At 42.1% G+C, this 132,431-nt stretch overlaps 5 protein-coding genes across 9 annotated transcripts in view; 4 read left to right on the forward strand and 1 right to left on the reverse strand.

Annotated features, from left to right (window-relative positions):
• Positions 1-352: 352 nt before the first annotated feature.
• LOC137870890 (protocadherin-16-like) lies at positions 353-69,944 on the forward strand. The gene is made up of 20 exons (XM_068708352.1): positions 353-2,152; positions 51,154-51,342; positions 52,065-52,296; positions 52,466-52,702; positions 53,110-54,138; positions 54,991-55,178; positions 55,268-55,364; positions 55,724-55,881; positions 57,250-58,096; positions 60,612-60,851; positions 61,365-61,490; positions 61,669-61,878; positions 61,974-62,840; positions 62,950-63,063; positions 63,145-63,356; positions 63,635-63,786; positions 64,115-64,245; positions 64,545-64,831; positions 64,966-65,107; positions 65,596-69,944. Exons 1-20 carry the CDS (start codon positions 353-355, stop codon positions 68,187-68,189), a joined length of 9,852 nt encoding a protein of 3,283 aa, XP_068564453.1. The 3' UTR covers positions 68,190-69,944.
• A 21,457-nt stretch (positions 69,945-91,401) lies between these two features.
• On the forward strand, positions 91,402-97,264 carry LOC137875431 (arfaptin-2-like). 3 transcript variants are annotated; one of them, XM_068714661.1, is made up of 10 exons: positions 91,402-91,651; positions 91,770-91,878; positions 92,436-92,544; positions 92,988-93,050; positions 93,583-93,669; positions 93,866-93,969; positions 94,086-94,307; positions 94,390-94,547; positions 94,649-94,823; positions 95,801-97,264. In XM_068714661.1, exons 2-10 carry the CDS (start codon positions 91,780-91,782, stop codon positions 95,954-95,956), a joined length of 1,173 nt encoding a protein of 390 aa, XP_068570762.1. In that variant the 5' UTR covers positions 91,402-91,651; positions 91,770-91,779; the 3' UTR covers positions 95,957-97,264. The 3 variants fall into 3 exon arrangements, with proteins under 3 accessions (XP_068570762.1, XP_068570744.1, XP_068570752.1); XM_068714643.1 differs by lacking the exon at positions 92,988-93,050; XM_068714651.1 differs by lacking the exons at positions 92,988-93,050; positions 93,583-93,669.
• Positions 97,265-98,655: 1,391 nt separating this feature from the next.
• LOC137875449 (FH2 domain-containing protein 1-like) lies at positions 98,656-105,356 on the forward strand. The gene is made up of 12 exons (XM_068714672.1): positions 98,656-98,743; positions 99,250-99,812; positions 100,678-100,739; positions 101,432-101,534; positions 101,674-101,759; positions 101,846-101,946; positions 102,063-102,133; positions 102,224-102,331; positions 102,450-102,520; positions 102,606-102,723; positions 102,815-102,979; positions 103,073-105,356. Exons 2-12 carry the CDS (start codon positions 99,444-99,446, stop codon positions 104,345-104,347), a joined length of 2,529 nt encoding a protein of 842 aa, XP_068570773.1. The 5' UTR covers positions 98,656-98,743; positions 99,250-99,443; the 3' UTR covers positions 104,348-105,356.
• A 1,633-nt stretch (positions 105,357-106,989) lies between these two features.
• On the forward strand, positions 106,990-122,744 carry LOC137875458 (tripartite motif-containing protein 3-like). 3 transcript variants are annotated; one of them, XM_068714685.1, is made up of 13 exons: positions 106,996-107,158; positions 115,423-115,595; positions 116,349-116,589; positions 116,790-116,941; positions 117,046-117,226; positions 117,317-118,046; positions 118,351-118,454; positions 118,539-118,706; positions 118,793-118,961; positions 119,538-119,597; positions 119,836-119,906; positions 120,311-120,451; positions 120,544-122,744. In XM_068714685.1, exons 2-13 carry the CDS (start codon positions 115,450-115,452, stop codon positions 120,694-120,696), a joined length of 2,316 nt encoding a protein of 771 aa, XP_068570786.1. In that variant the 5' UTR covers positions 106,996-107,158; positions 115,423-115,449; the 3' UTR covers positions 120,697-122,744. The 3 variants fall into 3 exon arrangements, with proteins under 3 accessions (XP_068570803.1, XP_068570786.1, XP_068570795.1); XM_068714694.1 differs by lacking the exon at positions 106,996-107,158 and adding an exon at positions 112,849-113,608; XM_068714702.1 differs by lacking the exon at positions 119,538-119,597 and having other exon boundaries at positions 106,990-107,158.
• Positions 122,745-123,179: 435 nt separating this feature from the next.
• Positions 123,180-132,431, reverse strand: part of frem2b (FRAS1 related extracellular matrix 2b) — a 41,474-nt gene continuing 32,222 nt past the window's right edge. Inside the window, exons 7-16 of the mRNA XM_068708588.1 lie at positions 132,400-132,429; positions 131,919-132,250; positions 129,534-129,726; positions 129,312-129,416; positions 128,923-129,050; positions 128,712-128,846; positions 127,206-127,332; positions 126,459-126,646; positions 126,228-126,374; positions 123,180-125,542 (exon numbers count right to left, since the gene is read on the reverse strand). Of these exons, the coding sequence (XP_068564689.1) occupies positions 125,042-125,542; positions 126,228-126,374; positions 126,459-126,646; positions 127,206-127,332; positions 128,712-128,846; positions 128,923-129,050; positions 129,312-129,416; positions 129,534-129,726; positions 131,919-132,250; positions 132,400-132,429 (1,886 nt within the window). The 3' untranslated portion in view covers positions 123,180-125,041. The remainder of the gene's footprint in view (positions 125,543-126,227; positions 126,375-126,458; positions 126,647-127,205; positions 127,333-128,711; positions 128,847-128,922; positions 129,051-129,311; positions 129,417-129,533; positions 129,727-131,918; positions 132,251-132,399; positions 132,430-132,431) is intronic.

A 132,431-nucleotide genomic window follows, 5' to 3' on the forward strand; every position in this document is an offset into this window, starting at 1 on the left:
ACAGCCAAAGACTCCCTGTCTGAGGTGGTATGCTGTGGCCTGTGGCTTTGATGTTTCTTTAGCAAAGGAAACCTTCTTGGTAGGAGGAACAAGGTGTTGACTTATTAGGTGAATGAAGAGGTGTAGGAAAGTGTTATGTGCTGGGTGTATTGCATGTGCTGTGGTTGGGAACACAGCCCATAACACATATGGGAAAGTGTTCAAGGCGTACACTTATTTTTCTTAAACTAACTTACTCTGTATTTCAACGCAGACATAATACACCTTTTCTTAGTTTCTGCTGCCTTCAGGTTTTGATATTGCTCAGCTTTTCCTCTTTGTGTGTCTCCAGGTTTAAAAAGAAGGAGCCAATATGAAGACAGCTGCCAAGGGTTTTGGGAAGTCTACAATGGACCCTTCGCACCGTGAGGGTTGGTGGAACAGAAGGATTGTGCTAATGGTGTATGTGGCCTTGGAGCTTGTAACAATTCATTCGCCTGTGGTCCGAGGGACTCTTGAACTGCAGCTAGATGAGGAACAGCCAGCAGGCACAATTGTAGGTGACATCAGTGCGGGACTTCCTCCTGGCATCACAGCATCCTTGTACTTCATCTCAGACCATGAGGGCACCGGCGTGGGTAGTGATTTGGACATAGACGAGAGCACAGGCATTATTAAAACCGCCAAAGTTCTGGACAGGGAACTGAGGGATAGATACAACTTCATTGCAGTCACCATGACAGGCGTGACCGTGGAGGTGACCATCAAGGTGAATGACATCAATGACCATGCCCCAACGTTCCCGAGAAAAAGGGCCATGTTTAAAATCCCAGAGCAGACAGCCATCGGCACCAGGTTTCCTCTTGAGCCAGTTGTTGATGCTGATAAAGGCCAGCTTACAACACAGGGTTACCTTATCAAAGATGGAAATGTTGGCCAGGCATTCACCTTGGAGACCAGGAGGGGAAGCAATGAGGTTCTTTATCTGGACTTGGTGGTCAATGCCATTCTAGACAGAGAGAAAAGATCCACATATACTTTATCTCTGGAGGCCTTTGATGGTGGTTCCCCCAAAAGGACTGATCAAATGACATTAGATATTACTGTTCAAGACATTAATGACAACGCTCCCATTTTCAACCAGAGCCGCTACCATGCCATAATATCAGAGAACCTTCAGCCAGGAAGCAACATCCTGCAGGTGTTCGCAACAGACATTGATGAAGGAGACAATGGGATGGTGCTGTATGAAATCAACAGGAGGCAAAGCGACCCGGACCGCTACTTTGTCATTGACTCTCGCACGGGCATCATCACGCTCAACAAGCCGCTGGACTTCGAGATGAGGAGAGTGCACGAGCTGGTGGTCCAGGCGCAAGACAACGCTACTCAGCCAGAGGTGACCAATGCCTTTGTCACCATCCACGTCAGAGACTACAACGACAACCAGCCCACCATGACCATCATCTTTCTCAGTGAAGACGGATCTCCCAGAATCTCAGAGGGTGCACAGCCAGGCCAGTATGTAGCCAGGATCTCAGTCACTGACCCAGACTATGGCGAGTACGCCAACGTCAATGTGTCGCTAGAGGGAGGAGATGGAAAGTTTGCTTTGACCACTAAGGATAGCATCATCTATCTGATCTGTGTGGACCAGATTCTGGACCGTGAGGAGAGAGACAACTACGAGCTGAGGGTGATGGCAACAGATTCAGGCACTCCTCCTCTCAGGGCAGAGTCCTCCTTCATCATCCAGGTGATAGATATCAATGACAACCCTCCTCTGTTTGACCAGCCAGTGTACAGGCAGGTGATCCCTGAAGTGGTGTTCCCAGGGAGCTTTGTATTACAGGTGACAGCTAGAGACAAAGACCAAGGGCCTAATGGGGACGTTAACTACAGCATCCTACAAGACCATGGTTCTTACTCCAACTGGTTCAGTATAGACTCCATTACGGGCATTATCACCACTCTCTCTCAACTGGATTATGAAAAGAATCCCAATCCCAGTATAACTGTGGTGGCTACAGATGGAGGGAAACCACCCCTGTCCTCCACTGCTGTGGTAAACATTGTGCTTCAGGATATAAATGACAATGAGCCTGTTTTTGAGAGAAACTTCTACAACGTGTCCATCAAGGAGAACACAGCTCCAGGGACCTGCATTCTTGAGGTAGGACATTTTCTTGCAGATTTATTCCATTAAAAGTTTGTGAATTGATTGATTATGCAAACACACTCCCACACTCGCTGAGCTCATGCAAGAGTCTGAACTTAACTTGGTCGCAATTGTGAAGAGCATAACAAATGGAAATTCATAAGATGAATAGAGGAGGACTTTGCTGATTCCTTTCATTCCTCTATAAAGATTAATTTTTAATGGTAAAACTGTTTAAATTGCACTCCCTTAGCGAGGATTTACCTGCGGTTTTGGGCCAAGATGATCTCCTCTTTGGCTGTCCTCCCCTTCACCTCTCAAAATGTTTCCAGGGTAACAGAGGCAGTGTAAAGTCCTCTGTCAGCCCAGGCACAAAGGGGGTGTTCACAAACTCACAGGCAGAGACAAATTCAGGGCTTTATGCAAAGAAATAGATGTCACTTCACTCTCAAAAGGCACCTTAATTAGGCTAGTTGAGCGTGAGAAAAAAATGTCTATAGACGACAAGATGAATTAAAGTTCAAACAAATTACAGCACCCCCAGTGACTGCAGTCCTGTGTCATTGAAACATATTGTTTTCTCAAGTTTTTTTTCTGCGATCTTATAATAAAGGCTGCTCATCAGTTGTTTAAATAAATTCAGCGATTCCTCAAGTCAGAAAGCTTTTTTTTCTCACAAGAGCAGTAGTATTGAATGAATCAAGGAGTTGGATGCAGAGTGCAGTTCTGACAGAGAGCCTAGCAGACAGGATCTTGGCCCAGGGTTTGGCCATGGGAGAGGGAGGGGTGAAGGGAGACGGTGGCCTTACTGCTACTACTGGCTTGAATGCAGAAATAGAAGCTTCGAGGGCTACTTGTGGGAGGTCCCCTAATTATAAATCACATGAACCACAATGGATAAAGCAATGTACTAAAATTGATTATGGAAGCGCTCCAAAATATACATTTTTTAAAAAATATTCTTTGGTTCACTTTTTCCAATGTGGGTTGAAGTTCATGTTCTCTGAAAATATCTGAAAACCTTTTTTGTTTTTCAAACTGGTCAGAATTTTGCCTTTCCTTAGCTCTTCCCCCCAAAGGGCGTTACTACCTGCTCTCAAACAACTCTCAGAGTATTGCCACATTGATCAGTGGCCTCACAGGGTCCAAGTTTGAAGTAGTTCTTTAAAGCCACTGCTCTCTGCCTGGATGCTGACGACGTGTGTTTGGCGGCCCATGTGAGAACAGACTGCTCTTACTCGGGGGGCCAGCTCTACATCCAAACATCTCAGCAAGACATCTGATGACTGCCTTTTCTTCTCTGCAGATGAAATTCCCAACGTCTCCTTTTCCATACACATTCTCTCCAAAAAAAGATTACAATATATGTATTGTGATCATCAATTCAAGCGTTTGAAGCGTGTCGATTTTTTTCCCCTCCTCAGGTCACCAGCACAGCAGTTTGTGATTATTTGAATGTAGTCTGGCTCCACAGTGCTGTGCCTGTGATATTTTGTCACTTTCTGCTGTACATCACTTGGTTTATGGATGACTTTAAAATTAGATGTGTGGAGGGGAAAGATAACTAAAAAAAGGACTTAAGCCTATTAACAGCAATCAGTCTTGTAATTCAATATGCAAGATCTACTGCAAAGAAAATAGGTCATCTTTGAAAGAGGAAATCAAATACGACATGAAACACAACACTTTAAAAACCATGATCTGCGTTGTGGAATGTGTTTCATTGGCCATTTCTAAATTTGTTCTCCATTATTAATTTTCAAAACTGTGGTTGAGGTCAAATATATTTGTTGGGCAGGTCTGATGCCATAAAGGAACCACAATACCAAAGTAGCTTGCTATCCTCTTTGCTTTCATCTATTAGATCTATTTATATGGCAAATTATGTTCTCTGGCACCAATTCACATCTCAGTTTTACACCGTGGATTGCATTCACTCAAGATGTACTGTCACACTGTACACTGCCTGTGTGTGTTTTATTACAAATGTGTGAAGTCTTCACAGAATAATAGGAAAGGGAAAATCATTACTTCAATGTCATTCATTAGGTAATTAAGCATAGAGGCATTTGATTCTTGACATAGAGGAAGAAGAGTAATACAAGATGTCATTAGAGATAATGAGGCCCATCAGCCAGCCTTAATATCTTCAAATTCATTAAAGCAAAGTCTGGTTGTTTTGGCCTGGAGGGTTATTTGCCATTCACTCTCCCTATGTGTTATTTCACTTGTGAAGTAATGAAGCTCTCCAGTTGGCAGAATCTCGCATTGGGGAATAATTTACACCTCATTTCATTGTGTTTTTTTGTTGGTTTGGACTGTGTCTCTGCTAAGAATTGTCCCTCTGTCTGTTTCGGGGGCCCGTTCTGGCTCCAGCAGAAAGTGGAGAGGGGGTCTCCAGGCAGCTGAGGGGGAAATGAGCCCTGACAAGCGCTGGCATGAGTGGCGGAGGTGACATGGGCAGGGGGGCTTCCTCGTCTGTCTGTTGGTCTGTCCCACTCCCAATTCTTATCTGATCTCACTTCATTTCTCATTAGCCGGGTGTGAAGATAGGCCAGACCTAATTTTTAAACCGGCCTCCCCCATGTTCATGACAGAATGGGCCACTTGTCATCGTTGCAGCCCCCTTGGCAATATGAGACCAACAGTGATTGCTGCGGTTGAAGGAGCAAACATTTTTTCCGTCGTTCTTTCTTGAAGCTGTAAAAACAAACTTTTGCATCTATCAGTTCCTTTGCCGGCCAAATTGCTTCCCGTTTCAGTGATGTCTTGGCAACCTTTTGACTAAACACATCACTTCTCTTGAAAAAAAACATTGGTGATATTGTGTAGGATTGTTATGCTTTGGCTAGGATTCCTTGCGTGCAACATTGCAAGTCCTGCTTGTTTTTAGTTTAGATAACTGCAGATGCAGAGTGCCACTCAAAACACATTCATTATTTCTCTGAATTCATGAAAGGCAGCCTAGTTGAAAGAGATACCTCAGTGAAGTGGCACTCTGAATCGCTTCTACATTCCTGCCAACATAAAAGCAACCATCTATGGGGAATTGGAATACTCATAATTGCCCTAGAGAGAAAGTATGAATGATTGAAAGAATGTATTTCTTTCACACTAGTCCCTCTATTTCCACAATCGTTTTATACTATAGAGACCACCTACTAGTGACCACCAGGCAGGTGCTAGTAACACTGATTCCAATACCTTGAGCCATGGTGTCCTTGAGCTGTAATTACCGGATGAAAAAATGTGGTGGGCAGTGTAATAGTTTTCCTAACCCAGAAATGTTAACGATGCTCGCTGCAGTACAGGCAGCATAACAAGCTGGTGTTTGCTGTTTAATTGCAGGAGTTGCTTTTGCTCTAGCTTCCTTTTTAGAAAGCCCGCATTGCTGAAGTACATTTTGTTTTTCACAATATCGGCCTTTATTCTTTTGTGTTAGAGAAGATCTATATTGCATTCCTCGTAGAATAGACCTACCTACCATTCCTTCATGTTAGAAACATGAAATATAAATTAGAAAGTTACTCTCCGACAGTAAATTGTTAAAGTTGACCAGCGCAAGTGTCACCTGGGATTAGAAGCAGAAAAAAGTTTGTCGCCACTTGGAAAACAAAATTTGAACATATATGTTTTGTAGGGCACTGCTTCTGCACAAAACGTTTTTCCTCTCAGTGTTTTAGCTGCAAGTCTCAAAACCACCTTTGCGAGCAGTTCACCATATGCTTAAAACTCTTTTTAAATTCCCCCCATACTGAAATTCTGCAAAACTTCCATGTAAAATGCAACAATTTGGTGACTGAACGCAACACCTGAACGCAGCTCCACGTTGCCACCTTTTCCTTCTGTAATGGATTTTGCTAGCCTCCAAGTGAAAGCTTTTTGAGACCAAATAAGACTAACTATGGCGATAAGTGAAATTACCAGTTTCAGGCTGGTATTTTTGTACACAAATCATGTCATCAATTCTCACCAGATCCTTTTCTGGGAATAGTTTGTGTCAAACGAAATGTTCACTTGTCTATTTTTGATGCCAGACTGGCCTGTCTCCCTGTGAAATTGGTTTAGCTTGAGGAGAGCTGACTCTGCTTTTGGTCTCCCCTCTCTTTTTATCCTCCTGCTAACTACCAAGCGTCGCTGTGGCTCTGCGGTATAACAGCATTTTCAGGGAATGGTAAAATTGCAGGAAACTGGATGTGCTACTTAATGTTACCGAAAATGTAATACTTCCTTGAACACTTACTCCTGGGCCTTGCAGGGGCACTGAAGCGAACATAAACACTGATGTACATTGGAATAGAGTGTGGGTGTCCAGGTCAAAGTTGCTGTGCTTGAGACAGCTGAACGCATTTTATTGTGCTCAGACGTCCATCAGCAAATTCTCCGCTTCTCTCTTTCCACCCGCACAGGAGGAGGCGAACGCTGCGGTAATACTTTTAATGTTATATGGTTTAATACAGTAACTGGGAGAAAATACTGTTCATTAGTAGAAAACCTAAGCTGTGGATGTTTATCAAATATATCAAATATGTATATCAAAAAGTTACTAAATTCTGAATGTCCATCACTATTTCCAAGAGCCCAATGGTGATACCTCAAATTGCTGTGTTGTCCAACCAACGGTGCAAAACCCAAGGCTATTCAGTTGAAATGATAAAAGCAGCAAATCCTCACATTTCAGAGGCTGGAACCAGAGAAGATATTCTGCTTGATAAATGACTTAAAGAGTTTATCATTCACAAAGTGTACTGTAGACTGGCTAATTGAAATGTACCAACAGTAGTCTGATTCTGATAGCAGTTTTCCTTGGAATAATGAACTGGTCTCCTTTCATTATTATCCAAATAACTTGTGTTTTAAACGGATAATGTATCTATATATATATAATATTGTTATACTATATTTTTGTACCTGCTGAACCTTTAAATTATATAAGATTGTTGCTGTGTCATACAGGTGCAATCGCCAGTCCGTGATATTTTTTATAACATTAAATCTGAATTCTTTGTTGGTCTGTTATGAGGGCGCTGAGTGGTAACGCAAGCAGTATTTACAAGACTTCAGGGTGCCTGTAAAGGGTCAGTACAGACCGTGATGAAGCCATGCTAGGTGTGAGAGATTAAACTCTGCTGGAGGGGTTTCCGGCCCACATCTGGCAAGAAAGGAAGATGGGCTTATATGCCTTTCTCAAGGGACAAGACATTTCATTAGTAGCCTATACAGTTTGTATGCTGCTGGTGCGACAGACCTCTCAGCACCACTTCTAAGTTTCTATGAAAGGATGTGAGCGTAGTGAAAGGAGAGTGAGAGAGGGAGAAAGAAAACAGTCGAGAGTCTCCAGAGGGACAGTCAGCCTCTGGCAGCTGTGACAAACCTCAGACTCAGCAGCTGGATCCAGCTGTTGATCTCTCCTCTGACTCTGACGGGTGGGATCTCCTTCACTCTTCCTGTCTCTTTGTCTCCGTTTGTCTCTCTATATTCTTTCACCTTGTCCGTCCAGACATCTTATCTCTTCCCACTTCCTTTTCCCACACTGTTGTGTCCTCTCTATGATCCAATTACACCTCTTCACTTCCCTCCTGTTTCCCTTCGGAGTGGTGACATGTGGATCGGAGCAGGTGAGAGCAGCACATCTGCCTGCCTGGAGACACTCAGGCCTCCCTGGAGTGATGCGAACACACTGCCTTGTGGGTCCCAGTCAGACCAAGCCCAGGCTTATCCAATTTGATGATGCAAGAAAGAAATGGGTGTAAATTACCAACATAGTGAAGTCACACTGCAGGTGTGTGTGTGTGTGTGTGTGTGTGCCTTCACAGTCACGTTGTCACGGTGTTGCGTTCAGGCTCAAGAGGACCTTTGTAAATAGAGACAATTATTCACTTTGCCTCCCTCCTCCTTTGAGACGACTGAATGGGAAGAGGGGAGCAGGCCGAGAGGGGAGCTGTGATGAGGGCTGCCAGGCCTTCTGTTCTCACAGCCCGTGGTCCCCCTGCACATGTGCGAGGCAGTTGGCACTGCTAAACAAGATGGGCATCAGGAAGCATCATCTGCTCGCGATATTCATTCTGTTCCAAAGCAAATCTGTGCTAAATCATCCATCCAGTCCCCTGCTGTCCACCAGGAACCACCAGACCGGAAAGCAGACGCTGAGTGACAGCTTGCCAGGTTACAAAAATCAGTAACCAGGAAACTAGGTCCCAAACAAACGGCAACCAATCATTTCTTTGGCGTGACAATGAAGTGCAGGTATTGTGATGGTAGCTAGTCGGCAGCATGTTGTGTTTTACATTCATGACAAAACGGCCTCTTCCTAGAAAAGCATGCACTATATATACACAGCCCTAACATATCTTAACCGCTGAGCAAATTGTCTCTGTATCCAGAACTTGACTGTTACAAAGAATTCATCGCTTTAGTCTGCCAGCAACCTCAGCCCCCCCTTTTTTTGCTCCAGCCTTGCTGCTGCACTGACTGCCAGTTGAAATAACGGTTGAGAAGAATGTTTCTGAGCCCAACAAGCTCATGGAAAGAGTAGCGCATTCAGCTTCGGGGCGTGCGGTCAGATCGTCCTATTTCTGCTCTCAATTAGATCAATTTTGGTTTACGAACAGGTCTGGTCAGGGCTGTGAAGGTGGCCTAGCAAAAGGATTAGCCAAAACCTCAGCTCCCCATGTGAGAAATAGGGGATAGGGGGGTAGTGTTTCAGGAAAGAGGTGGTAAAACAGGGGGAAACATGCAACATACAAACAAAGCTAGAGGAAAAGAATCCAAAGCCAAGGCTATCTTTCTGTGTGGTCAGGAAAATGTGGAACTGACACTGTTAGAGCAGGATGTTTTGCAGATGCTTGTTAACGTTAAGAATGCTATGAAAGCTCTCAGCTCCTGTGTGGATCAGTGCTTGGGGCTGAGTATTGAATATGACCGGGCACCTTGTATCAAAAATGCTTGATGTTTGTTCCCCGTTATTTGGTCTCTGATCACACGTTTTCTTAGATTTAAATGTATATTTTGACAATTTCAGCCGGCATTTCATTAAGCCCAAATTGTTGTACGGCTGCCTATTTTAAGACGACATTTAACATTCGAGAAGCTTTTTCCATGTAAGAAGTTATTTTCTTACATGGAAAAAGTGAAACATAGAAAAACATAGTTGTAGTCCTCAAAGTAAAGCATTAATACTTTGTTGTTGGTATTTATATTTAGATTGTGGTTTTTTTCAAATCAAGGTAGCCATTTATCAAGCAAACATTTATTTTCTGGTACTCGTATCTGGTTCTGTTCTAGTGAGTAGGTTTTTTTTACAACCTTTGTACGACAGACAAAAAGATAGCAAGAGGGAGAGACAAACCACACGGAGAAGGAGGTTTGTGGGGAGAGATGCTCCACTTTTACATTGCGGTTACCCAACGTTGTCTGTCTTGGCTTCAGACTGAGAGGCACCCAGGCCTGCTCCAACCAGACTCCCAGTCTGTGTGTACTGACGCTCCATGGTGGTCCACCCTCACACTGCTGGTTGCATATCTTGAAGCCTTCGCCACATCTCACAGAAACGCCCCCTCTTATTATAAGGGAAGACATCTGTTATGCCTTATCTATTCTAAGGTAATGCATTCACCCTGCAGATTAGTTGTAATAAGGAGACAACTGCTTAGCTTATAGCTGCCTTCCTCTGAGGGCTAGAAGGTGATTTAAAGACTTAGCGGGGAAACTAATTACCACAGAGTTGCATAACTCATCAATAAGGCTAATTTGGTCTGGTGCTGCAGAGTTTATGTTGAAAGTGGTGTGCTGCTTCTTTTAACCAGCGCGTTGAAAGGCCAAGTCTTTGTTTAGATTGTTGTGTGGAGTCTGGTGCTGTGAGGAGCCCAGAGGCAGCGTGGGGAGCAGTGGGACTCTGCTGTAATTAGGCAGAGCTGGTATACAGCAGTGAAGGACTCAAGATGTGTGATGTGGTATCAGAAAAGGCGAACAAAAAGCCAGGGACTGGGGTGTATGTATATGCGTGTCTTGGTATAGACGGAGTTTTAGGGTGGAAGAAATTCTCTAATCAGTGCCTTGAGAATGTTTCCTCCCAGATTGCTTCAGAAATGCATCTTGTGAGATTCAAAGCATCAAAACAGGAGATTTAGGAGTGGGGACATTTGTGAAGCACATGTGATTGTGGATGCCCAAGGTCAAACTAAAATGATGCACATCAGTGCTCTGCACCACCTTTCTATTCCAGTATTCCAGTGAAGGCTGGACATGCAGCCAATGTGATCCAGTCGAGGCAGAACCATATTGAGTTACAGCACCATGGAATGTTAAGTGAAAAGTACTGACCTTACATTTGTGTGTGAGTGGCATGTGCAAACTGTACAGAGGCTCTCCTTCAGGCGGGGCTGATCACCCTAATGGGATCCATGAAAAAGATATGTCATGGTTAAATGCCCAGTAAAAGTATGCATTGTCTACAGTCAGCTCACCACTCAAATGGATGCAGACAAGGAGCTGGTCAGCTGGGATAATGGAGAAACAAGTTGTTGATGCTTTCAACAAACCAATTCATCATGGCGATGGCTGAAGGCATCCAGACATCTGGTTTCAGAAGCCGTCTCCTCTCCAACCTGGCTGTGTCTTTATAGAGGATCCTCTGGAAATGATGCATCGTGTATCAGACTCCCAATCCAACCGCAAAAGCGTAATATCCCAGTGGCATTTCTGTCATGTGCTACAGAAAACTGTATCACGTCCTCTGGATTCATCTGCCATCTTTACAACCAAGTAACCTTTTTAATGACCTGTTATCTCAGTGCTGCTCCAGTAACAGAAAACTTTCAGAGGTTTATTTTTTGCGTCATAGTTTTGGACCTTCCACTCATAAATTGTTGGCCGGTGGTACTCGCATGTAATCTCACAGAAGAGGTCTATCGGAGGGGGGGGGGGGGGTTTGCAGATGTGAATAATCTGGAGAAAATTGAAGAGCCAGCTGTTCCCAATTTTTACTATCAACAAGACAGCAGATATGGTGATTAATGTTGCAATTTGCCTTTTGAATGTGAAGTCACGGCATGCTGGAACAACACTAGCTCATTGAAAGATCTGCCTTGGATTCGCTAGTTTGTCTTTTTGAACTCTTTATTCATTCAGGAGAAGTCAACCAATGGCTATTTGATTGTATTCTTTCCTTCCTGCGTCACATTCATAGCTTACGATTACTCCCACACACTTCTTCTGCTGGTCACTGAACAGCTCTTGGTCAAGGGCACCTAGGTGTTGAGGGAGGGGAAAGAATTATTCTAGTCACATTTTCACAGACATTTTCCCAGTCTCTGGGTAGTGCGAACTGTCCCACATGGGCCTGTTAGTCCCCTGGCAGATTAGACAACACAGTGAATACAGGACACAGGCAGTTTCATCATCACAAGTATAACAAAAGCTTTGATTAATTATAAATACTGTTTTCAGCCCAGGGAAGCTATTGAGTGATGTTTAAAGTTGATTTTGACAACATCTGAAACGTCTCCTGGGCTTAATCCAATGGACGTGTGGTCTCCAAAGCAAACAGAATGTTTGATAAGACAGTTGAGATGTAGAGTCACTTTCTGCGTGGTAGATAATAGTACATGCAAAAATGCTTATTTCATGGTCATGTTTTAATGTAAAGGTTGATACATTATGATTGCACTGCATCCCTAGAATGTAAGCCTCATCAGCGCTGTGAGCAACCTGTAATTAAACATCCTAGCTCTATCATATGCGAGCACAAAGCATTCCATTTGTAGCTCATTTGAGTCTTTAAGCTGTAGCTTGAGAAGTTAAATGCAAATGTCACAATACTTTGGCAGTCACCTTTTTGGTCAACAACGATGTACTAAGTATATCATGATGAGAAAATGGTGAGAAAATAATAAGGCTCTTTTTCTGGCTTTAAATCTCAGCTAGTTTCAGTCTGCGCTCTTCCGCTGTCACCGTTCCTGTCATCGCTGCTACTGCACCATTTTTTATTTATGGACCTTCCTGCTCCCCCTTTTTCTTTACCTCAAGCATACTAATTCTACACTCTAATAGGCTTAGTGGTATCTATGCCTTTTTTCTTCTCTTATTGCCACGGAATCATCTTTGAATCATCATCCCCCTCAATATGAACTGCACAGAAGTCTTCTGCTCGTGTGACGTTTCTTAACATGGGGCAACGTTTTCTGCAGCCTTGTTTCACTGCTTGTGTATTTCTGAATGGAGGGCTTTCTTTGGGAGACTCCTCTGAGCTTCTCTCCCTCCTGCAGTTCTGTAAATGACTTGTAAACAGGCTGTTTAAGTGTGAAGTCACCCTTCGCCCTGTTGCTTCCGCTCTTTATTCATCACACTAGGACACATGCACATAGAAGTATTGTGAATGTTTTTGCTAAAGAGCCGGGGGAAGGGCACCACTGCTGTTATGGGATTGGGCCAAGCTCTGACACACTGCAGAAAGTTGTTAGTGCAGAAGAGATACGAGAAAGAAACTATTTAGGAAAAAAAAACTTTTTAGTTAGACCACTTTAAAATGTAGTTTGTGATTGATTGTCCATGATTTAAAGCTCTAAAATAACACAACCATTTTATTATGACATTTTAATCGTAACCATTTAGGCCTATATCTGTACATAGTCAACATGCAGCTATTCATTATATAAAGTTGGAGTTTGGAGTTTCTAACATTGGGCAAATGAGGAAAGAATAAGCCATTACGATGCCGAATGACAAACTGAGCAGAAACAAAGGTCAGTACTCTGACCTGCGCTCCTTTGAAGGGACTGAATCAAGAAAGTATAAAATGATTGAAACAAACGGGGAATATGGAATACAAAAGGTTGAGAAAGAAAGCAGATGCTGAGGAGGACATGGAGGAGATTTACCTCATGCAGTGTATGTGCAAAAGTGGCGTGCAGATGAAGCTCAAGTGGTGGTTTGTTACCATGGCGATATTGGGAAACAAGGTAGGTGTAAACAAGAATTCACAGGCACATCATCATCCCAAGTGCCTGTTTTTTTGTCTGTGTTCTCTGGTAGAGTTTCTCCACGCCAGGACAGTCCCTAAATTGATTGTGAAGAGGTGAACTCACGAAACCCTGAAAACGACTCTGCAACTGTTACAAACACAGTTGTTTTTTCAAGGTACTGGACTGTTAAGAGTTAAGCTGTCCTTTTTTCCAGAGTTCATCGCTGTTTCTTTTTGGACTGTCCCGCTGTCTCGGCTATCGCACGACATTATCAACACATTCTAGAGGTCCGGGGAACATGTAGCAGGGTCTCAGGATGTTTGTTTGGAGATAGAAACATCATGATCTCCTGGCTAGAGAAGGTACATTTATCCTGGTGTATAAACACAGAGTATAAACTGAGCTATCAGATGAATCTATATTGTATATCAACTGAGGTTTTCATTTGGAGGGGGAATCAGGGGGGGGTAGCAGAGGACTGGATATGTTTATTCAACATGTTCGCCCTCCTCAGCCCCCCACCCTCGCATGTTGTCAGTGGCTGGGCCTCTGCATCTGTCATGAGGGACAGACATGGGGGAGAGTTCGCGAGGTATTCTCGCTCTCAAACTCCAGCTCTGCTTAGACGTCTTTTGTCCGTGCTTTTTGTCTTGCTGCAGGGGCTTCCCTTCGCCCTGTCCAACTCAGCTCCCCTGGGTTTTGATACCAGATCGGGAGCATCCTAATAAAGTGCCAGCATGATGAGATTAAATTTGCCCTTCTTTTTCCACTTTGGGAGGGAAAAGCTATCAGGCTTAAAAACACTTCCCTTCAGAAACAGACTTAATCCCACACCTACTGGAGCTGCCAGACTGTTGCTAACGTTCGGCCTTTATCTTCTAGTTTAGCCATGTGAAGAAAGAAACACAAATGTGCTATCTCAGACCGGACAGAGCCTGTATGGGCACTGTGGACAACAATGTAAACTCTCAAGGACAGCTTTCATTGGACTGTTGGGAGTCTGTCTATGCAAAGAGGATGTGTTTGCCGGTGATCTACATTTTAGTTAAAATAGTTAAAATACATCTTGTTTGCATAAAAGAGGAGTGCTCCTTTGACTTTATTTTCACCCTATTTGTCAAAGTTAAATTGAGGTATTAGGTCTGGTTACTGACAGGAAATCTTTACTGCATAACAGGAAGTAATAAATTAAAAGGTTCTAAAAGCACAACGCTGCAATCTCCATTAATGCTGCAACCTGTTAACCACCTCAAAGAAGTAGTTTGGGTCTAACCGTTTTCACAACCATGAATTTAAGTTATAAAGTAATGATATATATTGTCAGGGTATTTGGACGGAGCAGAGTTTCCTAGCAGCTTTAGGAGTGATCATCTCTTGAAGCCGAAGCAACTGCATAACTAAGTAATATCTGTGTGATGCATTTATAAATGACAGTAAAATACAAAGAAAAAAATGGTGTGTTTTTAAAGGGGATGAGAGAGATGAATTGTGCAGCCGTTTGCGTGCCAGTGTGTTCTTTTCCCAGTCTTGCAAGGTGGAACAAAGCTGCAGGATTTGGCGAGTGTTTGTGCAGAAGGAAAAGGTGCATCAGGATGAGGCCAAGGCACACGAGCTGAAAAGATGTTTGGCCTGGACGTAGAAGAGACAACGCTTCAATCACGGCAGATCCATACCCAGAGACCGCTGGGATCTGAAAGCGATCCATTACTTAATTGACTTAAATCTTCAGCGAGAGTGCTTATGATTGAGTTGAAATCATAAAATTGGCCTGCTGATAATATTATATGACAGGGCAAATACTTAAAGCTTACTGAAGGAAATTAGGTTACTTTGACACAAAGCACCCTACACACTTCGACAGAGAGAAGACAATTCAGCAATCTAAATTCAGAGTGACGTCTGTGGAAGTTGCCATGTCTCCTAGTGGCCAATGGAGGCTATGAAGGATAGAGGCTAACTAAGTACGAGTGAGCAAAATTTAAAACAGACCTCATGGCTGTTTATTATTTTTTTTAAGTTGTGGGAGCCGATGGGGGACTGCTGCAGGATTTTCACTGTCCGCATCCTGCTTTGGCTCGGGCTCTGCCTGAAGGGAATGATCTCCTTTACCTCGCAGGCCATCATTATGGGAATAAGTATACGAGGAAAGAAGTACTTCCAAAAACTGTCCCAGTGGATATTTTGTGTAACTGTGGCAAGTGCTTCAGAGTTGGCGTCGCAGCTTCCAGGCCTTTGTGGACTGTTTTAACCACTTTGGTCATTTGTTATTTTCGAGAAAGCCTCCTCTCATCTGTAGGAGTAGCGCTACCATCTGAAACACCAGTGCTTTGTTGAAATCCCCATTTTTTTTAAATACTCAGATGATTTATTATAAACCCTATTGAAGTGGGTCTGTCTTTTCCTTATGTTTCCATTGATTTAAGTACAATATGAAATAGGCAGACTCTCGAAACTGTTTGAGTTGTATAATGCATTAGAGTTCAATCAAGTGCATACAAATGAGCTTAAATGCAGACAGATTTGAAAACTTTGCACGGCATTATAAAAATTGCAGACTTGATTGATTACTGTAGACGCAGGGTTGGGATGTCCGACACAACTTCACCCACTTCCAAGGTACATGGAGTCTGAAGAGGTAAAACTCCAGCAACACTGTGAAACATTAGTATTGGTAGTATTAGACAGAATACCATCGGATGACCCTGAAGAAGAGCACAAGCCGAAACGCGTTGGTGTAACAATAAAGTTGTCTTGTAAACTACAAGAGTTGCTAGAGTTTAACCTCTTTAACATTAGACATGATTGATTACGCAACTCAAGCAACTTTCAAGAGTCTGCTAATTGATTTCCATACTAGTGTATACAGAAACCAATGGATTTGCAAAAGCATGCGATGTCAAGTACTTCACACTTCGTAGTAATTCAATTTCTGCATATGGGTCATAACTTTTTGAGATTTTGTAGGGGTTTCTAACTGGCAAAAGCTTTGATGTGACCTCTCCTTTGCTGGTGCAGCTCTCAGTGCTTTGCCTTCTGTGAAGTTCATTACTGGTTAACAGTATCTAATAAGCCTCATTAATTCGATCCCAGTGGTACTCACTCCTCTGCACTCGCTCCAAAGGGGTGAGTGCAGGATTTGGTGTGGCCTCCCCAAGGCTTGGGTGGTATGGTGAAAGGGATTAACGGTGTGACGTCAGAGTGCTCTGACTGGAAAGAGTGGCATGATATGCTCACAGAGCTGTGCTCATGCTGGACACTATAGTTTCCAATCCCTGCTTAAGCCTGGGAATCTTCAGATGTGGGTACAGAGGGAAGCTAGTGGAAATGAACACCGTGGCAGTGGTGTGCTCTGTGGATGAGCGAGAGGAAATTGCTTGCTCATACAGCACCAAACTAATTCAGGGTTTTCAAATCCTTTCCAGGCTCACCAAAGAGGACTTTATTATATAACCCACTACCTTTGTTTTCTATTTCTTAGCTCATTAGATATACAAAAACAAAGAACAGAGGGGAAACAGTGTTTTTCTAAAGCCGAGTGTCAGATTAGATTGATGGATCAACCATTTCCCCATATTCATGCTATTCTGCAAAGTAAATTATTCAAATGAATTCAACTGAGCCAGGACAGCTCACAGAATACTTTGTGTGAAACTCCTTTTTTGAGATACAGAGCTCATTTAGCTATGGTTGTTAGCAGAGTGATGGGTGATGCTGAGAGGAAAGCAGATTGGTTCTAAATAAATCAAATGATTCCTTTATCTCTTGCCAAGGACCTTCTGACTCTGCCTTCGACTGTTATTTAAAAAACTTTGCCTCAAGTGCTGGAGATATATAAATAGTTCCAGTCGGGTTTGGGACCTTGATAATTGTGGCCATGCCCCCATTTTCACTGCTTACAAAACCTACTGTAGTTACTGTTTGTTCTGATCTAGAGTTCTGGTAACCTGTCCTAATTAAGGTTTTATTCGCAAGTACATCAGTGTCCTTGTTGCAATGTTTCTTTTAACAGTGCTAATGTGAGCTGAGGGTCTCTTTAGAAGACCAGTCTAGACCCTTTTCACTCTGTGAGCTTGCTGTTGCCAGGCTGTTAGAAAATGCCGGAGGAGTTGCCACAATGTGCTTGTATAGAATGGCTTATGGCACAAACACGGCACTGTCTGTGTCTGTAGGGACTGTTGATGTGGGACAGCTGCTTTCTGATGGTAAACCCCTTTCCTGAAAGCTGAGGACCCCCTGCTAACTCGCCAGCATAACCACATTGTACGTGGATTGACTCAACATGTTGGATTAGCTGGTTAAATACAGTGATTCTTTCCCGCTGATGTACAATCGTGACATTTAGGGCATTAGGATACTCACAAAGACTGTTCAATCTTTCTCAGGGCTTTCTTTTACTTGTTTATACTTGGCCCAGTGTGAGGAAGATAGCCACCTGCATGTTAATTATGCTTCTCAGTGCGACTCTATGGAAGAGGTTACATGTTGAGATTAAATCAAAATTAGAGGAGACAAACATGAGAAACGGGACAGTTTTTTGGTTTACAATGGCTCCGTTGTAGATACAGATAAATAGCATTTGTCTATATGGGTTAAAGCACTTTGAATATATACACTGCATGGATACTGCCAAACCAATGACAGGGAGCTCTTGCCATCTTGGCAAGCATCTGCGTAAAATAAATACAGCAAGAAAGAAAGGGGGGGAAAAAAGCAAGTGAATATATGGATCCAAACCAGAAACCGAGCCGTGTAGGTTTTTTCATTTGCCTCTGTCATGCATACAGGCTGAAACACATCCCAACATCACAGAAGAAGAGGACAGTGGTAAAGAGATAGACGAAAGGGAAGGCGAAAATGGAGAGTTGACAGAAAAAGAGCAAGAGAGGTCTGAATAGGGGAGAAGAAAAAAAGGCAGCGAGAAAATGGAATAAAAATAGGCTCATGATGGAGCTGGTGTCTCGATGAGGCAGCCCACTAACCTCAGAGGCGCCACACTCCCTGGCTTATCCCAGCCCAGTGAAAAGGAGGGGCCACACCACAGATCTTTCTGACTGCCAAGGCTCCAGCGCCAGGCCGACTCTCTCTCTTTCTGTCTGGTCGTGGAGGGGCCAAGCATCTGAGGCTGAAAAGGCAACAAAGCGCTGCTCCCCTCTCAGGATGACAGGGCAGCCCCTCACGCTTCAGAGCGATGAGCTCCCAGCCAGGTGTCACATCAGACCTGCAGGGTTCTTTTTCTATGTCTGCGACTGTTGGGATGGTTCTGTTGGTTTAGCAAAGTTACTGACTCGGTGTGTGAGCTGGTTGCTACTGAGTCAGAAGCCTGACATTTGAACTGCCCTGGCAATATGACCGCATGCTGCAGGGTTGGGTCGCATCAATCACAGCAAGGTGACCGACGGAGCAGACGTGAACCTGGAAGGAGGTCACTGACCTGAGAGTGAAATTCCACAGGTTTGCCATCCCTTCCTTTCATCCGGAGCTTTCCAGTGGATGCGGTTGCTGAAAATGAGAGTGTAGTAGACATTTTGAAAATGTAGGTGATGCACCTAAATGAAATATTCAATTCAATTCAATTCAATTCAATTCAAATCTTATCATAATCCAGTCTTCTGATTTGTACGAGTTACAGTCAACGGCACCTTTGTACAGGTTATCAGATGTGTGAGCAAGCAAAGGATTGCCCATTTATAAACCATGACTGCAGTCGAATAGTAAAATTCAGTCGGATCTATCAGGAAGTCTACTGTCATCTGGGAAATAATGACAGCCAAAGAAGGGAAGGGAACGAGACAGCTCCAGATGTTCTCTCAACTGGAGGATATTCAGGGAAAAAATATTTTCATACCTGTTTCAAATGTTACATATTAAGCAGATTAAGGGGACTGTACACACACATTTTTCCTAAATTAAAAAAAAGAACATCTGGATTACATTAGTTGTGTCTGTTAAAGAGTATTGTGCTTCTTTGGATTTGTCACTTCACAGTCAAAGAAGTATTCAGGAAATATGAACAAAAAGACAGGGCAATCTATTGTTTAGTTTTATTTATTTTTGCATTTACCCTTTTAGGGTCAAGTCCATACAGTATAATTAGTTGGCCAGGATTTGAAACCTATTTTTTTAAAGCCACAGAAGTTCAACATTTTCTGAATGGTTACATTGCTCAGTTCTATATCAGGAATTTCTAAGTCGAGTCTTTCTTTTGTTACCGAAAAACTGCAAGATTACAGTCTGACTTTGTTGCCTTTGAATCTACCGCTCACTTCCTTTCACTACAAAGCAAAGATGTTGATGTTGGACTACTAAAATAAAATACACAATTTTCTGTTTGCATCTGCCTTTGAAGGTGCAGGTTTATAACTATTTTCTTCACAGGCATGTGTAAGGTTCATGCATATGTCCATACTCACATACTGTACAGTCACATACAGTAGTGTCTGTACATAGAGCATCTGATATGTCTCCAACTGCTGCAAACTGACCATAGTTTATACGGATGTGTTGTTTGTTTTGTGAACAAAATAGTAATTTAAATGTGGTTACATTTTTTTTTTATCCAATTTACCTCCCAAGAGTAAGTTTCTACCGCAGGTGATTCTTGTGGGAGTAAAAGCCCACAAGTGAAGTTATGTAAAATGTTTTTTCATCCAGCTACAAACTCACCCAACAACTGACGGAGCTGAAAAAGATTTTTGCAAAGCTCATTGTTTTTTTTCTTCAATTTTTCTATTGTCTTTCAAAATGGTTAACCTCAAAATACTGTCAAAACCACATAATATGTTGCTTTAGGCAAACAAGGAGAGGACTTTTCCTCCAATATCCTATACACATTTTTTTTAATTCAAAATTCTCATTATCGGACCATTTAGACCAAATTAAGTTTCATTTCTGTCCTTGTCACACTGGTGTTCTCCATTTAGCGTGGTCTGTGATAATTGTCCAGGGAGCGTGTAGAGGTATAGCTTCATTCAAAACCGCCCCGTTTGCACTCTGAGACCTTTTCATCTGGTAGCAATCTCAGCTTTCAGCCACCAAAAGCCCAATCCATCAGCCACTGTCATGGGCCGCAATGAAACGTGAAAGAGAGTGTAAACTCAGAGAGAAATAATGTTCTTTTAAAATGGAAAATACCAAATTAAACTTAATTTGTGCATAATTGCTTTTTGGAAGAACAGGAAAACAAGGAAATCAATTCAAAATACCCCTTATTTATTTCAAAGATGAACACTGAGCATTAAACAAAACAAGTTGTCTCTTTTTAAACTCGCCTGCTCATTACTCTGAAGATAACAGTGGGACTATGGTTAAATGTGCTGATTTCATACATACACAACACGTTGGTCTTAATTGGTTCCTCTTTCATGTTTTATGAGACTGTCACCACAATGTGTTTGGGTTTGATGTAGAAAATAAGCAGCAGATTGTCTAAACTCCAATGCAAACATGGAAAATAGGTGCTGTGTGCATGCAATGTAAGGGATTGTTGCCAGATTATGCGCTTCATATGTATTCCTTTAAGGGAGTAGACCGAACTTCCTTTTTTATGAATTCCTCCCCAAGTCATCTCAGTATTTACCTACGCCGGCTAACTGGTTCCATACTTTTCAATTCAAATTGCCTTGAGCCGGTTGGAGAGATGAGAGCAGCAAAGCAGGTCATAGAAGGACAGGACAGCCTTCAGCTATCTCCCACACATCATATCCGCTAAACTTTAAGGAGTAAGACCTGGGATAAAAGGTAATATTAAATGTCTGCCTAAGATGAAAAGCAGTCAGAGCATATGCAGCCGTCTCACTCCTGACAGAGCATGCGGTCAATGGTGCGGTGCGTCGTCTCATGAAGGTCAATGAAGCGCTGCATCATGGGATTAAGGGATGCAAGATACCTGCCCTTACTAGTCAGAGAAAAGGAAATGAGCGGTGTCTAAATAAAGCCAGTTAAAATGAGTCAGACGAAAAGTGAACATGCCCCATTCACTTGTGGCTTGAGGTGAGATGAAGTTACACACTGAGAAGGATAATACAGGGATACAGAGAGAGGAGAGCGAGACAACACGAGGGAAAGATGAAGAAAACAGAGAGGGAGATACGATCTTGCAAATCACAGCTGTTGGAAACAAAAGCTGACTCCGTTTTTTCAACATTATTGAATGTCTCCTCTGAAGCAATGAGGGCTATAGGGTTCAAGTGTCCCTCGGACAGAGCCAAACAGTTTTATTTTCAACCAGCCTACTAAGATTCAGGCTAAAGCTGCGTGGCTGCACAGCCCTGATCAGGAATAGGTTCAGGAAATAGACGGCGGGATGGATTTTATCTTCAAGATGTCCCACAGCTTGAAACCCTCAATTTACTCAATTCATTCTCAGGGAGGACTATGGATCTTCTTAAATGCTGTCTGCGCTACGTTTTTATTTGTACTAATGCAGCTAAATCTGAAAGCATTTGGGGTTGCGCCTAATCTTTCATATAATTGTCTGTTCACATTAGAAAGCAAAACAGACACAATATAATAACAGCTAAATCTCTTCTTCCTTCCTATCCAGGCTAACATTAATCCCTGGGAGGGGTACATTGAGACGCTGCATCAAGATCATTTATGCTTCCACAGACATGTCACAGTAAAAACATAGAGATGTCTCAAAGACAACACCAGTTTTATGTGATCAGCAAAATGACTTTTTGTGGTGATTTTTGGGCTTTTGGGGGACTTTCTGTTTCACCAGAATTGGCTACGTTTGCACAGAAAACTTAAGAAAAAGCTTAAGACCCTGACCAACACTTTAAGCTGATGAAATTGACTGACTTTTGTAGTCCTCTTTGTTTTCATATTTACATAACTGTGAGTGGTTTTACCAGCGTGAAGGGAGGCACAGCAAGTAGTCAGCAGTAAGCAGCTGCTTCTCATCTCGCTCTACAAGTGTGTGTGTTATGGCTCCGCTCTGATTGGGTATCACATAACCCCCTTGTATCTCCTCAGCCCTTTGAGACTGGGCTACAGGCACTGGCTGTTTTCGTTAACGCAACGGTATCTGCGTTTTAAAGAACAGCTCATGGCAGAATACATTTGAAATCTGTCCTAGGTCATTATGGTTTTGTTAAGTAAACTAAACAAACAAGTTTCTAAGTAAAGGGAGAAACACAATAAATGCAAAGTCTTTTCCCTACAAGTAATCTGAAATACTGAATTTTCTTTAATTAGACTGTTGCGTATTGCAATAATAATGGGATAAAATTGTACTGGTCAGTTACTTTTTCCAATCTTGCATGTCAGAAACAATAACCAAGAAATTCAAATTTAATTCAAGAGTTCAACTAAAGCCCAAAGGAGCAACTTTGTGAACTCTGTTGTGTAAGCTCGCCATTATTGGACAGCAACAGCCATTCAATATGACATCTCCATTCTCAGCGATCCCATCTTACCAAGAGCTTTTCTCCCTTTTCGTCTCGTCAGGGGTCACTTGCTCAGATATAAACCTGGTCGCTTGCCAGGCTCAGGTTTATATGTGTTTCTCTGTTTTGTAAGCTGGCCCTCTTCATGGCTCCTCCACTTCCCTCATCCTGCACGACGGTCCTTAGGTTGTTTGTGAAATGGAAGTAGCACGGGACTCCTCTGGGACGTAACAGAGAAGGGAAGGTCTGCAGCCCCCTCACCTCTGTGTTCCTGCAGAGTCCCCGGCGGCTCAGTTAACAGTGGGCTTGCTCTCCTTGTCTTTAGACTGTGTGTGTGTGTGTGTGTGTGTGTGTGTGTTTGTCTGAGAAAGAGAGAGGCCTTTACATTTGTGTGTTGAGGGTGGGCCTTTTTGCTTTTTTGCATTACAAGTAGATGTCACATTGAGTTAGTCCAGCAGTCTGCTGAGATCTGGCTAGACTGGAGAACAATATTTTTCCAAGATTGCCCTGGAGTGCCAGTAGCCAAATGGAGGGATGCTGCCATCTAAACTTCTGCACATTCCTCTTGTTGCTTTGCTTGGTATTTTCTTGCTCGATCTTTTTACTGTATGTAAGTTAAATTATGCGTATTTTCCAGTTCATTATTATGCATTGTCTGTGCCAGCATATCAGTTCTCACTTTACCCCTTTAACACAGGCAGCTGCAGTGAGGTGTGCATACTTTTATCCTTATCTACAGGATGCACCAGGCAGACTGCAGGAATACTGTCTGACTGAAGGGTGGTGCATTTAATGGGAGTAAGATATAATATATCTCCAGCACACAATTATCCGAGCATCATGTTTAATCAATTTCAGTTGTGCTTTGTGCAGTTTCTCATGTTACACCCCACTGGACTTTCTTTTCTTTTCTGGAAAAAATTGAGAATCCATTCTAAACAATAAACTAAAACGTTTTCCACCAAGCAATGCTTCACTAGAGGTAAATTAGGCTGCGTAATTTGTTCTCGTCCTACATTTCTTGCCAAAGCATTGAATCTATAGCATGGGAAACTAGAGAATGTGATTTTAGTAGCTGGCATGAATGAGGACTTGTTTGGTTCGGAGGTGAAGGCCTACCCAATCCCACATTACCCATGCTATGAAATCTAATAGTTCCCATGGTTGATTTTATTTTTTTTTCCTCCTCCTTAAGCAGCAAATGAGAAAGTTGTTGTGTGCAATCATGCACACCTCCAGTGGCCGACTGATTTGGATTGGCTAGGTGGTTTCTCTTGGCAGCTGTCTCAGCCCAGGATTGCACAATGCCCAGGTGGGAGTATCCGTGACCAGGCTGAAGAGAGAGCGGCACACTTGGGTTGCCAGCTTTAGCATGAATTCCATCAACACCCGCATGTCATCTGTCAGCTGCACTAATCTGAAGCCGACAGTTGTAAAAATAGGGCTGTTATATAGTAGATCTCCCTTCATTGATTCGGTCTGCGGAAGTCCGTTGGCCTAATCCTGCAGTTGTTCCCTTGATTGAAAACAAATGCATCCTTCATTACAGCTGTCATCAAAACCAAAATTTTAAATTGATTGATCTATAGATACCACTATTGCAAATGTAAAAGAAATTGGTCATAGTATGAATGTAAATTTGAATCTTGTTACTTTTTCTCATGGTGAATGAGTTCTGGAAATATAACAATACGGGTTTAAAGTGAAGTCAGTGCAGCAGCACGTTACTGGCAGCTGTTGTTAATTGATTTTTTTAAAACACTGGGCGCCTAAGATTTCTAGGATATGAGAAAAGGAAACAGAATAAAAGACAGGATTAACTTCTGTCAGTGGTAAAATACACATTAAGCATAGTTGAAATGTTATTCAAAGGCATGAAATAGTAGAATATTTGAAAGATGCACTTATTCTCTTCTTGTCTGGCCACAGATCATCAGGTGGGTGAGGCCAAGGGTCAGGGGTCAGAGGATGGCCAACAGTAGGCTTAGCAACTCTGCAGGGCCTGAAACACGAGTAAATCAAACACATTCTCACTCCTCAAAGCTGTGTTCCAGGATCCTCAATCAAATCCAATCCAAGCTCCAAACGGTAACAAGAAGAAATACAACACTGAAAGGGTCTCTCCCCAAGTTTTCCACCTCTGCTGCTCTCTCCAGTTCAACTTTTGTATTTTCATCTGGGTCTGGTGTGATCTGTTATATCCATTAGTCCGAGGATGCCTGTGGCGCTTTTTTTCCCGTCTGAAGGGATATGTCAAACTGTTAGCAGTATATGGCCTATTGGCACTTAACATCAAGCAGAGAATTGAAGCATTCGCTTCAAAAGAGAAATCGCTAAAAAGCTGACAGACACCGTGAACTGTCCATAAGCCAATAACCATGGAGACTATTTGTCTCAGCTTTCAAAACAGAAGGTAATAATTTGTAATTTGCAGATTAATGCCAGGCACAATGTTGTTTTTTTCTGAGAAGCGTTAAGAGCCAATACTGAGCAAAACACTGAAGCCTTTGCATAGAGCTGAAGAGCTAAAGAGAAAAGGAGGATGAAGGAGGAACCTGAATTTCTCAAATCTCATTAATAAGTGACTAAAAAGCATTGGTTGAGAATTTTCAACTGGATGACCATTTGGGGACCCTACAGCAGCTCACAGTGGCTTTAAGCGAGGCCTTAAACAGAGCATGTGTTCTCTGCAGAGTCACTATGCTGAAAATAGCTAGAAAAAAATTGCCTGACCCAAAGGGATGCATTGATGTCCACATGACTCTTTCAGAAACGGAGAGAGGTCAAAATGCAACAATAAAACAGATTTTACCCTTGAAAGTCGTTTTCAACATAATACAGAGTATTTGTGAATTCAGTGACTCATGACGCCTGCTGTCAACATTCAGTGGTTATTTCAGGGATAATCGGAATACATGAATGGAGGTATTAGTTCCTTCATCTTTTGTCCAGAGTTGCTGCCATGGAGCATTGAAGAAAATCTTGACATACTGCAGTGAACTTAGGCGACTGTTAAGACTTGGCTTTGTTGGTTTGTGTATGGGTGGTTTGTTGTTTCCGTTGCCTCCGCCGCTCTGTCCATATCCCCATTCCCTGTCCCTGCTCTGTTTGGCAGCGCTCATTGTTGTGTCGCTTGTGGTGTCAAGCAGCAGGTCCACCAAAGTCATCCAGAAGCCAGGGCTGGAACCGTGAGAAAAGACTGCTGTGTGATTGGATTAGCTTTTGAGCGCCACGTTGCTTAATTAATGAAAATGACCCTGGGGCAGAGAGTGAAGCCATTGTCTGCACAGTGACCAAGTCCCTGCCCATCAACAGTATCCTTAACAGGATTTCACAAAGTCTGCCAGGCGTTCTTAATTTGTTGGCTTAGACCACTACAGAAAGGCCCTGGCAGCTGGGATGTTGTCTTCCCTTCGCTTTGCAGTGGTGACTTTTTAAACACTAGCAGTTCACTTGAATATCATAAAAAAAGAAGCAGAATCTTAAATGGCATTTGTAAGTAAAAGTAGCCCGTTTTGACTTAGCCTATAAGTGCTAGCTGAGCCTTTTCACTTGTCATTCACAATCGTTATTTTCACTCTGCGGCAATAATGCTGTCCAGCAATTTAACCTTCATTTCCATTTTGCCAACCAGCAACTCACACCTGCAGATTATGGCACGGTTCAATGCATTCATCGCACATGTGAACAGTAGCTATGGTTCACTTGATGATGTGTGAGCCCCTCCCTCTTTCCATCCTCCTTTCATTCCTCCTCCTTTTACTTTCTATTGCAGAGGGATGTAAATGTGGACTGGTATTCTGAGGGTGACGACCCTGCGGGGTCTTCTGAGAGGTTCAGCAGAACCAATGTGACCAGATTAGTTTGCATTCCTTAGAGGTGAATGGCTCTCTCTGGAAACTATTACCTGAATTACCTCAAATCAAAGACTTCTTCCTATTATCTCAGCAGGATCAGTCAAAGCGGACCCAGTCTGTGACTGCCAACTAAGATGTTAGAATAACAATGCTGCATACCTGTTCCCTAGACAACCAAACTGTGTTTTTGTTGAATTAGTGAACCATCAAAACCTTACACATCCTGAAAGCTTTAACAATGGCAGCAATACTTTGTCTTTTTGGAAAGACAAAGTATATTACAGTAATTAATGAACCTTATATAATGAACCTTATATGTTATATCGTTTTTTAATGTGTCTCAAACATTCTTTCTGAGTTAACTTTTTCAACACCACACACACACACACACACACACACACACATGCAGACGGCTCAGGCCCACACCTGTCAGTCTCTCTCCACAGCCTCATGTGTCAATCACTGCTAACACTTACTGACAGTGGCTAAATATTACCAATGGCTCCCCCACTCATGTCGATGAAGATGTGTCAGAGACAGTGGTGTGCTTTGAGTCTGCAGTCAGTAGAAGACAGACTGACTCTTGTCCACCAAATAGACGTCTAACAGGACAACTCCTATATGAAAGCAAAGCTTATTGTAGAGCAGTGGCAGAGTCAAGTCCTCAGGCACCGGACCGAGCAATGGTTACGAATCAGAGCAGTGTCCTTTCTGGAGGACTCCCTTCTGTTGAGGTTAATTTTATTATTATTATTATTGTTATTGTTGTTGGATTACCATGATCTCCGTCCAATCTGTAGAATCAACCTCGATGATTTGTAGTTTTCACATTGTGTATTTGTGGTCATTTGTAATATGCTAGATATACTAAACTCTGATACACGACTGTGTAAGAGAAAACAAATTTAAAAAAAAGAAGCATACAGAGCAGCCAACATGAAATCTTAGAAATTTTGACTTAAAATAAACTTTTCTAGCCGCTGGGGTTCAGAAATATAAAGCTTAGATAAGTGTCACTCTAAAGAAAATGCTCACTCACTTTTTGTGGCCGAGACTCTTTAACAGACCTCCTAATACATATGCATATTATATTTTAAGTTCCTCTTTGATGTTTTTAAATCTCATCTGAAATTTGGTAAAGCATGAAAACTGCCTCTTTCTTCTCACTGCTTTTCTATGAAGGCCTTTTGTTATTCTTCTCCCCCCGCAAGAGTTTGTGGTTTCAAATTTCTCCTTGGCTTACAAAGATCTTGAAGTCTCTGCGCTTTTGACTGCATCTGGTACACTGACTTCACATGCTCCGAGGTAACGTTTTGGTTTGGTCAATTCAGGGGACATTTCTTCACAGCTTGATTTCCATTTTTTATGATTATACATTGAATCTTTTATTGCAACATTTGTTTTTTAAGAAGAAAAGGAGAAAATAAAGTTACAGCATGAATGGAGCAAAGCATTTGCTGCTTTGTAGCCACTGAACTGTACAATTCAAATAATGGAAGAAGAAAATGTAATATATTTGAGTCCCAAGCTATTTATAGTTGGACCTCTCTGTCAAGGGAGGTGAACAACAACTAAAAGACAAATGATGTACTCGCCTCATAGTACTACGACCAGGGTTCCTGGGCAGGTTGCCCATACAAGTAAACTTCAAGTTCTATGAGTGCAGAAGCATTTCTTAAGATATTTGTGTGGATTATAAACTTAATGCGCAGTGTTGAGCATGTATGCAGTGAACGAACACACAGAAAGAGCTTTTACCTTTATACAAGTGGATACTGAGAGAGTGAAACATTCTAACAATATGGAGCAAAACAACATCTTGCTTCCATTGTTTGGTCCTCTTCGTCAGACTTTAAAATAAGTCAGCATAAACACAGGAATAGTTTTTAATTTCCCCTATGATTAGATTGGCGGGGAACTCTTTGGTCTCCATCCAGTAGGCTTGTGTGATCGGAAAGATCCTAATCCCATAGAGTGAAGGGGTCTGCTGTGGGGGAAACTCTTACGAGAGCATATGGTCACAAAGTGTGCGGCTCCAGGGTCATGCCTGGTGGTTTTTAACAAGATCACCAGAGCACAGCAGTCTAGTCTTATATTGATCATCATTTGCATGAAATGGTATCACTTGAAATGATCCTGTGATCGAATATGTGTATTATTCTGAAGAGAAATGCTTTTATTTGGGGATGTAGAAGTTGAAGTCTCATAATGTGTGGTGGCTTTTTTTTTTAACCATACACCGGACTGCTTTGTTCAACTTTTCTCTGGTTTCTGTGAGATCAGACAACGACCCTTCCTTGCTCAGCCTTAACCCTTTTTTTTTTTATAGATTTAGTTTTCTGGACAAGGTGTGAAAATATTTTTTTACTACAGGAACTCTACATTCTGTGTCCAACACCATCAAGATGGAAGTAGTGAATATGCTTTATTCCCCCGGTGGTCATTTATAACTTACACCACACTCGGGGTAGGAACAGCACGTACAGCACAGCAATGACCTGCTGTTTAAAATGTACATCATAAAAGTGTCAGCTGGAGGAAAAGCATTTATCATCTCACAGGTTCCCACCGGAAAACATATTAGAAACAACTGGGTCCAGAATCTGAAAGGATGTTGCATCAAAGCCTTAGGTTATACTTGACATCTTCGCTACCATGCCAACCTGTAGCTACCTTTAGTGCTAGTGTCCCTGCCTATAGTCTGAACAGCTGTGGCAGGTCACAGAGACACATTGATGCAGACCTGTTTGCTTTAAAAACAGCTGTGCCCCAGGTGTGAATTTGATGAGTGTGACTCTGTGTCTTGAAGAAAATGTTTTGATGAGCTGAGTGCTAATTATACTCCAGGAAAACACAAAGTGTGTAGAAAGAGAGAAGGGCATTGCTGGTGGACAGGGAGAGACGACGATATGTTTTCAGGTGTACTGTTTTAAGTGGCACATGTGTTCACCCTCTCAGGTCTATCCACTGTCCTTAAGTGTTTAGTTGTATGTTTTATATGTAAATCTGGGATAGGCTTTCCCACCTCGAGTTTGAGGAGATAAATCTTCTCCGGAATAACTGTGAAGGTCAATTTTAGATTCAGACTATTAACTGTAACTAAGTCAAATAACAAAGCCAACACCAAGTCCATGTGTAAAAAAGGAACCGGAGATTTGATCAGGATTAAATCACAGCTATGTTCTGCAATGATTATGTTAACCTCATGCTTCTTTTTATGAAAATAATCAAATCCGATTAAGGAGACGTGAAACAGAGCTTAAAGACTACATGCTATGAATCATGAATTTACCAGATCAAAGTGGATGTAAAACCGTTTCTTCTCATTGATGTGTCAAAGTCACGCGGAGATAAACAATTGTCACAGCTAATGCTCCTTACTCACTGAATTCTAAATAAAGCAAACCTAAATATTGCTGTTGAACATAAACTCTATCTATCTGTGACTACTGACATGATCCTCTCGAGGCTGTCGGATTTACAAGACCCTTAAATAAATACATGCACCTACCGTGTCTGATATACATCCAGCATAAACCATATACAGTACTGTTTAAAAGATATAAAAGAAAAAGTCACTTTTCAAGTCTGATCTCGGGTCAGCTTTCCCACCTGTTTGAACATCAACCCTCAGTGAAATAAAATAGGCGAGGCAAGGCAGCTTCATTTATAGAACACATTTCATTACAGAGAAACTCAGTGGTTTACATTCAAAAGAAAAATAACAGAAGCTAGAGGCAAACAAAAATACAATAAACATGAAGCAAACGCAACACGGTGATATAACAATAATAATGATTAAGAAATATATGGAAGTTTCCTCTTTTAGGATTGATAACATATTTATCATATTACATCTCTTTGCGAACCTGATTTTGAATCCGTATTAAATGGTACAGTATCTTCTTTGAGATATGTCCTGTACCACCCATCTCTAATATTACATCTAAAGAGGCGGGAGTGATAACAAGCCACACACTCCGCATGCTCCTTCAGCACTTTTCCTCACCGCTCCGTGTTCACTGCTAATATTCTCATTAGGACCAATGGGACGGCTGGCTAACATGTTTTCACAGCCGGTGCGTGACATCATCACATTTCAAAAGTACCTCATAAACACATACTGTTCGGCTGAGGTCGGGTCTGGGAAAGCTTATAGCCGCCCTTCCATCCACCAAGTCATTGTCTCCGGAGTGACGGTGATCTAAGAGCGTGAATGATGAACAAAAATAAAGATGATAAAATATTGTTTAGAACTTGGTTTGAATAGCTCTGCGGTATCTGTTCTTTTCTTAATTTCAGCATGAATTACTAATCATGTGCACTAATTGAGATATTAGATTCATTCTGCCATTAAATATTTTCTAGAATGTCTGCAAATAATCTTGCCGTCATTTAAAAACTAAAAAAAACTCCCCCCCCCCCCCCACCTCAACTCAAACCGCAATGAAATATCAAACAAAGAAAAGCTTACAAAAAAAATCTGTCTCTGGTCAGCCAAAAGGTCTTAAGTCAATTCCTAATAATAAGGCGGAAGACTTCAAATGTGCAAAGGGTGATTTCCAACAGTATTGTCCTTTAAATCTCTAACCAAAGGCCACACAGCGTGCTGAACACAAAGGGAAATATCTCTAAAACTGACACTTTGATCTCCAAAGCGAGTGTTTGGCAAAGACATAAATGTTTCCCCACAAAACTGCATAAGAACAGGCAGTAATCATCATCCACAAGCACTTGAACAGCTTGTTGGCATTGTAACTTATTATTTGCACATGGTGCAAACTGATGCTGATATAGTTCCTCATTAATTATTGATCACTGATTGAAGCTTTTGCTCAGAGTTGATATTTCTGGGTCATCATTTGCGCTTTCTCACTTTAAAATTAGCATTCAAAATGAAAAGCATAGTGGAATGGGGGTTTTCACCCGTGGAGAGAGATTTTTTTTGAATATTTCATTACTGCACATTTAATCTTACAATAAATGAGGAAAATCTGCCTATTTTATCATGCTTGGCAGAAACCTCATACTATCAGATTTGTATTCAGATCTTTTCAAGGCTGGTGCTTTTGTATATTATGACACTGATGTGTCTCAGAGGCGAGTGGCAGCAGTTCTTTTTCTCACTTAATGTATAATATAAGATCATCCAGTCCAACTCTGGCAATGCACCCACTATTCTCAGTTTTACTAGTTCCCCTCTCCAAGCCTTTGCCCCCTGAAATTAGTTGTAATCCCTTTGAGGAGTGGTTGATCTGCTTATCGTTTTGCTACACAAAGCCAGTTTCTCCCCCAAAGAATCCATCATGTGACATCTGAATCTTTAACCCATCAAATGAGCTTAAGTTATACTGGTGAAGCAAAGTTCGAGAGATCCCATGACTTGCCAATAATCCACAGTCCCCATTTCCCATTGGCTTTTTGGATTACAATATGTTTTCTTTGTCCCATTTTTCTTTTCTGCTATTAACACTAAAACATCCCACATAGCCTTGGGTTTCTTTATGAAAGCCACATCTAATCCCTCATTACCCCACATTCAGTCGTTTATTGAAATGTTAGCAAGCCTTGTATGTGGTCCGGCTGGATTAGTGGATTCAGCGTTTCACAGTTGAGAATTTCCAATGCATCTGCAACACATGCATATAGATAATGCCTCTTTTAGTAGCTCTTTGCAATGACCTGTGTGCTCTCCCCTATGTCTCTGCCATCATGCTGATCTATAAAAAAAAGCAGGGCCCCTTACAGCAGCCGCAGTTAAAGACACTTTTGTTAGATCCTGCAACTGTTTGAAGGGAATACACACTAGTGTGCTGATGTAATCTGTTAAAGGGAAGGAAAACATTGTATAGTTGCTGCTGAATGAGCCCTGGAAGGCCCCAGCCTCAGAGGAAACTGGGAACAGGGGGTTGGAGGATTAGAGTGGTTTTTTCAGACTTTGGCTTTACTTTCCCCCACTTTTTCCTCACAGTTTTTCCCCCGTTTCCTTTCTTTGTGAAGGGGTACTAAATTTGCTCCTGGCCTCATCGTACAATGCACCCTTTTACACTTAGAGACAAGTATGCCTGGCAGATGTAAGGTACTGTTGTATGTTTTCTTAACATAGAATGGAAGTGCTTTACAATGAAAGATCTCAGATCAGTTTGCAGTGAGGGGTTTTTAGACCCAAATCAATACAACAGAGGACATCAATACATAGATGCACTTCAGTTTTCAGAAGGGAACCTCAGACTGAAACTATAAGCATGCGGTCACATAATGGTTATGTATTATCTTGAGTGTTGTTGATGTTCTTTAATGTGGCTTTATTTTCCAATCCTAGTGCTTCCAATAAAGAGTAGACATCAGCAGTTTTTAAACCATAATAGAGGTCAAACCATAATTCTGTTACTCTGCCATGTGAGCTAGATGCTTATATCAGTCTTGAGGTCCACAGTTTGAGAGTAAAGCGTTTCCATGCCACATCCCAAATGTGATGATTTCCCAAAACCAGGATGTACAACAATGGATGGCTCCAACGCCGAAGCATTAATATCTCAGACAATACTCTCTGACATGTGATCTATCTCAGGGATTAGCTGCCGTGTTTTCATTAAGACGGTTGTGTCATAAGGCGGGGTTAATCAGCACCATAGGGGTTCCATGAGCTACGTCTGTTTCTCCTGCACAGTTGCTCTTGTGCTAAACCGGGCCACGTTTCTCTTCTCCTCAAAACCACATCTGCTCTTCGAGAGCAGTTGGCCCTGCTCAGTTTTAATTTGAAATGCATCACTCAGTGCTGCAAACAGAGACATACCAAATGAAAAATAATGTTCCCTTTTAAAAGAAAATCTGGCGAAAGCGTCTAATGACCCTCTTCTGCCGTGTCACAAATGGAAAAACATCTCTCTTATTTTCTTTTCATCCCAAGCAAAATCTCTTTCTGCTGTTTATTTTCATTGGGTTGTTTATTTAGCTAGTCTTTCAGCACTATTTCCTTTGTCTGGCATGCTTAGAGTAGCTCTGCCACTCGCACCAGCTAGTCCACTATCCACGAAACTGGTGACCCCAGGGCAGCCTCGCTGTGTTCGTCTTGGCTCGTCTCCCATTTCAGAAAGGCACCAGAAACGTAAGACAGGGGTGCATGTGTCGTTGGGACGGCTTATCCTCCCTACAGGACTTGAATTGCCTAGCAGCCCCCATTATTGGTCATTAAACAGCCTACTGTCTTTGATCTGGTCAAGGTCTGTGTCCTCTCTGTCTATCTGCTCTACTGCTTCCGTGACCTCTGCTGTATGGCTGTGCGGAAATATCACTGCAACTGCTGTTATCTCCAAATGAGGATACGCCGCAGCTTCTACACCAAGATCAGGCTTAAACATTCTGACAGTTTTATATCAGGAATAGGCTCCTCAGAAGTACAAAGCAGACTTTTACATGCTCAGGCCATTTTTCATGTAACAGGTGCCGAGAGAATCTGTTCAAATTTCTGCCTCTAATATGAAGACCATATGAGGATTAATCTGCGGCCAGTTTAGAAGCAAGAGCACATACCTGTAAGGAGAAGCACATTTGATCATAGTTAGTCCCTTGGTGTGCTACAGTAGACATGAAGAACGAAAAGGGCAAGAATGACTGCAACGGAAAATCTTTTCAAGCTGTGAAAATACAACTTATCAAAGAGGCTGCTGGAGACAAGTCACATCCCCTTTAATCACAAACCCACATTTGCACAGATCAAGTCTGGTTTGCCTATGGACAGTCTGCTACCTATGAGGAGTGACATTTTAAATATGGACAAAATATCAAACTGCCTCATTGAATAGCAGAAAGCTAGAGCTCCATCCAAAGGAAGACTATTTGGCCTCGTAATTTGGTATCCTTTCGCACAGAGTAATCACAATGCAGCTAGGTTGGTACAAAAGATGAAATATCTTTATATGATTTCTGCCTATTAATGTAAAAATGTACATCTTGCTGTTTACAGTTGCTGCTGTGAAAAACTCCTTTTCTTCTAAAATCTTTCATCCTACTTTTCTGTGCTTCGTGGACTGCACCATAACAACCTTGCCGTCCTCCTCTATAAAAAGTCGGATAGACAAGGAAGACAAACGTGACCTTTGACTGTTGTTGTGTCCATTAGGTCGGGCTGTCCTTACACCCTGTGACACATTCCACTCCTTACGATAAATCTTTCCTCAGGAATCGAACTTTGATTTATTCCTGCCATTGTCACAGGGGTCTAGAGTCAAAGCGCTCAACAGGGAGTCACAGAGGTTAGTGCCCAGGGTCTACCAGCAGGATATGATACATTAACCCATTCAATTCCTGCAGAATGTCCTCTAACACCGCTTTAATGGGCTAATTTGTTACTATTATGGGCATGGTTGAAAGACTAATATGCATGACTATGAATAATTAGTTCAACTGAATAGCGTTTGCAAGACACAAGAACTAATGTAGAGTAATGAGTTTCTCAACCACACACAGGACCACTGCCAGTTATACCAGTCTTAGCCTCACATAATTTGGGTTATTCTACACAAATGGTAAGGCGCATGTCAGTGAAGCGTGAAATATGCTTTTTGAGTTTGTAAAGAATTTATTAATACAATATTTATTCAAAAGAAATACATACTGAATGTTCTCCTGCTTAGTATTAAGAAAGTTATGCATCGGGATGGAGGGCACACTTTCATGAAACACACTTTCATGCTTTGAAGCTGGCAACTACACATTTTGTATGCATTGCCAATGACCTCCACAGCCCCACATACACTATACTATACTATGGCGCAGTATTACAAATTCCAGTGAAATCTAATTTATCTGAACCTGCTGGCAGTAAGAAAATACAGATACATCTTCGGAACAGATTTTTGATAAACAATCTTCGATCCAAGAATAATGAAAAAGTTATCTTAGTCGATATCATCTTTATATCTTGTTTATGGACATCAAAAGTGTGAATGTTTGTCATTCAAAGCATAGTTGAGCTTTCAAGTTTGATAGCTCTGCCGTGACGGGTTTGCAGCAGTTTTTTTGCAATTCATTTGCATGCAGGATGTCATGGATTCAGTCATATAGAAGCAGCAGTTGTTACATCTTTGTTCAAAAAGGCCGACTGAAGAATTTGAGTTGTATCAGCGTTGTTGGAGTTGGAGAAGTTCCTGTGGATCAAATGAGAGAAGGGGGAGAGATACTGACATCAGCAGACAGAAATCTTGCAGGAGGTACGTCTGACGACGCTTGATTCTCCACTGCATGGTACTCACACAAAACTGATTATGATGAAGCTCTGCTGGCAACAGATAATCTGTTCTCGCCCAAGAAAAGGATTTGAGATTCACCATAGAACCATGACATATGTTTTGCTGGAACACTGTCCTACCGTAAACAAAGTAACTAGTTCACATTGGACTTGTTGAATGTGTCTGCAGATAAGGAGATGATAGATGATGCCTCCTTCCCCCTCTTCTATGTGTATGATGTATGCAATTCGATCACAATGACGATGTTTTTCTGCTGTGGTCCTGAGGTCAGTTTAGCTCGGTTCAGTTCGTTCGGATCGTTTCAGCAATTTCATTACTCAAAGAACAAGTAGTCACAAATTTAGACGAAATGTAACATGTGACGGCTGGACATGGGGTATTAGCATAGCCAATGAAGCATTGACTCCATCATCTAAATGACAGAGTGTGAATGCTGCAGAATTATAGCCCAGCGTATTAAAGCATTAGATGAAATGTTGTCTTTTGGATTCACTCGCATGTTAAATAAGTGGGTTACTTCTTGTGGCTTATTTGAAGATCATTTGCTGGTCTGAGTTGCTCTTTAATATCAGACCTCAGAACATCAGAGCAGTCTTTAATTACAAAGCCAGAGCAACTTTTACTTGGACCATGGAACAACACAAAAGACTCGAGGGAGATGTTAGGTGCCAATTTATCTGTGCTTTACATTACCCTTCCTTTCTTTCCTGTGCTATAATTCACTTGTCTGCCTCTAGATCATGGTTAGAGATGAAGGCAGAATAACCTCATCTGCCTCCCTGACAAAAGTGGCGGCTTGACTGGCCACTAGATGAAAGACAGAATAGATGGTTTTCAGGCCGAAGGTCATGGAGGGCAGCTGGACATTTGGCTGACCTGTGACCTAGGACCTCACTTTAGCCACAACTTTTTGTTTGATCAGATTAGATTAGGAATGCCTCGTACCCCTTTCTGTGTAAATCACACAGACACAGATGCACGAACTCTCACAAACATGATCAAGTATTGTGTGTAAAGGTGGGATGGGGTCGACACTTGAGACCTCTGAAGACTGGATAATCTGGTGAGTTCCAGTCTCTTGAATTTCATCTTTTTTTTAATATATTTTTGAGATGAGAAAAATCATGGAACTATCAGAATACATGTTACAGATTAACATAAAATAAGGACGGAACACAGCACAACTTGGAAAATTCAAAAGCTCGCTCTGGAAAAACAGCAATTTCAGGATATTGTTTTTTGGAAAGTATGGAAATCCAAGATTTTAAATATGCTCAGCTCTTATAACAACTGATAAAGGCTCTATATACACAGTTATACATAGATACAGTGAAACATTTATAAAATATAGAGCATATAAAATTAAAAAACTGATTAAATATTCCAATATTTGAATAAAAAAATATTTTTTAAATTCAAAAACACTCTATATCACTTCTATGTATCACTCCTGATGTTCAGTGAATCAAAAGACAGAAGATTGGACCTTTTTTGAGTGTTTTAAGCTCTTTCTAAGCCCTTTTTAGTTGTTTAGTTTAAGGTCAAATACTGCTTCAGATTCAGCCCACTCTCTCTGCTTAGGGCTGTATCTCAGCCCCCCTTTCTCCGATTTTCACCATTGAGACATCCTTCGAACCGTAGGAGCCAATAGAATTGCCTGGAATTGAAAGCTAGATGATTGACAGCACTATTAGCCAATAAAGCTCAAAAACGTCCCATCTGATGGCAGATCTAAAATCTAATTTGCTGAGCTTCCAACCCTCCCAAGAAGCCGAGGAGTGTCGGAGAGACACGAATCGAACGGATTCACACGGAGCACATGCAGCTGGACATACATTCAGTGGAAGTACGGAGATATTTCATTTTTTCGCTGAGATTCGACCAAAAGTGAGTACAATATTCGATGAAAGCTGTGTGACTTTTTGTGTTCGAAGCTGAATATCTCTGCGATGGTTTACCGGGGAGAGAAATGGAAACTATGTCCGTAATCTCCGTCAGGCGGACATGCTTTTTCATGCTGCATGTTCGTAGGTAGCACGTTGCTAACGGAGTGTAGCAGCTGTTTTCTCCGGTCTGTCCCAGTCATATCGAGTATGATTTATGATATTTTGTTATTTGTTTGCTTGGCTGATGGGAGATGTGTTTGTCTCATGTAGAAGTGACCTAGTTCATGTTGTTCCCAGGACGCTGAGGTTTCTGCAGAACTATAACATCACTATATTCGTTCTTCGTGGGTTCTCTGCCAGTTACTTTTAACACAAAACTCTCTAAGTTTTTATGTACTCTGCGTCCAAATGGGGGACCCTCGGGTGTATAAGGTTTAAGCAACATTTTAGCTTTAATCACTTATGTATCAAGACAAGAATGAAATGGGGAAACCAGACACAACTTTGGGAGAAATTAGTAGCAGTGTAAAGGCCCTCGATTAAAGTTTTTAGAACATTTTAACTGTAGGTGGTTTGTACAGTGTGATTTTAACATTGTCATTAATACATCTGTCTACTTCAATGTCACAGCGCCGTGTAGCATATCCCAGAATGCAATGTGTAGAGAGCAAAAAAACTCCACCCAGGACAGGTTTCCTGTTCATCTCATATGGCATGTCACACTGCACTGATTTGACTTCCTTAAAGAGGAAGAAAGAAGAGATCCATTGTTCATGTGTTTTAGTTTTTTGTTAACAAAGGAATATAAGTTTCCATACATGTTGGATATCTCATTTTGGAAGGAAACCCTTTTCTTATTTTCAGTGAAAACCAGATAATATATCATAATATACCACAGTATATGTTGGCAAAGTAAAGCAAGACAAATCTGTTTGGTGTGACCTCTGCATGCTTTCACATGGGCTATCTGCTGCTCCTATCATAACCTGCATTCCTTTCAGCTTTATGGAAAATATTCTAATTTATTTGGGTACACAGTCAGTCTTTTCTTTCAACAAAAATTGTTGATACCATTAATGGCAATATACCAAAATACGTGCAATTTGCTATCAATTGATGGATTGAAAAGCTTGTGGAATTTCATCACTGAGTCTCTCTCCACCAAATGCACACAGAAGGCATTCTCTTGCACAGCTGGACGAGCAATTAATACTGAAGCAAATGTCCAGACACTTGATGTTAACATCCCTGTCCTATGTAGGTCTCATTGCTCTGCAAAAAGCAGGAAATGTAATCACTGAACAGACTCAGGCTTGTGGATAAGTGCTCTTGCGTAGTGTGTGAGGTAAATTTGAGGTGTGTATGAGTATAACATGGGGATCATCGGGGGGGGGGGGGGGGAAGTCCTGTCCAAAGCTCAGTTTTTGTGAAACCCAAACAGGTTTTTTTTCTTCTTTCAAATAGATGAAATATGTTTGATTCAGACTTGTGTGTGTTCCTTTTAGGAGCTTGCGTGTGTGTAATCTATCGGAGGACATGTTTACTGTGGAAGTCCCTTTTGCTCTGAGAAACAACCAAAGTGCTCACTGACTACCTTATGTATACTCAGAAGGGATTGTTTGAAATGAATCACATGAAGGAGGGGACTGGACATGTATACAAGATAAAATATAATTATTCTATCACCTAAATATTTTGCTGGAAACTAAATAAATATCCTCGCGAGGAAATGAAACATACGTATTGCTTTGCTTTCAAAAGAATTTGTGTGAAGAAAAAAAAAAAAATGCTCATGAATCAGATTGAACATCTGAGATGGTAAACATACAAATATCACATAGAACCATACTACCATAACAGAACGTGCCCCAGTTTAGGAGGTGACGTAGTTTTACATGTGGAAATATGGAAAATCTCATTATCACATTTTTGTTTTTCTCGTTTAAAAACAAGATGAAAGGTGTAACGATGACAGAGCGCCAGTATCTCGATTGTTTTATGTAAAAAAAACAGCTGTTTGTGGTTGGCAGGGGACTGTTTGGAAAGTTGCAGTACATATTGTGTGTGTGTGCGTGATCTCATTTGTCTATCCATACACGATTCTCCGGATGAATCTGTGTTGATTCGCAATTATGTGACTCGCTGAAACAAAAGAAAGCGATCCAAACAGACACTCAGCTCTCCGCGGCCGCCTCCGTTGCCAGAACGTGTTATGTGTCCAACCCACGTCTGAACCAGGGATGACTTCCTTCAGGACTGGGCTTACAGTTAAACAGACTTTGCTGGAGAAACCGCGCGCACGCCAGAACCCTGCCTGGGCAGTCTTCATTTGTTTGCAGTGTTTATCAGTCGGTGACAGGGAGTGTTTATGTGTACGGTTCCAGTAGGCCTTGGTGACCCCGATGCCCTGACTCACCCCCCTCTTCCTCGTCTCGTGAGCGACGCTGGAGAGTGAGTGAGTTCAATTCTCTTCCCTCTGGATGGATTTCATTAATACACGAGTAAAGCGCAGTAAAGCGGTGGCTGTGGCAGTTGGGTTATAATCAGCCGCTTTCTAATCAGGAGGCCTTCACACTTATGCCTGAACATTTATATGGGTGATGAAATGAGTGTCCCCGCTTTAGTACATGCAATATCTTGAAACCTGAAAATATGCTTGGTGCTTGTAACATGAGACTTTTTTTAATAAAGTTGGACAGTCAACTGAAAAGATGAATAAGCTGGGTTGGGATGTCAAGTCTTTTAATACGGCAACTTAACATTTACTGCTTTAAATGTGATATTAACCCTTTACATGTGTGAATACATAGCTTTCATTTCACTGGAGAAAACAAGATCAACCCTTCAACAGTAGGACTACAGTGAGTCTTTAGGTCTCCTAGGAGAATTGCTGACTGATTTCTTCCCCGCGTAAACATTAAATGAAATGCTGGTGCCACATGGCAGCTTAATTATGGTCCAGTTAAATTGTCTCCAAGCCACTGTCAACGTCATCATTATGGGGAGCAGCCGCTGCCTGGGGTGAGACGTCTGAGTAATGATGCAAAATGTCACATAGTGGAGGCCCTACCGAATGCATTTAGAGAACATGTAAGCACTGTGCTGATGATCTATTGATTTATTTACGTTTGCACACTGAAGTGGCTCTGTCAAGCTTTCTCAAGTGCCAACCTTTTCTGTGTAATACTATCACTGAAAGCATGTCAGACATACAGTGTGTTGAATCTAAAATGCAATTTCTACAAAGACAAATGATGTATTATAAAACACACAAAAATTGCAATTTAGAAACCTTTCATTGTGTGATGCAAAAAAATCCTCATGCTTTGGCTTGCTGCAAATATAGAACATCTTCCCATTGAAAGTTTATTTGTGTGGTCCTGCCAGGAGACGAGACAGGTCTAGACACTCCAGCATAAGCAAGTACACACAGTGACACAATACTTTCCAAACTATCTTTTTTAATTACTGTTTTTTTTACAGCAAGCTTGAATTAAATTACTATGGCAATACAACTGTCAATAAACATGTCCTTCATCCTGAGTGACTTCTACTATAAAATCAACCACCTAAAAATGTCTGTGTTTTTTGGAAGCTGCCCATTGTGCAAAGTTTTTTTTCCATTTCCTGAACGATGAAGGTGTTTCATGATGGCCCTACTGGTCCTGTCCAGTATAGTAAGAGCTGCAGACGACTCCATTCCCTGCCACGCCACAGATATGGCTCCCTCTGCTGCGCTGGGAAACCATCCCAATCTTACTCTAACTGCCGACCTCAGCTGTGCCTCAGGCACAATACTGTCCAGTAAATCCACACAAAGCGAATGCTACTTGTATATTTGTGTCTACATGTCGGTATCAATGTCCAAATGTGTCGCATGGTCAGCATTTGCATGTGATTCTGTTTGTGCAGGAGAGTTCTTCACGCAAATTGAAATCCTCATCGAAATAATGTCAAAGCAGAAAAGAAAGCTCTGCTTCATGACCAGCCAAACTATCAGCGCACGCAAGACAATTTAAATCTGATGTCTTCAGCGTGTTATTCATTATTAACGGTTATATGCGCTACTTAGAGTTGACCACAAAAAGATCAAATTAGCAAGCGGTCGCATTTGACTTGCTTTGAAATGTCTCTATTGGAGGATATGGATCCATGTCAAAAGAATTCACTGTTTCCTAGAGGGATTAGGCAGATATGTCTCCACTAGCTCTGTATTGATGAATGCAGTGTTCTTTGTAGCCAGCTGTGATCACGAATTTACAGAAAGACAGCTTGATCACAGGAATGTAGCAGCCTTTACTGTAGACCTGGCTCACACAGAGAAGAGAGGACAAACTCCAGCATTGAGTCTCTCCGTACTCCTCATCAAACAGACTCGTGGATCTCTGGGAATCAGGGTCCAATCTGGCTCCGACACTGCATCTGCGCTGTATTTGTGCACGCCATGCTCAGTGGGCATTCTCCCACCCACTGCAGGCAGCTGTAGCATTAGCCTAGCCCACATCAGTGCTCCTGCACCTCCACACACTGTGCATGGTTCATATTAGCTCCCCTCCCACCTACCCAGACCCTGGGATCCACCGCCTGGCCTGCCTCAGCAGACCGGAGCTCAGCGCAGCGATTGGATGGCTGTGAAAGGGACGACGTGCTGAAACAGAGCCAAGCTAGAGCCCAACAGGCCCGGCTCCATGGGTGTCTGATGCAAGGTCGTCACCTGCCCTGGTAGACGTCGCGTGAGAGGGAGTCTGCTCAGCGAGCTTCTAGCGTCAGTTCTCCTCCCACACTGGACGTTGGGCAGGTCAGTTAGGGCTTTTAACTGGCTGTACTGGTGGCTTTGTGTTGTTCTGGGTTTATTGGCGGTCACTTCAGAGGTGTGCTATGACCCTCAGCAGAGTGCGCCAATGTAGAATCAAGTGAGAATCAATCGTATATCAGATTTGAGAATGCATTACTTAACACATACTGGCATTTGCATAAAAACAATGTGGTATAAATGAGCATTTTATCAGTGCTGTGCCCTTTGAAATAATGTCTAAGTGTGTTTTTTTCCAAATCACCTAGAATTCCACATCTGCGAGGCAGCTAATGGCAAACAATTTTACACCGATTGGAAATATAAAATCTGGGTTAAAGGCAAGCTCCTCCAACCCACTTGTTTGTTTTATCATCATCTAACCTCCACATTTTGTTATGAAATTGTCATTCAAAATGATTATTCATTCTTAAACTCGCAATTTTCTCTTTATTTTCTTTCCATTGGATAATTAGTGGTCAGCATGCATGAGAAAATAGTGGCAGCTTTGTTTCTCCCACTTGACCTTTGGAAAATAAACAGGCTAATGTTTTAAGCAGGGTTACTGAGCTGCCGCTGTCATTCCAGGTGGCCACGGGTTAACGCCGCACACACCAGTACGCTTACGCTTCCACAGGAGTTGTTGTCATATTTATGTTTCCAACCAAAGCTAAAGCTTCATTGAGAATTATCCCTGATATTGTTTGTCAGCGGTGGCAAATTCTGCACAATATGGCAAAGTCCTCCCTAGCTGTGAGCCTACACCGGGGTCAGCATCATGTCTGGCATACAGGCCGCTCCCAGGACCCCCCTGCTAACCTTTCCATCCACGTGCTTTTCAAAATGAAATTGCATATGTTTTTTTGGGCCTTCTTCAGGACATTTTCAATAAGAGTTACAAATCAAATGCTCCCAGTTTACCTGTTGGGATCACGGCTCATATCAAATATTGACTGGGTTAGCACACACACAAGGGCTTTTCAAAACACCTTTATTAAGTTGTTTCCACGGTGAAGTTACATTCCATCTTGATGACCACAGACCGGCCTGTAGACAGAATCCTTTCATAGATCAGATACATACATGCTTCTACTCTGCTACCCTCAGTGGGGCTTTTTGTTGTTATTATTGCAATCATTTGTACTTAATTAACCTGCGTAAATAATTAGAAAGCTTAAGAAGCAGTTTTGCATGTCTGGTCTTGAATGCAGCTTCCAGTCTGTTCAGCTCACATAGCGCTACCTTTTTTTTCGTTAGCTGCACAATATCTCTCCTCTCTGCTCATTTTGCTTTTCTGGAACCCTTTTCTCCTTAAATGGTTTGATGCTTAACCATCTCCAGATGCAGGGTCTAGATTAAAGACAGATGCTTCATTTTCAGAAGAAAGTCTAATGAAAGTAAAAGAAAAATAGGCAGGCCACCTAACTTCCAACAACTGAAGTTTGTCACAACTCTTAAATTGCAAAAGTACAAAGAGTGCCTTCATATATTTTAAGTATTGTGAGACTTCAAAAACGTGTGGTGAACCCAGACAGGTTCAGAAACATCTTGAATCAAATCTGAATTCTACTTCAAAAAATGAAGAGGTATTTTTATTCTGAAGACTACATTTCTTATGTTTTCTAGATTACACTAGATGTAGTCCCACCAGCAAGGCTGTTTGTTTACTGGAGGTTCATTTGGGCAAATTTATGATAATGAATGCCAAGCTGCAACTTGATAAGGAATTGAGTTTTAAAACCCCACCCAGTCTTGTGTTGGAAACTTAAATTATGATGCCACTCAATATGTGGTGTTCTTGACGTTATCACTCAATAGAAGTGCATTTGTTCCAAAGCAGTAGCATTTATAATACTAAAAGAGAGGAACAGATTGGTGATAACTAAAAATAGCCAATTTATTGAACATGCCTTTTTTTTTTTTTTAGAAGAGGCCCTTCCAAAATCGTAACATTTGGTAACGTAAACAATTGTTAGCATTCTGGCTTTGATGTTCATATATTTTATGTTCTATCACATTTAATTAATCAACACAGTGACCTACTACCCGCTTTACAATGTTTTGACTGACTTTTTCCTGCAGTGTAGTAGTTACGGTGAGTGATGTGTGAGAAGAAAGGACAGAGACAGAAACCTTATCCTGTCCTGTGTCTGCACTCTAGCACCGTGATTATATCCCTTTCTGCTATATTACCTCCCCTCTGTTCCTCTGACAGATATGTGGACCTTACACCATACCTACCTGCTGGTGGGTACGGTGTTAAGGGTTAAGGGTTAACCCCTAACCTGCCCTTAACCCAAGTCCTCCACATTTATGTCAGTGAACTACACAGGGAAAGATGACAAGCTGCAGTTCATGGGACCCTTGTTGATTTAGAAATCAATATGTTTTTTTGTCTCCTCGTGTCAGAATGTGGTTCTTTTATGTCCTGAACTGAGACAATCCCATTCTAAGAAACTAGGGCAGTAAAACCTGCTGGGATCATAAGCTTGGCAAAATGCTGCTTTTTCTTGCTGCAGACTGGTCAAAAAAAAGCTGCTCAGTTTTTCCAAAGGGCAGCCAAAAGTTACTTAGCTGAATTATGTCAAGACCATGTAATTCTGGAAAATGTACTGTGAAAAATGATCTGTTGTCATGTTTACCCTTCAGCTCATGCGTAATGGACGTGTTCTTCTAAAGTTCTAGTCTGGTCGACTCATTAGCCCTGTAAGGACACTCATTTCCATAGTGAAAGGACAGTTCTGGACGATATGATTTGGCAACTGGCACATAGCTGTATATTTTTTGAGAAATCAGTGTGATTAAGATGGTTACTGACCTTGACAGTTATATGGTGTTTCACAGGAATACCCCAATACAGCAGATGTATTTTAATGGACATCTGGACGGAGAAAGCAATTGACAAATCTGGAATACATTGTTCATGTGAAGTCATGCAGGGATACTGTAGGAAGTTTTGTGAATTTGAATTGCTAATAATGCAGCTCTACATAGCTGCTTGGTTCGTAATTATAACATATATGTTGCTGCTCCAATGCCAGTGCGACGTTGCTGAGGCTTTTACAACAGAAATAATGCAAAGGATAATTGAGAGTCACGCTTGAATTGCTGTTTTTGAGCGTTTCCTGTGAATAGCATTTGTTTGGCGGGCCACACGCAAAGACTTGCTACCATCAAAAGGATGTTTTCCCCAAAAGCAGTGAGGTTGAAGCATGTTGGTGTTTCAGTCCATCCAACCCTCTTAACACTTGGTGTTCACATGTGGCCCCTGTGGCCTTTTGTCTTGCACTTCCTTCAGGTCAACGTTTAGCTTTTCTCCAACACTGGCACATGATGCGATGTATTGGAAACTATTGGCTTGATATCCATTGAATTCACTGTGGATATCAATGGTCCCAACAGAGTGAATCCTATAATGTTTTTGATGACCCTTTGAGCTTATACAGAGTCACCGTCATGCCAATATTTCCATTTGTAGACAATAATATCAAAATCTATCAGACAGATTGCCATGAAATAAACTTAAATCAGCCCATGACATCTCTCTAGTGCCACAAACTTTTCAATTAAAAAAATGGTAATTTCTAAATTTAAACATGTAGCATGTAGCCGATAGTGAAACTGTCACTAGCTGCCCCTTCTCCTTTACACAGACAAAGCTCTGACTTAAAACTCGAATATACTAACATTACCAAAAGTCGGTGGAATACAAAGGAAAGCAGAGCCCCTTAAAAAGAAAAGTCTCAAGACCTTTTTATGTCGCGTTCACCTCACAGCCAGTGTTTCTTAGACAGCGCAGACGAGTGTAGCATAGCATCCAGTCGTCCTTCAGTCAGGTTGAACTTTAGGAAAACCACAGTATCTGCTCTGGCTTTCTCACACCAGACGAGCTGATTAACACAATAAGGCTGCTGGAATGCTTCAGGAACAACCTTCATTCTGTTTCAGCTGGGACATCGTTTGAAATGTCATTTCTTTTATCACCCTTGTACAAAGCAGCCAGACATCACAGGCCACAGTTTGGTAGTATTTCATTTCACCATTTCGTAGACCTTACATACGTCTTAAACTATGCCAGCTTTTTGTCTCCTGAGTAACCATCAAAATCTCTCACATATGGTTGGTTGGAATCCAGACAATACTGTCTGTGGGGCAAATGTTTATATTTTTGGATAGATTGATCAACAGTGTGTGGGCATCTTCCTTCCACCGGACCGGTGTGGTCTCTGTCTGGGTCTTTAGTGTGGTGGTGGACATGTCACAAAGTCCCTATCCTGTCTGTCTGCTTCTTTAGTGAGGTAGTGAATGAGGCTTTTAGGCAGTCTCGGCCTCGCTCTCTTCGTCTCTGCTGTCCTCAGAAGTGATGCCAGGACAATGGAGTGAGAGGAGTGTGCACGGCTTCACACCAGCTGTGAAAGCTCAAAGCAACTCTCAGTCCAGATTTCTGCAGCTCTCCCACTCTTTTGATTTCTTTGAGCCTACGCTTTCCTCTTTGCCTTTACTGTCTTTTAATGATCTTCATGTTACTCCATCAATCTATCAGACCCTGCATGTAATTGCTTTTGTGATAATCCTGCTATTACAGGATTAATTAGTCATGTCTGTGAAACTGTCACTGTTGATTTTTTGGCATTATTAGATTCATATTTGGATAGTTTCCATTTTTGGAGAAATAGCAAATGATTGGGCTTGATCTCGCTGTGAATCTGAGATCAGATTAACACGAATTGTGGCATTACTGGAGTTTAAGATACCTTATCCTTCATCCAAAAGATGGCAACTAAAATCTCTCGATTAGGTGGAGTACTCAGATTCCTTGACTTTTATAAGTCTCCAAAGTTTGTCAAATATAGTCCTCTTTATTCTACAGACTTATAGACGAAAACTTGTTCTTGTTCAACATTGACACAGAAATCTAAAAATCTATAAATTGTCTTCAATTTAATCACTTCTTTAAGCCCATCACAGTTGCATGGCCAACTGGCTTTAAAAATGTCATCCAGTATTTAATATATACAGTATATATATATATATATATATATATATATATATATATACTGTATATATATATATATATATATATATATATCCGGTGAATACAGAGAAGATTATGGTGTGTAATCAGAGTGCAGACTGAGTGTTTGTAGGTTGGTGTCTTTGCTTACGCGTCTAAGATACATTCAAAGGACGTTGAATGCAGAGTTTGATTGATGTGTGTGATAATTTCCCAGTTGGCAAACATTTACATGCGCACTGCGTCATTTCTGGCCTATTTGGATTGGCAGAGGTTGCAGTCCTGATTGGCTGGTCTCACTAAGGACTACGTGAGACAGATTTGTTTGACTGGGCACTCTAAAATACGGGGAGCATGATTAAAAACTACATCGCCTTCATTTCACCCCTTGTTGGCCTTAGTGGTTTCGGCTATACATCATTCATTTGCTCACAGGTTTTTGCACCGGTTCTTTCCACGGGAGAACTGTTTTGCATGCCTGCACAATGGAGGCGCAGCAGCTTGGGCATGCTGACATACGTGCTTTTGCCTTATCCACAAAAATATAAGAACAAGAACTAGAAAGCCACAGTGGTCAATCGTGTAAGAGAATAATAATTGGTCTTTTGGGAAATTCAACTCTAAAAATAGAACGAACCTAAATCCTGGGCTTGTTCTTTTCCAGGCCTGGCTCTCTCTCAGGCCACAGAGTGAAGACATGGGCCAGAACACTTTGGAGCATCCAAAAGCCTCAGGATCATGATTCCATTTGAACATATTCTACATAAACATAGAAATGCATGTTCTCTCCTGTGAATCCTGTTCTCTTGATTGGACAGTCAGTCAGTCAGTAAGTCTCCTGTGGAAGGCTCCTGGAATCTGATGGGAGAACCACAAGTGCCCCAGTTATCTTTGGATTCCCCCAGCTTGTTTAACTAAGGACACGGCCAAACGTTGCCTTTCCCCTGCTGATAAGACAGCTCCCATCATGCCTCACTCACACACACAGAGTGTAGGGAGAATACTGCTGGCTGCTGCTGATGATCTAAGATTACTCCTGCTTTTGAACTTTTAATCCAATAGAAATAGAGACTTTGCATAATACCTATACATTGCAGTAGAACGTGTAAAAAGTCAGTGGGAAACAGAAAGAGAGGCCTCTAGTATCCATGTCAAGATGGACACGACAATGTGGTGAATGTTATTTTTCTACCCCCTGCAGGGCGGAGAATTCCTACTTATGACTTAAAAAACTTTCCTTTTCCTCAAAATGTACAGTATGCAGATGTAGAGGAGGCAATAATCGTAATGTCCTCATGCATATGAGGACTTTGTTTTTGTCAAAAGATAAACAAAGAGCATTTTAAAGTGAAAAACAGAAGTGTGTGTCAACGTATTGAAATGAATGGCGGACTGCAGCATTATGTAACATCCCAAGTAACTTTCGTTCTTTATCTAAGATTCTGTGAGAATCGTGTTTCATCTGTTGAGATTTATAGTGGCTTTGTTACTGATTCATCGTAATCGTTGACACCAGAGGCCACATTTTGTTAGGTTATCCTCATCTCTCAGGTTTCATGGTTTTGGGTTTGGCTAATTGTCCTGCTCATTTTTGTTCATTTGCATATGGCCTCATATGTCATTTCATATGTGTGGCTGAAAAATTATAATCCCCTGGACAGAGAAGTCTGCGATCCAGCAAGATGACAGTGATAGGCTGCTATTAACTCAGAAATGAGAGTGGAATTGAAATCACAGTCTCTGCAGATTCCAAAATAGACTGATCGCTTCAGGCATTCTACTTACAGTGGTTAGGACTTATGCAAATGTGATTGTGTGGTTTATTATCATACAGTATATTTCCCCCCATACACAGTCATACACTTAACTCATGGAACATATTGTTCAAACCACATATGGCTCCAAATATCTTCACTACTCTGTGCAGTGCTGGAGCACTGGGAGAAGGGTAATTATTAAAGCACCGGATCCTCCTCATGTAAATTATTTCATGGAGTACGCATCACTCAATCCCCTGTCTCTTTGCTCAGTATCTCTGGTGCACACACTGTACCATTGTACTTTGCTCAAGTTTAAACTTACTGAGAACCCTTACTGGTAATGTAATTGTTGTGTGTTAACTTTGAACACGCCAGTAAGTTTTACTCTGTGTCATTATGGATTCGTAGGGTTCAAAAGAGCACCGACTCCCACCCCACCAAAAGTAACTTTCACTTTTTCATCTTTTTTTCTTTCCTTTTTCAAGTTTTTGGATCATAAATATAAATGTGGGCTTTTTACATTGGATTTTCTTTTAACTGCATATGGGTGTACTTTGTAAAAAAAAGTTTTTATGGGTGGTTGTGGCTTAAATGGAAAGCAACACGGAGTCTCCTCAAATAGCTCGTACATGCAATGCCTGCCACGCGGGTCAGTCTCAATGGGGGAAATATTCCACTACAGATCTGTTTTGAAATGTTTGCAGCATATATAAGACCTAGGTATTGCTAGAATGCTCCTTCAACTTTCCCTCCAGCCGACACTCATCACACAACTGTGAAAGAAAACAAGCATATAAAGCTGCGGGCTTGTTATAAATAACTTGTCCCGCTGCAAAATGATAAAATATTACAGTAAGCTGCAGCCTCCGCACGTTAAAAGATGGAGTGGCTTTCTTGTATTGCTCTTGGTTTCCCCTTTCCTCATGCGGTTTATTATTCTTCTCTTTGGCTTGCGCCTTTGCCAGCTTTACAACTCCCTTCACTCCTACACACTACTCACCCTCTGTTAGGAGTTACAGTCAAGAGTGTGGAGCATGCTCTCTGCTGAGTCCCCCGTCTGCCATCTGCTCAGGAAAGAGACGGAGTAGCCAAACCTTCATCGCCTTGAATGAATGATTTCCATCTATTCACACTCATACCAATGCCATCTTTAGAAAAAGTCAGCTCTTGATGATAAGCATGGCGTGCCTTATTTTTCTTGGCAATGATCCTGAGAACTACTCCGTCTTACGCAGAGGAGGCTCCCTGCTGCTGAGTGTTGCGGAGCACCAGAGCATGAACTGAGCTTTTTCTCTTTTTTTTTTCTAACAATTAGTGTTTTCTTAAAAAGATCCATTTATAAAAGATGGAAGGAAGGAGAATTCTAATCAACTTGTGAGGTTGAGCCCGACTGTAATCTCTGGCAAACTGTGATCCAGCGCCAACACTTGCAAACAATTATACTGCTGGTACCTAGGGGCCCAATCTGATTGGTGTATTTGCTCTCGCTCTGTCTTGGGAGATCCTGTAGTAATTGAGTCGGCTCCCCGGCTGACGGCTTGTGAGCTGCTTTTATAGCTGCAGCCCTCTGTAGATGTGCGGCATTATTAAAACCAGACCTCAACTTGGATATTCCATTGGGTTCTAATGCGCTGCACTGAAGCATACTGTGTGGTATCCCATTGTTGCGCAGCCGTCCCTGTCACTGTCCTTTGCAGACAGACGCCACTCCTGAAGCAGGCAATTTTCCCTGCTGGCAGCCCTCCCAGAGCCTGTAGAAGTCATCCTCCTCCCCGCCACCCTCCTTCATTCCCTCTGAGCCTCTTTCTGCCAAAGGGCCCGGTTGGCCCATGCTCAGGTTCAGATAAACAACAAAGACCAGGTCCAAAGATGCTTTCAAAAGGCACCTGGTATGGTGCTCTTGTTTCAGTTTGTGGATCGTCATCACTCTTATATCCCTCTAATAGAATTTAGATTTGATCTGCTGCGGCTTTAGAGTAGTATTATTAATGAGTATGGAAACTGCTGAGTTTATCCAGTAGGATGTTTCCCTTCCAACTCAATAAATTCAAATTTTAATGCATAATGTTGGAGTGTTTAACCAACAGCATGTTTTCTTCTCTGCAGGTGACTGCGACAGACGCAGACGGCGGCTCCTTTGGCTCCGTTACCTACTCCCTTGGCTCTGTCGTTACCAGCGTGGTTCCATCTCAGTTCACCATTGGCAAGGAGACTGGCCGGATCTGCACGAGTGCCGCACTAGACAGAGATCAAGGGCCAGCCAGCTTCGACTTTACTGTAACTGCAGTGGATGGGGTGAGCCACCGCATTTTGAAATCATGCTTAATATGAATCCGTTGAGCCACAGAGTAATCCTATAAACACAGCAGCCGTGCTTTTCATACAGAAGGCAGAGCAGACACATGGCCAACCATGCAGAAAAACTTTGATTTGAGCAGCCAAGTAAAAAACTAAATATAAAATCTCTATGGCTGGCTTAATCAAAAGTAGTATATCCTGTTCACTTTATGCCAAATAATACTTAACAAATAAAAGGTTTAAAATGAAAGAAAAAATTATTGCAGCCATGTTAAAGCAATCAGATGGAGAAATGCCTCAACTGTCAAGGCAGTAATATTTTAACAAGTTGGGCTGCCGCCTCCCTCGTTTTTTGCCACCTGGTCGAAATGAAAAGCCTGCACTGTATTTTCTGAAAATGAAAAGCCTATGAAACAGATTGTTCTGTTGCGGCGGGCCCTCTCACCCTCCACGGGTCATGACATATTGCTCTTTCCCGAGGGAAACTATCAATCTGTATCCCTGCACAAACCGGCAGGGACTATATTTTAGAGGCCGCTGCTATACATTGAAATTTTAACAGGGTTTACTGCTGGTTTTTACTTTTACTGACTTTCGCTGTTAATGTGGTCTACTTGCACAATTAATGTGGCCTCAATCCTGCTTTCAGGTGTGTTTTTCCTGTTCATGATTTAATGTATGTGAAGCTATAACAAAGAAGCTTTTTGTTTCCTCTGCAGGGTGGACTGAGCTCAGTAGCCTACGTGAAGGTAGATCTGGCCGACATTAATGATAACCGACCCGCCTTCTACCCTGTCAGCTATGCTGTCAGTTTGAGCACGCAGAGCGCCCCTGGGACATCTGTTGTCAGAGTGACCGCCTATGACCCAGACTCAGGCGAGAATGGCAGAATTACATACAAAACAGTACCTGGAGGGGCCTCCCCTTACTTTACTCTCAACAAAGACACAGGTAGGCACAAGTCATTTTGCAGTTCCTTCCTGGATACTTTATACTTTTTAAGATTTCAATTATTTAAGAAGCTGAAATGATTTTGTCCATCACATTATTTTGTATTGTTCGTGTTTTATAACGTTGTGCGATGTTTGTCTCAACCTTGTCTACGTCTTTATTTTTGTAGGAGTGATCTCCCTGTCTCGGTCTGTCTACGGGAAGGCCAACTCTGTGATTCCCATGGTAATCTCTGCTCAGGACGGTGGCGGTCTGGTTGCCCTCGTCAGTGCCAGAGTCAACATTAGCGTGGTGGCAGGGCTGGTGGCTCCACCTGTCTTTGAACAGACTCAGTACTACTTTTCCGTATCAGAGGATGTCTTGCGGGGGACAGTCGTAGGCATCGTCAAGGCCAGCAGTAAGATAGGTGGGGACAACAAACAACATGCCCTTTATTCTTCATCACTCACTCACTAGCCGACTTACTGACTCACTCACAGGCACCCACATTGAGCTTCACAGCCCATATTGAATAGTTCAGAATACATTTATCAGTCACACTGGATTGGGCGAGTTTCTTTTCTGCTCCCTGCACCACTTGTACAAATAGGCGCTGGGCCACTATACACACTTTACTTTGAAATAACATCAATCAAAAATACCATTTGACAACTGTGTTTGTATATTCATTTTCGGAGTATTTAGGGCTCTATTCCAGTCATGAAAATTGAAAAATGACATCGTTGGAGTATACTGTTACTTCAGTGCTTTTAGCACAGCCTCCTGAGCCACGGTGATGTTTATCTGGTTTTTGTCATCTTTTTCCCTTTCCAGACACCTCTAGAGATATCTCCTACACCATCAGTTCAGGGGACCCAGGAGGCTACTTCACAGTGGATCCTGACACTGGGGCCCTAAGGACAAGTCTGCCCCTGGATCATGAAGCCCAATCAGCTATTGATCTGGAGGTGCAGGCCCGCAGTGGCAACCCCCCTGCATTTGGCCAGACCCGTGTCCACATTACCATCGCAGACATCAACGATAACCCGCCTGTTTTCCTGCCCTCGTCCTCCGAGTCCCTGCTGCTGCCGGAACATACAGAAATGGGCACAGTGGTGTATCGTGTCCAAGCTGAGGACGGAGACTCCGGAGTCAATGGGCTGCTCAACTTTGACCTTTCTTCTCCAAGTGGAATCCAGCGGACCTTCAGTATAGAGCGCAGTAGTGGAGAGATCCGATTGGTAGGGAGCCTCAACTATGAGATTGCTCCCCGTTATGACCTCCGGGTGATTGCCAAGGATGGTGGAGTGCCCCAACTTAGTGCCACCTTTGTGCTTGTGGTTCATGTCCAGGCAGAGAATGACCAGGGACCTGTGTTTGATACTCTCACCTACCGCGTGGAGCTAAAAGAAGGGACTCCGATAAACACACGCTTCCTGCAGGTCAGGGCTCTGAACAGAGAAACCTCTGGCTCAGGTTACTTCAGTCCCCTGGCGTATCACCTGCGTCCAGATGGAGATGCTGCAGGGTTTGGCATTGCTGCAGACAGTGGCTGGTTGTTTGTGAAGAATTCCCTAGACAGAGAAGTCAAGGACATGTACCTTCTAACAGTGCTGGCCAGCCAGGGTCATGGACAGTTGAAGAAGACGGGCAGTGCCACAGTGCGGATATCGGTGACTGATGAGAATGACAACTCTCCTCGGCTCACACAGGAGAGGTTATTCATGGCTGCAAGAGAAAACCTGCCTGCGGGAACAGGCTTTGGTCACGTGACGGCGTCAGACCGAGACAGTGGCACCAACGGACGCCTCAGCTACCGTTTCCTGCACCCCGATCGCCACTTCCAGATTAACTCCCACACAGGTTAATTGAAAATGTGATGTACTAATTGTTAAATTAATCCCAGCAGCAGTCACTGCTGGTCTCTTGGATTGGAGTGTAAGAATGGTGATAGCTTAGCTTTACTTAATTAGGCAACTAAAAAAGTGTGCATTTATGCAGAAAAAGTACACCCTCTATGTAAAGATGTCTTTGCAGATGTTTAAGAGAGAGATGCTTAAAGAACAGAGCAGGCATAAGTAAAACAAACAAACTGCAATGCCATGTTTTAGTGAAGCTGCTGTTAACAAAGGTCAGCACAAGAAAAGAAAGGCTGCACTGCAGATATTATTGTTGAATATTGGATGTCTTCTAGATTATTTGAAGGCAATTTACCCCAAAAATGCAGAATGCTCCGTCTATTACATTTCTTTCTATAGATTGAGTCGAAAATAACCGAGCGAGTCGCTGGGCTCAAATATCCTCCATCAGTGTGAAGGACAAGCTGTCATGATTCCGCAAGAATGACTTTAAGTCATAGAAAATGTAAATGATTTGCGAATTTAATGTTTATTCATCTCTAAAAGATGAGAGACTACAGTTGCCTCTTCCCCCCCGCCGTCATAAATTAGTCAGATGATGGTGACAGTGGCACTAAGCATCTTGCTGGGCTCTAATTGGGCTGCTGGGCCTGTTAGTCTGTGGGTGGAGACTCACAGTCTGATTTGTGATTAGTTTCTGGCTGTGCATGTCTGTTTCTTGTGTGTCATTGATCAAAGCCTGCTGGCTCTTAAGTCTCTCATCATTATTCCAGTGCTCTGGACTAGTGCTTCGGCATGAAATCGCTCTCATCCACCACCCTTCTCGCCCCCCCCCCCCCCCCCCCCCCCCCCCCAGGTGAGATCAGTACAAGGACTACTCTGGACAGAGAGCAGCAGTCGAGCTACCAGCTGGTGATGGTGGTTCAAGACGGAGGTTCGCCCGCTCGCAGCGCCACAGGCACAGCCTTCATCACTGTCCTGGATGACAACGACAATGACCCTGCTTTCACCCACAGCCAGTCGGGCAAAAACCTCATCATACAGGTGATGCAACAAGACCGGACACACAGACAGGCAGAACATGAAATTTCTTTCATGGCTTTGGTGACATCGATTTGTGTTTTAACCCGTAGGTGACAGAAGGACAGTCCTCTGGGGTTTTACTGGGCACGCTGCAAGCCAAAGACCCCGATGAAGGGGAGAATGGAACCGTATTCTACTCTTTATCAGGTAGTAAAGAGAGTACTTATATGTGCAAAAAATGTAGTATATGTATGTAAATGTAGTACATGTTGTGTTTTAAGAAAGTGCTAGTACTCAGTGAGTTGTCCTGATAACAAAGGAAGAGAATAATGCATATCAGGACACCTTTAAGGGCGATCTGCCACCCATGGCCATGGTATAAGCATATATTGTAGGATAATAATGGCTTATTATTGGTGTCCATGTGTGTAAATACTGTAAACATACTGTAAAAAAGTGTTATAATACACATGAAGTGAAGTGAAATAAAGTGCATTTTGCTCCCCCACGTACTGCACATGCTCTCCAGTTAAAGTAGGGACTGTCTCTCTCTCTCTCTCTCCCAGGTCCCAGAGCTGAGCGTTTCTCTTTGAACCCAAACACTGGAGAGTTGCGTTCATCATCCCCTCTGAGCCACTCGGAGCGGGCTGAGTACACCCTGACGGTGACAGCTACCGACAGAGGACTTCCCCCTCGCAGTACCTCCTGCCCCCTCACCATTCAGGTCAGACTTTATTTGGAGCGTGGCCAGCACAAACACCCTCACTACTCACCTATTTAATATCAAAGAATAGACTTGGGGCTGAGAGGATCCATGTCTTTGGGGCCCTCAGAGTAGTTGCAGACATATCACCCTCACTTTTGACAAGCCTCCCTCCCATCCCCTCCCTTTTCTTCCCCTGTGACTTTTCAAAAGGGAAATTTCTATCTGAAATGGAAAAGTGGGTCTGAATCAAATACTCCCAGCTGGCTTGTGATGAGGGCCAGCTGTAGACGGCTCTGATCAAGGTCATACTCAATGACTTCAACACTTTTTTAACACAGTAGCCCTTTTTTGCAATGAGCAGCAGGGCTATACGCTCACGTAAAACACAGCATTAAAGGTAATTCAGTTAATAGTTAATATAGAACAGAAAAGGGACACAATGGAAGAACCCTCGAAGGGACATAGATGTATAGGTTCCAGGAAAATAGAGTTGCCATGTAAACAGATCCATTAAGTACCACTTTAGTTTTTCCTCCCTTCCAACAACAAAAAATTAAAGTCATAATTATTAGTTAATTGGATTAAACAATGCAGTGTTTTTCTTGCCCGCTGACGCATTTCTGTAATTTCCTTTAATCATCTTTTCTAAATCCATCGATGATAGGATGAGACTATACCGATTTATTTCTGGAACACTGCTTTTCCATTAAATATGGAAGCAATTTACAGCTTGTCATATAAGATTTCACAACAAACACAGCTTATTTTTTTGCGTGCCTACTCATTGTGGGAACTGTTCTGTAGTGCTGAGTATCTAGATCACGCCTTCACCTTAATAAACAGTCAGTAATGCTGCTGAATATGTGATCAGCATAACCGCTCCCTTTACCTCCCCCTATACAGCTGCTTATGATTTATTAAAACAATGTGTCTTGTGTGTTACTTATGGTGCTCTTTTCATACAAAGGAGAGAAGTAACAATGTTGTAGTCTTTGAGGACACTTGAATTGCTCATCAAAGGGAGTGTAAAGCTAGATTCAAACCCTCTCACCATTTCCTCCTCTTGATTGTGTTACTTTTATCATTTATTATGTTTCCTGGCAGCGACATGAGTATCAGATTAAGTGTGATTAAGGTTAGCAGACGTGTTATTCATGTCCATAAAAACCTCTTGTAGCGGGTTTCATTTGTTCCCAGTGAAGACATACAGTACAAGAGAGACGAGAGGACAAAATCTGTTTTTGTTTTGCCCCAAATCCATTAAATATTACTTTGTATTGACATTTATAAACTTGAGTTGCCACAAGGGATCTCAATGAAAACATTAGATCCACTGTTATGTAGCTGTGCCCTCAAATATTCATACCGTGTTCTTCTTCTATGCAGGTTCTCAGCACTAACAGACCAACTTCTAAGACCAATTCATTCTCCATATCCTTCAACTCTGTGGAGGAGACCAAGCCTGGATCTGTTATTGGCTCGGTCCGCATTCATGACAGAGAAACCCCCGAAGAAGGGGAGGTGACCTACGCGGTGGTTGGGGGTACAGACCGAGATGGGACCTTTGTCGTTGACCGTCTGAACGGAGACGTGTACCTAGCTCGTCCTCTTGACTATGAGCGAGACGCACGCTACACCCTGGAGATTGAGGTGGATAACCTCTCTCAGGCCCCTCCTAGCAGCACCCTGGTCCACCTGGACATTGACATAGAGGACAGCAATGACCACGCCCCTCAGTTCCCCGAGGACCCCATCACAATTGTCATCTCTGAAAACATGGAGCCCGGCTCTTCTGTCTATACCTTCCAGGCCACAGATAAGGATGGCAGTGGTCCCAACAGCGAGCTGGAGTACTCCATTTTCCACCAGTGGCCAAACACCCCTAGCCTACTAACCCTCGACCCTTCCACTGGGGTTCTCTCCTTGGGCCAGGAGCTGGACCATGAGGTCACGTCCAACCTGATTCTGGTTGTAAAGGCAACAGACTCTGCCAACGATGCCAGCCAGAGGCGCTGGGGTTCTGTCACGGCGAGGGTGTACGTAACCGACGAGAACGACAATCCACCAGTGTTCAGCTCGCCAACAGCTGTCAGTGTGATGGAAGACCAGCCGGTGGGCTTTGTGGCGCTGTATGTCATGGCCAGAGATGCAGACCAGGGGGAGAATGGCAGAGTGACCTACAGCATCCAGTCGGGCAACACTGGGGGGACATTCAGCCTCAACCCTAACACTGGTAAGTCCAGCCCAGTGCCAATGCAGTAAAAATGTTGATAGTTGCCAAGCGCAGATATTGTAGAATCAGATCATTTGGGGAATCATCAGGTTCTGTCTGGTGGTAGTGTTGCGTAAGTCAATATATCTGAGAGAACACTTTGGAAGAAAATTATGATCATGATTAGTTTTTCATAAAGTTGTATTTCTTACTCTGGAATGTCTTTCCTTGCTCCTTGTGCATATGCAACATATGTACAGCACTTGTTTTAATCGGTTAGCCCCATTTTGTTTCCGCTCAGACGATTACTGCAATCAGTTTGCAGGGTATTATCAGGAAAGGTTTTCAAATACTTATTTTCCACCAGGCCCACTCTTTTTTGCTCTTGTTTTTTTCATTTTAATAACGTTAAAATGTTCAGCTTGTCCTTTATTATTTTATATTTATAGCACCTGTTGGGAATTCCAGTGTTTAAGAATTACTGTGTCTCGCAAATCCCCTGCTTATGTTGAAATATTTTCAATTTAAACAGACAAGCGAATCTGCATCTGTTCACCTCTGTTTGGGTTTTTTCATGGACTTTTAAAGCATTTGTGCCACCTCTGTATTTCACACATGCAGAGCATGTGTACTCACCTTTCCATGTGCTTCCACACAGCCAACCACCAGAATTACCAAACCTCCCGCTACATAAACACACACAAACTCTTGTAATACTCTGCTTAAATCTTAGTGCTGCACAACTCTTGCTTCACCTTTCATGACTTATTTCTCTCAGTTGGAGGCCAGACAGACAGAGCAGCCTGCCAAATATTAAACACACACACACGCACACACACACAACCTATCATCTGTTATTGTGGATCTATTCCCATGAAAGACCAAAGAACCTCCTGCTCGGGCTTCTGGGAACCATTAGAGAAGGGATCAGTTACGCGTGTTTACGTGTACGCACGTGTGTGTGTGTGTGTGTGTGTGTGTGTGTGTGTGTGTGTGTGTGTGTGTGTGTGTGTGTGTGGAGGCATGCACACATGTGTTTGTGTGCTTGCATGAGACTCTGTCACTTAGTCAACATTGACCTTGGGCTATTTGGTCCTGTGGGCTTTGTTGTGGTGTTTGAGACACGTGTCAACTTTGGCTCCGCCTTCCCCTTCAAGTCGCCAACCGGGATGCCCGTTAGAGCAGCTCGGGGATGGAAACATTCAACGTCTGTCATGCATGCCACTTCTGCTTCAGCCCTGAATGTGCTCCCATCTTGAAGTGTTTTCATGCACACTGGTTATTTGTTAGAATACTGACAGAGTTAATCCTCTGAGCACCTGGTTTGCTCCCGTTTTGGGGTCAGTGACCAGAGACCAGGTACCATCTCTGCATACTCTGTTTTCATTACTCCTGCCCGCAGTTGACCACAATAGAGAGAACTATCAAGCTATGATTAGGAATATATAAGGTCACAGTATGAGACACATTCTCATCAGTCATTGTCAGAGGGGAGGTTATTAATTTCACTTTTGGAGCGAAGGGAGAATACACCGGTGATATGGTGAATTGCTTCCTTCCAAAAGACAGCACTATTCAGGGATTAACATATCAAATGGTGATAAACGGCTTCTGCATATAAGACAATAAAAATGTGTCTGAGAAACCTCAGCTAACCCTCACACAGCAGTCCAAAGTGTTGGCTCCCCAAACCTCATATAGGGTTAGGATTTTGGAATTGAAAAACATCCAAAGTAAAAACTTTCTCCTGCTTCCAACTGCCTTTTTTTCTGTCCATGTGTTATCAGTGACCAGGGATACGTCAGGATCACAGAGGAGTCAAATTTGGTGAAAATATTCCAGCCTGTAACTCCTACCAGATTAAAGGCTTAGGGGCAAGTTATCTCAGTCCTAGCAAGATACAAAGCAAAAACATGAAGAAAAAAGTTAAAACCAAAACAGCCTTGGACCTCTTTCTTTAACAGTTGCAGCTCATTTTAAAGCATGAAATTGAAATTGAATCAATGCAAGCTCTACCATCTTAAGGCAGGATAATGAAAAAGCAAGGGTGCCCCTAATTTCTACGGAGCACGGCAGGCCTGGCTGTTGCGTGTCTAGAGCCTGTGTTTACTGCTTCTTTCTCGATGGCTGCGGCATTCTCCAATGGAAAATCTCGTAAACTGTGGCCAGACTGTTGGGCTGTTAGAGCAGTGGTGGTGGTGGTAGCGCTCAGGTAGGCAAAGCTGTGTGTATGGAGGAGATTAGCTCTGATTTGGGCCTCACACGGCAACATTTCACACTTGCTTTTTAAATCACTTGACTACACACAACCATGGAAAGTGGCATGTTTTATTGCCTCCGATAGCATTCTTTCGTGCCGAAGTTGTCGCGTGTAACTGCCGCTGTGAAACAGGCTATAATAAAACACACCCACTCACAGATACACACACACACACACACACACACACACACACACACACACACACACACACACACATACACACACACATACAGGAAACCTCGCCTCACATTTCACTCCTGATTCATCTCTCTACAGGCTCTCTGTCTATTTTCAAACCTCTGGACCGTGAGGAGCAGGACGTCTTTAACCTGACAATAACCGCTGAGGATCATGGGATACCCCAACACTCATCCAGCCAGCTGCTGTGTGTCCACGTGATTGATGTTAACGATGAGGTGCCATGGTTTGAGGAGAGCCAGTACGAAGCCCAGATCTCTGAGAACCGGCCACCAGGAACTAGTGTGTTGACGGTGTCCGCCTCTGATCTGGACCAAGGTGAGACATACACCGTGCACTGACTTGGTTACTGCAGCCTGCACATGTAATCCTACTTTTAAATCAACAATTCTTTCAAATTGTGCCACATCAGCAATCAAGATGGGAAAAAATGCCCGTATTTCATCTCAGCCTTCATGTGCTGACATTAACAGTTGTTTTTAATTGAAGACTCAGTATGGTGGGGGCGGGGTACAGAAAGGGTGCATTCCCTCTGACTTAGTCAGAAGCACGTAAAACAGAAAGATTATAAATTTTCTCTCCAAAAGCAATTAGTGAAGTAAACAGGTGAGGTTGCCAGACTGCTCTCTGTTAGCACACAATCTGGCATCCAGACAACTGAGGGAGGGCCGCCACTGCGAAACGCTTTGACAGCAAAAACTCATGACAAACAAACAAATAGGTATGCATGCCATTAACAAGAGAAATCCAAACACCTTTTGTTTTTTTTCTTAAAGCTTTGGTGACATTTGGTAGCTTTGTTTTTTACAATGAGTGTGTGTTTCTCTGTAGGAACCAATGGGCAAGTGACATATGGTGGAATCTCAGAGGAGGGCTTCAGCATCAACCCAGTGACAGGTGTAATAACTACCTCTAAGTCGCTGGACAGGGAGCTCCAGGAGTATTACACCGTGACAGGTACTGCCCTCTGACAGATGTCCACCATCACAGATAAAACATGCCCAAAGATGACTGCTTTGGGATGCAAAATATTTAAGAGCTACTTTGCGAATTTCAAATTTCACCATCTCTTTAAAGTCACCATTAATACTGTTATTAATGGTCTGGGTGTGATTGTTTTCTTATGTTTTGACAGTTTATGCAAAAGATGAAGGCCTCCCTCCCAATTATGCCAAAGCCACAGTGAGGATCAGAGTGCTTGATGAGAATGACAACGCCCCTTTCTTTGGACGTCTCTACTACAGCATAGATGTGCCTGAAAACCTGGCCACATTGCCTCTGTTTACCCTGAAAGCCACAGACCAGGATGCAGGAGATAGTGGGGAAATGAACTACAAAATTACTGGTGATTTGGCATTTTGTTTATTGTACCATTGAGTTTCTAAATGATAAGCTCAACTGCTCCCATGATTTAACCGTTTGCCATTACTCTACTTGCAGCTGGAGATCCACTGGGAGATTTCCTCTTGGACAGACAGTCAGGTGTGTTGTCCACCTCAAGGCCTCTGGACCGAGAGAGGAGGGCTGGGTACACGCTAACAGTCACGGCTCAGGACCAGGGCCACCCTCCCCTCAGCAGCTCTGCCACGGTGGAGGTGACCGTTATGGACATCAACGATCACAGCCCTCAGTTTCAGAGTAGCAGCTACACTGCAGACGTTTCGGAAGATGTTCCCATCGGCTCACTGGTCCTAGAGGTGAAAGCCATTGATCTGGACCAGGGCCCCAACAGCCAGGTGCTGTACTTTCTGAGCACTGGCTCAAAGGGCATGTTTATCATAGACCAGAACACAGGCCGCATCATCACAGCAGCACCCCTGGACAGAGAGAGAACTGCCTCTTACACCTTTAATGTGTGTGCCACTGACTCCTCCCCTGCAAACCCACACAACTCCACAGTTCAGGTGACCGTCTACATTCAGGATGTGAACGACAATGCGCCCTTCTTCATTCAGGACCCGCTTATTGTGAACATCTCCGCCAGCAGCGTGTCCAGCCGCCGAGTGCTGGCCACCATGAGGGCGGAGGACAAGGACTTCGGGGCTAATGGCTCTGTGTTTTATCGTTTCGCCAACCCTGTGAGGGGCTTCACCATCAACTCACTGACGGGAGACATCCAGGCCACAGAGAAGCTACAGACTCTGACCCAAAGCCAGAGAACTTTGATAGTTCAGGCCATGGATCAGGGCAACCCGGCTCAATCTTCCCTGGGGGTGGTTATCGTTTATATCAGGGAACAGAGCTACAGAGGGATTCGCTTCTCTCGCAAGGCTCGAGACATCAGTCTGCAGGAGAACGCTGCAAAAGGTTTGAATATTAGAGATCAATGTTTTTACTTGGGAATTTTGTGAATGTGTAATAGAAATAATAACTGGAAGTAAACATGTTTCAACCAAGTGTGTTTTTCACCTTACAGGCACAGTAGTAACACAGACTGAGGCCCAGTACCCCGATGGCTCTCAAACTGGTATCAGCTACAGTATTTTCAGTGGAAACAGAATGCAATCTTTTGGAATAAACTCCATTACTGGTAAGTACAGAGATGGCAGCATGCCCTGTAAAACAATGTTTTCCAAACCTACAGTGACTCATTGTTATTTTTGTGAATTAGGTGAAATATGGGTCCAGAAATCTGAAGAACTAGACTTTGAGGAGACCCCGAAACTCCGCCTTGTGGTGAAAGCTGAGACAGCATCCTCCAGCTCCTACATGGCTGTCAACTTAATCCTGCAGGACGTCAATGACAACTTGCCACGCTTCCAACTCCAGAACTATGTGGCCTACATTAGAGAGGCACAGGGCTATGATTTTCCCATTATTCAGGTGCAGTAGCCCACACGTCTATTATGGTTGGAAAAAAAAAAGTAACTCGTGCTTCAGAAACCTGGATTGTTTCAACAGTGTAGAGAAATGACTCTGTTCAATTGCATGTGTTGTCAGTGTCCCATCTGAATATACCAGAGAATAATGTATGCCATGAAGCCAGGTCCATTTTTATTAACTCTTGACTTCCAAGTCCTATATTGCTCACTAGTTCATGTTACAGCTGCTGCAAATATTTCCATATTTTCATTTCCAAAATGGGTTGGTCATTTCCTCAGGTTGCTGCAGATGACCTGGACCAGGGACAAAATGGTCAGGTGACCTACTCTATCAGGTCATCGTCCATGAGTGGCTTGTTTAAAATAGACCCAGTGACCGGCAGCATCACCACTGCAGCCATAATGGACAGAGAGATCTGGACGCAAACAAAGTGAGTTTTTCTCTTTTTTTCTCCTTGTCTGTTATCACATCCTGCCATGTGGCTCCTCTCGACTCATCTCTGCCCGTGACAAGTGCATGTTTAATGTTTGTTACTGTGATAACTTAATGGTTAATATCCTTTGTTTTGTATATTTTACTAAAAAGTGTAAAAGATTTACTTTTACATTACGTTTGGAAGTGAGCGCTTTAATTTTTTCTAATTCTAATTCTGACTCCAAAAAAAGGGCTGATCTTGGTGGGGGGGGGGGTGAATCATTACACAACCGGATTCAGAAAAGTTAAAAGTTCAGACGCTGACATTCATTATTTGCCACCAGGCTTGTTGTTACGGCAACAGACCGGGGAACCCCGCGACTGGCTGGCTCTGCAACTCTCACTGTGATCATCATCGACCTCAACGACAACAGTCCCATGATTCCTCTCCATCGGGAGATCCGAGTGCCTGAGGGTAAGTCAGCTTCACAGTGGAAGTTAGTCCAGTGATCTTATCATAAAGCCTCACATCACACTCCCTGGCAGCTCACTCAGTGGGGCTCAGAGAGAAAAGTCTGACCCTATTATGAAACAAGCTATTGCCAAGTTCCTCTGTTCATTTCCTGTCTATTAGATCAAGGCTCTCAAGAACAGGATATTTCTTAATAAAGAAAATGTCTTTTTTTTTTTTTTTTACTAAGAATCTCTGTGCTTTATTTCAGCAGCAACCTAAATGTTTTCTTCTCCTGCCTCTGCAATTTTTTTATCATACAGATACTATGATTGGCACAGTTATCACCCAAGTAACAGGAAATGACGTAGACTCAGGGCCAGCCCTCTCTTACACACTACACCTGGATACAAACATTCAAGGCATGTTTGGGATTCATCGTTACGGAGGAGGGGTGTCTCTGACTGGCCTTCTGGACTATGAGGACAGGACGTGGTACACTCTGACTGTCCGCTCATCCGACTCTATACACCAAAGCGAGGCTAACATCACTGTGCTGGTGGACGATGTGAACGATAACGCACCCACCTTTACTCAAGACTTGTATCAGGTACGGCTACTTGACCTGTCCTCACACATGCGTATACCTCCACCTTTTTGATAATCGACATGTTCGTTAAATTGTTGAAGTGCCTGTAACGGATATATAATCTCTTTTAATCTGCATGACGTGTTTCTTATTAGGTCACCGTATCAGAGCACCTCCCAGCAGGCAGTGCAGTCATCACAGTAACAGCCACTGACCGTGACTCTGGGGAGAACGGCAAGATAACCTACAGAGTGATGTCATCAACGAGGGGCGTCTTCTACATCGACCCAAGCAACGGTGAGATTACTGCGCGCACATTTAGAGCTGTTCACAACTGTTCTCTAACTAGAGCTCCTCGTAATTACCCTTCATAAAAATGTTATCCCCTAAGGCTCTTCTTGGATGCACATATGGAGTTTGGACATATTTGCAACAGGCTTTGCCGACATATTTAATCATTTTGTTCATTAAAAGTCAATCAAAGCCAAATTTATTCATTTATTTAAGTTATTTGTCTCCGATGTTTTGCTTGAGATAGCATCTAATAAGAAGTCCATTATAAAAGAGTAGTCATTTTGTCTCATTTTGTCTCTTATTCTCAATTACTATTCCTTTGCCTTCCACTCAACAGCATGTGCCCAAACCTGCTACAGTGTTTGCAAAATTAAATTGCAATTTCATTATTTATTTCAATGAGCCACAAATCCAACTGGGACGATGAGCTCTGGACAGAAGATTAAAATGAAGTTACTCTTTTAATAACCACGTTCTTTTTAATCTTATAGGTACTCTGTTTGTCAACCAACGAACAGAGTTTGATTTTAAGAATCCCTCCATCCTGGTGGTAATTGAGGTGCGGGACCAGGGCACTCCATCCCTTTCGTCCATTGCCACTGTCCAGGTACACGTTTCCGATGTCAATGACAACGCCCCCATCTTCCACCAGTCAGAGTACAGAGCCACTGTGTGTGAAGATGGGCTTCCTGGATCAACTGTTCTGACCTTAGAAGCTGTGGACGGAGACCTGTCGCGGGACAACTGCGGTTTTGATTTTGCCATTGCCAGTGGCAACTCAGGTAATACCTTCCAGATTGAGAGCAGCGTGCGCTTCTTGGAGGGGCAGGGCTTCCAGACAGTCGGCACTCTGATCCTGGTGGAGGAGCTTGACTTTGAAGCAGTGCCAAGTTATAACCTGACTGTTGTGGTATCAGATCGAGGAATCCCTCAGCGCAGCTCCAGCGTTCCCATTCTCATCAGTGTCACAGATGCCAATGACAACCCTCCAGCCTTCAGCCGAGCAGAGTACAGTGTCATACTGAATGAGGGTGCAGCAGCAGGGACAGAGCTCTTGCATCTGTCTGCCACAGATCCAGACTCTGCTCCCAATGGAGAGGTGCAGTACTCCATAAGCTCCGGGGACGAGACAGACCTTTTCCAGGTGGACCAGTGGACCGGAGCCTTGAGGCTGCAGAGGCCTCTGGACAGCGAGAGACAGTGGTCCCATATGATTGTTGTCCAGGCTACAGACGGACATGGTCACTATGCTTTGTCCACAGTCAGTATTGAGGTGAAGGACATCAACGACAACCGGCCCTTCTTTCCCCTCAAACTAATAACTGCGAGCATCAGGGAAAACCAACCCCAGAATGCCTTAGTCACCATGCTGCATGCAATCGACCATGACAGAGGTGTTTTTGGACAGTTGAGGTACTACATGTTAGACAACGCTAAAGAGGGAAGAGAGGCCTTCCTCATGAACCAAACGTCAGGAGAAGTACGGACTCGCTCTACGTTTGACTTTGAGAGGGTAAACTCATTCCGTTTTGTTGCTGTTGCCATGGATGCTGGCAACTATTCGGCTACTGTAACAGTGCAGATTTATGTTACAGGGGAAGATGAATATGATCCTGTTTTCACCTCCTCAGAGTTCTCATTTGAAGTGCCTGACGGAGCAAAGAAAGGTCAGATCATTGGCAAAGTGCAAGCCAGAGATGAGGACGGAGGCGTGGATGGCATTGTCCTCTACTCTCTAGCAGACAGTTCACCTTATTTTGAAGTCAATAAATCAACAGGAGCAATTTCCTTAAAGATGGACAGCTACAGTAGACATATGAGTCGCTCTAAAAGAGAGGTGCGTCTAATGACTCTGGACGTGACCGCTCACAGCCCTCTGGAGACGTCCCGCACAGCAGTGGCCAAAGTTTCTGTAGATGTGACCCATACATCTTTTGGTCTCACCACAGACATGAATATGCTGCTTGTCAGCGTTGTTGCAGTTTCACTTGGGACCATAGTTATATTGATAATAATTGCTGTGGCGCTCTTTTTTGTTAAATTGAGGCGTCAGAGAAAGGAGCGAAAGGCGCACGGACGAACTCAAGCCAAGTCAGGCACCATGCTGCACAAGTTTGAGGAAACAAAGATAGCAGCAAGTGAAATGATTTACCATCAGGCCCTTCCTGGATACACGGCCGATCAGAGTGGCACCTCCGGGGGTCCGTACACACGTGGAGGATCCCTGGATCCCTCCCACTCAAGTGGGCGTGGCTCTGCGGAGGCAGAGGCGGCGGAGGATGATGAGATCAGAATGATTAATGAATACCCTCGGGTGTCAAGTATCTCCTCCTCGATGCAGGAGCGCATCTCTGCCCGAGGTCCGGACTCAGGAATCCAGCAGGATGCAGATCAGCTGTCAGACGTGTCCTGTGAGCCTTCCATCGATTGGTTCAAAGGGAAGAAACTGGGCAGTCTGAATGGTACTTTATTAGCTGGCCAGGTGCCAGTTTACAGGGATGAGGGGGGTGGGTATGTGGGAGTGGGACGGGGACTCAGCATCTCCCACCCTAAAGATTATACTTTCCCAGAGAATGGAAAGCCTGCTGTGGATGGCTCCCTGACAGCCATCGTGGCCAGTGATGAGGAGCTGAGGGGCAGCTATAACTGGGACTACCTGCTAAACTGGTGTCCCCAGTTCCAGCCTTTAGCTAATGTTTTTACTGAAATAGCACGTTTAAAAGATGAGACGGCTCCTCCTCATCCTCGTAGGTCATTTCATCACAAAGCGAAGGCAGAGTCAAGAATCGACCCCCCGCCTCTCATAACCTCTGTGGCCCACCCCGGGGCCAAAACTGTACCTCCAAAGCCCGCTGTGGGGAGGACGTTCCCCCACTTGGCTTCTTTTCGAAGGTCTCCCCTCAGCGGAGAAGGATCCATCTCCTCAGTCGCCATGTCTCCAAGTTTCTCTCCCTCTCTCTCACCACTGGCAGCACGTTCTCCTGCAATCACACCCTTCAGTGTCTCACAGGGCCCCTCCGCATCAGTGATCAGCACAACTGAACACAATCTAGAACACAGTGAGGAGGCAGAGCTGAGGATTTAAAATCGGTGATTTAAAACTGAGTCAGTGCTGTCCCAGACTTGTTCTACTGTATGACCACAGGGGCTGCAACCTTAAATGAGTCAAAGCTGTTTTCTCTCCTTTAAGAGTACACAAGGTTACACTAAGAAGTCCCAATAGCTGACATTGTGTTGCTTACTGAAGAAAAACTAAACTACACGATTAGACGACGAACAGGCCAAAATGGACTTTGCCTTTTTTGTGTGTTTTTGGAAAGAAACTCCTCATTTTTATGTTGATCAGTGTTATTTTGCACATTCGAAAGGAGATTCATACATGATGTCAATATTTTGTACAAATGCATTGTCTATATTTTTATATTCACATGTGGTTTCTGACAAGAAATGGCATTAAAGTGTCAAAAGGTTGCTAAAACCTCGGAATATATTTCTATATTTGTATATTTGTAGTTTGTACTGTATACTTGTTTGTACTGTAAGTTGGTTTTATCTCTTGTAATTCTTAACCTTGTGGTTGTAAGTGAAGCTCTTCATCAACGCTTTATCGATTGGGATTTTTTTAACAGATTATTGTAAATATTTATAGAGGAAGAGACATCCATGCTTAAACAAATGAAACATCAGTGTGATCAGATTTTGTACGGAACCAGTGTTTGATCTCACATCAAAAGGTAATCATGAATGTGAAAAGTTGTCTTTGTCCTCAACACACGTACCCAACACACGTACACACGTACCTTCATTTTCTGCAAGAGGAAAATGAAACTTGACGTCCAATGATCTCGTCCTTCAGGTGCCCATGCTTTAATTCTCACAACGAGCCTTACTGCTCTCATTTTGCATTGTGAAAATAATTCTTGTGAGGGAGAACATTGAGCAGCTACACGGTTAATGGTAAATTGCTAGCAGCCTTCCAGAGAATGTAAGCAGGTGTTGGTCATTTATCTACCGATCAAATGTCCCTCAGTCATTACTTAAGCTCTAAATCAGTGCCATCCTGACACTGCAATTTGCAACAGGTTTTCTCATTTTTGTCCCGATTTTTTTGTATAGATTTAATGACAAACTGTAATGAATGTTGTTTTGGATCACATATGCCCCCTCTTTTTCAATCGTACTATAAAGAATACGATATGAATTAAGACTAATACTAACAAATGTTACAAACAAAAATATTTTTATGAATGTTCAAACACCACCAGAGAATGTTTCCAAGTAAATGAAAAGAAATCCATGCCATAATTCACATAATGCCTACTCCATAGATGTATTCGTGATCATAATTGTGTTTTTGGCAGCCTATATAAAATCAAATTATGTATATTTTTAAGTACATATAGAGCCCTACTGTGGCCTAAATGTGGATTCCTCTCACTTTCAAATTATTATAAACATATTCTGTTTGCTTAATCCCCAGTCTTAGACCCTTTTCTAACATTATATAAGCAACACTAACATTCTGAAGTATTTTTATTTATTATATAGGTAGACCTCGGAAAATGAGAGGCATGGTAAATTATTTACAAGGATGCTATTTTGACCATGGCCAAATATACATGAACACTACCTGTTTGATAAAAGGTATCTTGTTGTTGTCGTTTTGTTTTTTTTGTATTGAACAGTGTTACCTGCCATTTCAGTTTCATATTTGTCCAAACTGTGAGTGTAATAGTGCCATAGAAGAGAAATTCCTCCAAATGTTCACGCAAATGTTCTAGACTCGTCCGCAGAAATGTTTTTGAGCAAAAAGTGCCTGAATAAAGTACTTATGTGAACACATTGTTGTCTCTGTCACATCTTTCTCAGCCGTTGGCAGTTATTATGTGCAGTCGCTCCGTAGATATATTCAGAGCTTTAGGATTTTGGATAGCAAGTGAAAGGTCCCACAAATAATCAATGTTTGCAACTCAATATGGGTTGAAAGCAGGCAGTGACGAGACATTTGTTAAAGCGCCAGTCAAGTTGGTCTCCTCTGATCACTGCTGCTTTTTTAATTCAGGCACCTTCGGAAGACTCAACAGTATTTTCTGGAATCCCCAGACCTCCGAGCTCTGAATACAGCTACAGTCACTTCACTACTCTGTAACCTCAGGCGTACACCTTGTATGAACTCAAAACTCCCTTTTGTCCCAGACGCAATAGGGAGTTGGACAAATATGGGCCTTAAACAGCCCAGTTAAGTCACAGTATTGTCCAACTCTTAAGAAAACGTATCTCAAATGAACAATATCTGGCTTAATGATAGCCATTAAGTGTTATTTAGAACTTGATAGGCATGTATGATGTAATCCTAACACAATACCATAACACTTTATTTGATACCATAACCCTGATGCCCTCATTTCTACTAAAAGCAGCCGTGAACAAACAACAAAAACAGCGTGTTCCCTTTAGTGCAGTTAATGCTTTTGCTGAAGCTTTCCCAGCATAGATGAAGACAAAACACAAGACTTTGAAACTAGAAAAAAAAACACACAGGAAACCATAAAGAAATCTTCACTTCCTTCACATGAAATTCTCAGATCAGCCTTATTTGTTTGTTCAAATTAGCACCATGCACATCATCATGGAGCCTTACTTATTCCCATCCTGCTTTTGTGTACTGATGCCCATCCATCTACGTTGCCAAAGATCTCATTCACATTATGTTTGCAACTCAGAAGTCATTCATCATGTAACACTGACCACACCGAATCCCAGGTCAAATCTCACATTTATATCTTCAGGCGTATGTCACTGGTGTTCTCACAACAATTCTTAAACTATTATTACTTCTCTGTTATTGTCCTTGTACTTATCTTTGTTTTGCTACTTCACAAATGTCTGTGTTGCTGTTACTACTAATTGCCCTGAATTTCTATTCCCCAGATAAGAACATGCTGAAGTAAAGCATAGTTGAGGCATGTGTACAGGATTTATATGACTAGAATGTTTTCGGATTTTACATAAAATCTATATGTTTAAAACTTAATGCTAGCACTCAAATGATATAATGGTGTAACTCAAACATCAAAGAGACTAAACATGATGATCACTTGTCTTATGCCATCAAACAGTTCATTAAACAGCAGAAAGTTCAGTAGTGTAATAATCTCTCTAGAAATGCTTTTGTCAGAGCTCTTTTGAACTTTTGAACATGTTAGAATTAATGCATGTCAACAATGTTAGTAATTGGTGTTATTTTTTTGTATCCAACCCCACCTGTCATGGGAGCTCATTGCATCACTCTCATATTGCCCGAGGCAGGACAACAGTCCTGCTGCCTGATGAAACAGAGCTGAAACAGCGGTGTTTGTCGGCTCCAAGGCCTGCCTCTGACTGGCTGTGGAGCTGAAACCTAAACCCTGTGGTATTCTGAGAAATAACACACACATGCACACGCATACACGCTCTCAGAGGTGAATTCATGTGTGTACTTTTTTTGTCCCAGGACTGGAAATATGGGCGGAGCTGGCTGAATTGGACAGCCCGTTGATGATACACTCAGCTTGAGTGTCATAGCAGACTCAGGTTATGAGACGAATGCTTTGACCCAAATCGAGCACCTTGGATCGGAGGCCAGTATATACACAACAGAACTCAGATGATATGAGTAAGAGGGCAAAAGCCAAGTCATTACTCAAAACTTAAATTAAAGGCTGTGAGTAAACCAACTGAAATCTATCATTTTCCCGTCAACGCAAAGTGCATACACAGGAGGCTGCTCTGTTAACGTGCAATCTTCAGTGCCAGGGTGCCCTTTTCCCTTCAACCTGTGTGTCTTATGGAGTTGTCAACGCTGTCATGCATTAGTTGGAAACTAGAAAAACATTTTCTTGCATTTGCTGATAAAACGTGAACCACAACCCACGATTTCCAGGGGACTACTTTCTGTGTTTACTTCCAGTTGGAAGCAAAGAAAAACGTTTTGTATTATTTAAGTTTTTATGAAACAGTAAGAGGCTAGCGCCCCTGCTGTTCACATGTCCCAAATCTCTACACTGGAGGTTGTTTCTTATCATGACTAATAGTTACAATGGACATAAATATGAGAATAACATTCAGGCTGAAAAACAGCATAATTTCCATTTTAAACTTGGAAAGCTCATTTGTATTCTATTTCAATATAGCTATTAAGCTACCTGTGTTGATGCTGTTCGTGCTTAAAGCTGCTTTTTCACGGATTGGAGCATTCAGCCTTTGAAATCCTTAAACCTTTCTGGGGAACATAAGTGTTGTTATTCATATTAATCAGTTCCACACTTTGATCAAAGAATATGCCAATCAACTCATATCATGAATTGTCGAATGATTTTCCTTTGTTAGTGGTATGGCAGCCTTCGGAATAGATGCAATATTCTCTTTTTCCTGCAACCCGTTGAGAGAATGAGTTATTACCGCTCATGCTGTTCACTGACTGCAATATCTTTGAAGCATTTCTTTTGCTTCACGATCCAGGGGCTTCTCGTTTCAGTTGAATTATGTGCAAACAGAAAGCTCTATAAGTGGCATAATTCCACAAATACCTTTTTCTGATGGTGCCACATTGGTAAACATCTGATGAGTCTCATATTGTTTTATTTTCTTCATCTCTAAACAAAAGGAATTAATGTCTGAAGATGATTTTAATGTTTGTATTTGTAACTATCATGCCTTGCATACCATTAATCACTAATTGCGTTTCTGAAAAAAAAAAGGTATGCTTTGAAAAATGTGTTTTATCTTTTTAAATCCTATTTGATGGCAGCATTCTAGCTTATAGTTTGAGGGATTGATATTGGTAAAAGTTGTCCGTCGGTGCAAATCGTATAATGTCCTTTTGCATGTTATATTTAATTGTAGTATGGAATTGGGACACAGTATTTGTCTCAACCCTTATAAAGTCTGAGCTTGAATTTCTCTAGACGTCTGTGAGCTTGACATGATTGAGATCTGGCAATGCGCAATTACACTTCATGATGAATTACAAACTCGATCCATTATATAACTGAATAAGCAATTTTAACTTCAAGACACAACGCCAGATTTGAATCACCTTTCACTTAATAGACCACCGGGAAATGGGTGCAGCGATGTAGTTCTACCAAAAATATGGTTGGTTGATTGAACTAGTGAAAAATGATGATTATAGTGATTTATTTATCTTACCAGGCATTGGCAGGTGACTAAAACAGTAATTGGCTAACAAGAGTGCAACAGGTCAGACCTTTTAATCAACCTGAAAGATGGCAATCTTTTGGTTAACACTATGTTTAAAGTCTCCTTTCAGAAACAGACCTGCAGTCAAATTTGGTTGATTTGGAATTTCCAGCTAATGACCTGGATCTAATCTGTACCTTTCTCCTCAAAAGGCTAGTAATGTATGATGTAATATATATTTGACTTTTGGTTAAAAGAATTGGCCTTTTATGCTTTTTTTTGGTCTTGCCACATTGTCCTGTGTTCTACTTTAGTTGTCTGACTGACATCATTTACATGACTGAATTTACTACATTGTTGAGACAAATTCTAGAGAAATCCCTCTGTGGAGCTGCCAATTTATAAAATCGCTGGAACACAGGATGAGGTCCACAGTGTCACACAGAGAGAGGGCCGAGAAGTTCCGTGCAGCGTGCCATACCTGACATAAAAGGTATAGCCAAAAAAGTGAACCCTCACTCAGATGTTCCAGAGAACGTTGACTCTCTTTAGCAGTGGAGGACTTATGTAGCCCTAAAGGCATAATGACTTTAACGATAGGAGGATATAATGGTTTTAACATGGCTTCTGCAGAAGAGCTTGTGCCATGGGTCCTTCACACTGTCTTATGTTCAAAAGCACTTTCTATAATGAAGCTACCAAAATAGGCAGACTTTGAAAGGTGGTTAACCGGGGCAAGATAATGTCTCTCTCTTTTTTTTATAATCTAGCCAGTGATCTCATCTTGATGACATATGTGACAGATAAAAAGATGAATACCAGCTGCGGAGATCAGTCAATAGGGAAAGGAATCAGAGTGAAGGATGTGGGCTTATGGACATAAGGAACGGGAATCTTTGCATTCTGGTGTGAGCTGCTTTGTCTGCAGGCCCTTTGGTAAGGATCAGACTCTTCTCTGGAGAAGCCCAGGCTACCGTCCAGCTAAAATGAGGCCAGACCAGAGAGAGGTCTCTCTGCTCATGCTTGGATTACCCATAAACCCCTCATACCTGAAGCTTGCACGGAAGTCTCGGCCGCTTGTTCCTTCAGTAGAGGGCCAGGCTCCAGGGATGCTCCATCCTCAGCTTACCACAATCCTTTCTCCAAACACTTTTTTTTTTTTTCCCCCCTCCGATCCTCTTGTCTCTTACGAGTTCTGTTTTTTTCCTTCGCTCTCTCTTCAAGGTCTTGCCAGGCTACTTGCGTGACTAGAAGGAGTGGAAAAAAAAGGTTTCGAAACCCATTGGCACGCGAGCCCCAAATCTATTTTTGGAGAGCCTTCTTTTTTTCTTTGAAAACAAAAAAGCCACAGGGAGAAATAGGCAATACTGGGGTGAAGGGGGTCTGTTTCTCATTTGGCCAGGCCTGCCTCGTGTCCTTTCCCGCCAGCGTCACAACCACAGCACTATGAGGAAAGAGGGCGGCTCAGACTAGGGAGGAGAAGTGTTTTTCCTGCAAAACCACGGCCAAAACTATGGACCCTCATCTTAGCCCTTTTCACTTAGTAACTAGCCCAACCTGCTTCCCATTACAAGGCCATCTGCTTGTGTTTCAGGCTTTACTCTGTTTTGATTTGTTTCGCCCCTTTTTAACTTTTTGTCTTTAATTCGCCATGATTAAATTACTGCATTTAAATTCGTCCTTCATTGTTAATTCATTTTCATCAGGCATTGTGTATTAGGCCTGCTGCAGAAGCATTTACTGCAATGCAGCGCATGGCTTAACTCCACTCTGCCTCTGTGATTTGTTGCAGTTATTGTGTACAGCGGTTTGTGGAGGAGACAGACAATGAGCTGGAAATTCAATGAATGATGAGGCTTTTATTGTTTCACAAATGTGAATATACCCTTTACCGTTTTAGCTTGTGAGCATTATATTTACAATAGAGGGTTACAACAGCACTGAATGTTGTGCATTTAACTTCAGTTTTGAATTTCTAACCCAATTCTTTGAAGCAATTGTTGCGACTGCAAAAGAGCGATGATGTTGTTGGATAGCAACAACATATCACCGGGACCGTGACTGCCCCTCAAAAAAATCCACCCCTTCATTTATTGGACAGCAACGCAATTCGCATATTTTTTGCATTGTTTTACAACGGGCATATGCTATCCTCTTTGATTCTTGATGAGGATGTTTGTTTATGCCAAGTCGAGTTTTTCTTTGTTCTGTTAAGAGGAGGCTACAAAATGACGTGGGATCTTGTCTGAAAAACACTGTAATAAATTAAAATGATGATGATGTAACTGTTTCTTAGACTTTTATAAAGGGCAACTAATTGACTAACTAACTAACTTGAAAAACTAATCTGACTTTAAAATGACAACAGTTGTAATTACGCCAATTTAGGCAAAAGATGCAGCGGTCAGTCAGCCTGACGTGCCAAAACATTATGGCATGAATGAAAATGGAGAGCTTTGTGGTTGTACAGTATAATGACTCACAGCAGTGTGCTGCTGCGCTGATGACGAAGTGTTTCCCATCACTGATTCCGTGTTGGGAAATTTCTCGTAGAGACTTAGGAAAAGCGCTGTGCCCTCAACTGATTCTGTGAAAACAAAAGCCTCTTTTCCTCTTTCAATATACTATAAAGCAGCAGAGTACATTGCTGAATATCTTGATATATAGGTTTAGACTATCCAAGCTTAGTGCCATGACTCCTTGTTATCCACTTGAAAAGTCTCAAATGCAAAATTGTAGTTGTTAGTGCATGTACACGTCTAAGATACATTTTTAGTGCACGTGCACACTCCCAAACCAAAGAACCTTACCGACTCTGGAGACCCATCTATCCTGCCAAACCTTCAATTTCCAAGAGCCTGTACCTCCTGACCAGTAACACTAAGCACAAAGCAGTTGTTATGCATGATGATGCCCCAAGCAGACAGAAAAAAATGTATTGATGTTAGTATTGATTCATTCATCTGTGACATTTTCTCTGGCACCTCTTTCAGGCTGAACAAGTACTCGATGTCTGCAGTCTATTGAGTGCTTCCTTGTGCTGTAAATTGGTAAATAGGCTAATCGGTTAATGGCAAGAGCCAAATCAAAGTCAGAATGACTTGTTTAGGATTGTTTTGGTAAGATTTATGAATGACAAAGCTTTGAATAAAGTTTGGGAAAGGATGAAGCTGTAGTATCGCTGCCTCCTCTCTATGTTCTCTCTCTCTCTCTCTCTCTCTCTCTCTCTCTCTCTCTCTCTCTCTCTCTCTCTCTCTCTCTCTCTCGCTCTCTCTCTCTACTGTATAAGCACAAGCAGACACAAGTCAGACCAAAAAATAAATCAAATGTTCATATATTTTTCATCAAATCTTTAACTGACAACGTTGCATACTGTTCTAAAAGAAATTGTTTTATTGACCCATTTTTAGCTCGAGAACATACCGTGTTGATCTAACCTTGTTAGTGAGAGTTGGGATTATTTTCTTTAGTTTGTTATCTCTGTGGGATTCTGGCTCTGTGTTGGGCAAAACCACGGAGAATGAGATTGACTGACTGAATGCAAACAGATTCCAGCTCCCTTGTTCTTAGTGAATCATAGAAACATGGAGAGAAACACCGGTTAGTATACACCTCTGCTATAATAACAGCCGCAGGCAGTTTCAGAGAAAAACATTGTATATATTGAAATCTCCGAAGTATCCCCATATAATCATCAGCCAATCTGCATCTCTTGTAGAGTGTACAGGTGCAGAGGGAGAAAGATCAGAAATCATCCAGGGGGAAAAGTGGCCTCGCAGTGGCACATAAACATACAGCACTCAACACCTGCTTCAACAGACATATCTACCTTCCAGCACCATCCATCTAAAGGACATAAATCCGGGACTATGAAAACATGCGCTGACAGGCATAAGTAAGACAGCTAGAAAAAGGCATTACTCATTTTCATCTCTCTTCTCATTAAACTATCGTATATTAAAATGTGCATATTTCCTTTGGAAAGTGTCAGAATTACTGTCCTAATATAGGACTGGCAACAAAAAGAACAAACTACTGTATGTATTTCAAATAATCTATCTAAATGTGACAAACACCTTGAGCTCCGATTGGAACCTTCCTTACTACAACTTTGTCTCATTCATTTAACAAGAGACTTCTTTAAATTACAGTGGGAGACAAACATGCCACAGTTGGACTTCCATTGATCACCAGCTGAAACCTTATTGTGTTTAGATTTCCCTGGTTAACCGTTGTAAATATAAGACATGTTTGATATGATCTTGACTGCTCCGACGGCTATTTTACAGACCAGTACAAACTTTCCGCAGTCTTGGGAATGGTTATAGTCGGACTCTTGTAGTATTGCGTATTCTGAGCTTGATGAATGCTGAACCTTTACTGTTGACAGACTGACCCATTTGTGACGGATGACCCTTTAAACAAAATGAAAAATATATAGATAAAAAAAAAACGAACACAAATATAAATTGGCTGATGGCAGACAATAGGCTTAGTAACTTTTAAAAGTTAATAAAAAGTTTCCATGCCTGGCTCCAATGGCGAACTCAGTTATTAAAGGCTGAACATTTTTCCACTCGACCACCTAACTAAAGAAATATCTAATCCCTGATGCTAATTAACCTCTTGACATCAAAATACACTAAGACCTGAAAGGGACTTCCAGGCAATTTGGATTAAAACCCGACGAGCCGACTGATAAACAGATATCTGGATCTTTGTTTAAACCCGTTGCCTTGTAGGGTCTGGCTTTTAATAATTGTGTTTCTGCTCTGCGTTGATGGCATAGATCACAGTGAAGCACGGCTGTGTTTGTGTTTCCTTTAAGCCACAGGGGTTCCAGCACGGTCCCACCAGATATGAGTATAGCTGCGATCGTTGAGGTTTGAACAGTGTACTGACATATTTAACCTCATCAGTCACTGCACACTTTCTCTCATTTGCATATGATACTTGGCTGTGGGAAAAAGGTGGAGTACAATAATAAAGTTGCAGCCAAATGGGCAACAATAATTTATGATGATCCCCGATGATGTTTATACCAAATACACACACTCTCTACCGCTTTGAGGATTTATTACGGTGCACACGATGAATGGAGAACATATGGCAGTGCTTAGCTGCCAAGAGTTTTTTTTTTTTTTTTTTTTTTTTTTTCCTACGGCTCACTATCCCCACAGCTCAATGAGGAGTGATGAGATTGCTAACATTGTATGGGGATGTTAAGCACAAAGGTGCACAGTCACACAGAAGTTAGTGATTTGTGTGCCTTCCTCAGCAAAAGCTCTAACATTTCCCTTATTGTCACACCAAATATGGAGCTCAAACATTTTTGTTGAAAAATATTAATTTAACTTTCCACATTTAAACTTCACATGCAAGTGCACAATGACTCCTGGAACATTTCTCAGCTGAGAAACAGACACAATTCTTTAGCAGTGGTTTCTTCAACCTCCTCGTCATAGAAAACAAGAGCTTTGCTGGTTTTCCTTCTAATTCGAGAGCTGAGATACAGCTAGGATGCCAGCTGAATGCAACTAGCTGCAATTAACAGCTTTCTGTTTTACAAAACAAGCAATACTCTAGAGACCGTGAGGACCAGCACTGAAAACGGCTGCTCTGTGAGCTCCCTCACCTGACTTTACTCCACTCAAACCTTCATGTTTACAACAATACTGGGTTGGGAGTCGCTGGAGATCGACAAATACATGAGAGGAATTTACTTCCATAGTCTTTAAATATAACATTTACATCTGCAGTAGACCTTTGAGTCCCATGAGGAAGCTTGAATGATCATATTGTTCTCATAATTGTAGCCTATTGTAACATTGAATCTAATAAGAAAGGCTAGTGTACATTCTGTTTGTTTAACTGATGAGAGGAAAACAAGAGCATGTTAATTCTACATGAATGCTTTTATTTAGTCTCATGTATGTCATGTGGTTATGCTTTAAAAAAAACATAAAATGAAGTTGTGATTTATCGAATGTGTATCTCTTCAAAATGGCTGGTTTACCCATTAAGATAATGTAAGGCGATGCAGACATGTCAGTGAAAAATGGCCAGGAACATTCAGTTACGCATAAATTAGCTCTTCTCATGATCTATAGATAAAGCCTATTGTGAATTGCTCTTTAGAATCCTGATAATTTTTGCATTTGCTTTGAATGCAGCAGAGTGCTTGTTGAGACATTCACACACCTTTTACTCCTTCGCTTGGAACTGTGTCACATGACTAGTTGGGTTTTTCGCGTGTCTTCTTTGGCTGCATGTTTCCCATGACATTACTTGTTTCTTTCGTGATCAACAAATGTTTATGGACCCTTTCCACAGCAGACGTTTTGGCGCGTCATAGCAGGAGAGGCACAGGTGTAATAAATAACATTGAAAGTGACTGCATTCTCTAATCTAGCCCTGATCTGAATCCAGGGTCCTGGTGTTGTGCATGCTCACTGGTCTGTCTCATCAATGGAACTGAGCCGTTGTGAACAAAATTAGTTTCACCTGTGCTTTGCCTGACATGAAAAGTACAAAATATCTGCCGCGGAAAATACCTAGAGCATCAGAAAGCAGATTTTGTAGATTGATCGCTTTCTGTAGAAAATGAAAAGCAACATGAGCGCTTGGTGAATTGTTTATGATTCAAATTGCTTCTCATTTCCAGGGCGTCAGATACTAAGGCTTGTTCCCGCCCATGTGTCATTTTTAGACACTCAGAGAAAATGCTCGAGGAGTGTAATGAATAATTGAACATTATAAACAACATAGAAAAATTATATTGTATATTCATTATTTTAAGTAAAGACATCTGCTTATCAGTACATTGGCATTACGATCTAGCAGAAGATAAAGTTACCCGCTGAAAAGAAAAGCATATTCATCAATAGCAAGTCTGAAATATTCTTTAATGTGTGCTTTTTTGTCTCATCTTACCCAACACAGACTACACTTCTCTCTGTGCACGCACTTTGTGAATGGGTCAGGAGCACTGATCTTTTTTCTGATAGTTGTTTACATGTGGGCGTCACAGACAGGCGTGAAAGAACCTCTCCGGTTTCCATCATTAAATCACTTTTCCACATGCTTCATGCACCTCATTTATCCGTGAGCGGTTTGCTGAGTTTAATAAAGGTCATAGTATACTATGCTTGAGTGTTGCACAAACACTGAAAACATGACCTATTGTTTTGATATGAATAATCATTTGAAAAGAGTAAAATTCAAATGACGCCAAATGTGAGTGGGTGAAAGGAATGAATGTTGATGAAATGAATAAAAGGCACAGCTGAAACGGCTGTAACATGGACATAGCACCTACTTCCTGATAGTAGTGGAGTGTTGTATTAAACGCTTCTAGCACAATACAACCCAATATGAAAGCTGAGAGCAAGGCTGCTCTCCAGCTCAATGCATCTACTGTGGCTTTAATGCAACTTCTGGAAGACGTGCAAGAGTTTACACAACGTTGCCTGCAAGCCTTTTTTGTTTTGCTTTTCACATTATGTTCTTTTAAATGTGGCCAATAGCAGATACCAGTGTGAACCGGCCACAGGGAACTATCCCAGCATGCCACGATTCACAAATTTGAGTTTGTTTGTGTTGTAGATGTGCGATATAACAGATACAACAAACAGCCAGCAGTCGCTCTTGACAGCAGAAGGCCTCCAGATCAACTTGTGACCTCGATTTCCATTTTGGTATTTTACTGGTTTCCAACACATGTAAGACCATTTAACTGCAGTGAATTATAAACGTATTTGTAGTGCTGCAAATCCATGAAGCAAATGGTTCTGTTGATGTAATCACGTTAAAATAATGATGTTTGAATATCCTGCCTCAGCTGCACAATAGAAAATAAATGCTTTCGAGACTAAAAATGCATAGAGTAGAGGTAGAGGTCCATCCATGGACTGCTGCTTACAACCCAGCCTCCAGTACAGCTACACATACAGTGTGGTCACAAATTGAACTGGCTGCATCCTGTCTGTGTGTGTAGCTTTATGCTACGTCCACAAATTACAATAGCGTGATGTTTTGATGATTCTATGAAAAAACTGAGCATTGAAGAAGACAGCTACACGTTCTCTTCCTATATGTTCAACAGCTTTCATAACTACAACACCCACAGACGCATACGGCTAAAAGTTGCCATTGAACAGAGTCGCTTGATAAACACTTGCAGTCTGAACGAAGCCTATCGAAGGCCCCACACACTCTTGGTCCACCAAACAGGTGTTTTGGATTATTTTGGCTGATTAGACCTCATTTATTTTGTGTGTACAGACTGTGCTAGAGTGACATCTCCATTACTCTCCTGTTAGTTTTGTTGCACCATTAAGGCCAGGACGATGTCTTCCCTAACTTCATTCTAAATACAAGCTGACAAACAAATTTATTTTCTCTAAGTTTAGTAGAAGTGAAATCCTAAAAGTTTTATAATTCAATGCGCCGCCTAACTTTAACTTGAACAGAGTTCTAATAAGTCAGAGTAAGTGAAAACATCTGTGTTGGCGTGCAGAGCTATAACTACAGTAAACAAAAGCTGTGTATGTTATTGAAGGCCTTTTTTCATAGAAGATATTTTGACTCACAGGTGTAAATAAAGAAATTAGCGATTAACTGAAATTCATTGAGCTGCTTTAATTGTATGTCCCTGGTATCGTGCATGCTGATTTACTGTCACTCTCACCTGATCACTTGAAAAGCACAGAGCCATTGTTAGTGTTATTAGTAACATGTGCTTTTCCTTCAATGACAAGACCAAATGTCTCCTGTGAAAGAGGCCCACGCTGCTGAACTTTAAATAAGTATTTGTATAAAGTCAGAAATGGAAATCATACAGTATATACCACAACAACATACACCAACATGTAATTTGTCTCAGTTTATACTTTTAAACTCTGGGCATTCCGTCTTGGTAAGTACTTTACTTTCTTGCAGGCAGCTGTAGGTTATACGAGTATAACATGCGACAATACTTGAATACCCACAAACAAAAAAACAAAAAAAAAGTCACTGTTGTGTCTGGATTCTTGGATGCCATTCTTCATCTCTGCCCTGGGTTTGTCCAGTCCAGTAGGAGGACTTCTGTCATAAATCAACGCTCTACCCAGCGACAGTGTGGTGAGAGCGGAGGGAGCCAAGTAGTTTGAACTTCACTTCTCCAGCCAGGCGTCTGGAACAAGCCCAGCTACTGAGAGAGCTCTGAACAAGAGCGGCCTACTTCAAGTGGAAAGTATTTTGGCCTACAGTCCCATCTGCTTTCACTTTGATTCCCCCATCTAAATAGATAGTGTCTACGGCATGTGGACGATTATGTGTTTTACACTGCAATTCACTTCAAAAATATTGATGTTATGGAAATTTTCTCTCATCATCATGAACTGCTCACTGCGCAGGGTCTGCTTGGATCTTGAAGTAACACACTCAGCATCTCATAAAAGTTATGGCTCATAATTGCAAACGTTTTTACTGCTCTTAGGAAACTATTAAGTTTGAAACTTTAAACTCAGACAAGAATGTCATTGATATCCTCAGAAATTGTTCCCTACATAAAATAGACTTCAGAGCAAAATATGCCACATGAGGAGTGAAGTTTAATCTCACATATAATGCCTATACATATGAATAAAGCCCAATGTTAATCATCCGTGTGTGTGTGTGTGTGTGTGTGTGTGTGTGTGTTTCTATTATGGTGTGCTATTGCGGCAGGTATCATTAAAGCTCAGAGCATCCATCTCTTCAACAGCTAATGTGCACTAATTACTAGCATTATTTTTGCAATAACCATGATCCCTTTTTATTGCTAACCCTAAGATTAACCCTAGCTTTTCACCACCCAAAATATGTATCAGTATAAAAATGTAACTGAGGAAATAAGGAATAAGGAATAAGAAAATAAGGAAACGCCACTGTGTACTTTAGGGCAGGTGGATTGTCACTCTGTTCTGCACCTGAACCCGTAGAAATGAAAGATGTCTCCAACTATCTTACACATAATTAGTTTGCAACTGAATGTGAGACATTTATCACCCTGACAATACATGTCCAAACCACCTACAGCCAGTTTCACAGGTGACTGGCAGGATCTTATGTTGAACACCTGTGTGAGATGGCTGCTACCTGTACTCTACATATTCAAGGTTGGGTCAGGTTTGATTATCATGTCTATTTGGCAAGACATGAAAGAAGTCCAGTGTGTTGGTACTGTTCCGCCCACGACCCAGATGCCATATAAGATACAGATCAAAGGCATATGTGAGGAAAATTATGTATTAAAATCATAAATAATGTAACGTAATGGAAAGTGATGATGGCAGACTTGAAAAAGTCTTTACATTCAAGATCCTTTCTGAGTTGCTTATTACTATACAGGCTGTCTGTGGAGGGGTCTGCCTGCAGAATATTTGTCTGTTGATCAATGTTGACCTTTTTAAAGATGCCGTGTAGGTTAAATTAGAAGAATAATTTGTTTTCCTTGTCATATTTAAAAGCCTATTTATTAGTTTCTAATCATGTTAAATGATCTTCTTTGGTGCTGGTTGGGTTGTTTGAGTGCAATGGCTTCAGGAATACCACCACTCCACGCACAATGTATCGCAGGACACTGCAATGCAGCACTCTTTTGTGCCTCTACTGCGATTCTGTCCTCTTTTACTTTGCTTAGCAACTAATCAGTCAATCCATGTTTAGCGTGGAGGGCGATCAAATCCAAAAAATCCCTTTTAAAACGTGTATGTGATCCCTCTGTGAAAGAAGGCCCAGATTATTACATCGAAAAATAACAATGTGAAACGCTAAATCAATCTAGGTGCAACGTGAGTGTGTTATACACTGATCAGGGATTTTGGGTGAGCAGAGTTAGAGTTCAGCTTCCTAAAGTTGTTAAGGTCCTCAGTGATCCTCTTTTGGATTGTGTTGATGAGAAAGTAGTGCTCTGATTTGCCTGTCTGGTTCAAAACTTCAAAGAGTATCCTCTGGTATTCACAGAGGGGAGGTGAATCATGATTCTTCCCTTACAGCACATGGAAAAAAAAATGTAATTGGCTCTTCCCTTACCAAGGTCTTGACCGTTTCCAATCGTTAGCAACCTCTTTTTGACACCAATTCCACCTACTACCTTTTCAGCAATTTTAATTAAAACTGAATATACCACATCGCTCGTTTTGCTCCCAAAGAGCAACCAAACACACCCTGGATACATTTTCTGTTTAAACTGACCACAGTTGTCCAACCCCCATTGTCAGTCACATTAAACAGTTGCTTGGGAAAACATTTCCAGATATTTGGACATACTGCTGAGAAGCACATCACTCAGGTACCACAAGAAGGGACAAGCTGACAGTGTTCTTTCTCTCCAAGTGTAACTCACATGACATTTCATTTTAGAGTGACAATGTGTCTTTTATTTCATTGGAGTGATTTTTTTTTTCGAATCTTTTACAGCATCACTAAATAAATTTGCAGCAGCGCATGAACCCAATGCCTCTTCACCATGCCAATGGAGAAAGGTGCTGGCCTGCTCGACGGGAGCAGTTTGGTGTTCCGTGCACTGCTCAAGGACATACAGAGTAACCAGGGTTCAAACCACCGTAATGGATGACCTGTTGTACCACAGCTGCCCCGGAAAAAAAATAATGTAGATTATGGGACGGTGTTGGAAGCCGGAAAAAAAAAAAAGAAACCAAATTCCTTTCTTTCTTTTGTGACATGGCTTTTGTCCTTGGCAAAAGTGCTGTGTGGGTAGAAACGAACAAACAAACAAACAAACAAACTGACTTATTCAACTGGCTCCCCTGTATTGCAACACCTGCAGTTCAGAATGTATCAGTCCAAAGCAGAACTACAAGGAACTTTCACATATTGGTTTTACTAGAAATACTGCCGCTTTTAGGAAACACAAGTACAAAGATGGAGTATTCATGAGGACCATAATGAACATAGAGTACCTTTCTATTCATAATTAATCCATTATCCACTATCGTTAAAATGTTCAATATTCTAGCTTACTACATTTACTGTACCAGTGTCTGTGACCTTTTGAAATGTCTCTTCTGCAGTAGATTCTTTTAAGATTCTTAATTTTAAGCAGATTTACATATCACTTTGAACACTGCGAGACATCAGTCAGTATGTACTATACCTCATAAAAAGTGTAGACGCCTGGCAAAAGTTGGATTTAGCTGTTCGTGCAGTGCAGATAGGGTGTGTAGCTGAGCCATTAACCAACACAGGCACATCTGTGAAGCAGCTTGTACCTTAATGAGTGACAGAGTTAGCTCGGTGTGTCGGGCTTCGGAAAGGGAACCGGGTTGAAGGGACTCAGAGGTCTGAGCTGATGGTGACAGAGGGCGAAAACGGATTTTAATTGACGCCCGTCGCTCAGCTCCACATCTGCTTTATCACATCTCGCCTGTTGCTGTGATTTAGCGAGCAGGACGCCTACAGGTGCTGTTCCACTTACCGCATGCCGGAGGAATCATGTCCCATGAGATTGAGAAAAGAAAGAATAACAGAGGTCAGATATACAACTGTGCGGTACTTTGCTCTTTGTGTGACGCTTGCTGTATTCTTTTTTTCAGAATAAATGAAATAAAACTTTAGCTGATGGCTTTGTTTAACGTCAGTCTGCAAAATATGAGCACGACAATCAGACATGGAAGACAAAGATACATTAAACATACAGTATTTTACATTTTAGCCGTCTGTGAAATTATATATTATAAACGTCTACACTTTGTGCAGTGCCTATTTGAACAATGGTGTTTGAAATCCCTATGAGATTTTATGATATTTCAGGTGATAAGACATCAATCTTATTTGAATCCTCTGTATTACACGCAATAGGCGTGCTTTCTGCTCAGGAAGCTGAGCGGAACCATTCAGGAAGGTCTGAACACATCCTTGGCAGATGTCCCTGATGTAGTTAAAAAAGCTCGACAAGAGATGAGAGCTGACCTGAAATACTAATGCTCTGAATATTGTTGGATGCTGTAGATCTCAGTCAGTGTGTCACAGCTTTTTAAAACACGCTTGTATTACCAAACATGAATGGGGGTGCCCTTGCAGTCAATACAAGTGGATAGGGTGTGATTAAGCTTTTATCAGGAGTCTCAACTTACTAGGAAAGCCTCGGCCAATGTGCTGCAAGTGAGACCCCAGCCAATATTGTCAAACCTGTTCAAACGGAACGATTTGGATTCCTTCGTTCTTGGTTGCAGGATGGTGATCTTTTTATCCTCTCAGCTAACTGAGGCATCATGACAGTCTGCTAATCCTGTCTACATGTGTTTTGTGAATTTGGAAAAAGCTCGCGAACCAAGTTCCCCAAAGTGTGTTGTGTGATGAACAGCGGGAGTATGTTCTGTTTGCTTCCAGTACATTTAGAATCAGAGCTGTGATGCTTCTTTGAGCATTTTTACGACCTGCTCAATGTGAGCATTACGCTTTCAGTGAAATGCTCCGTGTCAACACCTCTACTTGTCATGGACAAGATATCAACACTCACTTGAAGTCTACAAGGGTCCAAATCGTTGCCATTAAGGTGGTATTTCTTTGTTTTGACATCACTGCATGTTTATCTACAAAGATGAGCCCTAAATGCCCCCAAGAAACTTGCTGATAGATGTCTTGTCCGGGTGGGGGTTGATCAACTGCTACAGTTGGAAGAAGGTTTTCTAGGATGTTCCCATCAGTGAAGGTAAGTGGGATCAAGAGGCTTTGACGCCACCATGCCCCCACCCCACCAAAGTGCTGTCTCTTGGACACCCCGACACTCAACCTCCAAGCAGCCCTGTCCACAGACTCTCTGTCCCCCCGTTGGATGTTTTCATTGTCTTACTTATTTTCATTCTTTGGAATTGTAACATTGGCCATATTATTTCTAAATTGGACTTAAAACCCACTTTTAGTACCAGTTATTCAATCTCCATTGCGTGCCCATGCGCTCACAGACTTTAGATTGTGAACAAAAAATGAGAATGCAGATATAAGTAGACATCTGAAGAGGCATCCATATTAGGTACCGGGCTTGTCTGATTTAAAGTGGACCTGCTGGAGATCTAAGAAATGTTGGGGAGAATATGTCTTCCAGCTGACCTGGAGAACACTTTGGGATCCCCCAGGAGGAAAAAGAGGAAGTTCCTGGAGAATAGGGCATCATTCATACTGTCTCTACTGTTACCAATGGAACCCTGACCTGGATATAGGCAATTGGAGAAAAAAAAACATTGGCTCCAGTTATGCATTTGTCATGTTTTACTGTTTTGCTCATAATGTTCATATCATTTGTGTTAATGACATGTAATCTAGGTTTCAGATGTATTTTCCAAGAAACAACATATTCACATGATGGTAATTAAATCTGTCAAAACTTTAAAAAAAAAAGTTATCCTGACTACTTTTTAATCCAAAAAAATCACCCTGCCTTCTGCAGATTTCTAACAATGTTTTTTCTCTCTTTTGCATAGAAGTTTAATAACTTTATGACACCCTCACTTTCCTAGTATTGCCATAGATTGTTTTCCACTCTTGGAGAAGCTACCTGGTTACTTAGTGAAGAGGAGCACAAGGCATGCAGCAGCCTGAACAAATCTTCCTCATAAATGAAAGTTTCAACATTTTTAGAGAGGAATAGACTTACGACTCGATTTGACATGAAAGGTAATCATGGCCATTGCTCTGCATTTGTTGGCCAATTGACTGTGTCCACAGTCTGTCAACGGGTACCTCCTGGTTCAAAATCAAGATTTCATTCACATAGTTTTATTTCAAGACATGCTTCTATAGTCACTATAACTTGTCATCCTTATAATGGCCTCTTTCAAAAGTTGTTGCGTGTGAGTTATATTTATATTGTAGCAGTATATATTGTTATATTTAACGGAGTTCAAATCTCTTCACATAGGTAGCAGTCCCACAGTAATTCAAGGTTTGAGAAAATGCCTGAAACTAAAATGAATGAGATTGCAAAATTGGAGACCTGCAAAACAGAAATTGCATGACAAAGTAAGTAAACAGTATAAAGAAACTAAACAACTGCCCTTCCGTGCATATCCTGACCGCAGCCTGTGTGTGTCAACCAAAGTTAGCGTTCATGAAAACAAAATTAACAACTACTCTAACACTTCAGTGAAAATGCCAACAAGCTCTTGCGGGATTTACGATCCTTAAATTGGCCGCTCATTTTATTTGCGGCCTCTGACTGGTTGTCCCTCTGATTATGCAGGTGAATTTAAGTGGAAACATCAGAGCAATAGCAAAGCCTGTATTTTCTGGAAGCCGTTGCTCTCACGCCATGTACTCAAGATATACTCAAAGTCACTGTGCTCACTGACGCAAAGGTTGTATGCATAAAACAGAAAATCTGTCTTGAAAACAAAAAAACCTTGTACTTTAAAAAATGTTTTATGTATCAGACTTACTAAACCTGAAGTTTGTCATTGTTTTTCTTTTATTGTGTTAAGATATTACTTTCCTCAGTGTTTGCGACTTGATTTAAATAATAGAAATACTTTTGACAGCTCTTTGTTTATTCCTACATAAAAGCCTTCAGTATGAAGAGGATAGCAGAGAAGATGGAACAAAGAGTCTTTATGTCAACAGTGATCCATTTGAAAACACATCTGCAAGTCAAAATAATGTTTACTATCATCAGAAATGTAATTCACCCCTCATGCATTATTTCACACAGATCCAAATCTAAACTTTGCATACTGTTATTAATTAAAGGAAAAAGCACATAAACATGTATTGTCCTGATTATGTGTTGTCTTTTGAGACGTTCTACAATTGACATTCACGGCATCCAAGGATCCATTATGATGATGAACTGCTGTTTCTCTGAGAGAGCATTGATAGAAACACCAACTGGGAAAAAAAGCTTGACAGACCGTTTGAAATAGCACATTAGAGTCACTATAAAAAATGACTTCCATATGCTGTATAATGTAAAACTTGAACGTCGTTTGTAAATCCCATGGAGTAAGGATGCAGGCAGCGCTGCTTTCGCTGTGTTTTTCTGGATCCCTCTTTCTAACTCCAGTACTCCTTGTTTTCTGTGCGAGGATACATTTACCTCCCAACATCTGGAAGTTTGCTTAATGATCATTAAAACCAAGATGAACTATTATCTAAAATGACAGAGGGAGGGGTACACTGTGGTCTGGGTCTCACGCTCCACTCACATGCTGGCTTTGTGACATGCAGTGCAGTCTCAGAGGAGACCTCGCCTGAGACCTTTAAAATTTAATTTGGTCTTGTTCTAAATTTATAGGCAACACTAAATTTGCATTCTCCTGTGTGAGAATTTGGTGTCCTAAAATCTATCCAAGGGCGAGAGTAGAGAGAACTTCACAAGTGGTATAACCCCCCCCCCCCCCCCCCCCCCCCCCCCCCCCCCCCGCTGCGCTTGTTAAAATTTAAAACTGTTGACTGTCATGAAGCTGAAACATGAGAGAATTTGTGATTAAAGTCTACTTTAATAAGCCTTGATTACCTAATTGCAGCTTGCAATCTTGTGCAATGCCGGTAACTAACTGCTGCACATCATTTCCTTTACCTCCACTCCAAAATACAAAACTACTGGTTTTAAAATTCAAGCCTCAGCAACATCGGGCTGTTTGTGGCCCATGAATAATGTGGAGGTCAAAGGTACCGGAGCTAAAGGATGTTGAGTCAGTCACTCTCTTCAAATAGTAAGTCAAAACATACCCATACAATTATTCACTCACCAAACTGGAACTAAAGCAGCCGGAAAACCACTGGAATATTTAACTTGAAGATGATGGCAACAGCATCAACCTCATTACCTTTACATCGCTGTGACCTCAGTTCCTGTTGACAAGACTTGTAGTATATGTATGTAGCATCTCTTTTTTCACCAGTTCACTAGGGATTTACCAGGTAGACTGGTGTCCTGCACTAAAGGTATTAAGATATTCTTGCAATAAGGTAATGTAGAGATAATAGGCAATGTTACATAAACTGTACCCAGTAGAAAACATAAAACTACAAAATAGATTGATTCTATGACACAAATGATGACGACAAATGGACACATAAACAGGTCAGGGATGTACTCTTTGACTTATTTACATGTGACATCATCATATGAACCTTCTTTAACACAATATTCTCTGAATTTTGACATCAGGATCCAAAGCAGAGCACATTTTATGCCAGTCCAATAACCTTTGACATGTTGATTTGATGATTAAGGGGAAAACATGACTAACCCAGTTTCTTCCTTTGCCTTTAAATGTCTTTGATCTTGGGAATGCAAAAGTCAAAACTAGTCATATGCAGAAGCCTGAAAAAGGAGGAGGACGATGATGAAGGGGAAGAAACAAGGGAGGAAAGGTTTTCTCAACATGAGATTTTAGATGTTTGGAAAATATGTCACTTGCATGAAATCAGCACATCAAAGAAAATTAGCAATTTTGCTGTAGGAATTGTGGGTGTGAGTGGTCGGTTCTCTGTTCAGACCAGGAGTAATTACGCAAACTACATTTGGAGACCATGTGCACTTCCCTCACATCCCTGATTGAAACAAATGAGGCAAATAATTGGAAGTGTGGTCAGTTTACCAGGGTGAGGTCTATCTCGAGGCATTTCACATCTCAAAACAAACAACTGTATTTATACAGTTTGATTTGAAGAGATATTGCAATCAAGGTAACAGGACGCAGCAGCCTTCCTTCTCGTGATTAATAATCACAGCATTTGATGGGCCAGCCCCTTAATGAAGTTACTGATGGAGTTACTGTATAGCGTCTTTCCTCTCACAGCCCGTGGGCTGTTAGGGACATCTTCAGGAGCAGAATGGTACTGCAGTTTGGGGACAAAGCTACGTCAGCACTGCACGACGTGGAAGATGGAGCGGGGGAGGAGGCTTGACGATGATGCTACGTTAAAGGTATTAGCTTTCAAAATAAGAGCATATATTCACAGTATGCGCTTGAAGCCTCTCATTTGTAAAGTATCACACACTAAACAGTTTAGACTCTATATGTCACTCGAAGTGCTTTGCTATTAAAACCAAAATATGTGACTTGGAGTTGTATCTAAATCACACAAACTTTTATTTCGAAGAGGTGCTACTAAATCTGTCAGCAAGCTATATGCAGGGATTTGCTGGCTGAATTACATGGAAGGCAGATAACCGTTGCAGGAAAAATAATCATGGACTTTTAGCATTAAATGATTATTAAAGACAACGGTGCATTTCGAGCCTGCTGTCTGTGCAAACAACGGCTTGTTTCTCCCTCGGACGACTAGACTTCAGGTTGCTACAGTGGTGGGGAAGAGTTAGCTGTAGCTGGGGCCACATCAGCACCGCTGAGACTAGCCAGCCACGTTAGCATCCATGTAAGCAAAGGCGTCACTTCTGTGTCGAGGTGATGTAGAAGGCTGTGTGGTTACTATGTTGTCAAACTGCCAAACATGATGCCATCTTTATGTGTCAGTGTTTGGTGCTGTCTTGCAGAGATTGAGTCATGGCAGACAGTATCATGAGCAAGGCTGCTACCATGGAGATCCCCATTAACAGCAATGGCGACACAGGGACTCTGCCAGAGGATGACAGCCTGGAGCAGGTCAGTTAGTCACATTTCTTTAATCTCACTGACAATGTCCTTTTTATTACGTCTGTTGTGTGTTTCTCCATCCTTTCCCACATGATAGCACAGTCTAGGACTAAGGCTGTTTAGGCTTAGCTCATACCTAACATGCACAGGCCTGCTGCTTTGTACAGTAGCTGCAACGTTTCACCACTATCACCATCAGCACCTGCAACTGGAGGTGATGTGTTGAGAGCATTGGAGAGGGAGTAAGGTTGAGATTACTGTGTAGAATGCTTAAGTCATACAAGCCTTTGAATACTATCAGTAGCAATCAACACAATTCATAACTAGTGCTTTATTTTTGTCTCATTCTAAGCTACAGTATCAGTGTTCCTACATGAACAATATGTCTGAGGAAAGTAATACTGAGGGCCATCATATGGAATAATAAAATGCCACATAAGCAATTTCTTTAAGTGGTCTGTGTTCAGATGACTTGGACGTTTCAGCTTTCTGGTTCCCTAAATGTGATCATATGTATTGCCTTTTTAGCCTCATGTGTTACCTGTATTTTGTTGTAAATCCATCAGGATTTGCAGCAGGTGATGGTGTCTGGACCCAACCTGAATGAAACCAGCATTGTCTCAGGAGGTTATGGAGGACCTGCAGGGGGCATCATTCCTACCAGCAGCATCAAAGGTACTGTCAGAACAACCGAATGCCATCCTTTACAGGTTTTTGCTTCTTTGTTTATTCTTCACAGTGCAGATACAGTTTGCGCTGCAAAGATACCACAAATGGAGCTCTGCGTAGTAGTTGCCGTACCAAAGCCTTAAGTTATGCTGAGAACTCCACATCAGTATAGCAGGGTTGTTGATCAATACAAATCACGTGCTGACTTTTCTGGCTTAACACAGCTCGCTGTTCATTCCACTGTTTCGACCCCCCCCCCCCCCCCGACAGGCTGTGCAGACTGCCGTGCGAGAGATCTGTCAATGTCCTTGCGAACCTTAAGTCGCTGAGAGAGGTTGATGCTTAATAAGCCTTAATTAAGAAACCGTACCGAGAGCTTTTCTCCCTTGTATTCTGATGTGTCACTAGAGAGGCTCCTGGTTCACGTTACAAACATCCATATCCCATAGGGCCTGCAGTTCGCTTCAACCCTGAGTATCTGGACAGAAGACGAGCCCCAGCACCAGGACCAGGTGGCTGTGTATTCTGACGACCCTTTTTTTTTTGGTTTTCCTCATTCCTTCCTTATATGTTGGTCTGTTTGGCCTTGTATAAGAGATTGCCTGACTGAGGGAGTTTCATGCAACCTTGCTTGTACCTCTTCGACTCACAGCTTCAGCAACAAGAAGTGTTTTGGCAGCTTTCAAACTTAGGGGTGCACTAACCTGATATTGCAGGGATCTAACTTATTGATGTCTAATGAGAATGTCCTATTTTGTACTGTAAAATGCACTTTGGGTGATTAGTGACCTCTTATCCCGTAAAGTACATTTTCATCTTTTTGTAAATCCTTTTATTCTGCATGAGAAACCTGCATGGTGGATTATTTCAAAACTCCTTTTACTCTTTTAATGTTTCCTTCACCACAGTGGCTAACATTGTTTTCTTTCAGTATGCTATTCAGCTGCCCATCTCAACGGCACACTTCTATTGATACATATTTCACACCTTCCTCTCATCTTCGCTTTTTTTTAAAATTTTTTATCATCACCATGCTCATTTCAGACATTCGCATGAAATCCAGGGGTGCTGGCTTGCCTAAAAGCCAATCTGCAGCTAGTCGACTTGCCCAGCCCACAGACCAGCATCCAGGTATCACCAGGCTCATCACCATGTCCACACTGTACTCTTCACTCTTTGTCATGACCCATGCAACTTCTGCTCTCTGTAAACTTTGATAGGATGACATGCATCAGTGGACATTGTTCTTTTTTTTTGTGTGTGTGTGTGTGTGTGTGTGTGTGTGTGTGTGTGTGTGTGTGTGTGTGTGTGTGTGTGTCTCTGTTAGGGTCCTCAAACAATAACGGTGGTAATTCCACTGAAGAAGTTTCTCGGGGTGTGGCAGTGGAGAAATTGGACAGTGTAAAGAAATGGGGCATAAACACATACAAGGTATTGCGCGCTGTGTCTAGATACTTTTTTTTTTCTGTTTTTCAGTCGAGCTGACCATAATGTCATGACGTTTTCTTTATGTTGGGTTTAATGTAGTCTCTATATCCACTATGCAGTGTACAAAGCAGATGTTTTCAGAGCGGTTTGGCAGAGGTTCAAGAACGGTAGACCTGGAACTGGAGGCTCAGATCGACGTGTTAAAGGAGACCAAGAACAAGTATGAAACCATCCTCAGACTGGCCACTGCACTCACCAGTCATTTTCAAAGCATGGTGCAGACGCAACAGGCTCTAGGAGACACCTTCACCGACCTCAGCCAGAAGTCACCAGAGCTGCAGGTACCGTACAGTTAAAAAAGCTCCCTGTGTGGTGTGACGTGGAGCTGGAGTTAGCAGGTGAAACCAATTTGTTTCTCTACAGGACGAGTTTGGGTATAATGCAGAAACACAAAAGCTGTTGTGTAGGAATGGCGAGGCTCTTCTTAGTGCCATCAACTTCTTTGTGTCCAGCATCGACACCCTGGTCAACAAAACAATGGAGGATACTCTGATGACCATTAAGCTGTATGAAAACACAAGGTAACAAACCCCTGACATCCCGTTTTAGGAGTTGAGGAATGTGCTCTTAATTCCTGTAGGGTGAGACAGCCTGAACTTTTTTTTTTTTTTTTTGCATGCAGACTTGAGTTTGATGCCTATCGCTCTGATCTGGAGGAGCTGAGTTTGGGCCCCAGGGATGCAGCTGCCATGGTCCGCATTGAGATGGCTCAGCATGATTACCAGATCCACAGAGACAAATTCGAAAGGCTGCGTAGTGATGTCACCATCAAGCTCAAATTCCTGGAGGAAAACAAGGTTTGTGGTTTACAATTTTCTATTTCCTTTCAAATGTCCGCCTATATAAATAGAAACTCAATACCTCCTGAAATCGTGTCAGAGGGTTAACGTCTCACTTTGCTGCAGTGATGTATAGGTGTACTCCGGGACCCTGTGGTCACAGGTGCAACAGTGCTCACCTTTGACCACACCCAACCACAGGTATCGGTGTTGGTGGGCGTGGTCAGAGGTGAAACAGGCATGAAACTGTCAATCAGAGAAAACCAGTAAAACACTGCTTTTCAGCAATGTGTCCCGTTACTCCTTAAAAACACCCTCTCAAAGCTGCTTTTGGACAGCAGCCTGAAGGTGGAGGATATCAGGGCAGTCAGTGATGTTCAGCAAAGATGGAGCATGCTGTGTCGCATTCAGATTTGTTCTTGCTTTCACTGTTAAATAAGTCCTGAGCTTTCAAGTATTGCACACTGCAGCAGTGGTTCAGGACTGATTTGCCACATTAAGGTAGAAAATGCTCCTCTCCCTTTGCCCTTAAGCATCTGCTGAGGCAGACGAGCTCAAACTAAAGGAAGCTAGGCTGACTTCTTCATCTACAGAGACAAGCACGTTCATGCTGTCGATAACGACGCTAAAGACAGAGAATGCCTCACTTTTGTCAAATTAAACACAGACCCGTGATCCACACTGTTTGAAAAGCAAAACATAACTTTCTTTTATTCGTCTATGTTTTATTTTAGCAGTTTTGCCAAGTTAATGAAAATAACAAAGATTAAAAACAACAGGCATCGTTTGTGTGACTTATCATGCCTAAAAGAGCTTGGGAATACATCTTAGAGGAATGTAATGTGCAAGTTGCTTTTAGGTTGATTCCCCAGACACTAATCTGGGCAGCTAGTTATTAATGTCATCTTGACAGATGTCAATGGCCTGCACTTTCCTAAACACTTGAAACTGTTTTTGTACTGTAACGGCAGAATTTCACTCTCCTTTTCTTCTAGGTGAAGGTTATGCACAAGCAGCTGCTTCTCTTCCATAATGCTATCTCAGCTTATTTTGCTGGCAACCAGGAGCAGTTGGAACAAACTCTAATACAGTTCAATGTAAAGTTAAAGCCGCCGGGATCAGACAAGCCATCCTGGCTGGAGGAGCAGTGAAGAGCGCTCGGGGTTCAGCAGTTTGACATGTACAGTGACACGCTGGTCCGTGAAGATCCTGACATTGTGGTTAGATGGACATGAATGAAATGCATAAAGGAGTACATAGTAGGATCAAATACGGTCAGTGGTAAAGAAAAACATGTTTCTTTCTGTTTTTCTGTATCCTGTAGTACATAGACGGTACAACAATTTGAGTTGTATTGACATTGTTTTTTTTTTTGGTTTAGTCACAAGATGACCTTTTGCTACTTATTCTTTAGGTAGCACAATCATGTTCATGAATATCACTTCCTCTTTATGTACAGTATAGTCTACTATTGGTGAGCGATCCCACGGCAGTTTTGCACATGCATTATTTGTTTTGTTTTTTAATGTTGTCTAAGGCGTTCTCTTATATTTCAGAGTATATCACATTAGAGGAATTCCACAAATCAGATTAGCAAGTTAGAGGGATAATGTCAAAAATCTTATAACAAAACCCTCAAAATTGTATTTATTTTTCCTGAGTGTGCACGACTGAACCACATTTTTCAAATTTTAGTTTTACAGATTTAGATCAAAGACATCAGGGTTTAGCATGATTGTCAAAGTTATCCCACTTGCTTCTAATACTGCTTTGTGGTGTACCTGCTTTAATGGTCAGTTTACACGCATAGAAGGGAAAACATATATATATATATATATATATATATATATATATATATATATATATATATATATATATATATATATATATAGGGAATATAGTCAATTTCTCTAACCGAATATACAATCCATAATTAGTTTGTTCTTCTAGATTTTTTTTTTTGTCCTGATGAATACAGCACAGTTACAAATGTCTGTCATGTTTACTCCAGTTTACACTCAGAAACTAGCCTCAAAAACAGATGTTACACTCAGTAACTCGGCATCAAGCAATTCATATATCGGATGCTTTGATTATAAATACAAACATCTGGACTATCATAAAGAAATCAAAATGCATACATGTGATGCCACATGCGTTATAGGATACAATTCCAATTTCAGTGTCTTCGAGGACGGAATGTACACACACATTTTACTTATTTTATTTATTTACCAATCTGTTTGTAACACAGCAATGTATGTTATGTACATTTATTTTGCATTCTAGTCAGCTGATTATCTTTGTCTTGTTCTGCATTTCCAATAAAATCTGCTGGATGTTTTTGTTTTAACCGAACTGTGCCGTCGACACAGATCTGTCAGTTTCATATGAGAAGCTCACAATATATGTTATATGTATGCACCATTAATTATGTACATGATAATACAATCTGATATATCTCTAACATGCTTCCCATGACTTATCTTATTTCATAATCATGAAATTATACATTTTTAACGGTGTGAAGCACATTGATCGATTTTTTATTTATTTTTTGTGGTTATTTTGGCAGAAATGTGAAGTTAGAAATGCACTCTGGAGATACAACTATGTAGTTTACGGCACTATTCACACTCAACGGATTCCTTTTCTGCACCAGTTTTAACAAACTTCTAATGAGAAATGTACTATTTAAACAGTATCAGTTAACATTGCACAGTTAGTTTCAGCTGTTGCCCATCCAGTCAGTTAATTGGTCAACCGTGGACTTTGTGATGGGTTTGACAAATACACATCACATCCCGCAGCCTGCTGTGTGTATTTACTGGGTTTATCTGTTGTGTGTATCATGTTTCCCCTCACTGACTTAGTTTCTCCCTGTTGTCACTCACTACTTCATTTGGCACTCATTTGCAGGGAAAGGGCAAACGAAAGTGAAAATGACGTTACTGCTGAATGTGGAACATCTGAGTCTATAACTTCAGTTTACGAGTGGAGAACAGCTAGTTCTTTGCTATTGTTGCAACTTGCAAGACAAGCATTAATCTTAGAGGCAGGGGATCCTAAAATAAGTTAAGTTTAAAATAGCCTGCCCTTGCTATTCATGGAACATAGCAGTTTTGTTATTTTTTCTAAAAATACCTGACTTATTTAAGCACACATAACATATCCCTCATTCTCCTTTAGGTACACTGCACATGAGTATTTGAAACAGTTTATTGTAGACAACCACTGATTTGCATACAAAAGCATTTCGGGTTTTACAGTTATCATTGTTAGGACTTCTCATTTCTGGGGCAGAGTTGAAGTGCTTGCTACTACTTGACGCCACTGCGAACGGTTAGGCCAGCCCACATTCAAACACATTGATATGTGAGCTGGTCGAATGGCTTAATGGTTAACTAAAGCATGTGGTTTCCTTTTCACTCATTTATTCACTTACTATCGTTTTTATTTTCGCTGACAAAAAAAACGAAACCAAGGCAGTCCAGCACGCGAGCTCTAAAACTGACGAAGTGTTTTCTTCACGGTATAATTGTCGGTCTTACTTCGTGCTACAAGCCTGGCCTGCTACAAACACCTTTAACGAATCAATACCTCTATCAGTCAGGACTTTCTTCACGCTAGAGGAGTCTATAAACAGAGTGAACTGCTCACATACGTTCATGACAGCTGGACAGAAAACAACGTGGCCACAAACAAAAGCCAACAAGCCAAAGTGTGTGGGTAAAATCCCAGAGTTCCTCCTGCTGGGAAGGTGTGCCATGACGTCTGGGCGTGTCGCGTTTACGCAGGTAGTTTCGACACTCTTCCCTCGCGCTATCCAGGTTGTTGCCACTCTCTGCTTCTGATGTCAAAGCTTCAACAAGTCAACGGAAGAAGAAGGCAAATGAACAAATTAGGATAACGGGGCAGCGGCGGAATCAAAAACAAAGGTTTGTTGTCTTTTTACTTCCTGATGGTGACGTTATTGTATTAACAAACATTGTAACAAACGGTGGTTCGGTTAGTTTATCGATTACGGTGGATACGTTTAGCTGGATACTGAATAATACACGAGGCATTTACAAGCAACAAGTAGCCTTTATTATTTACAATTCACATTTTATTCACATGTTTTTGCCAAATAAGCTTCAAGAGAGACTATGGGGATACATTTAACATGCTTAATAGATATTTATGTATAATGTTATAATAAACTGCCACTAATCCCATAACAATTTGTGAGTATTGTGATAGATTTTGAGTAACTTCTGCAATATGATTGCAAAGTGTATTGTATATTATTTGCTTTTGACAACCCTTGAAGCACTACAGTCATTTATTCTAAGTGCTGTGGAGAAAGTGAATGCTTTATCCATTGCTGATCACTGTTGCTTAAAGTCATAGTGTACATGGGCCTTTTAATGAATCTGTCCCCACCCTCTTGTGTTTCTTTCAGTCTGGACGTTTCATCCTAACCGACCACGTTTTGAACAAGTCCCTCCAGCACAACAACTACAGCACAATCCCATAAAGACAGTCATTCAGAGTAGTTCATTGTTGACGGCAACTTCTTTTATAAGCTTTAATCCTGTCTGTGTGTGTGACTGAGATGACTGTATCCCAAACCTGCTGAGAGCTCCTTGAAAAACGATGCAACCAGGATGTCCTCCCGCTCCACCTCCACCACCACCACCGCCTCCTCCACCTCCACCACCTCCACCACCACCACCTCCACCTCCAGCCCCTGGCCTCCCTCCATCCCTCCATGGCGCTGGCCTCATTGCCAAGGGAGCGCACCGGCGCTCCAAGATGCGCAATTTCAACTGGGAAACCCTTCCTAAACACAGTGTGGTAGGAAAGCACAACATCTGGACGGCAGATAAGACTGATGGGGAATATGAGCTGGACACTGTTCGCATGGAGGAGCTGTTCAGCCACAAGCAGGGCCAGCAACAACTCAAGGCCCTGAACCGCCAGAGTCTGAGGGGCCTGCCGACGGCTGCCTCAGGAGGCGTAATGGTGAGTTTTCCAGCAACAGGATTCAGGTGTCACACTGTAATGCATGAGAGTAGGCTTAACTCTTTAACCCCAAGGGTTTGTAGCAATATATTGAAATGTTTGGTACTTTTGTTGTGTAATGCTGAGGTATGGAGACAACTTCTTTAGTCCTGGATTCTCTATCGGATGTAGATCTCCTCTGTTGAGCTCATTCTCCATATGACATTAATCACATGTGATTTTTAGGGAATGGGTCTAGTTATATTTTAGAAACATCACATTTTTATCTCTTCCCTTGTGAGAGTAGAGAACTTATCAATTTATTTATTGCATCACCAGAATAGTAATACAGTAATGTAATGCTTGTCTTATGAACATTGTGTTTTGATTTAGAATCCCTCAATACAAGGGTGGAGTCTCACTATTCTTCATATCTGTTTACTGAAGGAAGGTATACTTGTGTCCTCACACGGCATCATTCTGTGTGGTAGCCTGCATTCAAGCTGTTGTTTAGGATAAACTGCTTTGCCATTCGATTTGAAGGCAAGTCTTAAGCCAAAACATAGCTATTTATGACCTTCACTGTGGAACGATCGAAGTCTTTTGTCTCACAAAAGTTGGTTAAATTCTGTTACCAAACGTTTGCTTTGACCTATGTCCCATTTTCTAAGAGAGACACTTGAGGAAATGTCCTGGCTGATGCAAAATGGTATCTTTGCTCTCATTGTTCAATACAATCAACTCAAAGAATCCTTAACCTTTGGAATCAACTGTCTGTTTGGAAAGCTAAAGGAATATAATACAAAATACACTGCTCAAGCCGATAGTGGAACTATCTTAGCGACTGAGAAGCTGATTATATCCAGGTCTGTGTTTCCATTCCCAGGTTTCCATCCTCAGCTCCAAGAGTAGCATGAACATTGGAATTTTCCTAAAGCAATTCAAGCGGTGAGTCAGTGTTGGTGCTCTTAAGGTGTGATTGCTTTTGCACAATGATTTTGTCATGTTCCACTGTAAAGCACAGGATGAGGCAGACGGACTAGTCTGCGACGCGACTGCATCATACTCATAAACCCTTGGAAGCCAACATGTCCTGGCAGGTCTGACATGCACTGTTCTGCAGCTCCAGCAGGTTACCTCCCTAGTAACACTCGGATAAATTATAGAGAGGTATTGTAAATGTACTGCCTCAGGCTATTTGGGCGTGCATGACAGAAATGGAAAACATACTATATATCCTCAAGCATTTGTAAACTGACAAAAAAAAAAAAACAGCAACAGCAAAACAGCATATGTATCAACACAATCATCTAACTATTCCAAGCTTCTGTTTTTCCCTCCAAACAAGTGTCATATGTTTGTTTCTTTGTGTTCCAAATATGTTTCTTGTCAAAGACAGTGCATCGTTCTAATGTCCTGTACAGCATGTGTTTTTCTAAGGTTAGATATCAGAAGTGTTGCTATTTCGCAAAAGCTATTTAAGCAAGTAGAGGCTTGTTGATGTCAGCGGCCCGACTTTTCGAACTATGTAAACGTGTAGAATTCACGAAGACACACGCACTGCTCCTGAGCAGTTCCAACCCTCAACAAAAACATCAAGATAATTTCAACCCCATCTGTCTCTCCACCTCACTCCGCAGGCCTGTGAAAGCCATGATTGAAGAAATCAAATCCGGAAGTAGTCTCAGTTTTGGCTCTGGAAAGCTGAGGGAGCTGTGCAAGATGCTGCCAGATGAAGGGGAGGTACTTGTGACAGCTGTCTATATTTTCCCCCCCACATGTCTAATGTGTTCCGTCAATCTGACAACCTTGTTGCTTGTGATTTAATCGCAATAACACCATCTGATTATGAGATTCATGCTTGCTTTTTTTGTTTTGGCAGGAGAAGCAGCTGCTCAGTTTTAAGGGCGACCACTCCACTCTCCCTGAAGCAGATCTGTTTATGCTAATGCTGGTCAAGATTCCCAGGTGAGCTGTCCGAATGTAATTCCATGTATTGCAAGTGTTAAATGTCAGTAGTAGTTCGCTAATGATGGATAACGTGTGTCTGTTAGCTTTGAAGAGCGTCTTAGCAGCTTGGTGCTCAAAGAGGAGTTTTTCCCCCTCATGAATGAAATGAAAGGATGCATCGGCACTTTGACAGCAGCTGGAAAGGGTAATGTTCATTTCACTGGATTTGAAATATGATAGGACTAGCAAGAGATTTTGAGCAAAAACAGAGTTGTAAACCAATTTAGACTTTAAATTCACCGTGTGTGTGTCTTATTTCAGAGCTGTTGGAGTCTGATAATCTCCATTCTGTCATTCGGCTGGTACTGAAGACTGGAAATTACATGAACGCTGTGAGTGTATAATATGGGATGGTGGAGTCTTGGCTAACTTTCCTTTGTGTTTGTTCATCTCTGAGTCTCATTTTACTTGTTTGATCACAGGGTGGCTATGCAGGCAGTGCAATTGGCTTCCGAATGGCTTCTTTGTTAAAGCTTGTGGACACCAAAGCAAACAAACCCGGAATGAATCTTATGCATTATGTTGTGATGGCAAGTAGCTCTTTTATTACTTCAATCTGTTTGCAATTTAGAGTTTTTCTGTATGTTAAGATATGTTTGTGAAATGGGATTTTTTTTTTTTTAAATGTGTATTTCATATTCACCACAGCAAGCTCAGAAGGCAGATGTTGAGCTGCTTCAATTTACAGACCAACTGAAACACCTTGAAGCTGCAGCAAGGTAAACAATCTGGCACTCAGCAAATGTTCATATCTTTCTTTTTATCTGCTGTAACTTCACAATGTATCTTTTTTGTTATTCTCAGAATGAATAAAGGTGAAATTGAAGCAGAGTTTGAAAAACAGGTAAGGAAAGTTCAAGCTGCCAAAGCTGACACCTTGAAGCAAGAAGACCTAAAGGCACAGATGGAGGATTTCCTAAAGGTGAGGAAGCCTTTTGTCTTGGAATTCAGCCCAGTTTGTGTGAATTGTAATGGTGATGTTCTAATGTGTTTTTGATTTGGGTCCCATTTAGGAGACTGAGGTCTGCTTGTCAGAAATACAGAGTGATCTTCAGGAATTGCAGTCAGTGAGTGACTCTGTGGCAGAGTACTTCTGTGAAAACCCAAACATGTTCAAGTTGGAGGAGTGCTTCTCCATTTTCAACTCCTTTTGTGAGAGGTTTATGCGGGCCATGCAGGTAATCCTGTGTGCTGTTATTTTTTCCTTGATGAGGTATTAAAAAAAAAAAAAAACCTCCTGTTTGATCGATTGACTTTGTGATTTTCTGCAGGAAAACAAGGCTCGCGAGGTGGCAGAGGTGCAGCGGAGACGCAGAGACAGATTGCAGAGCGTCGCCAAACGTAGGTCCACAGCTACCTGCTCCAGTAGAGACAAGGAAATGGATGGAATTGCGTTGCAGTCAATACTACAGAACTTCCTTACCAAGGGTGTCTCTCGGAGGAGACCTGGAAGTCGGCCCTCATCCACTCATGGAAGCCCCACGATTGGTAGCCCCATCAATGGGAGCCTATCAGAAATTCAGGCAAACCTCCCCACTGGAAAACCATTAAGAGGAGTCTCTTTAAGAGCTATGGGCATGTGCAGAAAAGAGTGGAATTCAGCAGTTGAACTCACAGAGAACTTTTCACAAAAGAAAGATCAGTCTAATGGTGAGGAAAACAAGGCAAAAGGTGGCATTCCTTATGAACAAGAGGGGAAAACTTCCATAAAAAAGGACTCCGGAGGTTTTACACACCCAGCCGATAGGACCACCAGCATTTCCTCAGTCAGATCTTGCTCAGCTGCCACTGATGATAGTGAGGAAGATCTACAGGATAATAACGAGGAGGAGGCTCAAAAGTTGCGTGAAGCATCAAAAAAAGTTTTGCGCTTTCAGAACAGCCGCGGCAGTGTCTCATCTGATGACTATTCTCTGGATAATGAGAAATCTCCCGCTCCAATTAGCACCTTGCCTCGTCAACGCACCTTCGATGAGGACACAGAGAGGTATCCCGAAGACCCCACCAATAAGGACTTAGTAAGACTTTTGCTAGATCCTCAGTCCTCCCCCAAACGTAACCTTGGCCGCCGCTATACTCTACCTACCAAATTCCCTAAAACTGAGGAAGAGGAAGACAATCTGTGCATTATGCCTCCAGTCAGAACTCCTAATTCTGTGGCAAGAGAAAAAGGGACACTACCAGTAGAAGGCGCTGAACAAAATCCCTCCAAACAAGTGTTTGACTTTACTGACACGTCTCACAACTTTCAAAAATCTGATGCTCAAGACCAGAATTCTCTGTCAGTAGAAAAGCCAAACAAGCCAAATGTTTCTGTAACCCATGTTTTAGAAGATGGTCTTGGGGAACAAAACGAAGTGGGCAAATCAGTGGAGCCCACGGACAACCTCTCGCAGAGAAATAGTGAAAATGTTGCCCCGAAAAGTACGTGGAATAAGACTGAAAACTCTGGACTTTTTTTTAGCTTTTTAAAACGCCTTGGAGACCTGAGCAAACAGCAGAACAGCAAGGAAACTGTCCATAAGGGCACTGGTTCTGGTGTGTAAGTATTTAGATGTATCAAATTTAAGGTCAGGGAAGCACATGTAACTTTAGTATTACATGTAATTAACTCATCATGGTGATGATGTAGTGTTCTATTTAATGTCACTATTGTAAATTGATAACGAGGTCGTTAAGAAATGGAGAGAAGGTTCTAGTAAAGTGGTTGGAGAATGTTTTTTGTTCGGGAAAGGCCATTTTTAATGTTGTACCACTAGATGGCAGAATATAACAATAACACAGGAAACTGTTTCTCAGAATATGTGGGTGTTGTTGATCTCCAGGTGTACACTGCCAAGTAAACAGAAGAACAATGGGCACACACACTGTAAAACATGTTTTATTGTAACCGTGCAGAATGTATTGAGAAAGTAAATGAATGTGTGACCATAGAGAGATCGGACTGTATGTAAAATCTTGGTTTTATTCTTATTTTTGATACTTTGATAAATGACTACTTGTACTGCATGCTTGAATTCAATACTGATGTTTTTCTTTTTTACACCTTTGCGAAAGTTGAGGAGGAACACAGTCACAGAATCACAGCAAACAATGCAGAAGGTTGAGGATGCTTTCAGGGTCTCACTCAGTTCAGCCATTGCTCTGAGTTAAAATGGGTCAGTAGCTCAGAGCAGCGCTCAACCACGGCCTGTCAGTGGCAAAGTGAAGTGTGCTGATCTCAAATTCACTTGAGGAGACATTGCTGAGGTTAAAGGGCCAACGGCTGGTGGCCTTTTAGGGTGGAAGGGAACCAGCCTACCTACATGTAGTACTGTACCCTGCTGGTGGCAACGCCAGGCAACGACCCCAGTGTCTCCCCTATAGGAGCAGATACAAGGAGTCAGTGAGGCCTCACTCTGCCAATTCTCTTAGCCGTTGATGCCAGGGTGAACATGTTAGGACTTTGTCCAGCTGTTAGAATGAAGCGTTACAATGAGGTGATGAAAATGACCTTCTATTTACTTTGGTCCTATTTTTAACACCAACTGGAGTGATCTGAATGCTTTCTATATTTCATTGGTATTAAATATTTATAAGACTGTGATGGAAGCCATCACAATTACAGAGAAACAAAAAGCATTGTCACTAAATCATGAGTTGTCAAATTGTTCTTTGTATCTCTAATCAGTGAGAGTGGTAAATAAATATGTATGAATACCCATTTTTTAAATAAGAGAATCACATTAAGGTCAAAGGTCAGAGTAACTCTGCTCTCCAACTAAGATTATTAACATCTTTATATTACACATTTATATTCACAAATAGAAAATCAACAATATATTTATACAGCTCTACAAAGTTTGTAATCTAATGTTTGATGCTGAAAATGAAAAGATCTCGGGCTTTTATTATTGGATTGTTTGTATCGTTACATCATTTGTTAGAAATGTGCACCACATGCTGTCTATGATTTAATTGTATTGTTATTTAGGTATTTATTAGGTAATTGCAGGACCAGACAGTTTTTGAGTTGCTACGGTGAACCTTCCTAATAAGGGTTAGCCTATTAAATGAATACAAAAATAATTTAGCTTTAGCAAATTGGACATGTTTTCAATGTACAAATGTTTATGAAATACTTTGAAGTTTGGAATCGTCAACATGGTACAGACCATGTTATCAGCTATTTTGACTGCCTCGTCACTCTTGGCAGTGCGCTGTATTGTGTGATCTGCTCACTGCTGCTGCCAGGCTGCAACAGCCATCTTGACTAAACCATGATGGAAGCAGTCTCCATGGCAACTCCACCTTCCAGAATAAAACCCAGAGATGACTGTGTTTGCCTCTCACCCCAAGCCCCACCCCCAACAAACTCCCCACTGCCTGCACCACCTCAGCAGCCTCACACAGCGCATCCTTGTTACAATACACTGCCACCTTTTTTTTCTTTCATTTATCTCTTTCTCTGTCATCCTCCTCCTTGTTAGGCTTTACCTAGAGCATTGACCCATCCCCCACTGCCCTACTAATACACCTTCAGAGTGAAAGACCCATTGAGCATAGACTTGAGCTAATTGCTTTGTTCTTCAAATACCCCTTTCTTGTACTTACAGGTGAAAATGTAATTTCCTCCTGTCTACACACAGTCTATATATTCCATTAGACTCATCAAGTGCCTTGATCCCAACTGACTGACTCCACCCAAATAACTATCATCCATATCAGAACACACAGGACTCCCCCCCCCACCCTTTCATTCCCCTGCTGTCATAATAGAACTTCACAATTTCCGTTTTGAATGTTGATTTGCTGGGAATTTGGGTCTCACGAGGCAAGAGAATATAACATGAAACGTGCTGAGAAACTGATCACTGGACTACAGTCGCTTCCATGATAACTGCCTGATTATTTTGTGTAGCAGTGTATTTGTTGTGTGTCTTTATCCTCCATACAGTCCGTGCTTCCTATCGATTTGAAGCTGAGAGGTAATAAACTGCATCCTTTGTCCTTTTATGGGAACTGGGCGGCATCTGAGGAAGCCAAACCCCTTTGCACCAGAAAGACTCCATCCCTCAGTCAGTTCCTGAGATTTCAACTCCTTTGCATATTCCCTACCCCCTCCACGCGCCATTGGGTTCCGCAACTCCTCCCATCGAGCCCTCTGACCAATGCTGCGTGTAAGCCGCTCCCCTAATCTCCTCCTTTCCCTTCTCCTCTTCCTTACTGTCCCCTTCTTCTCCCAGACAGACCCTGCCCTTTCCTTTCTGTCGCCCCGGTCTGTGGATTTTGTTGTAGAGGACTGGGACTCTGACAATGGGAAGCCTTCTCAGCGGCCTGCAATGCTGACACTCCACTCCCTCCTGCTGAGTATTCACGTGAGTACAATCTGGCGATTCACTTCTTCTTCTTCTTCTTCTTATTTTTATGATGTCGTATTTCTACTCTTGTTTGTGGCATCACGTGGAGTCCTAAATAATACAGCACAATGACTGGACTCAGTGCAGATTAATAATTGATGACATCCAGCATCTGTGGTAAGTAACAGGCCCAGTCGTTGCTGTTAGGATACTCGTTGTTTGTATTCATCTGGCATTTAAAAACATGAAGTAGACGCATTGCATTCCAGCCTCGTTTAAGAGCAACTGTTGCACTAAAACCCTCTGCTGCTCCGATTCTTCATTGCGTCCTCAAGCAGCCCACACGCTTCTCCATTTTAGCTCGCAGGCAGCCCTCCCTGTGTGCTGCCGGGCTCCGTAGCAGGTGGGCATCTCTTGCTGCAGTCTGAGGGCCGGGCTCTGTAATCACGCATACGCGCTCTTTTGTGTAGAGGATTAGCGAGCGGTCGTTGCTTTTCTCATCTGAATATGTATGGGGGTGCGTTGCTGGCAAAGCTATGTGAGCCACATGTGAATCAGCCTTATTGTTTGCTGCTGTCATTCTGTGAGTCCTTGTGTTGCATTGTGCTGCAGCAACAGCAACAGCATCAGCCAATGCATCATTTTTTTTTTTTTTCAAAACCTCTGACAGTGGGCATAGGGTTCAGTGGTTCCTTTTTTTCTGTAGTTGGTCTTTTGTTCTGGAATATGGCTCGTTTGTTTTGTGTGAAACTATCTCAAATGTCACATGCTTGTTGAGTGCAGCTGAAGACAATGTTTGGCTGTCTGCTCTGGGTCACAGGGAGGTTGCAGACGGCCCTGGATGCTGCGCCTGAGGGCAGATGCTTAGCAGGAGTTACATGTCTGTCTGGGGACTTCAGGGTTTCCTTCAGTTTGTATAAATGGGCTTTGGAGTCTCAGATTAAGTCCAGTGTGTGTGTGTGTGTGTGTGTGTGTGTGTTGTTGTTTTTTTTAGGTAGACAGGGCTGACAGCGTTTGTACAACTGTGTTACAAACAAGGGTGCCCTGAGTTGTTTCAATACGTCTTTGTAAGTCTTTAAATATTGACCAAGTGTAGGCTGCCAGGAACAGAGTTCAAATTGTAGCTTTGAATTGACAAGATACAACCTCTGAATGCGTGTTGCAGTAATGAAGATGTAGCTCTATTGTTGTCAAAATGAAATCACGTGTCTGTGCACCCAGGCAAACTTGAATATAAACAAATTGATTCATTTGCGCTGATCATTCACAGTCATTAGTTTAATAACTTGATCTCCAGGTTACATTATGCTCATGTAAATGAGGCCTGTGGCAGTACCTTTTTAAAGGGTTTATTTTCTTAACGCACTGAAATCAAATGATGCAAAACAAAAATGATTGAATTCAGCATCAGTTGGAATAAGTTATTTGTCTTGTCCATTGAATTTCCAATTTGCTGTCTCATTAAACTGATGTAATATGGTCCACATGTTTGGATATTTGTGCTGCCCTCTTAACCTTTATTACTTGTCATCATAAGATCTGTAGAAAACCATTTTTTTTTCTTGCAGTACAATGAAGACTGACCTGAAGTGGAGGTATTAACAGTATTGCAGTGCAATAACTTAATAACATTGGCCTATGAGAGTATGAGAAAGTATAGAATTGTTTTTTAAATATTTTGTATGCACACCATAAAAGCATCCTATGGTAAATTTGCTGAATTGCTACTTCGATTTTAAATCACTTGCCCCAATAAATATTCATGGCTCATTTTCAGACTTGGAGCTGCATATGCATGTTGGTCATACTGTATGCATGGTAGGTCCACGCTTAAGATCGATGAGAGCCAATCGTTAGACTATGCAATGTGACTTCTTTTAAGATGGATTTTGCTGAACCGCTTGTTTAGGTTTGGCCATTTTCATGAAATTCAGCACTTTCACTGGTTCAGAGCATTTCTCCCAGATTCTGTACGTGATGCATCACAAGTACACAACAACATACGCTTATGAAGAAGCATGTAGTCACAGCCAAGATTATATAATGTGCATAATGACACAAATCTGTTATTCAAATGTTCCCACTGTGTTGCTCAACAAACTGTCGCGCCAAAATCCCATCCAGTTCATCTTTCGTTCTGAACATTCACTTGTCGTGTTTAAAATGACATTTCCTTAAGGCGTTAGCGACACGACTGACAGTCCACACTGACCGTTGGTATCGTCAAATCATCAAACGAAAACACGGGCAGTGTGTTGGACAACACGTACAAGACGTCATGTGACGTGAGTCACCGAATGAGACGCCACAGTCCCTCTGTAGCTCTTACTGCAGGTGGATGAGGGTCTCAGGCAGGCGCCCGGGCTCGAGCACCGATCGCCCTTTTTTTTTTTATAAAAATCTGCAGTGCATGTTGTGCCTGCAGACACGCTGCCTGCATGCTGCATCGTCTTCTGCCGGCCTGTGTGATAGAAGGCTCACTGGGAGAGACCGGAGCATCTCCTGACTCCCTTTTTGTGTCAGTGTTGATTAAAAGCTCTGCTGACTACGGTACATGACATGATGTGGTCACCTTCTGTCGTCTCCTCTCAGTAGTTATCGATCTAATGTCTGCAATCAAAAGCTTATGAAAGACAACAGCTACGATGTTAGTCTAATGAAGTACAGTTTTATTTCTTATTTTACTGTTTGTCATTGGTGCTTTTTATATATGTCAATACAATATTTATATTTACACCTATTTTGTCACTTACAATACCAGTCCTGTCTATTCTTTACCTGTTTTTGTCCTTTTCTCCGGCTTTTATTTCTATTTTTGTGGAAGTACATTGAGAGAGAGAAATTGTATGTGCATACACACTTGGCTAAGAAAGGCTAATCATTAATATTATTATGTGCATATTTAGTCAGCAACTTTTAGCTTTGTATTTTTTATATATTCAACACTACAAACACTGAGCCCGGCTGAGGATATGATGAGCTTCACACACACATAATATAAATAATAAACAAACAGCAGTGGTTCTAATAGCTGTGTCTCATGTGGAGTCTGTTATGCATTATGTGCGCAGACATAGTTTTTCTTTGATTATGTGAAACCCAACGTCCACTGCTATGACTGGTCTGACAGAGACTGATGCCATGGGACGGATGCCTTCATCTGATGCAGTGAAGTGTACGAGGAGCTTGTTAGTTTGAGGAGCAGGGTGTTTTCTGTGTTGTGTGAATAATGATGAGTCATCATAGAGCCAGGCGGCACCCTCACTGGCCCCACAGCAGCCCCTCAACGCTCTCCAAAACACAGAAATGTACTTTCGGAAATTTGATTCTCTGGATTTCTCGTTCTCAGGCTTAGGGTTCTAAACAGTACGAAGGTACTTTGGATTGTTACTGCCAGTACAAACGGGCCGGTGAAATCACTCATGCTTCACCTGCGTCTCAATTTGATTCCATCAGATATTGCTGCAAATTGGCATAATGATCACACATTTCCCTTTTTTTTTAAAATGTACTACCTATGGGAAATGTAATTCATGGATAATAATGCATCCCTGTTGCTCATTTAAAATCTCTTTAGCTTAATCATGTTTACTCTGCCTTCTTCTTTCTCTCTCTCAGTCAAACACAGGTACTTCTTTATTACAATCTACATGCGTCCTTGCAACTAAATCAAATCAAAATCATTAGATCTGTAGTTCTGCGGTTCTGCTCGGGCCGAGTGCAGGCAGGAACAATCGCTGCATGATGACACGTGCACAGGGACACAACAGATGTGGATGGAAACATAAACTACAGTCTATATTTAATCACAATCTGGACAGCGCATCATCGAGGGCCAACACTTCCTATTTCAGGTCACTGAGACTTTCGCCCATGTTTACCCGGTCCAGCAGACAGCTGGCTGCTAAACCAAACGGCTGGAAAACTCTGTGGTCTGAAGTCTGTTATTCTAAAGTCCTCTCTGCCGCGACGCATACAGCAGATATCGCAGAATTACAGAGAAATGATAACAAACGACAACGGTGCATATAATCTAACACGGTTAGTTAGTAACACGGACGTAAAAAATACTGGATGCAGTTTGAGGAAAAGGTAGCCGCCTTGTACAAAAACAGGGGAAGAGGAAGCACAGGGGAAATACTTTTTATGGCCCTTGAAGTGCAAACATCCTGGAATCCTGAGTAGTCCCAGTTTCGTTTATTAACCTTCAGGGGAATCATGCCACAATGATGTGATTGTAGCAGGCGGGTAACACGTGTGCACAGAACACAGTTCATTTCTTTGAACATCGCTTTGATTATTTTATATGTGATGTTGCATGTGTTTTGCTGCTGTATCGTGATACGTAGAGATACCAGAAATCCGCCCTCATGTCAGGCCCCGAAATCTGAGCTGCTTAAGCTGAGAGCAATGTGTTTTCTCTGAATGTGAGCTCATGTTGCTGGAATCTAATCAAACCATTCATATTGGAAGTCTCTGTCTTCAAGAGAAAAAGATGTTTAGCACACAAACAAACTCACCTCAAGTAAAAAAAAAAAAAAGACCTCCTTATAGTCTGGTCTATGGACAAGCAATGACTGTCAGTGCTTTACTGATGCTAATAGCATCGGGCCAGGTTTATGTGAATATACATGAGGTGTTTGCTTTTTCGGATTAGGATTTGAGTTGACTGGACGTGAGGGTGTCTGTGAGACACTAATCCAGATGGCAGACAGGGTTTGACCCTGCCTGACGACATTAAGCCACTTAACTGTAATGCAGGGTGAGAGTGGCCAGAGATGCTTTGCGCTCAAACAGCTTAATTTACAAACAACGTTCACATTCGGTGGCTTTTCTGCAGGAGTTGTGTGAGCCGGTGTGACAGAGGAACACAGTCCCAGTATACGGACTCAAAAAACGGACCTCATCTATATGAAGTGCTGATCATGCAGTTCCTGTGACAGAGCCTTGAAGAGGAGTCACACGCTGCTTCAAACATGCAGAGTACTGCAGATGTAGGTCTGTAGTCCGTACTCTACTGTCACTATTACTGTACGTCTCATAGTTCTATCACAGCTATTTTAATCTCTCAACGGATGGATTAGTTATGTTTACTTTTAGATTTATTGACAGGAACATTTGACTTTACTACACTATATTATACTATACTATTTTATAGAATGTTTATATATGACCAATCCACGCTCACTCCGGTGTAAGAATGTGTTGATACATATATTTAGGCTGTGATGAATTCTGTATTTAAATCTGCAATCCGCAATAATACCATTGGTGTTATGTTAGACTTTTCTGTTTATAATTCAATGCATTGTATTGATATCATTCAGCTTTTCTCCAAGCACATGCACAGCTACACAGAGCTGCTGTCAGGGAGCGACTGTTTTTAATGGAAGATCGTCTTTCTGTGGTGAGGCCAGTGGGAGGAAGTGAGCAGAGAAGGGCTGCTGAGAGAACGGACAGGCAGGCAGGGAGGAAGGGAGGAAGGGAAGGGAAGGAGGGGGGGGGGGGGGGGGGGGGGGGGGGGGGCGGTTGCAACCCTAAAGGCAGCGGCTACCCAGCCGAAAGGGGAGGAGCCTGAGGGCTTTGGCTTCTCAAGCTTCCTCCTGATGTCACCGTTCAGCTGCTGCAATTCAGAGTCCGTGTGAAGGGAGGACAGACCAGGGAGGGGAGGGCTTTTGAGGAGAGACAAGAGGAGGGGGAGGCAGAGCGGGTCGGGGAAGGGCGGGCTGTGTGGACGGAGAAAGGGCTCGCGGAGCTCCTTAGTCAGTAGTCACGTAGGAAGGAGCGACAATGGGACCCGCCTGCCTGAGAAAATCCCCATCTGCAAGACCTCTGTGGCTGAGATCAGGCCTGCTGATGCTATGAGCGCATTGATGTGGTTTTGAGAGAGAGAGAGAGAGAGAGAGAGAAGATAAAATAGGAGGACAATAGAAAGAAGGAAAAGACATGAAGGGAGGGGAAGAGATGTGGGGTGGTGAGCTGTGAGCAGATCTGGAATGCCGTTGTTAGAGCTGCCCTGTGTTGCAGAGAAGGACAGCTGCCTCTGAGGCCTACTTGCTCATGTGGGACAGACAACCCAGATCACCGTGAATCCCCCCCGCCCCATCTCCATATAGACAGACAGACAGACAGACAGACAGGTGGTGCCTGAACTCAGCCAACCGGGATTCAAGGAAAGGAAGTAGGAGGAATTTGGGGAGTGGCTTTGTAAAGCTTCCCCTTCCCTCTCCTTGCTCTCAAAGAAAAGGGGCCTATAGCTGTGATTGCCAGTGGGGAGCTTTACCTCTTGGTGCTGGGTGATGTGCAGGCCTGATTAGCCTTATCCCAAGTCAGACGGAGAGAGCAGTTGTGTAGATGCTACCTCAAAGGAGAAGTTACAAGCCCCCGCTGTTGGAACAGTGGATGAAAGATGAGGCGAGGCTGAAGGATTGTACAGTCACAGGACTGTGACGCATGAAGAGGTGATGGGTGAGTTGACATTACCTTCTAAGGAAAGGTTTGTGTGTATCTTCTCAGCATGAATTAGATCTAGATCATGGCTCTTAACGGGGATGAACATGGAGTGGATCCGTTGCTGTATGAAGTGGTCTTTTAGAGTTCTTCTGTTCTTGTGGTGTGTTGAATTGCAATGAATATGGTTTTTGTCTTATGTTCTTATGTTTGTTTATTTGCAGTTAAATCAAGTCAAACAGGGTGGTTGTAAAATGCACTCTCCAGCTCACAATGATTATATTAGCATATTGTTGCACATCTATCGTATGCTATTTATCTGAATGTAAACTGGTCAGAGTTTCCCTTTGCATATAAAGGTCACCTAGTTTGTTTGTGTTTTGTTTGTGAAGTGGTTTTCAGTGTTTCTCACATATTCTTTTCCATGTATGTAAATGTGATTGGCACAGTGTGCAGGAGAGGCTAGCTTCCAGCAGCATTTGTGCTCGGCGTTAAATCAGCCAACTGGAAGTTCTCTTATTTTTTGGGGGGGGGGGGGGTGTTTATGAAGTAAATGAGCATTTCTGGCACTAAATGAGCCTTGCCCACATCATAAGAACATAATCGGCGAGGATGTCGCTTCATGATCTTGCAAAGAAAATAAGCAGAAAAACAAAACAGAAGAGAAAACACCTGTGCGTAGGCCTAGTAGTTTCTCAAGACAGCCTACGTAACACAGCAATACATTCCAATTTGACTGTAATTCAACATGTCAGAGCTCTTCATGCCAACGATGACACACACACACACACACACACACACACACTTAGTCTGACACCATTCCTCTGAATTTTTATATAAGTACTCTGCATTTAAATTCCATCCATCTGTAATGAAATCTAGATGGAGCGGAAGTGGAGAGCTGTCGTTAAAGAGGCACAATGCAGTCTCAATGTTACTAGAGGATGATGCATGACAGACATTGTTTAGTGACAACAGTAGCAGAAGCGAAGTGAAAACTGCAACGAGCCAGTGGCTAATGACGTGCGCTCTACAAGGTTGTGTCTCAGTTCTCTGATAGAAGGGGTCGTAGAGGACGGATGATCTCTGGGGGACATGGAGAGGGCTGGACAGTTTCTGATTGTGTACAGCTCAACGTTACCTGAAATACAGATCGATGCTGTTTCATGAGCAGCGTTCATTGACCGCATTGAAGCGGCGTGCCTGTATTTTTGGATGTTCGTGTAATCCTCCGTGTGCTTATGTGCAATATGACAGATGTACAGCATGTCATTGGCACACTCAGATAATCTGTGTTTGACCCAGTGATACAATTTCATGTAACAGCAACTACCATCTGAACAGAGAGCCTGCAGGCATCCACTGATCCTCTGGAATTCAACAAATGTTGAACAATAAAACAGAGGAGCTTTTATATACATTTATATTTTTACGTGTGAATTCATTCTCTAACATCGGTGTAAACGCAGACATGTTGGATCCTGGACTGCATAGTTGTCCCGTCTGAGAGTTCTGCCCCGCGGTGTTAATCATCATGTGTTCATTTTTCCTCCGCTGCATTAAACTTATTAGGGTTTTCATTTGTAAAGTCAAACAACCTCTGGCTGCGCGGTTGTTTTGTGGAAAAGGACTCTCATCCTTACTGCCACTGTTCATTTAAAGGAGGAGGGAGTGCATAGAACGTCAGCAGATACAGGCTTCGGATGACGTTTTGTTCTCTTAGCAGCGTTGTGACTCATTTCTTCCTTCGCTCACGCTGAGGGTAAGCGAACATGTTTCCTCAAGGCTTTTCGTGACCTTTCTCCCGTTCCTCCCCGTCCTTGTGTGTGCAGGTCAAGCGGTCGCTGTGCCCCCTTTGAATGTCCGTCACTATGGCCAAGCGTGAGACCGGCAGCACCAGCCCTGTGGTCAGGCAGATAGACAAGCAGTTCCTGGTCTGCAGCATTTGTTTGGACCATTATCACAACCCCAAGGTCCTGCCCTGCCTGCACACCTTCTGTGAGAAGTAAGCTCTGATCCGATCAATCCAACTTTGTGCAGCTCCTTTCATTCAATGCAGTTCAAAGTGGAATAGTGCTGTAAGATGAATATGGCAGTAGAAAAATAAACGGTAAAACAATGGGAGATAGAGAGAAACGCAGTACATAATGAAAATCTAACAAGAGCCGTAAAAAACATTTTAAAGAAAAATTCAAAGATGAGATTTTAGCACGAGATGCACAATCATTTATTCTTTAGATATTATTCATAATCCAGAATAAGAGAACATAAGAAAAGACATCCTGTATATAAATACTATAGTTAAGTGCATTATGTTTGTTTTTTTTGTCATATTCCCTCTGCCTGCAGTAAGTTCTTTAAGTGGGATGCTGTGTAATGTGTAATGACCCAAAATCACACCACTTATACCAAATATTTTCTCATTTTTATGGCTTCTGCATGATGTGAGGCGCCAATCGCTTGCTTCACAGCTTGGCCACAATAAAACAAGACAGCAGTCTTTGAAGAACAGCTTTGCTGGCAGCAAGCCCTGATTTCCACAGCTTTGTTGCTCCCACATGGGACAGATTACAGTTATTTCAATAATTTGGTGCTCTCTGTTGTGCCCAGCTAAAACTGTTGGGACGAGAATCTTATTGTCTCCTGACCCAAGTCTAAAAAAAAACCTTTTTGCTTTTTTACACCACGTTGATCCCAGAACAGGTGCTGAATTTCCGCTTCAGGCCTCTAATTAAGATCTTTAATTGTCTCTCTGTAGATGCCTACAGAACTACATCCCTCCCCAGTCTTTGACGCTGTCCTGTCCAGTGTGCAGACAGACCTCCATCTTGCCAGAGAAGGGTGTGGCAGCCCTGCAGAACAATTTCTTCATCACAAACCTAATGGAGGTGTTACAGCGAGACCCAGAGTGCAGCCGACCTGAGGCCTGTAATGTTCTGGAGTCCGCCAGTGCAGCTTCAGCCTGTCAGCCCCTCTCATGCCCCAACCATGAGGGCAAGGTAAGCAAACGGATGGGCCAAGGGTGTTATATAGTAGGTCAGGTATGTCAGAAATCTACCACCAGTTCATGACAACACTGTGGACTGTTACATGATCTGTATATGATTTTCTTTTTTATAAGTGTTTGAATTCTTAAGCATTTTTGCCCATAGAAATATAGGATGCTCAGTTGTCTTGTGCTCCACTGCACCACCTGCAGGTGATGGAGTTTTACTGCGAGTCATGTGAAACCGCCATGTGTCTGGAGTGTACAGAAGGAGAACACAGGGAACATGTGACTGTTCCTCTGAGGGATGTGCTGGAACAGCACAAGTCAGCGCTAAAGAATCAGCTGGATGCTGTGCGCAACAGGTTGGATTTTCAGTGCTTCAATCCACAATGAACTATGTGAAGTATAAAGAATGCTAATTTAAAATGTTGACGTTGTGTTCACCGTCTTTGCTTTCGTCTGGCAGACTACCTCAGCTGACGGCTGCCATTGAGCTTGTGAACGAGATCTCCAAGCAGCTTACGGAGCGGAAAAATGAGGCAGTGACTGAAATCAGTAACACTTTTGACGAGCTGGAGAAGGCCTTACACCAACGCAAGACCGCTCTTATCACTGAGGTGGAAAACATCTGCAGCACCAAGCAGAAGGTCCGAGGTCTTTCTGATTCATTTTTTTTAAGTAATGCTGCACGTTTTAGTACACTGACCGTCTGCCTCTGTCTCTTTGGACATTCTTAGGTGCTTCAAGCCCAGCTGACCTCTTTGCTTCAGGGCAAAGAGAACATTCAAAGCAGCTGTAACTTCACAGAGCAGGCCCTGAGCCATGGCAGCGCCACTGAGGTCCTGTTGGTCCAGAAGCAGATGGGTGAGCGGGTCAGTGCCCTGGCGCGACACACCTTTCCCGAGCACCCCCATGAAAACGGACATCTGGAATGCCAGGTAGAGACGGATGGACTGAGGCGGTCCATTCAGAACCTGGGAGTCCTGATCACAACGGGGACTGTAGGCCATACTAGCGTTGCCACCGGCGAAGGTCTGCGCCATGCACTGGTCGGCCAGCACACCACTGTCACAGTCACTACGAAAGACAAGGATGGGGAACTAGTGAAGACGGGCAATGCTGCTCTGAGGGCAGAGATTATCTCTGCAGATGGAGTGTGCACTGAAGCTGAGGTGGCGGACAACAAGAACGGCACCTATGAGGTCGGATACACCATCCGCTCGGAGGGAGAATTCGCCTTCTCTTTGCTGCTGTATGAGCAACCCGTGAGGGGGAGTCCGTTCCGCTTGCGCGCCGTCAAGCCCTCCGACGTCCTGCAGTCGCCAGACGACGTGAAGAGAAGAGTGAAGTCTCCGAGTGGAGGAGGAGGCCATGTTAGACAGAAGGCTGTGCGCAGACCCTCCAGCATGTACAGCACCACCAAGAAAAAGGAAAACCCAATAGAGGATGAGCTGATCTACCGAGTGGGTGGGTGAATAACCGGCTCGAGCCACTGTTAATTCCGGTAACTGCTGTCTGTATGATGTTTTTTGCTCGAGCGCACACTGAGTCATATCGCTAGATAACTTGAGTACCTGATGATGCTGAGTATGCGGCGTTAGACCTCTTTATGTGGCGCACCATTGTTTCCTCTGTCTGTTCAAACTGTTAAAATGGCCACTAGACGCGAAACAATTTTTAAGAGATCATCCAAGAGAAAGTGCAGCAGAACGGACGTGTGCATTATTTTTACACATGCATAGTGCTGAAGCAGCTCTTGTTGATGTGATAGGAACAAGAGGGCGAGATAAAGGAGAATTCACTAACCTGCAAGGCATCTCCACCTCCAGTAATGGACGGATTGTGGTGGCAGACAGCAACAACCAGTGTATCCAGGTTAGTGTCATTCTCTTGAGCTGAAATCCAAATCTAATGAATTATTTGGTTGTTTAGGTACGAATACATTTTCTTTTCTTCTAGGTGTTCTCAAATGATGGCCAGTTTAAGATGCGGTTTGGGGTCAGAGGTCGTTCACCAGGGCAGCTGCAGAGGCCCACGGGGGTCACAGTGGACGTGAACGGTGACATAATTGTCGCCGATTACGACAACAGATGGATCAGCATCTTCTCCTCCGATGGCAAGTTCAAGGTGAGTGATCGCAGCCGAGAAAAGCGGTTTTCTCCGCTTTCAAAATGTTTCTTTGAATGACTAAAGGGTCCCTCTGGTTGTCACAGAGCAAAATCGGAGCAGGGAGGTTGATGGGACCCAAAGGTGTGGCTGTGGATAAGAACGGGCATATCATCACGGTCGATAATAAGGCCTGCTGTGTCTTCATCTTCCAATCAAACGGGAAGCTGGTGACAAAGTTCGGAGCCAGAGGAACATCAGACAGACACTTTGCAGGTACTGTGGAGTACTTCGTACAGCTGCCTATGATCATCTCATTACTAATGTCTCTCACAGGAAGACTGGATACACAGTGAGTGATGCTCTATGTCTCAGGGCATGAGGTCGGGCCAGATTTACGGATTTCATTTATGTTTCGCGCTTTACAGGAATGTTGATTTGTACAAATCTGATTTATTAAGTGATCAGCATGTTTCTATGCACCCTTTATTTAGAGTCTATCTAATGTAAGCATGTATGGCTGCTTGTTTAATTAGAGACCTCTACCCAGAGGTAATGATTCTTTCATTATTGCATTGATCTTGTACTGTAAACATGCAGCTGATCATCATAGTACAAGACACAGCTGGAAAGAGGCAAAAGTTCATTTTTGCACCCTAATGCATAAAATCGATGTTACGGTTGTCTTCCTGTCTTTGCCTGTCCAAACAAAAGGTCTGTTCATGGGATTTGCTTGCGTTACTGGAATCCCTCATTCATTTAGCGTCAGTTGTTGCACGCAGAGCAGTATTTCAGTTGATACTCACCCGTTTTCAATTTAATATCTCACATGGACCTTTTCTTTTCTTTTAGAAAAAAGTGGTGCAAACATTGCACTGGAACAAAAGCTTAGTAAATCTGGCCCTGTTTTCAGTAAGTAATTAACTCCCTGTGAATGTGAACTACGAAAATACATCTATGTTCTTTTTATATGTTGATGCATCAGCTCTTGTCAAGTCTCACGTATTGTCCCACGTCAGCTCTCAGCGTGCCTTTTGTGTCCTGTGTGTCCTGTCGTCCATAAATAGTGTGGAACTTCCCCTCGTATGTCGTAAAACGGGATGATTCATCTTTCCTCTCTTTCTCTCTCTGTCTCCTCTGCTGCTTCCAGGTCCTCACTTTGTGGCCGTAAATAACAAAAATGAAATTGTGGTAACAGACTTTCATAACCATTCAGTCAAGGTATGGCGTGTTGCAAGTATGAGTGTACATTCTTTATTGTAGTTAACCTGCATTTTAAAGTATTGTGGATAAACGGTTTGCTGGAGAAAATGATTGTATTTGAATTAACTTAACTTAACAAGTTCCATAACCTAAATGAAGTGCTGGGTTACTTGTAAATAGTCATAAATTTTTTGTCCTCCACAATAACTTTGCTAGCGGGATGCATATAAAACAATTGAAATACACAAGCATGGAATATATAATCACTCTGTTTCAATCAAACAAACATTAGAACATATTTGTTTAAAGTTAAAAGGCTAACAGCTGCAATATGCCCTTTGTCCTGTTTAACATATTTGCATTTTGGTGTGACATCAGAATGTCATTTTTCCATTCTCCTCCCTGTTTAATCCCTCCTGCAGGTGTACAATGCAGATGGGGAGTTCCTGTTTAAATTCGGCTCCCATGGAGAGGGCAACGGCCAGTTCAACGCTCCAACAGGCGTCGCTGTGGATGCCAACGGAAATATCATTGTCGCTGATTGGGGCAACAGTCGGATCCAGGTTAGCTTGAGAGAACCACATCACGTTGAATGCAGGGAGCAAACTTGTAAGTATATCACTTAACCTTTCGTCTGTGCTGTGTGACAAACCAGGTGTTCGACAGCTCAGGGTCCTTCCTGTCCTACATCAACACATCAGCGGACCCCCTTTACGGCCCTCAGGGTCTGGCCCTCACATCTGATGGTCATGTGGCGGTGGCGGACTCTGGGAACCACTGCTTCAAGGTCTACCGCTACCTGCAGTAGATGATGCCTGAGACACAGCCATCTTCGCCACCGCAAGCACTGACAACGACACAACCGATGTTTTCCACAGGGTGCGATCCAACACAGCCTTTTGATGTGCACATCAGACGATCTCCCGGATATAATTAGGTGTCTGATCCTGAGTTTGCCCTCCCTATGATGTGTATTAAAGGTTGTTTGTAATGTTGGATAATGTAGCATCCTTGGGACAAGTAATGGACTTAAAGCTATGGACTGGTTTTAGAGAATGTCCAGAATACATTTTTGTGTGTTGTACGCTGTTCATGGTATTATTCAACCACACTTTTTTTGTGAGACCGGACAGGGTAGGATATAGATTGAAGTATTTAATGAGCCATAACCTGTCCAAATGCATGACGTTTTATTTTATCTTAATGCCTAGGCAACAACACAGTGTACCCATCGGTTGCTTTTCTCATGAACTAGTTAATGCTTACAGTGAAATGAACAACGCTACGCTTCTCCAGCAATGAAATGTAAAATTTCTCATTTATTGACATCTTGCATAAAAACATGTCATCACCATCTGTGCATTGATTTGCTGTATGTACTGTATATACATAAATGTATATTGTGTATATTAGATCACTCCGTATGTATGTGCTATGGTTTTGAAACACACAGCCTTTTGGCTATTCAGAGAGCAGCAGTTAAGGATTCCAGGATTTTAACCATGTGTGTATGGCAGCTGTTAAGAAGTGTGCTTTTTGAACATACCAGACACATGCTTAATAGAAGAGTGTCCTATTTATTGCTAATGTAAGCAGCACAATAATCATTTTTGTTAATATATCTGTTGTTTTAAAAGGAAAAAAATAAATTAAAAAAAGCTAATTTATTTTATTTTATACACTAGCACAGCATTTACAAATTATTTTTCTAAATTGATGTGCTTTTTGTTCTTTAGAGGTTCACACTATTACTTTCACTTTAAAAGAAATTTCACCTTAAAACAGAATTCAGTGCCCCCCCCCCCCCCCCCCCCCCCACACACACACACACACACACATCAGGAAGATTTTGATCAGTGTTTGTGCACATGAGCAGCTCTTTTTCAAAGCCATAAACCCATCTTTGTTTGGGATGTCTTCAAAGAACTTTTTCTGTTCAACATGCATGGCTATAGATATGGGCTCATAGAGTGATTGTTTTGCCTTTAACAATTAAAGAGCTTTATTCAACAGTTACAAACCAGAAAGACTACATATCTCAGGAAATCCATCCAAATTAGATCAGCATGTCAATGGAACAACTCAGTACATTGTTGTTGTTGCTTTTTTTATAGTAGTAGCTTTTAATGGAGACTTTGTGAGAAAACTGTAAATTTGTGCAAATTAAGTCTAGGTCCAAGATCACTAAAATGGCCGGGATGGAATATGAATTCTGTTTTACAGTGTTGTTTTTTTTCCCTTTTGGCTTTAGGAAACAGTTACAAAATATTTAAACGATAGTTTACTAGATGACATTTGACAGCAAACTCATCATTGCTTTGGAATCCACTCAACAAATGTACTGTTGTAAGCTATCTGACAAATCCCTGTTAGATCTGACTTTCTGCCTGCACGACATCAAGCCATGACCAAGCCCAAGTGAAAAACATGTACCAGTAGAGCTGTTCTTGCTCCCCCTAGTGTTCATTCTGTGTAATGTCATTAGAAGACCTAGTGCCACAGCAGAAGCGCGAGACCAGGAGCAGGAAAAAGGCAACTTCCTGGTTGAACACAATAACCCACAGCACTGTGCTAAACACCCAAACACCAACATTCACCCTCCCAGGCGTAGGGATTTCCCGAGCTACAGGATATGACCTGATTTCACCAGTTAAGTCAACCAGGAAGCTTCTGTTTTTCATGCACTTGATCTGTTGTTTGACTTGTTGCCAAACAGGAGCCCAGACATCTCTAAAGAGTAACGGTTCACCTTGTTCAGATGTGTCTGAAGCATTTTACACTACGCTGTGTCACACCAATACACATTTTGATTTCTCTATGAATATGCACTGGTAATAAAAGCACATGGTTTACTGAGTTGTTGTTTACCTACTAATCATTGTGCTTGACTTGCACTGAGTGGTGGTAATAAGGAATGATATCACAGTCGCTCCACTTGTTGGTTTACAGTGAGCACAAATTTAGATTTCATAAACTTCAATTACTAATGAGAGCAACCTCTGAATAGTTTGTAGTAGCTGAGTGTAAAAGTATGACCATCTCTCCTCAGTAGTCCTTATGAATTGCATCTTGACAGAAAAGGGACTGATGCTCAATTGGATCAATAGGTATATTTATAGATTTATATACAGGTATGGCAATGGTTGCATTTTGAGCATTTTTAGTCAGACTTATTTAAGTACCGGTTGGTGTCCAGTAAAGAACTAATATATTTGTTCAAAGGCATTCTCTGCGACACTGTCCAATAACGGCTTCAAGCTAAAAAATATGTTTCAACAAAAACATACAATATCTTGAAAAATTATTTATTTGCAGACCACGCTGTGCTTCTGGTCTATGTTACAAATACTTACAGCACATACAGTATGCATTTTTTTTAACAATAACCATTCCCAAAACATCCAAATGGTGTATTTATAGGTAATACATATGTATATACATACATGTGCATTAAAAAAAGCTCAAAATGCACCCAATGTATTAGAGTGGAATAAAAGAACCACATTATTGATACAGTGTCAAACCTAGATAAGCAAGCAGATCAAAAAAAATTAAAATCATACTCGGGGTAAACATTTCATGAAGGTATGATATCACAGGTTGCATAGAATTGTTTTCAATTTCAAAAATAAAATTGCAAATGAACCTGGCATTTATAAAGCAATGACTTTGAAGTTACATGATTCATGAGGTAATCAGATTTTATGGCAATCTGTGCATGGATCTGGAAAAAAACAAACAAACAAATGTCAAAAAATGTTTACCTTATGTGCACAATGTACTGTATATTGAAATCCCAATAACAAGCAGTTATATAGTTTGAAAAAGATAGTTTCAACGCAAAAAAATAAAAAGGGAGTTGAAATGGTATATGATTTGTGTCGGCACAAAATGTCAAGAATTGCAAAATAAATAAATACATTTAAAACTAGTGAGTCAGGGAGAAGACAGCAGTTTGGACAATAATTATGTTGATTGAGGCTAAAACATTTCATTCCCTTTAAGTGAAATCTGCTAAACTTATTGGACAATATTTCAAGGTATAAAAAAAAACTCAACAAACAAAAAAGCACAGAACACCTCGTCCTGCTGTGAGAGGACCGTGGAGTCCCAGCTCTACTTAGCTACTGTTGTTAACACTTAAACATGTAGCATTCCTAATGTGCCAAGAGGGAAGAGAGTTACTGAAATAGTGGCTGTGGAACCTCAGCTATAGTACACTGAACATTGCAGACCAGCTGTCTCGAAAGTCAATTCAATACTACAGACTCCAACAGTTTCACCTATCGCTAGTGCCATGTCAATAATCATAATCTTAAAATCATACAGTGTTTCAGCAACTAAATATTAGAGGGAATTCAACAATAACAATTGGCCATTGATAAATACTGTTTTTCATGGGATACACTCACCGTAAAACACAAACTAATGGAAATACAGTAGATCTGACGCATTTGTCACAATTCCATTCAAATCAGCATTTCGACTTTTTTAGTTTTTTTTCAGTCTTAAAATACAAAAATAAACGCATGCAAAAACATGAGCACAATAAAACAGTGGATGTCTTACTGATCACACAGGACAAAAGATACTGTAACATACATCATAACACCTCAGAATTCTGTGGTTTCTTAGGCACGCACTGAATCTAAGGACAAACCATTCTCTATAAGAACGGACGGGTTTCCCCAGAGGGAGCAAACCATGGGCAGTGTCTTGATGCAGCAAATCAAAGAAACAAAGCCTGTTGGTAACGACTACTACAGTATGAGAAATAGCTACCTTCTCTTGACCTACTCAGTCAAACACCAGATACCATTCAAGGTAAGAGGCATCTTCTGTAGCACCTTTGGAAACGTAATAATACCTTTTTTTTTTTGGATCAAATGGCATCAAAAAGAAATCATGAAGTGAGTGCTGACGACTTGACTAATGCCTTGAAACAGCTGCTTACAAAGTCCGTTGCCAAGTTAGTGTCCGGATCACTCTCCGGCCGTGGGAAGTGATGCAGTATTTCAAGTAGATTTCTGAAAAGAATCAAAGCTCTTGTAGTTTGTGCTGCTTCACACACAACCTTCAATTTTTATCTAAATGTGAGGCACTTGCAAAACAAAAAAAATATCAACTAAAACTCTCAATCGTCGGTCTGTCTGTTAGACCTCTGAGCTGTCACTGAGGGCTTGTGTCATCATGGGTTCTGCGCTGCTGGAGCTCCTGGGTACGTCTTTCTTCTCTCGCTTGGATCGGACCAGTAGCACCACCACGATGATGATGAGCACCGTGAGGAGCAGCCCGACAAAGATACCGATGATCAACACTAGTCTGTCGTCACTGTTGTCTCTCTTGTTGAGCTCACGAGGGACGATCCCTTTGGTGAAGATCTCCCTCTCTGGGCTCGTCCTCTGCTGGCTGCTGCGGTCCAGTGCGATGTGGAGGATGTTGGTGCCGCGATTGTTGCTGTGACCGATCTCCTCTATTACGTCCGGCACTCCGTTGGCCGATCTTCTGGTGCGATGCTGAACCTTTGGAAGCGGATTTGCGTGCCGGCTCATCACGTGGTACTCCAGGCTTCTCTTCCCTATGCCACGGTTAGCGTTGTCCCGAGAACGAACAGTGTAGATGGTGTGAATGAACCACTCTCTCCCTGCAGATACCTGGAGAAAGCAACAGTACTTATTAAAAAAAAAATATATATATACCTGTAGATGTTGCTTCCCTTCATGGGCGCATGTTTGTTGTATATTAGTGTATATCTGGCCAAACATGATGCCACCGCCAACATACCGTGGGGCCATTGCAGCTACTGTACCATAGAGTTGAAAAACAGAAAAGTTTTCAGCCATTGACTGCAGACATACTGATACTGACTTTTTCTCTATAACGAGCCAATAAATACAGACTCGCCAACCAGACGAAGCAATCTGGACTCTTGATGAAAGAGGCTCTGAGTCACATATGATCCTGTGATCAGAGGCTATATAAAGGCCAGCCCACACGGTGACGGGACCGCTCACTCGCAATAATGTTTCCACGTCAGTGAGTCTCTTTTCTCTCGTCTTGTTAAGAAGAAAAAGATCATCTTTTAAGGTCACTTTCTGTGATTCTTATACAGTGCACATTATTTCCATCTGCTCTTTGCACTCGCACTCAGCAGGGTGCCACAGGTTCACACCAGTTCTCTGAGAGTTACATTCCAGGCTGAAATAAGTGGCCACACAAAAGTGTAAATTCCAGCGCAAAATAACCTCTAGCATGGATAACTGATTGGTTAAATATGAGAATGTGGACTATTCGAGGGTGTGTGCTGAATGTGTTTCTTTACTTGACAATTATACTGACCTGGAAGAGAGCTGAGGAATCAATTCTGAAACCATCTGACGCAGGTTGTCTCACTAGAGCTAAAGCCCCGGGGTCATCCACTGCCAGGAAGGCATCAAAAGCTACATTGCCAAATGACCGGGCCTGGGTCTCCGGCTGGGCCTTGTCCTGGAGCGAGAGGATGACACAGGGAGGAATATTTAGGTTTGAATGGACACAAAGCACATGACGGGATGTACTTTTGTTACTTACAATTATCTTGAATCTGTAGAGTAGTGATGGCGCATCAGCCAGGCAGCCAAACTCAAAGTTGGTGGGGTTGTATTTAGGGACATACCCATCAGCACCAGTACACAGGAACACTTTCTCTATGCTACAAAAAAAGGAGTCGCCCAAGTTCTGCACTGGATCCACCATCACTCTTCCGTAGATCGTATCCCCTGAGGGAAGAGAAAGACAGTTTTAATCGCTGCAAAACACATAACCGTGACGGTTTAATTGAAAGTTTGTACACTGATGAAGATTCCTCAAATGATTTTATTTTGCTCAGACAACAATAGTGAGAACAACATTAAACCACCAGCAAATCATTCTTGGCAACACGAGCTTCCCACGCTCACTTGGACAGCAGCTTCAAGGACGTTTCAAAAACTTTCAAGATGTTGTTTAGAAAAATCAAACCCAGGCATTTTGGGAGAAGGCATGAAAGTGGTCAAAATTATACTAAATCGAGGCCTCATTTCCATTTAAATTGTATGCTGTTGGAGCAGGGAATAATGGGGAACATTTCTGCTAAATCAACAGAAATACTCATCACACAGGGCTTTACTTTTGATCTGTAGAATGATCTGTAGAAGTCCAAGGAGCAAGGTAATGAAATACATTTACAGCCATCTGTACGACTTCATTAACTATGAAGCCCTGTTTGTTTATGGCTTTTTTTAATCCACAAACTTTGATGAACAGTATGTATTTTATGACTGCACGTTATTGCCTTACCTTGTGAGAAGGCAGTGTCGGTCTCCTGTCCGAAACCCATGGAGCCGTCTGAGAGCCAGAGCGTCCGCTTAGAAAGTAAGATCATCTGCGTGTTCAGACTGAACTCAGCAGCCACAGGGTCGCTAACCTACAAACACAGAGAAGATAGACAAACACGCACAAACCGAAGCAAAGCAAAGTTAACAATATAGACACAAGATTTCAAAAAATGTTTACCCTAGTAATCACACCATTACTGTACAGTACATATGTTATTTGTTTATCTAATTTTAATTTTGATGGGGTTTTATCCTTATTTCTAGCATTTCATGGAAAAGGCGATAAATGAATTTGGCCAGCTTTGCTACTATCACTGGAGGTGGTGTGTTGATGCTGTGGGTGGTTACACGTCGGCATCAGCATCAGGAGCTGGACTCAGCACTGCAGGTGCAGCTAAATGGATTAAAAGGGAGATGTTGATTAGAGATTTGTTCCTGTCAGTATAAGTGATTAGAGTTTTTATGAGCGCTTGATTAGATGGCGTGAACCTGGAGGTAGTTTTCTCCTAGAGTTCTCAAGAGATGGGATAACAAAGAGAGGCAAGGAAATAAATGAATGAAAAGGAGCCAAGATGTTTGGCTTAAGAATCTTGATTTAACTGTTAACATGTTTTATCTGGTTTTCCATGCATGTAGATCACACCGGTCATGTGATCAATTTCCCCAGAATCACAGGTTTAAGGGGGCGTGGCCTGGGGAACAAAGGGAAGAGAATTGTTTGGGGGTGGCGAGACAGGAAATGGTTTTTTTTTTGTGGTAGGTGGAGGAGTAATGTAGGAGCCAGGCAGCCTTCAGCCTAGAGGGGGACATTTAGTCCCTTTTTATGGCTGTTTCTCATCGATCTGAAGTAAACAAGGAAATCAGTGTGATTCCAGGACCATAACTATTGAGCAGAGTCAAGGCCAGAGCAGCCAGCAACATCCCGTAGGTTCACTTCGTTTGCTTGTTTGTTTTTTAAATGAGTTTCTTTTCCTGATTTATATATTGGCATCTAGAAGGGAGGACATTTTGTTCCTCTTACATTTTGGTTGGATTGTGTGGTCTTGTTAACGGGGACTTTTGAGTAGGGCAAACATTGTGGACGTGGTTATTCTCTCGTGAAGCATACATTCCAGTGTCCTTTTAGTGCATTCTTTTGTTACAATTTCCTCTTTTAACCAGGTCTTCTGCTCTCACAGTGGCTCTCTAAATGCATTTGTGACTAGGCTTTAAACTAGAAACTTTTTTTAAATCTCCTTTTCTTTTGCATTATGTTTTGATGCTTTTAATGGTTTTATGTGAAGCACTTTGAATTGCCTTGTTGTTGAAATGTGCTATGCAAATAAACTTGCCTTGCCTAGAATTGATTAAGCTGAAGACTAGGAAGGTGCTATTTAAATGCAAGTCATGTTTTTTGCTGACAAATCTTTGTCACTCTATAAACCTTTCCTTTTTTTCCTCATTTTGATTTTAGACGAGGTGAGGTCACCTGCTGAAAGCGGATGTCCATGTCGAAGGTAAGCGGCTCTCTGGGATTGCAGACAGGGGGGATGGTGTACTCCAGGCTGGGAGGGGATGTGCAGGGGACCAGCTTCACTGTGTACGTGCCGGAATAGTCACGCACCTGAGAAGGGAAAATAGGTTTACAGCAAGAATGAGGTGTGAAAGCAAATAAACTGGAGAACAAAATGTTTACTCACAGCAAAATCAGACACATATGTCCACTGCTGGATGGGCTGGTTGTAGGTTGGCTCATTCCTCACAAGACTGAGGTTAAAGGTCAAACCAGGGTGGTCCGGACACATGACCATGGAGGTCAGTGGTGAAGCTGATGGAAAAATACATCAATTAAAGTATTTGCAGCATGCTCAGGCGACAATTAAAATACTTTAAAAAAAACTGAGACAAATACTGTAATATCAATTGTAACTAATTATGAATGATATAAAAAGAGATGGTAGTTTGGCTTGAAATGCATTGTCACAGGTAAAAGCCATGAAGTTTAATTTAAACTATAAAGCAGCATCATACATCACATCCAATGTATACTGTTAAGAACTACTGTACTCCTCTATATGACATACTGTACCTGGATGTGCAAACACAAACAAGCCTCTGAATCGAGCTTCAGTGCGGAAGTTGACTACTAGTCGTCCCTGGCCATTTATACGCATGCTGGTTGGGTACAGGGCACCTACGAGGACAATCACAGACCTCAACTGTAATTTGGCCACTTATTTGCAATCTCATCTTATGACACATTTTAAGTAGTCCTCAATGTTTCTATCGCATACTGCTGATCAAGTCTTACCTTGTAGTTCAGCCTCCGGTGGGCTACCTATACCATCCCTCCATAAGATGGCAGTGTCGTAAACAAAAGTGAGCCTCAGCTCTGACTGTAAATCAAAGTGCTGCCATCCTCCTGCTCCCACAGGGGAATGGAAGACATAGGACACATGGAGCGGTACTCGTAGGGTCACATAGGACTGGACCAGATTCAACACCTGCAGTGAAAACCAACATGTTGTGTAAGAGCAAATCATTTAAATCATACTTCAAAGATTAATATATTCCTGTTTTAGAGGTATTGGGAGGAAAACATCAAAACGCCCCGAATAAAGTGCATGTGCAATACCTCTGGAGATGATGAACAATATTTGACCAATATGGCTGATTTATACAAGTTCTGCTCTGAATAGTGCTTCAGACAGTCCACAGATTGATCAGACATGGCAATGCATGTATTAAGGAACTCAAAGCATACTCTTCTGAGAAATCATGGCTGTAATATTAACTTCAAGTAGGCATCAGTAAATTCACTTGATGTTTTATAGCTGTAATTCAATGTATTCTCTAAGTGCTCATGGACTCTTAACCATTACAGATGAAATACTGCAATTTGTATCTTTTCAACTAAATCAATTCAAAACATTTCAATTGCTTTTAAAACTATGTATTGCTGTTATTGGTTAACATAAAAAACTGAATGCACTGCATTTACAATGGTTGGGGATATTGGATTACTCCAAACCCCCCCCCCCCCCCTCTAAAAGAGCTGTCCTAAAATGGTCAAAAGATTCCAAGTAAGTGGTGAAAGTCCTCAGAGCGAGCGCTCTCTGGTATCTGCACTTTCCTCTGACCTGTGAGAGGTACCTGCCTGCACTGGCTCTGTGTTCATGTGGAAACGTGCCTACGCCTCTGGGCGCTGAAAGCTCACGCCCATGATTTGCAGAACGGCCGTGTGACACATCCTGCTGGGCCCTAATAGATTCCTATGGTCTTGTTAAGCTGGGCACTAAGCCCTACACTGTGACATGACACTGCCCCCGGCCGGCACCGCCTGCGCTCAGACTGCCTACCCACTTAGAGGAGCAATCGGGTCACAGGGCACCCACAAACAAAAGGCAGTTTATTTTTCCATTGATCCTGCCTTGCATATCTCCAAACAGAACTGGCGACGCCTCAGTTTATGCATCTACATACCGTCGTTTGCTCTGTTCAGTTGTAACCATAGCAACAACATCTACATACAGTGCCGTACAAGACCTGAATGTATACCATTCTGCCACTTGATGGAAAGACAACAGGGACGAGAACAGAGGTTGTTTTGCTTTACGTGTTTTCTTCAGGATTTTGAGTCAAAACCATTCATCTCTTACATAACTTGCTTTTTTTTTCATTCTTTAAAATATTGGATTTTCTCTGATAAGTGTGGTCACTAATAAAAAAATCCATTTATTTAGTTCTCACCATTTAATGCAAAATTTGTGCATTATGGATTTAACCTTAAGGTAAAGTTTGTATTACTGACGGCAGTCTTCTTGCTTGTCAAAACATGTTTATTACTGCCACGTTCTCCTTTACATCATGTGGCTGCATGCAACAAAGTTCCACTTTGGCTGTTATCACCTGGGCGATGCCTTTTGTTACTAAATAAACCTGAAGCAATGTAAAATGAGAAACTCCCATTAAAAAAACCAACCAAGATACCTAAATGTATTTGCGAGTGCTGTGGGGATTTAATTAATAATCCTCAGCAGGGAGTGTGGAGAAGGTTTCAACCATGATGTGCCTCATGCACTGTTACAGCCTTTCTTTATCAACACTCTACCTTAATTAACTGCAAGTCAACTAACTGTATGTTTCCAAGGTGAATGCAAATGTTGAGGGCTGCGAGGCATGTATGCCAGGAGACCACAGAGGGGTTTAATATTTCCTCCTTCCAGCTCCACAACAGCTGCTGCTACAAAGAGCACATTGCACACATAGCATTACAGATGAACACAGATTTTTATGAGGCTGCTGGCTATTGACTTGCCACTTTAAGAAGACAAATAACCAGTCTTACCAGGAGTTGAAGGGAGCAGACTGTCGGGTTAGTCATTACGATAAAGGTTAACGCGGGTCTCTAGACAATAATGGATGACTTCTACTGGCTAGTATTTACTTTAGGATCTTTAAGGGAAAACGGAGCAGGCAAGCAGAGTTTTAATATGCCTGGAAATGATTACATAGGATTGAAAATCCAGGAGGATTTTAAAATAAAAATGGACAGAACAGACCAGTAATTGTTCAGTCCACATTCCTATCCTCAAGGGGGTCTGCTGCTTTATTGAACCGACTCCTTGCTCCTCATGTCAAGGGATGACAAAAAGGGTCAAAGGTGAGCTGAAGCTCAAAGGTGGGGCTGCTTTACCTGTCCATCAGTCCCAATGGTGCCTCCACAGTCACTGAGCAGCTCAGACATGTCATAGTAGCTGGTGAATTCCCACAAACAAGCTTCCAAGTTGAGGTTTCTGTAGAATCGTAGCGCGCTGGATCCCCTGAGGGAAGAGCTGTATTGGTAAGACGACGTCTCGCCAATCACTTCTGGATTTTTGGTGGCTTCAGTAATGAAGCCGTAGCGAGTCTTGACCTCAGCGTGGTCCAACAAATTGGAGCAGCGATGGTTGCCAACACGAGTACCGTCTGGGCTCAGCGTGAGCTCAAAGTTAGACAGGGCTCGAGTGGACACTACAGGTAACATACCTGAGAGAGGATACACAGCATAGAGTGGAAGCATGTCAATGTTAGATTCACAATGTCGGGAAAACTAACTAAAGTAGCCTGTAATTTAAAGACTGGTTGAAACAACCTGCATCTGGTTGATATTTTCACATGCAATCTGCTTTTCTTACCATCAATGTGGGGCATGGTGACAGTCAGTTTG

The sequence above is a fragment of the Cebidichthys violaceus genome, unplaced genomic scaffold (assembly GCF_023349555.1).
Source record: "Cebidichthys violaceus isolate CVI_PGR_0920_01 unplaced genomic scaffold, fCebVio1.0.p SCAF_1, whole genome shotgun sequence".
NCBI classification, from domain to species: Eukaryota; Metazoa; Chordata; class Actinopteri; order Perciformes; family Stichaeidae; genus Cebidichthys; species Cebidichthys violaceus.

Coding starts and splice junctions, on each gene's coding strand:
- LOC137875449 (XM_068714672.1), top strand. CDS start 99,444: ATGCAACCAGGATGTCCTCCCGCTCCACCTCCACCACCACCACCGCCT. Junction 99,813..100,677: donor CTGCCTCAGGAGGCGTAATG/GTGAGTTTTCCA, acceptor TTCCATTCCCAG/GTTTCCATCCTCAGCTCCAA. Junction 102,332..102,449: donor TTATGCATTATGTTGTGATG/GCAAGTAGCTCT, acceptor TATTCACCACAG/CAAGCTCAGAAGGCAGATGT.
- LOC137870890 (XM_068708352.1), top strand. CDS start 353: ATGAAGACAGCTGCCAAGGGTTTTGGGAAGTCTACAATGGACCCTTCG. Junction 58,097..60,611: donor CAGCCTCAACCCTAACACTG/GTAAGTCCAGCC, acceptor ATCTCTCTACAG/GCTCTCTGTCTATTTTCAAA. Junction 61,491..61,668: donor GGAGTATTACACCGTGACAG/GTACTGCCCTCT, acceptor ATGTTTTGACAG/TTTATGCAAAAGATGAAGGC.
- LOC137875431 (XM_068714661.1), top strand. CDS start 91,780: ATGGCAGACAGTATCATGAGCAAGGCTGCTACCATGGAGATCCCCATT. Junction 91,879..92,435: donor AGGATGACAGCCTGGAGCAG/GTCAGTTAGTCA, acceptor TAAATCCATCAG/GATTTGCAGCAGGTGATGGT. Junction 93,051..93,582: donor AGCCCCAGCACCAGGACCAG/GTGGCTGTGTAT, acceptor TGCTCATTTCAG/ACATTCGCATGAAATCCAGG.
- LOC137875458 (XM_068714685.1), top strand. CDS start 115,450: ATGTCCGTCACTATGGCCAAGCGTGAGACCGGCAGCACCAGCCCTGTG. Junction 116,590..116,789: donor GCCCCAACCATGAGGGCAAG/GTAAGCAAACGG, acceptor CACCACCTGCAG/GTGATGGAGTTTTACTGCGA. Junction 116,942..117,045: donor CTGGATGCTGTGCGCAACAG/GTTGGATTTTCA, acceptor TTCGTCTGGCAG/ACTACCTCAGCTGACGGCTG.